Source organism: Acomys minous, assembly GCF_964271855.1.
Source record: "Acomys minous genome assembly, chromosome: 14".
Classification (NCBI taxonomy): Eukaryota; Metazoa; Chordata; class Mammalia; order Rodentia; family Muridae; genus Acomys; species Acomys minous.
This window is the reverse complement of record NC_140496.1, coordinates 72,664,165-72,767,098: the sequence shown is the minus strand read 5'-3', so window position 1 is coordinate 72,767,098 and position 102,934 is coordinate 72,664,165. Positions and strand designations below refer to the sequence as shown.

At 42.3% G+C, this 102,934-nt stretch overlaps 1 protein-coding gene and 1 long non-coding RNA gene across 5 annotated transcripts; one reads left to right on the top strand and one right to left on the bottom strand.

The window, feature by feature from the left end:
• Positions 1-15,209: 15,209 nt before the first annotated feature.
• Positions 15,210-33,821, bottom strand: LOC311583620. Its single transcript, XR_014774610.1, has 4 exons — positions 33,774-33,821; positions 26,207-26,333; positions 21,895-22,061; positions 15,210-15,516 (listed from the first exon to the last, which is right to left on the bottom strand). It is a non-coding gene; the product is annotated as an uncharacterized lncRNA (long non-coding RNA).
• Positions 21,293-101,203, top strand: AGL (amylo-alpha-1,6-glucosidase and 4-alpha-glucanotransferase). Of its 4 annotated transcripts, XM_084757379.1 has the most exons (35): positions 40,692-40,906; positions 41,449-41,598; positions 52,819-53,029; positions 54,541-54,707; positions 55,464-55,667; positions 57,936-58,117; positions 58,263-58,374; positions 59,624-59,747; positions 61,333-61,435; positions 61,536-61,633; positions 62,963-63,102; positions 63,888-64,075; positions 66,349-66,472; positions 67,648-67,811; positions 68,087-68,188; positions 68,283-68,438; positions 68,557-68,707; positions 69,822-69,946; positions 70,033-70,145; positions 71,092-71,226; positions 75,186-75,316; positions 79,061-79,197; positions 79,442-79,575; positions 80,371-80,546; positions 81,189-81,291; positions 84,865-85,090; positions 85,430-85,541; positions 87,123-87,258; positions 88,379-88,491; positions 89,117-89,328; positions 90,729-90,826; positions 94,069-94,156; positions 94,264-94,397; positions 95,928-96,059; positions 100,714-101,203. In XM_084757379.1, the coding sequence occupies exons 2-34, from the start codon at positions 41,517-41,519 to the stop codon at positions 96,043-96,045; spliced, it is 4,599 nt and encodes a 1,532-aa protein (XP_084613505.1). In that variant the 5' UTR covers positions 40,692-40,906; positions 41,449-41,516; the 3' UTR covers positions 96,046-96,059; positions 100,714-101,203. The 4 variants fall into 4 exon arrangements, with proteins under 4 accessions (XP_084613504.1, XP_084613505.1, XP_084613502.1 ...); XM_084757378.1 differs by lacking the exons at positions 40,692-40,906; positions 100,714-101,203 and adding an exon at positions 21,293-21,380 and having other exon boundaries at positions 95,928-97,758; XM_084757376.1 differs by lacking the exon at positions 100,714-101,203 and having other exon boundaries at positions 95,928-97,758.
• Positions 101,204-102,934: the final 1,731 nt, after the last annotated feature.

Genomic DNA, 102,934 nt, shown 5'->3' with positions numbered 1-102,934 from the left:
ACCTCCCATCCATAATCCCAAATACTTGCTAATAATCTTCATCTGGGCCAAGTCCTCCATCCATGCAGGCCATGTACTTCTCCTCCACCTAACCCATGATGGCATAACCTCTTTCTTCTCCCTTCTTGCCTACTCAGGTCTCTCTTCTTCCCAAGATTCTCTCTGTCTCCCCCAGCCTGGGAACCTCAGCCACACCTCTCTCATCTTTTGCTCTTGCTCAGGTGTGATGGCCTTTTATTGGTCAAACAGGTTATGCTCTTAGGCAAAGTACAGGGGGGTCAGAAGAGACAGCAAGCAGTAATGAGCATCAAAATAATCAGACCAACCTCCAACAATCCTGACAGAGCAACAGTATCAAACCAAGGAAAGCAAATCCATTCTGCTCTTAGTCAAAGCAACTACCCCAGAAATGTGGGTTAAAACAAGAGGCCAAAAATAAGAAAATCCAAGAACAGGAGTGAGGAGTGAGGCATAAGGACAGGCTCAGAGATGGTAACAGGGATAAATTGGAGAATAGAGCAAGAACTGACAGTTCTAACCAAAAGTGAGAGCTGAAGCAGAGGCCATGGAGGAGTGCTGCTTACTGGCTTGCTCCCTATGCCTTGCTCAACCTGGTTTCTCATACAACTCAGGACCACCCACCCATGGCTTGCACTACTTACAGTGGGATAGACCCTTCCACGTTAATCATTAATCAAGAAAATTCCCCCCAAAGACTGGCTTGCCCATGGGCCAATTGAATGGAGGCATTTTCTCAAGTCAAGGTCCCTCTCTTCCTGAATGGCTCTGGCTTCTGTTAGGTAGACAAAAACCTGACGCACTATTACAATACAATACAACACTATTAAACAGGAACATGTATTTTCTTGTTTATCCCCAGGATCTCATATCAATATCAATATCACAATAAAAAAAACATTCTAACTATTAAGTCCCACAGTCTGTAAGATTCCAAACACTCTGAAAGTTTAGTCTCTTTAAAATATCCAAAGTCTCTTTAAAAGTTCAGAATCTTATGTGGGCCCTTATAAAATAAAAAAGCAGGGTGCTAGAGAGATGGCTCAGAGGTTAAGAGCCCTGGCTGTTCTTCCAAAGGTTCTGAGTTCAATTCCCAGCTCGTCAGCCTGACTCCTAGGTTCATGCTTTGCTTTTCTCTCCGTCTGTCATTACTCAGTTTTTCTCTCCCACCTCACACTTTAGACATTATGACACTCTTTATTTTCCGTTTACATTATATTTATCAAATCCTATAATATCTTTAAGAAAAAAAAATCTTCTGCCTTGAAAGAGTTGTGGAGGCGGAGCACAGTAGAAAAACTTGCCCCAGTAAAGGAAGGTACAAAAATTTTGTAGCTGCCTAGAGTTGACTCTATCTAGCACAAACACCCCACTCCCTCCCCTACGTACATAATACACACACAAATACACAGCATGGGGCTGGAGAGATGGCTCAGTGGTTAAGGGCACCAGCTGCTCTTCCAGAGGTCATGAGTTCAATTCCCTGCAACCACATGGTGGCTCACAACCATCTGTAAGGTGATCTGATGCCCCCTTCTGGCCTGCAGGTGTACATGCAGGCAGAGCACTGTCTACATAATAATAAATAAATAAAATCTTTAAAAAAAAAAAAACTCAGGGCCGGGCATGGTGGCGCACGTCTTTAATCCCAGCACTCGGGAGGCAGAGGCAGACGGATCGCTGTGAGTTGAGGCCAGCCTGGTCTACAAAGCGAGTCTAGGACAGCCAAGGCTAACACAGAGAGACCCTGTCTCAAAAAACAAAAAACAAAAACAAAAAAAAATAGTACATCAGTCAGGTAGATAAACCTCGAGTTCTCCAGGGTCAGATCCTTGGACTCCCTTCCTCTGGTCCAGGAAAGCTATGTGAATCTACATCAAGCTAGGTGCAAAGGCAGGCGTCCCCATGGTCATCTGAGGCCAGTTTTTTGTCTTCTTTCCACGATCACTTAGGTGTTCCCTTTTCTTCTTCCCTCCATCTTTGGGCAAATTCCACAAATGTATAAGCTCCCCAAGAATCAGTACCTATGTCCACACTGCTCCCCTTCTTGAAATGGCCTCTCCTGGCCCAACGCCTGCACAGAATACGGCTGAACCCATCGGTCACAGCCCACTTCAGAGGGCATCTCCTTGGCCCTATGAGATGGCTCAGAGGGCCAGGCCTCACAAGCCAAAATGGACTCTTGAGACACACATGGTAGAAGGAGAGACCAACTCCTGAAAGTTGTCCTCTGATCTCTACACGTGTGCTGTGGCACACATAGCAAAGAAATAAATAAGTAAAGCTTTAAAATGCCATCTACTTACTGGATTTTTCATTTTATTACTTATGTATGTTGGTGTCTTGCCTTCATGTATGTTTGTATGAGGATGTCAGATCCTCTTGAACAGGAATTACGGACAGTTGTGAGCTGCCATGTGGGTGCTGGGAGTTGAACCCAGGTCCTCTAGAAGAGCAGCCAGTGCTCTTACCTGCTGAGTCATCTCTTTATCCCTACTTATTATTTTATATGGCTGCACTATTATTCCCTAAAACTTAGGAACCTTTTATTTCGCCTTCATTTCTTTTTGTTGTGATGGTGGTGGTGGTTGTGGTTATTGTTGGTTTTGTTTGTTTTGGTTTTGCTTGGTTTTTTGAGACAGGGTTTCTCTGTGTAACCTTGGCTGGCTGTCCTGGAACTGTCTGTAGATCAGGCTGGCTTCCAACTCACAGAGATCCACCTGCCTCTGCCTCCCAAGTGCTGCTGGGATTAAAGACATGCACTGCCAGTGCCAGGCTTCATTTGCTTTATATTGACAGCAACGTCAGCTCACAGTAAGCATTTAACTATATGTTATAACAAATATTTCATAAATATGTAAATAAAAAGATATATGTTAAGGAAATCCTTTGTGATAACCTCTAAAGATTTGTCTTGCTCTTAATCAGCAGCAAAAAACAAAAATAAATAAATACTTATTGCCTGCTTGAGTAAATAATAAAACAGAATATCCCTTACCAAACATGGATGATAAAGAGATAGATAGAGATACATACATACATACATACATACATACATACATACATATGAACGTACGTACGTACATAGGCCAACACATATAGGAGTGTGTGGCTAACTTACACAAGTCTTGTATTTCACACTACCATCTCCCTAGTTCCCAGGTTTGGAAGCACTTGACAAGGAATAAAAAGAAAGCAGAAAGAGTGGTGAGTGATGCCTCAGTAAATAGACCAGCCAGTTAGACAGGGATGGAACACTCCCAGGAGAAATCACAAAAGCAACACTAGGCCATGACACAGTGACCACATTGACACATGACTCACACAACAAGGAGGCAGAGTGGTTCCTTAGTCTGATAATTCCAGCTTCATATTTCATCCTCCCTGGTTTTTATCTCGGACTCCTTGTAGTCTTATTTTCCTACTTTTTGGCAAACCTACTTTAACCCTTACCATCCCCAAGTGAGCAGGTTTGTACTATATTTTCCTCTTCTTCTCCTGGCCTGGTCTTACCTCTCCTTTCGTCATGCACCTTTGCCCCAGTATCTTGCCTCAGTCAGCCAATAGAAGAGCTGATGACTGGCCACACTAGTTATCTGGGCTTTGAAAGGTTGTACAGTGACTGAGTGTGGGGCTGTCCATCATCTCTTGACCAATGAGATGCTTCTTCTTCTTCTTCTTCTTTCTTCTTCTTCTTCTTCTTCTTCTTCTTCTTCTTCTTCTTCTTCTTCTTCTTCTTCTTCTTCTTCTTCTTCTTGTTCTTCTTTCTTCTTCTTCTTCTGGTTTTTCAAGACAGGGTTTTTCTGTGTAACAGCTCTGGCTGTCCTGGACTCTGTTTACCAGGTTGGCCTTGAACTCACAGAGATCCGCCTGCCTCTGCCTCCCAAGTGCTGGGATTAAAGGTGTGTGCCACCATGCCTGGCATCAATGAGATGTTTCTTTAAGTTATTGACATGAAAGAAAATCAGATTTCTGGGTCCTTTCTGTGTGTACCCTATATTGTGACTTCACGCCAGTCTCTTTTCCTTTGTGCTTCAGTGTCCCTCTTCAGAAAAGACTTCTAACAAAGGGGGGACACGTGTAGAGTTATGTAGAAGCTTATGGGGAGCCTTTGCTCTCACTGAGGGACCAGTGCCTGCCAGGATGCTGTTTATTAACACTCCTGATCACTTTTACTGTGTCTTATAGTACTGCCCAGAGATTTGAGTACTTTTCAAAATGACTATTACTAAAGTCATCAGGTGTTACAGGAGCCAGATGCTGGGTTGAAAGCCAGCTAGCTCAGAGAAGCAGAAAAAGCACCCAGCTAACCTTGCTCCTTGGCTGACATCCCAGGAGGAAAACCAAAAACCAAAAACCAAAAAACCCTTCCTATTCAGCTCATGTCCTAGAAGGAAAAAGCCCTTTCTCCTTCTCCACAATGTCTTAAATACCCTTCAACTCAATGTCCCTCCTCTCTACTTGTGCACCTCTCTAGCTATCCTCTGGGCTTCCTCTCACTCTCTATGGTTTTTCCCCATGTTCACTTCCTGTTGGTCTCGTTGCTTGCTCCGCCTCTTGCCCTAAGGTTAAATATATTTAATCCTGTTTACAGAAAGCTCTTGGATTAAAGGTGTATGCTAGGGCCTCACTACACCACAAGTACTTGTTTACAGTAAACAGGAAGCTCTAGGATCAAAAACTGAGCCATACCACAATTAGAAGCAGGGTTTTACAATTCACAATCTGGGGGTAGGGTGGGGAGGGAGTTTCATAATGGGATCAAATATCCTGCAACAGTCATTCTAATTTATTTATTTATTTATTAGGTTTTTCGAGACAGGGTTTCTCTGTGTATCCTTGGCTATCCTGGAGTTGCTTTGTAGACCAGGCTGGCCTCGAACTCACAGCGATCCTCCTGCCTCTGCCTCCTGACTGCTGGGATTAAAGGTGTGTGCCACTATGCCTGGCTAGTCATTCTAATTTAAAAGAAAAAATATATACCTTGACGATGACACTGTGAAACAGAGCACTGGGTAAATTTTTTTTATCTGAATTACTGACAACTTTACCCATCTAAGAGCAAAGACAGCAATATCACCATAGCTCTCTCTTACTCTTGGCAGTTCTTAGTTACTTTCCTGTTGCTGTAATAAAACATCATGGCCAGCCGGCCATGGTGGCAGACAGATCGCTGTGAGTTCGAGGCCAGCTTGGTCTACAACGCTGGTCCAAGGCAGCCAGGGCTACACAGAGAAACCCTGTCTTGAAAACAACAACAACAACAAAAAGACAATCAAACAAAAACCCGATGGCATCTTATAGAAGGAAGCCTTTATTTGGGCTTACCATTCCAGGAGGATGAGAATTCATCACCCTCACACTAAGGAGGCATGACAGCAAGCAGGCAGGGAGCAGCAGAGGGGATGACAGCTCACTTCTTCCACTGACTGGAAACAGGAAGAAGAGAGGGTGTTCTGGAATTAATGCAAGGCTTTAAATCTGCAAAGCCAACCTCCAGTGACAAACTTACTCCAGCAAGGCAACACCTCCTAAACCTGCTGAAACAGGGCCACCAAGTGGAGGTTAAGTATCCAAATGCGCAGAGCCGGGGGAAACATCTCACTCAAACCAGAACGCTGAGTAACTGGGAAATGTGATGATGAATTCTGAGAAACTCAGAGACAGCCGATGTTTCTCTCTAGCCCATGTCACAGCGTTCTTCTTTGTCACACTTTCAAGTTTATTCAACACAAAAACAGTCTTCCCCCAACTGAGCTGCCTGACCAAGTCCAGGACCAAAGCTGCCTCTGAACTGCAATGTCATTGCCGAATTAGGCCCAGCCTCAGGCTCCTTGTTAGCACCCAGGCACAGGATGGGGAGTAGTGGTGTTGGTGCAGGGGTCCGGGAAGTCACAGCACTTCTCCTGTAGATTTGTCTGTCCACCTTCCCTCTTGTAAATCTTGCAGGTTGCTCACCCTCTGGACCTTTGAGCCAAGGCCTGCAGTCTCAGGATGAGTGATGAGCCGGAGGGTAGGTGAGGGCTCTGGGGAAGTAGGCAAGGTAATCTGTGAGATACTGGATGCCCTCTTTGGGAAGGTACCAGTAGAAATGTGTCCAGCCAAACTGATCCTTTATATAGCCTCGAGATATGTGAGGCGAGGGCCTTTATTACACAAAGGTTGGGCATATTCTAGTCTGCCAGCTTAGGTTGCTTGGGCATACGGACACCTTTCTTGGCAACCAGCATTCTGTCCTTAGAGAGGAATTCACAGAAGGCCATCCTGTCATATACTACTAGGTTTTGTTTTTCCCTTATTTACATTGAAGTAGTCTCACTGCTAACCACAGTAATTAAAACTTAAAACATAAAGCCGGATGTGGTCGTGCACACCTTTAATCCCAGCACTCGGGAGGCAGAGGCAAGTGGATTGCTGTGACTTCGAGGCCAGCCTGGTCTATAAATCGAGTCCAGGACAGCCAAGGCTACACAGAGAAACCCTGTCTTGAAAAATCAAAAAACAAAACAAAAACAACAACAAAAACCCCTTCAAAACCCAAAAAACAAACAAACAAAAAACCTTAAAACATAACTTTAGCCGGGTAGTGGTGGAGCACGCCTTTAATCCTAGCACTTAGGAGGCAGAGGCAGGCGGATCACTGTGAGTTCGAGGCCAGCCTGGTCTACAAAGTGAGTCCAGGACAGCCAAGGCTGCACAGAGAACCCCTGTCTCAAAAAACCAAACAAACAAACAAAAAAAGAACCCATAACTTTAGCTCTCACAAAAATACTGCTCCCTAAGCAAAAGGAAGGACAGGCATTTCCAGGAACTTTAGAAATTTGACTTCTCAGGCTCATTCTTGCCTTTGGAATCAAGAGCTCTGGGGTGTACTCTGTGGAGTCTACCAGATGATGCTGATGCAAGTTAAGACTTGGCGACCATTAATCTAGATTTTAAAATTGGTAAAATTGCTGAAGAGCTTTGTGAGAGCAGCTCTCAGGTTACAAGAATGTTGAGAGCTTGTTGGGTGCTGGTTCCCAGGACTCTGAAGTTACAGGTGCTTGGTGAGGCACCACGTGGGTGCTGGTACCCACACCCATGTCCTCGGAAAGAACAGCAAGTGCTGCTAACCCCAGAGCCATCTCTCTAGCACCATCCACCTTGTATTTTGAGGTTAGCCTCCCCGGGCCTCGAGCTCACATGTTCCGTTTGAGTGGCTAGCCAGCTAGCTGGCCAAATCAGCTCCAGGGATCTGCCTGCTGCATTCCCTTCCCCAGTGCTGGAATTTCAGGCTCCTACCACCATCTTCAACTTTTAAAATTAATTACCCTCTGAGTCATCTTTCACGCTACCTACAACTCTTTTCTGTTGGCCATTCTGTTTTCTTCCTGTTCTCCTACTCAACCCAAATTGCCTGTGTTGAATTCTTTTTTTTTTTTTTCCCCAACCTGTAAACCTCAGTGCCCCAAGGCTCACTCCTTAGCTGGATTTTACATCTCCCATTTTCTCACCCTGATGATTCCAATTGAAATCTCCACTGAGGACAACTTGAAAAAAAACAGATTCTACCAATTGAACACTTTGCTAGTATGTGGAGGTTAATATACCAAGCACTTTTGTGTGTGTGTGTGGTTTTTTCCATACAAAGTTTCTCTGTGTAGCCTTGCCTGTCCTAGATTCACTTTGTAGACCAGGCTGGCCTCGAACTCACAGTAATCCACATGCCTCTGCCGCTGTTATTTTTGTTTCTTTTCCTGAGACAGAGTCTCCTCCTGAAAGGACCAGACAAACTCCATTTTGAAAATGAAACTCCATTTTGTGTTAAACCTAGCCAAGGGATGAACCCAGATTCCAGAAAAACCACAAACTAGTCTAAACAGAAAAATATTCCCTAGCAACACAATCAGCTCACCTTGGAAAAGTCCAAATATACTCCCTGCTGGTCAAGCTGAGTAGCAGGTGGTCCGGCACAAAGCAACAACTAATTAGGAGAAGCCAGGCCAAAGTTCCTAATGCCCCCCATGACTGTGTCAACCAATCTTTTCTCTAGGCCAAGTTGCCTCTACACCTATTACCCAGCCATGAAAGGCCAAGGCTTATAGCTCCCTGCTTGCAGCTTTTCTGCCCAAATGCCATCCAACCATATACTGTAAAACCCATTTCTTTGTCTAAAATCTATAAAAACCCTTCTCAATTGAGACTTGAAGCCACTTCCCTGCATATGCTGTGCCAGTGCATGGCAGGGGTAGCCCAGATTCAAACCTGCAATAAAGACTTCCTTGTTGCTGGGCATGGTGGCACTCGCCTTTAATCCCAGCACTCAAGAGGTAGAGGCAGGCGGATCACTGTGAGTTTGAGGCCAGCCTGGTCTACAATGCAAGTGCAGGACAGCCAAGGCTAACACAGAGACACCCCGTCTTGAAAAACCAAAATCAAACAAAAACAGAAACAAACAAACAAACAAAAAAGACTTCCTGGCCATTGCATTTGGACTCTGGTCTTGGGTGGTCTGTTCAGCCAGGCTCTCAATTTGGGCATAACATTTCAATCCAGGCTAGCTTCCAACTTTCCATCGTTCTCCATCCATTCCTTTATTCAGCAACCATGGTGGTTGCTGCCTCTGCCTCCCTAGTGCTGGGATTAAAGGTATGTGCCGCCACGCCCAGCTTATTTTTTAAGATTTATTTATTATGTATACAAGACCTGCCTGCATGTGTGCCTGCCTGACAGAAGAGGGCAGTAGATCTCATTACAGATGGTTGTGAGCCGCCATGTGGTTGCTGGGAATTGAACTCAGGACCTCTGAAATAGTAAACAGTGCTCTTAACCTCTGAGCCCTCTCTCCAGCCCCTGTGTTTTCCTATGGGGTTTCACAAACCCCTGTGGAAGGGTCATTCAACCCACAGGTTGAGAACTGCTGCCCTAAGCTACTTTCTATAAATGCCCTCTTTACTCACTGTTCTCCACATACCTGTAACCCCAGCCCTCAGGGGGCAGAGTCAGACAGATCCCTGAAGCTCAAAACCTAGTCCAGTTCATCAATGAGGCTTAGGCTCCATAGGAAATCCTGACTCTATTTATTTATTTTTTAGCAATTTGGTGACTAGACGTACCTCAGGAGAACAGTGCTTGAGTAGAATGTTTGAGACCCTAGACTCAACTCCCAGTACAAACAAAAAAAAATGTTTTGTTTATAAATCTCATGATTCTGTTCATTTTTCATTGGATTAATATGTAATTCCATGTAGATACATTTTTTTTTTTCTGAGACAGGGTTTCTCTATGTAATAGCCCTGGCTGTCTTGGACTCACTTTATAGACCAGGTTAGCCTCAAACTCACAGAGATCTCCTGCCTCTGCTTCCGGATTGTTGGCATTAAAGGCATGAGCCACCACCACTGGGTCTGTAGATACAATTTTATGTAGAGTAAATATCTCCCTTTCTGGCCCAGGGTTCAATTCCCAGTACCCACATGGCAGCTCATAACTGTCTGTAACTCCAAGATCTGACATTATCATACAAATATGCATGCAGGCAAAATACCAATACACACAAAAATAAATAAATACAAATTACAAACAAACAACCAAACACAAAAGCAATACACCACCATGCCTGGCTTCTTTGGCTCTTTTGATGGCAACTTGCAGTTATCTTAATACTATGCTATTTTAAAAATATCTTAAACTTTTAAATTAAATATTTTAAAAATATATAATATAGCCAGGCATGGTGGTATATGCCTTCAATCTCAGTACTTGAGAGGAAGAGGCAGGTGGATTTCTAAGAGTTCAAGGCCAGCCTGATCTACACAGTGAGTTCCAGGACAGCCAGGGCTACACAGAGAAAATGTGTCTCAAAAAAGGCAAAACAAAACTCTGTGTGTGTGTGTGTGTGTGTGTGTTGGCTTTTCGAGACAGGGTTTCTCTGTGTAGCGTTGGCTGTCCTGGACTCACGCTGTAGACCAGGCTGGCCTCGAACTCACAGCAATCCACCTGCCTCTGCCTCCCGAGTGCTGGGATTAAAGGCGTGCGCCACCTTCAATGGTTTCTTAAATTTTGAGAGTTTAAGGAGTTTTGTTTTTATATTCTTCTGCTCTGTGAATTATTTATTTCCTCAGAAATCATTGCTTCATTTTCTCTTGGTTTTCCTTCTTTGTGCTGTGAGCTTCCTGTAACTGTGGGAGGACTAAAGAGCCTGTTGCAACTTAAGAACGAGGCTGTGGAGTGAGGTCTAACAGGGCATATTGTGAAAGAACTAAGTTTCTCATTGAGCCAGCTTTACCTTGAGTAGATAACTGTTTGTTTTGGTTTTTTAGGGTTTTTGTTTGTTTTTTTGTTTGTTTGTTTGTTTTAAATCAGCCCACCCCTCCCATCTCACCAGCTCCCAAATACCAAAAATCAATAGATATTTCTTCAAAAAAAAAGCAAGGAAACTAAGCATTGCTGAAGACACAAAGTAGAAAAAGAAAATTTAAGTGCATCCACTAGGACAAGCTGAAAGACATAAACAAAAGGTGTGTGGTTCCTTACTAGAAGTTCTGGGTGAGCCCCAAGCTTCAGTCAAGTCCTGCACACAACCAGGTAAAAAGGGGCATGTTCTCTTTGGAAGCACAAGCCCAGAGTCACCAATCAGAGTGACCCAGGGAGGATGAGCTCCAGTTTCTGTCAGGCTTATTATCATGTTCTCTGTTGTTCCCTGCCCTACGCCCCTCCACCTCCCAACCCCCACCTCCCAACCCCCTGCCCCCCACCCCCCACCTCAAACAGTGTCTGATGCACAATTCCTGTTTTATAAATATAATTTGGGAACCTCCCACAAGCCAAATTCTGAAGACGTAATCAAATGTAATTCCATGAAAAACCAGGAAGAAACCGGGCGGTAGTGGCACACACTTTTAGTGCCAGCAAACTTGGGAGGCAGAGGCAGGCGGATCTCTGTAAATTCAAGGCCAGCCTGGTCTACAAAGTGAGTCCAGGACAGCCAAGATAGCACAGAGAAATCCTGTCTCAAAAAACCAAAACCAAAACAAACAAACAAACAAAAAAAAAGAAAGAAAGAAAAGAAAAAAGAAAACCAGGAAGAAGCCCCTGCAGCATAGAGCAACACCCAGAAGTCATCAGTAGATCATTACCTAGACTTCATTGTCCTAGAACTTTTCCTTCTGGCCTCAGAGTCCCTTCCCCACTTCCAGGTAAGCAAATGTTCACTTCTTCTCTTCTCCAGCTTTGTTTGCTTGTTTGTTTGTTTGTTTGTTTGTTTGTTTCAAGACAGGGTTTCTCTGTGTAGCCTTGACTGTCCTGGACTCTCTTTGTAGACCAGGCTGGCCTCGAACTCACAAAGATCCACCTGCCTCTACCTCCCCGAGTGCTGGGATTAAAGGCGTGCACCACTCCACGCCCCCTTCTCCAGCTTTAACCCCATTTAAACTCATACACATTGGGCCTTCTGGTGACTCCATCTTTGTCCCCTTACTCCCACAGTTTTGGCTTTATACAAGTGTCATAGCAGTTTAAAAATCTACCAGAGTTCCTCCTTGTGTAGCCTCACTTTGCTGTAAAGCTAAAAGACATCATGGGTATTTGAGGAGCTCAGTATCATGAATGCTAAGATCTGGTCTGGCAAACATCCAATATGCCCTGGGCATGTGTGTTACCGTAAGTATTCTGTCCTTGCCTGGTTGGACCAGTTTGCACATGTAGCTTGGGTGTCCTTGCCTTTTATCCCACAGATGTATGACACATCTGCCATGAGAGCTTTAGACACTTGTTTTAAGTCCTATCTCTAGGAGGGAAATTATCTCCCAAATCTTCAGTGTTTTGTTGTGATGGTGGTGGGTTGTTATTTTTTTTTTTTAACCATTACGACACCTCATGTGAATTCCAGTGATATCTATCAGCTATGTCTTCTATAGCTCTTTGAACAACAAGGATGGCTTCTTGTTCAGATGTCAAAGCCAGGAGCAGGGAATGAAGTATTGAGATATGGCAAGTCTAAGTCCAGTTATAGTCTCACTTTAGGCAGGACACTGGGACGTCCTGTACTTTGGACAGCAAGTTTCCCAGGAGAGTTGCTTCTATACACTGTCCAGTGCTGCACAGGACTTCACTCAGTTGACCTTGCTCCCTTAGGGACCACCTGTTTGGTTGGATTCAAACATGCCTTATAAACCAGGTGGTGGCGGCATGCCTTTAATCCCAGCATGTAGGAGACAGAGGCAAGCAGATCTCTGTGAGTTCGAGGCCAGCCTGGTCTGCAGCGTGAGCTCCAGGACAACCAGGGTTATACACTGAGAAACCTTGCCTTAAGACAAACAAGCAAGCAAAAAAAAAAAAAAAAGCTTCATAACTAGGTTTGTTTCAACTATGCTGAGGGAGAAAAATACCATTACACATAGTTCTGAGCTGAATCAATGCAGTGTTGATTTTCAGGAAAAAGGGAACTAGGGCTAGGCTGTAGCTCAGCTGGTAGAGTACTTGCCTGGCATTCATGAAGCCCTGGGTTCAGTCACTGGCACAGTATACACCCAGTCCTTGAGGCAAGAAGACCAGTGATATAGGTCAAGACCAGCCTCAGACGAGTGAGACCATATCTCAAAAGACAAACAGAGGAGTAAAATTAAATTCTAAAAAGTAAAGAGCTTGGTGATGACCCCTTCTAAACTCCAGAATAAATTAAAAGATGTTTTAGAATAGAAACAGAATTTTTATTTTTTGACTAAAAATTTTAATTTTTGTTTGTTTGTTTGTTTTGTTTTGTTTTTTGAGACAGGGTCTCTCTGTGTTACCCTTGGCTGTCCTGGACTCACTTTGTAGACCAGGCTGGCCTTGAACTCACAACAATCCGCCTGACTCTGCCTTGAGAGTGCTGGGATTAAAGGCATATGCCACCACACCTGGCTCTAAAATTTTAATTTTTATATCATATTTTATATAATACATTTGTTTTTAATTTTACATTTTAAATAAATTTTAGTATGTATACATTTGTGAACATCCATGTCTCAGTGCACATGTGAAGATCAGAGGAGAACTTGCTGGACTTATTTCCTCTCACCATGTGGACCTCAGGTCTTAGGGATAGGCTTGGTCCTAAATTCCTTTTACCCACAAAGTCGTCTGCCAGCCCCAGCAAATGTGTTTGACTAGAAGCTAATGCGTATTTAACTAATCACTCTAGGTTAATTGCCTTACTTTATCAGGATGATCTGTCAGAAGCATGCTGGTGAAACAACCAACTGGCTCTCCAAATTAAGTTTGGTAACATTTTTTTTTTTAAAGCACCTGGTTGTATCTGAGAGTAAGCAGATTGTCTAGACACTCCTGGCCCCAGCTTTACCTTTCAGCACCACTCTGATATTGTTACCCAAGTGTTCCATTAAAAAAAAACCACATTGGGAAGCTTCTGAGGTCTCAGGTGAAGTCTAGGCAACTGCCTGCTTGGATGTCAGCCTTTCTAAACTTAGTTGGTAAATCACATATGCAGCCCCCTCGGGACTCTGCGAGAGGACCTGGGATATCCTCCTGACAGAGAACTTGCCTTAAGGGAGCCAGCAGAGCAAGCCGATGGGAGGGAGGAGCAATTTTAAGCCAAATGGTTACTTGTCAATCCTTTATTTTCCAAAACTTAAACAGCGCCCGTTAGTTTGTTGTCAACAGGACACAAGAGTCCTCTGGGAAGAGCAAACCTCAACTCCATCAGACTGTCCTGTGCACATATCTGTGGGGCATTTTGTTGATTGATAACTGATGTGGGAGAACCCAGGTCACTGTAGGCAGTGTCACTCGTGGCCAGGGGTCCTGGGGTGTATAAGAAATCAGGCCAAGAGCCATGCATGGTGGCACATGCCTTTAATCCCAGCACTAAGGGGGGAGAAGCAGATGGATCTCTGTGAGTTTGAAGTTACCCTGGTCTACAGAGTGAGTTCCATGACAGCCAGCACTGTTGCCCAGAAAAAGCCTATCTCAAAAAGAAATAAAAAAGGGGGCGGGGGCAGGGGAGGGAGGGAAGGAGGAAGGAGAAGGAAGAAAGTGAGCGAAAAGGAAATAAAGAAAGCAGGCTGAGTGAGGCATGAGGAGCGAGCAAGCTAGGAAGCGGCGTCCTTCCTGCTGCAGCTCTTGTCCTGACTTTCCTCTGTGACGGACTGTGACAGGGACATGTAAGTCAGTCAAACAAGTCCTTTCTTCCCCAAGCTGCTTTCGGTCCTGGTGTTTATCACAGCAACTGACAGCAAACTACAACACATACTCTAAGGATGTGTGACACGGTCCTGTGGAAGTAGTAAGAAAAACCAAGGAGCCAGCTTCTGTTTCTCTGTTGATGGGGAAAGGTCCTCCTACAACTGATGGCAGAAAACAGCACATGTTTCTTCCTTAACAGACTCTGGGCACGGGCTTCATGCAGCCCTCTGGCTTTTAAAGTCTTTGGGAGGCGGCAATGCAGGATTATCTGGGGCTAGGATTAATACTTACCTGCACAGTGATCTGCTCCCCAGTTCACGTGGTTGTTAGCCCTCGTCCTACTGCGCCACTGATGGCTCCATCCCTGCAGGCTGATAGGGATCACCATCCTCAGTTCCTATTCACTGTAGCTACTTACTCACATACGCAAGCGCAGAAAGCGATCGAAACAGCCAGGACACACATGACAAACCATAGACGCAACGAGCCACCCTCTCTGCCATATTCCACGAGTGACAAACTCGTCATAGGTGCCATCTACACTCAAGGTAAGGAGGAAAAGGGTTTATACAGGCCATAACTATCAGGCGTCAGGGATAATAGGTGGCTTCTCTGGAGGTTTCTGCGCCTCAAGCTGGTTCTTCAAAAAGACTAAAAAGGTGGGGGAGACCCGTAGCGTGGGTTTAGTCCTGCTTCGGGACAGTGCTCGATGAGGCATTTCACAGTGGAACCATGTGAGCCTGAGAGCACTGGGAACCTAAAGGGATTCAGGGAACAAGCTGAGGCCGATGGGCGCGCTGAAAACAAGCTTTAAATTCTTTGTGTTTGACCTATTCTCTTTGAGCATAGGACCAGACTTTTAAGGAAAAGCCAGGATTGAAGTCAACAAATGTAAACGTCCACACAGTGGCAGCAGACACCAGCGTATTGTGTTTCGAATGCTTGCATCTAAGTGAGAACAAGTTTATTTCCTTTTATGGCAACTCACAGTTTCCTGAATGGGAAAGGCAGGGGGGTGGGGGGGATTACTTGCCCTGTTTCTAGTCCTCCATCCCCAAAGCACTGTCCCTAACATTGCCAATAAAAAACAAGGCCTCCACAACCCCCAGAGCAACAGCAAAGGTCCTGGGACGGAGCAATGAGGCCCCTGAAACACGGACTTAAGACTTCTAACAACACTAAGATCCCCAGATGTCTACATCACAGCCACATTACAGCTGGTGTGCTGTAAAGCCAGTCTTGTTCAGACTTAGTCCAGAATTAGCGCCCTCCTGCAAGAAGCTTCAGAAACTTGCCAACCTCCACCACGTGAGGATTCGGAGAGGCAGGCATCACCTACGAAGCAGAAAATAAAGCCTCATTAGACACCGAATCTTCCCGGAGCCTGGACTGTGGACCCACCAGACTGCAGAACTGTAAGGTATACAGAAGGTGGCACTTTGTTATAACGGTGTAAACAGAGACAAGGGAAATTGCAGTGATACCTTCTTATGAAAATGCATCTTGCATTGAAATAAAAAGATATTTTCCAGATCTTGCCACCAAGTTAATGAGATGCCTTGAGATCACTCAGGACCACATACTCAACTTGCTGTCCTACTACGTACTCGGCCTACTTAAGTGCAGCTTGCTTCTGAGAGAATAATGTAACCCGCCTTACTACGCCTTGGATCGTGTGTGCAGCTAGCTTTTGCAACCTAAGTTAAATGACAGCTTTAATATATATTTTTTAATGTATTTGCTTTTACTTTAGGTGTGTGAATATTTTGCCTGTATGTATGTATGTGCACATACATATGTCTGGGGCCCATGTAGACCCTCAAAGAATGTCAGCTCTCATGGAACTGGTGTTGCTGATGGTTTTTTAACTGCAATGTGGGTGCTGGGAATTAGACTCAGGTCCTCAGCAAGAAAAAGTGTTCTTAACGACTGAGACATCTCTCCTGCCCTCTATAGCACTAATCTTAAATTACATACTCTACCACATTTCTGATCAAAAAGTGTGTGTGTGTGTGTGTGTGTGTGTGTGTGTGTGTGTGTTGTGGAGATCTCTGATTGTGAGAAACCAGAAAAACTAAAATTGAATTTCAAGGGAATCAAAAACAGGCCATTGGAGAAGACTTTTTCTTTCAAGAACTAGTCACAATTGTTTGTTGTTGTTTTTTTCTTTTCTTTTTTTTTTCTTTTTAAGATTTATTTATTTATTTATTATGTATACAATGTTCTGCCTGCATATACACCTGCTTGCCAGAAGAGGGCACCAGATCTCATTATAGATGGTTGTGAGTCACCATATAGTTGCTGGGAATTGAACTCATAACCTTTAGAAGAGCAGACAGTGCTCTGAAGCCTCTGAGCCATCTCTCCAGCCCTGTTTTTTGTTTTTTTCTAGACACGGTTTCTCTATGTTATCTTGGCCATCCTGGACTCGCTTTGTAGACCAGGCTGGCCTCGAATCCACAGTGATCCACCTGCCTCTGCCTCCAGAGTGCTGGGATTAAAACCATGTGCCACCACGTCTGGCTCACAATTTTCTTTGGAGTATGTAGTTGATTAAAAATGCATTAAAAGGTCTGGAGAGATGGCTCAGTGGTTAAGAGCACTGGGTGCTCTTCCAGAGGTCCTGATCACCACCATCTGTAACTGTAGTCCCACGAATTCCAATGCTCCCTGGTGTGCAGATGCACATGCAGAGAAAATCATACATACACATCTTAAAATTTGTATTTACTATGTATACAATGTTCTGCCTGCATGTGTGCCTGCCTGTCAGAAGAGGGCACCAGATCTCAGTATAGACGGTTATGAGCCACCATAATTCTTTTTTAAAAATCCATTTAAAAAATCAATGCAAACATGTGGAATCCTACAAACATGGGCTCTAAATGGCTACTGAATATAATAACCATTCTTGTCGTAAGCCTGTCATTGTCATTTATCACTATGGGAGAATGACAAAAACAAACAGATTCCTGCAGTAGATGGGCGTCCAGTCAGGACAGAGACCTATTAGACAATTAGAAAGCAAATTCACTACAAGATGAAGAAAACAAAACAAAGCATGGAAGAGTGGCCAATGCAGGCCTCAGGAGGGAAGTCGGCCTTGGAGTAGATGTTGGACAGGGGTTGCCACATTGTCTTCAAATCCTCCTTCCCAAACACATCTTCATCGAATCTTCACCTAGGTGGTCCCAGCTCTTTTCTTGGTAACCATCTTGTTCCCAGGGTCCTCTCTCTAAGGACCCTTTCTGAAATGAAGACTGCTCCACAGAGGTCAGACGGACGTCATCCATTTAACCCCTTGGGTTAAATCTCTGTCAGAAATTTCTAGAAACCATTGCATTGGTTTCCATTTTTTATCTAAAGTCCAAGGGACACATGGCAACTCTCCTCCAAATTTTATTGCCATGCTGCCTTGACAGCTCCAAGGAGATCTGCTGGTTCTGAAGCGAGGCCAGCAACAACCAGCTGAAAAATAACACACTCCTCTCCTGCTCACAGCCTTATGAGTTTCTGCTATTATCTCTCCTAGAGCAAGAACGCCTTTGACTGCAGGGATACACACACACACAGGCATGCATGCACGGATGCATGTGCCCGCACATACACATACACGCACACATGCATACACACACTCACACAGACACAAATTCTGCACTCCTCACAAGGCAAATTATGCTCCCCAAATGACTTGATTTTGACAATACCCTGGACCCCTCTGGGCTTCCTCAAACACTGACAAACGTGCGAAACCTACTTAATCTCTCTCTTCAGAATATGGAAAACTAAATTCTTCTGTACCTTGAATCTGTACTTTACACAATTATGGAACAATGAGGAATAAGACCTCACTAGCTATCCTATGATACATAGAATCCTTTTATACTGAATTTACCCAAGAGACCAACCAGGTGAGTCCCCCTGACCTCTGTGGGGCAGTATTGCAATCACGGACCCACTTGCAGTTGAATTAAGACATGGAGACTTCTTTATAGCTTAAAGCTGTTGGCCTTATGTTAGGGCAGTCTCAGCCAGCTGTCTAAACTGATCCTGACTTCTCTGCCATGATGTCTCTCCATGTGGTTCTCACTCCTGATCCAGGTCCACCGATCTTCCTTTTGGTTTCTTCCATGTCTCTTCTGGTCTCCTGAATCACTTGCATCTCTGCCTGCCCAGAACTCCTGCCTCTGTACTTCCTGCCTCAGCTTTGGGCTGTTTGCTCTTTATTACACAAAAAAGCTGCACTCCAGTCTGAACCGATCATCAGCAACACACCACCTGATCCATCTCTACGGGTTGCCCTTTGGCAGGTGAGGAAGGGCAAGCATTTACAAATAGAAAACTGGTGAATGGCCATAGACATGACAATGCCAAAATCCTGCCAGCTCTCTCCATGTACAGAATTAAAAAGTGAAAATATAGGGGCATACCTTCTCACTATGAGGGAAGGTCATCCCAACCAGGCAGCATAGAAAATAGGTAATCTCCAGCACAGCAGCAGAAAGAGGACTCTAAGACAAAAGTTCTCTTTACATAGAAAGTGCTGGAATTATTTAAGGGTAAGTTTGCTCAATGTGTATTTGGGGAGGAGTGTCTGAACAGATTGTATTTCAAACAGAACAGGATATCATCAGGGAGGGCGAGGGTACCCAGGCCACTCCATCCCACCTCAAACTCGTTCTAGCTTTGCCAGGTTAAATCAGTACCTTGCCTTTACTCCATTTTACTCTGGTTAGTGTTATTATTTGGACCACTCAGTGCTTCCAGAATAAGACAAAGCAACAGACAATCTTGGATTTGTTGTTGTTGTTGATGTTGGTGGGGTACTTTTTATTTGGTTATTTTCTTTTGACTTTTGTTTTGCTTTGTTTTTGAGACAGGGTCTCACTATGCAGCTCTTACTGTCATAGAAGTCACTATGTTGACCAGGCTGGTCTCAAACTCAGAGATCCCTCAGCCTCTGCCTCCCAAGTGCTGGGATTAAAGGTGAGCATCACCATGACTAGTGTCACGACCCCTCCAGTGGAGTCTGTGTGACAAATGTTACTGCATAACCTGAGGTGATCACCCCTGCCCAGGGAAAGCCTCCTGGAATGGGCCTGATGTTTCTGCCAGGAGTAACTGATGGCAGCCTTCTTACTCATTTGTGTTGGAATATTCTGTCTTTGTTTTTTCTCCTAACCTACTCTCATATCAGAACTTTCCAGACATGACTATGTTGCTATGAACCAACCTAACTTGGGACTGCAGCCAAGGGTCATTCAGGCCCAGAGTTCACCACCAAGTTCCTCTCCACTTGTTAAAACAAACATAGCTAAGAATTAATCATCAGTTAATAGTTTATATTACGACTTACAAATAGAGTGTTTAAGAAAGCTCCAGATAGTGATGCTCAGATAAAAAGAAGAACTAAGAAAAAACTGTCTTGACACATAGATGTTTGCCATAACAAGAGAACATTGACCTTTGATAAAGAGGGCTAATGACTCAAGAATGGTGACTCAAGAATAATGACAACATTATTGCTTTGCACCCTGTATTTTGCATTGTGTACACCTGATTGCTTCACTGACTTCTGCCATAGACGAGCTCAGTTGGAGAAAGGTCCTTGGCAACAAGAGTCCTCGAAGCATCAGTGGGCAAAGATAAGGTGAGTGACAAACAGAGCAACCCAGGATGAGTTTGCATCTGAGTGTATTTTTCAGGCAAGCAGTCTAAATTTTTATACATACATTTCAAAAACAGGGGCTCAAGGTTGTGGTTACATTTTCCCACAGAGTAGATTCATGGAAGTCAGTGAGCAACCAAGCATACACAGTACAGGCGCAGAATGCAAAGTCATTGTGTTGTCATATTTTAAATTACAACTTTAAATGAAACAATACAGGGTACAGAACACACAGCAAAAACGTCATCACTTCTAAGTTACTGGCTTGGTATCAAAATGCATGTGCTCCCTTTGTCCCAGGGCCAATGTTCTCCCATAAGCGGAACTTATGCCCAACACCTGTGTGCCAAGACAGTTTTTTTCTTTTAGTTCTCTTTTCTAATATCTGAGCGCCACTATCTGGAGTTTTCTTTTGAAACGCTTTATTTCTTTGTAAGCCATAATACAAATTATTAACTAATAATTAATTTTTCAGTCATGTCTCTTTTAATAAGTGGAAGTGAAGCAGAACTACTCCAGCCCTTAACAGTCCCTGGCTGCAGTCCCTAGTTAGGGTCATCTCACAGCAACGTGGTCGTGCCTGAAAAGTCCTGATTTGGAAGTTAGAGTTAAGAAGAAAGAATAGATTCCAACACAGTAGGAGGGAAGAAAGCTGCAACCCATTACTCCTGGCAGGAACATGAGCCCCAGTCCAAGAGGCTCTCTCTTGGCTAGGGGTCGTAGCCTCAGGTCGTGTACTATTTGTCACACAGACTACACTGGAGAGGTTATGACAGACTTCTTTGAATGAAAAAAAATGTAACCATAAAAACACTTCCCTTTTCAAAAAATGTGTATAAAACTCTAGCTTGCTTGCCTGCAAAATACACTCAGATCAAAATCCCCTGTGTTTGACTCTGTCACTTTGCCTATCTTTGTTCATCGATGCTTCGAGAACTCCCGTTCCCAAGGACCTATGCCCGACTGAGATGGTCCGTGGAAGACTAGCTTCAATCCTGCATATTTGTTGTTCAGAATCAATTAAGAGCAGCACAGCCTGAAGAACGTGTTATTTGTTATTGTCACAAAGGCAGCATCTCCTACTCACAGAGCTGTACGAAGAAGGATTTTGCTAAGAAAACTTGAGACCCACGAAAGAAACCAGTACCCTACTGGGCATGCCCACCAACCCACGTTCATTCTGTGAGCTATTGTGACTGATGATAGAGAGCCGTGGGGTTTTTGGTTTGGTTTGGTTTGGGTTATTGTTGTTGTTTGTTTGTCTTGCTTGCTTTTGTTTGGGGTTTTGGTTGTTTGTTCGTTTGCAGCTTCCGTAACTCAGTTGTGAGGCTATCAACCATGAATTTTACAGGTAACATCTCCTCAGTGTCAGGAGGCTGAACACGCTTATGCCTCCTCTCCTCTCGGATCTGGAGATAGGGCGCTTGGTTAGTCACGGTCTTCTTAGACAAAGTTGTCACAGACGCGTGAAGAAGGGACCAGTTCATGACAGTGAGTTGCAGAACTGAGACAAGAGAAGGAAACTGCCACGGTAAGGCAGCATGTAAAGGCATCTAAGCCAACCTGGTCCACCCGGGGGCAAGTTTACACTCAGGAGAAGCCGGGGGTTGTCAAGGCTTTGGTCACTAATCTGTAGGGGTTTGCGGTTAGCAACAAGGACTCAGGGAACTACCGGACGGCACAGAACTTGCCCTCCTGGAGCGACTCAATAGATTCTCATTCTGGGAAGAGCGACCGAGGGAACTGAGCTGGAGTTGAGGTCAACTTTAACAGATTTCTTTTCAACAAGCATAACACCAGGGAAGTGAGACAATGCATACTCAGGTACAACTACTGCTCGTACACCAGCTGCCTCTGGGGATTTAAGTCAGGACTTAACCCACATACAGACTATAAACACAGATGAGAAACAGAGAGAGATACATACACTGGGGAGGGCAGGATGGATAGATAAATAGATAGATAGATAGATACACACACATACATACATACATACATACATACATACATACATAGTTACATGACACGTAGATATAAATACATACATAGGGGCTGGAGAGACAGCTTAGAGGTTAAGGACACTGGCTGCTTTTCCATAGGTCCTGAGTTCAGTTCCCAGCAAGCACACGGTGACTCACAACCATCTATGATGAGATCTGGTGTCCTCTTCTGTTGCGCAGGTGTGGAGGAATGTCTTGAATGGATGTAACAACTGTCAATAAAGCGCTGGTTAGCCAATAAGCTGGGCAGAAGGACAGGAAGTGGAAAGCGGGGCTTCTTTGAGAGGGGGTGGAGCCAAGTTTGACAGTTGAGAGGGGAGGACATTTGAGAGGGGAGCCGGACTGGTAGTGAAATGGTCGGAGAATCACCATAGTGGCAAGTGCTTGGGGTATAGATACATTATGAGGTTTAGAGTAGTTTGTTTATGTTAGTTTAGGAGTAGATTTGTATGTTTAGATTCTGCCCAGTGTAGTGCTGGCAGCTTTAAAGTATGCTTCAGACTCTGTGTCATTTATTAGCCATCTAAGACCAAATCGATACATTTTTACTGTAACATGCAGGTATATATGGAAGCAGAACACTGTATACATAATAAATAAATATTAAGAAAACAGATACATGGATAGATGTGGCAGCATACTTCTACCTTGAGTGAGAACTTTGGCAGCATTTTTTTTTCCAAGACAAGGTTTCTCTGTGTAGCCCTAGCTGTTCTGGACTTGCTTTGTAGAGCCCGCTGTCCTCGAACTCACAGGGATCCACCTGCCTCTGCCTCCCAGAGTGCTGGGATTATAGGCGTGCACCATCACGCCCAGCTTTGGGTGAGAACTTTTAAACAAGACAGCATAAAAGCGTGCTGATCAGGCACTCACACCCTCACTTGCTCACAAATGCTGACAGTAAAAGACACAGGATTCTTGGGGAAATAAAAGGAGGCTTTTCAGGGAAATAGCAGGCTAGGCTGGCTGCCAGTGTAAACTCGTAGGTTGTAGGGGGGAGCACTGAGAGCAGCTACTTCCACCCAAGCTTTAACAGCATTCAACTCGTGTGTGTTCTTTTTTTTAAATTAATTTATTCTTGTTACATCTCAATGGTTATCCCATCCCTTGTATCCTCCCATTCTTCCCTCCCTCCCATTTTCCCCTTACTCCCCACCCCTATGACTGTTCCTGAGGGGGATTTCCTCCCCCTGTATATGCTCATAGGGTATCAAGTCTCTTCTTGGTAACCTGCTATCCTTCCACTGAGTGTCACCAGGTCCTCAAGACCCAGCTATACCACTCCTTGGAATATACCCAGAAGATGCTCCAGCACACAACAAGAAAATTTGCTCAACCATGTTCATAGCAGCCTTATTCATAATAGCCAGAACATGGAAACAGCCTAAGTGTCCCTCAGTAGAAGAATGGATAAACCTGTGTGTTCTTAAAGCTTTAATTTTTGATGCTGAGGATTGAATCTAGGACCTTGTACAAAGATTCGCTCTCTCCCTCTCCCTCTCCCTCTCCCCTCACTTCTCTCTCTCTCTCTCTCTCTCTCTCTCTCTCTCTCTCTCTCTCTCTCTCTGTGTGTGTGTGTATGTGTGTGTGTGTGTGTCTGTGTCTGTGTCTGTGTGTGTCTGTGTCCCTAATATTAGGGGCTAAAAAGAAAGTTTCACAACTAAAAATAGCTGAGTTAACACAGTGTTCTTCCACATGCGCAGACGGCCTCTGTCCACCTAATACAGCTGTCGGTTGAAATCTGCCAACGAGACAGTTAAAAATAGATGACTAGTTTCCCCAGTAAGGGTATTGCATGACTGATCTACACGGTGTTCCATATTTGTTTGTCTATAATAGTTATTTCCAAGTATCCTTGCTTGTGTTCCCTTAAGAGAAATGTGAAAAAGTATGTGTCCTTCACACGCTTCAAGTTGGCCATTGGTGCTTTTTAATATGTTTAGGTGACTGAAAAGTTTGTTTGTCTGTGTGTCACAATTCTGCTATAACAAGCATAAGCCAGAATGTAGCTGTTCCTGTTTTGTAGTCATATTTTCAGTACCAAAAATAAATCTGTTCTTACATGGAGACGAGAATGAAAGTGTTGTTAGAAGTACCCTCCCGTTTTGTTTGTTTGCTTGTTTTTTGGATTTTCCAAACCAGATTTCTCCGTGTAGCCTTGGCAGTCCTGGGCTTGCTCTGTAGACCAGGCTGGTTCAGAACTCACAGAGATCCACCTGCCTCTGCCTCCTAAATGCTGGGATTAAAGACGTGTGCCATCACAGCTGGCTCTGTGTGTGGGGGGGGGGCAGGTATTTTGAGACAGGGTTTCTCTGTGTAGCCCTTGCTGTTCTGGAACTTACTCTACAGACTAGGCTGGCCTGGAACTCCCAGAGATCTCCCCCACCCTCTTCCCCACCCCCAACCCCTGGACTGCTTTTGTCTCCCAAGTGCTGGGATTAAAGGCTTGCATCACCACATCGAGCCTCACTTCCAGAATTTCTAAAACATACACACAAAAAGGTTTTATCTAGGCTCACCAAATTTTTACTAATTTAATTGTTTTTCTTTTCTTCTTCTTCTTCTTCTTCTTCTTCTTCTTTTCCCTCTCTCTCTCTCTCTCTCTCTCTCTCTCTCTCTCTCTCTCTCTCTCTTTCTCCCTCTCTCTCTCTCTCTCAGACAGGGTTTCTCTGTGTAGCCCTGACTATCCTGAAACTCACTCTGTAGACCACTCTATAGACACTTGTCTTTGCTGAGTACTGGGATTAGAGTCCAGCTCTACCATGGCCTAGCAATTTAATTGTTTTTCATTGACTTAGAGACACTTTGTTGCCTCAATAAAACCATAGGGAACTGATGTCAAAATAATATTATATCAGAAATTGTGCATTCAAAGCAAATTTTTTGAATGGACTACAAATTTGGAACAAATTATATTCTTAGGATAAAATGAAGTATTTGGTTTTCTGGTTTGTTTGTTTGTTTGTTTGTATCATTGGCCAAGTGTGTTAGCACATGCCTGTCATTTCAGGTAGAGGCAGGAGAATTAGAAATTCAAGACCAGAGCCTGGTGGTGTCTAGCACTCTTTTAATCTCAGCATTCAGGAGGCAGAAGCAGGTGGATCTCTGTGAGTTTAAGGCCAGCCTGGTCTATTAAATGAGCCCAGGACAGCCAAGGCTACATAGAGAAACTCTGTCTCAAAAAACAATAAATAAACAAACAAACAAATAAATAAATACCAGAAACCCTGTCTCTAAAAGCCATAAATAAATAAAACTCTGTCTTGAAAAAAACATAAACAAACAAATAAATAGAAATTCAAGACCAGTCTAGGGTATATTAGATCCTCTCTAAAACACAAAAACAAAGAAAAGGAAGCAGCTGGAGAAATGGTTCTCCAGAGGATTCAAGTTCTTTTCCCAGCATCCACATCAGGCAGCTCTCAACCACCTATGTCTCCAGTTCCAGGGCATCCCACAACCTCTTCTGGCCTCTGGACACACGCTTGCACGCGCAAGCACACACACAACTACATCTTTAAAATACAGAATCATGGGGCTGGGGGATATATCTCACTCATGCACGAGTCTCTGCTTTTGATTCCCAGTACTCTTAAATACATTAATTAACTAATAAAAAAATGTAAAGACAGAGGGGGAAGAAAGGAAAGAAAATTATGGACTTGATAAATAGAACAAATAACCGAACAGATTCATATTTTCTTTTTTCCTTTTCTTGAAAATGGAGTCTTTTCTCATACAATCCATTTCCTCTCCCTCTGCTCCTCCCAGCTCCTCCCTACCACTCTCCTTTCCACTTTCTTTCTGTCTATCATTAGAAAAGAACAGGCTTCTAAGAGGTAACAACCTACTAACAGTGGTGGCGCACACCTTTAATCCCAGCACTTGGCAGGCAGAGGCAGGAGGATCATTGTGAGTTAGAGGCCAGCCTGGTCTACAAAGTGAGTTCAGGACAGCCAAGGCTGCTACACAGAAAAACCCTGTCTTGGGAGGGAAAAAAAAAATCCCAGTTGCGAGAGATAACAACCAAGCATGACAAAATAAAATATAAGATAAAGCAAAAACCATCACATAGGCTCATATTTCCTTTTTCATGATTTAAAATGATTATATGCGTTGCTTCTGATAGCCGAGATAGCATTAGCATTGGAAAGGGAGGACTTTATCTTTCTTGTTTTAATTTGTGTGGGTGTGTGGGTGTTCATTCTAGACCAGCCAAGGTCTATAAAGTTCCAGGCCAGCTAGAGCAACGCACTACGTGTAAAAAAACAAAAAACACTTCCACAAACTTAAAGTGTTTGGATCAAGAAAAAAAAAAAAAGTCACAAGAGGGCAGGGCCGGCTGATGGATACTTACTATAGTTTACTAAGAAGGAAATGGCGCTCCATTGCTTTCTGACAGTGTGACAGCAATCTTAAAAGCCGGACCCTTTGCGTGGGTTTTTGTGCCAGGTAGAGGAGGCGCCTGGAAGCCAATTGGTTACCTAAGGACAGAAAACACAGGACACTGTAGTTCCTGTAAGACAGAAATGTCATTGTCAGTCTCACAGGAAGTTGAGTTCAGCTGCAGTTTCTCCCACCAGCTGCAGGATGATGATTCCTGGTTTGGTCAGATAGCCAAGATCTAGCCACTGGGAGCATTTTGAGAGAAGGGAGCTGCTTGAGCATAAAGTGCCCCCAGGACACTCAGTGAGTGGCGTTGTTGCGGAAATCTTTGGAATAAGCGCTCCTTTCTCACGCCAACGTGAGTGGAAGAGAGGAGATGTCATCCATGTGCGGAAGCCAGGACAGCTCCTGAAAAGCCTTTAAATCCCGTTTATAACAAAGCTGGAGTCCACTTGGCACTTTTATTTTTGTACTCTTAAAACCCCAACGTGGAGCCGGGCGTGGTGGCGCACGCCTTTAATCCCAGCACTCGGGAGGCAGAGGCAGGTGGATCGCTGTGAGTTCGAGGCCAGCCTGGTCTACAAAGCGAGTCCAGGCCAGCCAAGGCTACACAGAGAAACCCTGTCTCTAAAAACAAAAACAAAACAAAAACAAAACCCCAACGTGGGGCAGGCAAACAAGATCGTACAGAAGTTTACACGGCTGTCAGCAGGTAGTACGGCTTTAGCTCGTTTTCCAGGTCATTCTGTTTCAGGTAACAGGTCATGCTTGGTGAATGGGCTGAACAAGCCCGCTTTAAGTAAATTACTAAACCAATCAACCAGCATCTAATGATTGGTCTTTGCTGCCTTGTTCTACTTCAGCCTGGCAACTGACTTGTTCTAAATGTGTTTTTGGCAAACTTCTCTCCCTATTGCTTCACCCATCCTGTGTGGTGTGTGGAGAAAGTGAGGAAACGGAGGATATGTTTCAGAGTGGGGGAGTCTTAGGAAACAAGCCATGATGTTGTTGGTGCTTATCACCCGGCATGGCTTAAGTGTAAGTCACAGACAACGGTTCTGAATGAGATTTTGGTGATATAAGCAAAAGCAAGGCATACAAAAAGGTCTAAATTCCAAGGTGCCAATATGTTCCTTCAGGGCTTCTTTCTTAAACCTCATTTATAACAAAGATGATAAAAATAGAGGGAAAAAGGACCTATGGTGAGAGAAAAGAGCCAATTCCACAGTGCCATTTCCTGTCCTCTACATGTACAGGGTGCCATGTGCTCCTGCACCTTAAAAATATAAATAAGAAATGAAACTTTTTTTTCCTGGTTTTTTGAGACAGGGTTTCTCTGTGTAGCCATTGGCTGTCCTGGACTCACTTTGTAGATCAGGCTGGCCTCGGAGTCAGAGTGATCCTCCTGCCTCTGCACCCCCCCCCCCAGTGCTGAGATTAAAGGTGTGTGCTACCACACCCAGCTGTGAAACTTTTAAAATAATAAGGGAAAGTGACCCACTTTTTAAAAGATTTTTTTTCCTTGCCAAGTGCAGTGATATGCATATATAATCCTGACACTCTGAAAACTGAGACAAAGGACTGCAAGTTCAAGGCCAGTCTGAACTGAGTTGGGATTTTCAGGTGATCCTGGCCTCCAGGATAAGGCTTTGTCTCAAGATACAAACAACACAAAAAAGGAAGGAATGGAGGAAGAGCTTTTCTTTAAGTGGTTTACATTTATAGGACAAAATGAGAAAACCCAGGGTTGAAACAGAGAAAACATAGCTACTGCTGGGAGGACATTTCCAGGATTCAGAATTCCTGTGGTGATGTGAAAAAAACAAAAATTGACCTTGACAGAGACAGCCACAAAGTAGCTATTTTCTTCATGTAAAAAGCACTGGGAACCTGCTAAAAATCCACAATATTAAAATTAAGGACAACATGCTTTTTCTGGTGGAATTCAGCAGTAGGCAGAATCTCAGACACACCAGTGTGACTGAGAGAGGTGCCATGGTCAAGAAAGGGCCAGAAAACATGGCCTAGAAAGGGTCAGAGAGCAAGTGTCTCCCCTGAAAGCTAAAGTGGCACTTTGTCCCCACAAACGAAACATTCTGGACAGTGGTGTAAGTTTGGCCAGAAGGCAAAAATGTTAAAGAGGATGAGGGAGGGAAGATTTCCACTTCAAGGTCGGCCTGGGCTACACTTTTATTTAATGCCAGGTGTGTCAGTCCACAGCTATAGCTGCAGCCATTGAAAGGATGCTGCAGGAGGATGGCTGCAAGTTTGGCAGTGTAGCTGTCCATGGTGATTTTCAGGTCAGCATCGGATAGAGAGTTCCATGGGATAGAGACCTTGTTTCTAAAAACAAAGTAAAACAAAATTCATCCAAGAAAAACATGAAAATTTCAGTATTTTGTTTTTGTTTTGTTTTGTTTTTTGATCTTTCAAGACAGGGTTTCTCCATGTAGCCTTAGCTGTCCTGGACTTACTTTGTAGACCAGGCTGGCCTCCCAGAGATCCAACTGCCTCCGCCTCCCGAGTGCTAGGATTAAAGGTGTGCGCCACCACCGCCCGACTAAAATATGAGGGATTTAAAAGAAAGAGGCATATTACCGTGGCAAAATAAGAGAGGGTGGCTGATGGTAAACAAAGTGACAAGTTTTAGAATTAAAAAAGAAAAAAAAAAACCTCAACCTTTAAAATGGTCAGCATATGTCAGAAAAGTTGAAAGTTGAGATTCCTAAACATGAGAATGGGGTGGGGTAGAGGGATGTCAGCAAGATGGCTCTGACCCAGCAGGGAAAATACTTGTCACCAAGCCTGGCAATCTGAATCCTATACCTGGGATCCACATTCAAGAACCAACTGGTGCAAGTTGTCCTCTGATCTGTGCACATATGCTTGACACATAAGCACCCGTACACATATATACAAATGAACAAACAAACAAACAAACAACAAAGAAAGGAAGGAAGGAAGAAAGAAAAAAGAAAGAAAGAAAGAAAGAAAGAAAGAAAGAAGCAAATGCCCTCTGATTCCACACATGGCACAGGAGCACCCATAGACATACACACAAACAATCAAACAAGTAATTGCTCTCTGTTTTGTCTTGTTTTGTTTTTCGAGACAGAGTTTCTCTGTGTAAGCCTTGGCTGTCCTGGACTCGCTTTGTAGACCAGGCTGGCCTCGAACTCACATTATCTGCCTGCCTCTGCCTCCCGAGTGCTGGGATTAGAGGCATGTGTCACCACGCCCTGCTAAATGTGATTTTTTAAAAAAAATGCAGGTGTAAGGAGACATAGGTGAGCACATAAAGGCATGCTAGGTGCCACTCACACGTGAATATGTGAATGTGTTATAATGGATTCTGCATTCTTTTTTTTTTTTTTTTTTTTTAATGTGCATTGATGTCTGTGTGAGGGTATCCAGTCCCCTGGAACTGAGGTTACAGACTGTTGTGAGCTGCTATGTAGGTGCTGGGAATTGAACCTGGGTTCTCTGGAAGAGCAGCCAGTACTCTTAACAGCCAAGCTATCCCTCCAGCTTCCGGATTCTGCATTCTTAGCAAACTTCTAAGTGGTGCCAGTGCTACTGGGCCCAGGATGAAGCTTTGAGAAGCAAAGACCTGACAATTCCCAACGTATTGCAGCACCCTGGGAACCCACACAGAAACTCTCTACACTCAACTATGAAGTACATAGACTGTACCAAGATTAGGAAGTGGGGAAAATAAACCTTTACTCGAGACTCATTCAAATGTCACTTTTCACTAATCTCCATTAACATAGCTTTGCCATGAGAACGCTTGTGCTACTTCCTAGATAGCCCCGGTGTATGCCCACCTGGTGACATGCCATGAAAATACATGTGGGGTTATCATAAAACTCAGTGGCACATGTTTACACATGTTTAACACAGAATTTTCACAGTGGCACATCTGTGGGCTTACATGAGTAGAACTGCTAAAGTCTCAGATAAACCACAGGCTTTCTAAATTGAACCATGTACCCAGGTGCCAAAAGAAGTATTTCCTGCTCTCTGCCCACCAGGGAAAACTCAAGACATATGATCAGCATACTGAGCCCTGCCAATAAGAGTCTGGAATATGTTAAGGATTGTAGAACTATCAGGTTTCCTCCATGCATCATGCATCAATCCTAGGTGACAGTCTCGGCCTATTAAGTAGCAAGTCTTCTTCCTAGACTGCATGCCTATGTTCTCAACATGTTCTCCATCTGGTAAACTGAGCAACCACTTCAGTTTTAATTTGTATTCCAATTCTGCAACAAAGTTTGAAGAGTAGCAAAGAACCCTAGACAATATGATTTCTGAGCTCCTGGTATTATACCCAGCTCTTGTAGCCCCTTCCCAACCTTTTCACACTGAATGCTGTTTGTATCTGCTACCTGTGGTCGAACAGCAAGGTTAACAGCAAAGATGGCAGCGTTTGTCTAAGTGATGAAACTTAGAGTTAGAATCACTACGCCAGATGGAATTCTTGCCTGTGTGTATCATCCTTGGTGGGACCTAATATTGTCTCTGATACTATGCTTTTTGTTTGTTTTGATTTTGTTTTTGTTTTTTGGGGTTTTGTTTTGTTTTTTGGTTTTTTTGAGACAAAATTTCTCTGTTTAGCCTGGCCTGTCCTGGACTCACTTTATAGACCAGGCTGGCCTTGAACTCACAGCAATCTACCTGCCTCTTCCTCCCCAGTGCTAGGATTAAAGGCATGTGCCACCACACATGGCTTGATTTTGTTTTGTTTTGTTTTTGAGATAGGATTTATCTGTGTATCCTTGGCTATCCTGGACTCACTTTATAGACCAGGCTACCTTGAACTCACAGCAATCCACCTGCCTCTGCCTCCTTGAGGTCTGGGATTAAAAGTATATGCCACCACGTCCAGCGACACTATGCTGTTCTGGTCCACACAAAAAATTAGACGGTTTAACCATTACCTTCAGGTCTATGTATTTCCATAATACTTTCTCACCACGTCAGAAGTTTAAGAAATCTGATTTCTAGCTGGGCATGGTTGTGCATGCCTTTAATCCCAGCACTTGAGAGGCAGATCACTGTAATCAATTAGTGTAATCAATGAACAATAATATGCCCAGACAGTATATGTAGCCTGTGTTCAGGAAATAAAACTTTCTTAAGTGCTACTTAGCCTAACCTTATGTTTTGCTGATTTTCTACTCTGTGGCATTGAGGATCTACCACCCCTTTGCTACTGTGTAAGCAGGAAAGTGACTCTCACAGCCACAGTAAGTTGAGAAGAGGGCTTTTTATAAACCTCCGGCAGTCAAAATAGATTGGCCTTTGTGCTTAGACCACTGACCTTTTCTGAGTTTACTTGACTGACAGTAAAATACTCCTGACAAGTGCTCTGTGAGTTAGTTTTTTCTGGCTATCAAATCATATAGCAGATGTATCACTAATAGATTATACATCATCTATTTTATTTTCAGAGATCATACTATGTGGCAATCCACATAAAACAAACACCAACTTTGAGAAGTTCACCAAAGGGCTTTCTTTTAGTTCTCTTTCTGACTTTATATTCTGTTTTCCCATCTGCTCTCAGTTTAGCAACTTAACTGTTAAGATTTGAATAATTCAGGAGCTTATACTGCTTTGAAAGGAGCAAGTGATCAATAATGGCATGAAGAAAAGAAAAAGTGCGGTCCTATCTTACAATCACTTCTAAATCTCTCCACAGTCTGAAGCCGAATGACAAAACTACTTACTTGTGCATTAGTCATAGAATTCAATTTTATATTTATATGTCCCAGTTAAGTATGAATCGTACTGAGTTTGATGGTTGCACTCTCTTAGCAGAGAGAGAGAGAGAGAGAGAGAGAGAGAGAGAGAGAGAGAGAGAGAGAGGAGGAAAGGCCGAAGTGAGCTCTGCTGTTGTTTGGATCATTCCCAAGCTGTTAAGTGCTTGCAGTCTCCCTGCTGCAGCCCACTACAGTAGCCTCTAGTATAGGTAAGTAACTTCATGAGAAAAGAGCTTTGTCATTTCAACCTCACTCTGAGTAAGAGACAGATGCCTAAGTCAGAAAACCTAATGTAATGTATTGTGGCACAATTAGTTATTGATTCATCTCCAAGACATTGCTAAGAAAATTAATTTAAGCCTAACTAAAATAATTAAGAGCAGTGCTACTTTTGAATACTTAGTAAATGCTATACTTAGCACCCTGCTAGGCATAACTTTACCAGGAGTTTGGCAGAGTCCTTCGGCTCTGCTCTGTGCTGCAAACTTAGTGCCACTTAGGTGGAGTACAGTATTAGGCAAACCGATGGGATGGAGGTGGTGGATCCAAAGGAAGGGTCCTGGGATGGTTAAGAAGATAAAGATAGCAGGGTGGTGGTGGTGCACACCTTTAATCCTACCACTTGGGAGGCAGAGGCAGGTGGATTGCTGTGAGTTCCAGGCCAGCCTGGTCTACAAAGTGAGTTCAGGACAGCCAGGGCTACACAGAAAGACACTGTTTCGAAGAAGAAGAAGAAGAAGAAGAAGAAGAAGAAGAAGAAGAGGAGGAGGAGGAGGAGGAGGAGGAGGAGGAGGAGAAGAAGAAGAAGAAGAAGAAGAAGAAGAAGAAGAAGAAGAAGAAGAAGAAGAAGAAGAAGAAGAAACAGCTCTGTTACAGGCAGGACTAATTTTCCATCTGCAGTTATGTCTTAGTTTGCTCCTGATGCTGGCTTAAAATAGCCTAACAAACTCATCTTAGAGGAGAAGAGGGTTTATTTTCATTCACAATTACAGTCCCTCATACTGGGAAATCAAGGTTGCAGAAACTTGAACCAGCTAGTCACAGCCACAGTCAAAAGCCAAGAGAGAGGGGCTGGAGAGATGGCTCAGAGGTTAAGAGCACTGGCTGGGCTTCCAAAGGTCCTGAGTTCAATTCCCAGCAACCACATGGTGGCTCACCACCACCTAGAATGAGATCTGGTGCCCTCTTCTGGCATATAGGTGTACATGTGTGTGTGTGTGTGTGTGTGTGTGTGTGTATATATATATTATATATATATATATATATATATATATATATATATATATATATATATATAAAATCTTTTTAAAAAAGTTAAGAGAGAATAATGCACACATGTGCTCAGCGCACTTTTTCCTTTTGTATACAGTCCAGGACCCAAACCCAGGGAATGACACCTCCCACTTTAAAGATGGATCTTCCTACATCTGTTAACATAATTAGTGCATACACACTAGTGTGTGTGTGTGTGTGCACTCACACATACACACCCACCAGACATGCCCACAGGCCATCCTGCTTTAGACAATTCCTCACTGAGATTTCTTTGCCAGGTGGTTCTAGGTTTTGCCAAGTTGACAGTTCAAAACTAAGCACCCGAATCTACCATGGAAATAGTGAGCTGATTCCAGCACAGGTTTATGAACAGAGAAGACCTAGGTACACAGGGGACTCTGTAGTGAAATCAGGGTATCAGAGAGGCTGAGGCACATGCTGGGGGATCCATTTATACTCTGCCAAAGCCAAGGAAAAAAAAAATAAGGGAGTTACCAGCTGCAGACATCAGTAGCTCATGCCAACTGCACAGCTAGAAGCAGGGCCACACAGGCATCTTCCTATGAGGCAAAGACCAGCATATTCAGGTTCATATGAGGCTCCTCTCTGCACGCCATACACCTTACTATAGAGAAGGGGAACGGGGGATCAGGGAGCATAGAAAGAGAGAAGCAATTATTTCAAAGAGGTGGAGATTAAAGAGACCACTTAAGTATGATCATTTAAATACTTAGCTTTAAAGCAGATAAGACTCAAATGGTTTTTATTTTCTGATCTGTAGTTGGGGAAAGGCAATCAGAATTCACGTGTATGCACATACATGCATAAGGACACCAGCAGTCACCTTAGGTGTCATTCCTTGGGAGCTTTCAATCTTAAAGCAAACATTCTCTTTATGTATGTATGTACATATATATATATTTGACATAGGGCCTCACTATGTAGCCTGGATGGCCTAAAACTCACTGTGTAGGGGCTGGAGAGGTGGCTCAGCGGATAAGAGCACTGACTGCTATTCCAGAGGTCCTGAGTTCAATTCCCAGCAACCACATGGTGGCTCACAACCATCTATAATGTGATCTAATGTGCACTGTATACATAATAAATAATAAATTAAAAAAAAAACTCACTGTGTAAATCAGGTTTACCTTGAACTCACAGAGCTCTAACTGCCACCATACCCAGCCTAGGAGCCTCCATCTTACATTTTGAGACAAGGACTATCACTGGGACATGAGGCTAACTGATTAAGCTAGGCCAGCTGGCCAGCAAGGCCCAGGGATCTGCCCATTTCTGTCTCCTTAACACCAGAATCATGAGCAGACGCCACCGTGCTCTTCCAGTGTGTGTGGCAAGCATCTCAAAACTGCAGCCATGACTCAGCAGTAGCACAAGCACAAGGACTTGAATTCAGATCTCCAGCACTTTCATTAAAAGTTGAGTGTAAACCGGGCAGTGGTTGTAGCGCACGCCTTTAATCGCAGCATTTGGGAGGCAGGCAGATCACTGTGAGTTCCAGGCCAGTCTGGTATGCAAAACGAGTCCAGGACAGTCAAAGCTACACAGAGACACAGAGAAACCCTCTCTTGAAAAAAAAAAGTTGCATGTAGTTAGCCAATAAGGTCAATTTGTAATCTAAGTGCTGGGGAAAATAGGTAGTAGGTAGGGACAGAAGGATTTCTCGGCTTGCTGGCTGCCAGCCTTGATACGATTTCCATGAGGGAATAAGTTAGGTAGAGATAGAAAAGAACACCAAGCATCCTCTGGTCTCCATGTGCACACACATCCATACACATACACCACAGTAACACACACACACACACACACACACACACACACACACACACACACACACACACATTTAAAGACTAGAATATTCACTTATATCTAAATGGTGGAAATATATTTTGCAATCCAGACAATATCTGTCTCAAAGAGCCTTGCAGAGATGGATAAAATTAAACAGACAAACTGTAGCTAGGCATGATAGGAGCCTTTAATCCCAGCCCTTGGGGAGGCAGAGGCAGGTAGATCTCTGTGAGTTTGAAGTCAGCCTGGTCTACAAAATGAGTCCAGGGTAGCCGAGGCTACACAGAGAAACACTGTCTCCAAAAGCCCAAAACCAACCAAACAAAAAAACAGACAGTTTGTGCAGAACACAGCACAGAGTGACGGAGCTAGAATAACACAGACCTACCCATGGAAGATGGAGAACAAGGCAGACAGACTTCCTGAAGAGGAAACCGAGCTCTCTGCCATGGAAAACCCAGAATGTCCCAAGAAGCAAGAAAGCAAATTCACTCTTGACATAGGTGTATACAAAGCCAAAGCATCTTATCTCAATTTATGAAGTCCTTACTGATAGCAGGTCATGGGGATGGATCGTGTCAGCTCCCTCAGATAAAAGACTTACTGAACCAAGAAACATCAGGGATGCAGTTGAAGTCACATTTGTCCCCTTGTTCACTAGGTGAACTTATACAAGTCACATAACCTTGGAGACTTTCCTTATCTTTCCATCAAGGGTGACAGCATTGTGTGTCTGGGAAATTTAGACCCTTCATATAAATGGACTTAGATTATCTGGTGCCTGCCTTGTGCTCATGAGACAGAAGCTGTCATTAACTAGATACAGGACATATATTATGCTTCAAAACATTTCATGTATTTTAGTTTTCAGACCTTAAGAGGTCACTAATAGGGCTGGAGAGATGGCTCAGTGGTTAAGAGTGCCACCTGCTTTCCCAAAAGTCCTGAGTTCAATTCCCAGCAACCACATGTTGGCTCACAACAATTTATAATGTGATTTGATGCCCTCTTCTGGTCGTGCAGGTGTCCATGCAGGCAGAACACAGTGTACATATTAATAAATAAATCTTAAAAAAAAAAAAAAAAAGAGGTCACTAACAGCTAAGGAATCAGGGCTCAAAATGGCCACTTGACTTTCCCGGTGTTTGAGGAAGCTGCTTTTCCCTATCTTTGTTCTGCATCACACCAGCTGCTCTCTGCTGTTTCACCTACTCTAGCTGGAAGGCAAAGTGACTCCTCTGGTTGAGCATTTTTGAAGGATAGCTGTGGGCGTGGCTCACCTCTTTCCAGTCCTCTGAGGAGTAGGCAGGCAGCAAGCATGACTCCACCAGTCCAGCAGTGCCTGGGTAGGAAGTCAGCAAAAGTTTAGGTTTAGGGTTAGTTCCAGCACGCTCCTCCCCCACCCCCACCCCCCAGCCTCCCGCCCACAGACATGGTTTCTCTGTGTAACAGCTCTTGGCCAACTCTTTTGACTAACAGATCTAAAGCAGCTTCTTGCAACTGGTCGTTGGTGAGTAAATACCTGTTTAGTTTCAGTGTCAAACACTGATCCAAAATTAAACAATCTTTCTTTCTTTCTTTTCTTATTCTTTCTTTCTTTAAAAAAAAAAAAAAAAAAGACAGTTTCTAGTGGTCTTCCATTCTACTGTTGCAAACTGTATCTTTTTGGTACCAAAATATAGTACCAGGCTGGAGGAAACTATTTCTTGTATGATGAAGTGCTTTCTCTCAACAAAACCCAGGCTTTGGCTAGTCTCATGGCTGCCTAGAGACCATGTAAGTCTCTCTCAGATTCTGATGAGTTGTAAACAGAGATGGCACGCTTTTTTTTTAAGGAATTCTCTTTAAAAAGAAGTTTGTTCTTTATTTCTCTTCACGCTTCTGCATGAACTCAGCTATGACAGCCCCAGCCCCAGCAGACTTACAGGCAATTAAGATGAGGGGGGCCCAGGAGGAGTCTGAGTCCTGGATGCCACAGAAGTGCTCTGCCACTTCTTTTGTTTGTTTGTTTTTTGTCTTTCCAGACAGGGTTTCACTGTGTAGCCTTGGCTGTCCTGGAAATCGCTTTGTAGACCAGGCTGGCCTCGAACTCACAGCGATCCATCTGCCTCTGCTTCCTGAGTGCTGGCATTAAAGGCGTGCACCACCACGCCCCCACCAGTTCTCTTTACCTCTAGACTGTTATGACAGACAGGAATAAACTGATCCCCTATATAAGCTGCTGCTAGTCTGCTTTCACTACAATATGACTGAAATAACCTCGGCAAAAAGACTCAACCAGTGTCAACACTCTCTCCTTCCTGACCCCTTCTCCTCAACCCTAACGCCAGCTGTAAACCCTGCATTATGGAAACTGTTGAGTCCACAATTTAGTAGAGAGTTAAAACTGCTTGAGAGTGAAAAAAAAAAAAAGCTTTCTCTTAAATTGAGGAACACTTAAAAGATCTTTCAAAGGATAGAAAAGGCACACCACTAAATCCTGGTTGTTTGCAAGTGTCCAATGACACTTTAGCTAATTTGTTAAATCAGTGCTTGCAAACTTTTTTATTGGCTTTTATTTTTTAGACTTTTAAAAAATGTATTTGATTCTATGTACATGTGTGTATTGTATTGCATGCCTGATGCCCACTGAGGCCTGAAGAAGCTGTCAGATCCCTTGGAACCAAATTCAAAGTTATATATATATATATATATATATATATATATATATATATATATATATATATATATATATTATAGATACACACACACACACACACACGACATTATATACTAATTTAAAAAGAAAATACTGAAGATTTTATAAACCGAATAAGGCTAGCCATGCATTTTCAGATCACAGGACCAGGACCTAATCATACCTAACGCCTCCTCCCCCAAAACTGCTTCATCTCATAAAATAGAAACACATATGCACAAACTTGGAAAAAGCCTCTTCTGACCACTGGTTCTCTCCCTCGCAAGCATCACTGTTTGAGGAAACACCTGTGTCCCTACCAAGTAATGATGAGCTAGCCTGCCTCCATCTTGGGCTTAAAAGTCATCTTATAATAAAGAAAAAGCCGGGGCGGTGGTGGCACACACCTTTAATCCCAGCAGTTGAGAGGCAGAGGCAGGTGGATTGCTGTGAGTTCAAGGCCGGTCTAGTGTACAAATCGAGTCCAGGACAGTCAAGGTTACACAGAGAAACACTGTCTTGAAAAACCAAAAATAAAGTAAAATAAATAAATAAAATGAAGAAAAACAAGGTTCACCCCTTTTATGATGAAACCTCTGTTTCTCAAGGATTGGGCTGTGCTCCACCTCTGACCTTAACTACAGAAGATCTGTACTGCCTGTTTCAGGGTGTGGCAGCCATGCCTTTGTTTCAGGAGGCTGTTATGCTTATGTTCTGCTTCTGTAACCTCACCTACTTGTCAGCCTATAGTGGACGTAAACCTGTTTTTGTTTTGATCCCAAGTGCAGGATGTGAAACAGACTTGTGTAAGGGTGTCCGCGAAAATCAGACTTGTGAGAGAACAGGTGATGTTTGTCCACTGACGTATGAACCACCTCCTGCCAGGGCATGGTCTTTGCCAACTGATAAACATCCTAGTACGGACTCTGAGAGGATATATATATATGAGTTCAAGGCCAGCCTGGTCTACAAAGCAAGTCCAGAACAGCCAAGGCTACACAGAGAAACCCTGTCTTGAAAAAGAAAAGAAGAAGAAGAAGAAGAAGAAGAAGAAGAAGAAGAAGAAGAAGAAGAAGAAGAAGAAATGAAAAGAACTTCATAGATAGCACATTCTTGTGACTTTTCACTTTAAAAAAAAAATACCACATGACTTATAAAACGACTCTTCAAGGCATCTCTCACCAAACCAGCTGTCCATCACTCACGGTCCGCTTTGTTTCACATTATGAAGCCTTCAAAGTTGAGTTGAATTAACAAGTCTTGGGAAAAAGCCAAGCACTCTCATAAAGGAATTTATGCCCTCAGTCTGTTTTACTTCTGTATCCATTTGAGACATTGGGCAGCACCATGAAGGTTTTCCTGAGACAGGACAACAGGAAAGGCTAGTTTTAGAGTTCTGGAGACTACACGACAGGGGACCAGCAAAATGAGCAGGCCTTAAGACAGGGTGATGAACCTGGTCCAGATGAAAAGTCAGAGAGTGTGGCCATGGCCCTTATTTCAGATGGAGAAGTCAAGAATCAGAAAACTTAGGTTAATCTATGTTTAAAAAAAAAAAAATCAAAGAAACTAAACACACAGCAATGGTAGCTAGGCCACCTGCTCCCACTACTCAACCCTCCTGCACAAGACCTACTACAGTGTTGCTCAGCCTAGCTCGCAGCCTTGAACTGGGAGATTTTACGGTCAAAGCAGGAGTGTGTAGCCTCTTCACAGAGGGTGCACTCTGGCCTCCACACTTCCTCAGAGGCCAGAAGAGACTCTAAAAGAGCCTCAAATCTGCCCATGGAAGAACAGGGCAGGAGGACTTCCTGAAGGGGAAAGCCTGATATGACTCACAAAAGATCCGGAACGTCCTTACAACCTAGAAAGCAAACTCAGTCTTCCAATTTACCAAGTCTTTCTTGATATCAAGCCACGGGAGTAATATGAATGTCCTCGATGAAGGGTTTACTGAACAGAAATCACCAAGAAGGCACTGGAAATCACATTCATGCCCTTGCTCCTTAAGTGGCCTTAAACAAGTTCCTTAACCCATTTCCTTATCTTTAAATCAATGGTAACAAAAATGCGTGTTTGCTGTGAGAGAACCCTGACCAAAAGCAAGTTGCGGGGGAAGTGTTTATCTGGCTTGCACTTCCTGCTCACAGCGCCTTATTGGGGGAAGTCAAAGTGGGAACTCAAAGTTAGAACTGGAGGCAGGTACTGAAGCTGAGACCTTGGAGAAGCGCAGCTTACTGGCTTGCTCCTTATGGTTGGCACAGCCAGCTTATAGAACAGAGGACCATCTGCCCAGAAACGCGCGGGCCATTTAGCTCCCACATCAATCACAAAACAAGAAAATGCCCCACAGACGTGCCCACAGGCCAATCTGATGGAGGCAACTCTTTAGTTGAGGTTCCCTCTTCCCAGTAACTAGTCTGTGGCAAGTTAACATTAAAACCAACCATCACGGGGAATTTCACTCATTCGACGGACTTTGAAGAATACCTGGCATCTTCATAGTTAACTATTAGCTGCAATTGACTAGTTATAGGGCACACATTATTTTCCACAACGTTTCACGTATTGTATTTTTGGAGGGGTGTGCGCGGTGCAGGGATGTGTGTGTGTCATTGACATTTTAGGAATAAGGCTGCAAAGAGGTTAAAGGACTTGCACAATGTTTTAAGAAACTGTTGTTTTGTCCTAATTTGCATTGTCTTCAGAGAGAACTTGCCAAAGCATTATCCCCGCTTATCTTTGCTCTTTAATTCACTTTTCCTGGAAAGGAACAGGGATGAAGCATCAAGGAAAGGGTCCCCCAAACCTCCGCAGAACCCCGACCCCCTCTTAAATCCCCCCCCCCTCTCGCGAGACCAGCGGTCTGCGCTAACGGGAGTGAAGACTCCCGGAAGTGGGCGGGGCGGCAGAGCCACGCCCCCTTAGGCTAGTCCGGGGCCCACCAAAGTGGGAACGTCCTCTGGCCGCACTCGCGCGGGGCGGAGACTCGGGCGGCTCCGGCCTGTCACTGTCATCTGGCCTGGGTCCGGGCGCCCCTCCCCGTGCCCTTCACGGCGCCCTGCCCTCCCCCGGCTGCCGCTCGTCCCAACGTTCCCGCTGTACAGGCTCCCACTCCCGACGCCGCACGTCTGTCCCTCTTGTAAGTGCCTGGAATGCGTCCCGCTCTGGACTCGCATTCCTTCTATCTATAGCCGCTCTGTACATCGAATGCCGCCACAGCTATTCCCGGGGCAGCAACTGCTTCCCTCTCTAATCACTTCCCCATTGGTGGCTTCAGACCCGAATTTGGGAACGGGCTGCTCTTCCACCTGTTCCCTTGGCAGCCTGATCTCCCGGAGGCTGCAGTGACATTTGGAGTTTTCAGGGCCTTCTGGCTAGGGGCGAATGTGTGCCCCCTGAACTCCAGGTTTTTCGCAGACGCATTGCTTTTCTCTGGAAATGCTTTAGCCTTTTTTTTGGTCTGTTCTGTTTTGAACAGACTGTGAGACTCTACACCTTTGCTTCAGACTTGCTTATTCTGCTCCAAGAGACAAGAAACTTCTCCCTTGTGAGACTTTACTTTTCGTTCTTTCTCATTGCTCTTCCCGGCTTTAAACATATCTAGGACATGTAAGTGCCACTGTCAACTCCAGAGAGTTTTAGGTCACATTTGCATTCTCGTAATTGCCTTTTGTTTTATAGGGGCAACTCATCCCGCTCTGGAGTCCTTTTAATTCTACACAAAGAGTTCAAATCCTCCAGAAGCCGAAATGGAACGCAGTAAGCAGATTCGGATTCTGCTGTTAAACGAAATGGAGAAGCTAGAGAAGACCCTCTTCAGACTTGAACAAGGTCAGTCGCAGGTTGTTTGATTGGCTCTTTTATACCTTTTAATGCATTGACAGTCTATAAAAAATTTTAAGCTTAAAATTAGGAGGAGGTGGGTATAGCTGAGATAAAATGCCTGCTTAGCATAAATGAGGCTCTGGATTCAGTCCCCTGCATGAACACACACACACACACACACACACACACACACACACATTTCAGTTAGATGAGATTTCATAGATCTTGATTTGTGACCAAACGGTACTATGTTCCACATCAGTGGTGAGTTAATGAAGCTCATATTAAGAATGTATCTGCCAGCCGGGTGTGGTGGCACATGCCTTTAATCTCAGCACCTGGGAGGCAGAGGCAGGTGGATCACTGTGAGTTGGAGGCCAGCCTGGTCTACAAAAAAACGAATCCAGGACAGCCAAGGCAGAGAAACCCTGTCTCGGAAAACAAAAACCAGAAACCAAACAAAAACAAAAGAGTATATCTGCCGTGCTAGAAAGATAGCTTGCTTTACTTTGCTGCAAACTACCACCTAAGGCAGACGCTACAGATTGTAGGAAGTCACTTGTGGTAGAAGTTTTGCCTAGTCTTTCTAAGAACTAGATTCAGTCCCTACGTCAAGGAGAAAAAGAAATGGTAGAAAGTGCGTATGTAATTAGATGATTGAGCATGCTACTTGTAATAGCATTTGTTGTCATAACTTGTTTTTTTTTGTTGTTTTTGTTTTTGTTTTTGTTGTTTTTCGAGACAGGGTCTCTCTATGTGGCCTTGGCTGTCCAGGACTCGCTTTGTAGACCAGCAATCCGCCTGCCTCTGCCTCCCAAATGCTTGAATTAAAGGTGTGTGCCACCAGGCCCGGCTATAACTTGTTAAATCATATATAGTTTAGATTTTTAAAGCACTCTCTTTTCCTTTATTGGACTTAAGCATTGGTAAAAATAGAATACAGTGGAAAGCTTAGTAAGCTATTGCTTACATTATCAGAAGCCTCTCAAGCAAAAGTAAAATCCAACTGCAGATGCTATAAGACAAGCATATATTATATTAAATATAATTGTAAAATACATGGAGAAAGTTCTTAATGCATCAAGACACCAGTTCAGTCTTCCTGGGAATGTGTTAAATGAACATTGATAACTATCTTAAAGAATTTTTTTCTTTAATATTTTAAAAGTTAGATTTTTAAAAACTCTGTTCCCTTTGTGCTGAATGACCTGTGTCTTCCAAATCTGTCTGGGATTTTAAGTCCCTGAGAGCTGGCTCCAACTTTGGCTCTCCTGACTCTGCACTTGCCTGGGTTTGCTTTGCCCTCTTCTACCGTCAGCATTCCTTTCAGCTTGGGGTCTCTCGTGAGGCAGTCTCTTTCCTTCCATATCTCACCGACTTGCCAGTGTCTGCTAGGTTTCCCTCTCTTCTGCTCTCTACCATCAGATAGTTAGGCCAGGTCACGGCCTCTCTGCTGAGGACTCTGAAATAAAGGCCTCTCGTGCCACTTTCTTCTGGAAAGCTTTGTAATCACGTATAATGACAAGGGTTAGGAAGCCCCCCACCTTTTCATTTGGTTTGGTTTGTTTTCTGCTCAGCTGCTAACAAACTTTCTGCTTCTGAGTCCACTCTGAGTACTCAGAGCTTACCTTGGCTCTGGTACTATTCTGTAGATTAGTTATGGGTATGTCTATTAGGCTGCACTTTCATCTAACATGTTCTAACACTACCCTTTACCAAACCTGAGTGATGTCTCTGTCTTCACATTTTCCCAGGCTGTACTCTTAAGCATTCTAAGTGATGTCTCCCCGTTAGCTGCCAGCTCTCCTTAAACTCTGTAATTCCTTCTGATATCTCTCCCTATTTGTCTCTTCTTCTAACCAACTGGGAGAGCCCAAACCATCTTCTTATTCAGTCTGTTCTTTTTATTTATGGGGCCTCTGCCTGACTTCCAGGACATTCTGAATAGGACTGCACTTTTTCTTGCCAATTGAACCTCACTGTTCCCTGCCGTTAGTGTCTGAATTTTTATAGCTCTTCCATTCTGTCCTGTTTATTCTGTCTCTAGTGGCCTTTCTCATGCCCATGCTGACAGCCCCGCTCCTATCAGGTCCCTCTGTATCTGTTGTCACTTTTGCTGTCATTCTGTGTGTTCAACTCTCAGTTAACTAAAATGCCTTAGTGAGGGCTTGCTGTAATTTTTCACCATCTCCTTGTGGTTTGTTGGTTGGTTGGTTGGTTGCTTGGTTGGCTGATGTTTTTGGCTTTGATATTTTTTGAGACAGAGTTTCTCTGTGTAACAGAGCCCCAACTGTCCTGGACTCTCTTTGTAGACCAGGCTGGCCTCGAACTCACAGAGATCCACCTGCCTCTGCCTCCCAAGTGCTGGATTAAGGTGTGCACCACCACCACCTGGCGCACTGTCTCCTTGTTTTGATCTCCAACAATGAAGTGGTTCAGTGTGAAACACTAGATAAAGCCAGCAAGTCCATCTGTTTTTGTTTTTGTTTTTGTTTTGGGAGGGGGGCTGTGTGTGTAATAATGGTCTGATCATATTATGTTAAATCAGTGGTTCTCAACCTTCCTAATGCTGTGACCCTTAATACTGTTCATTGTGTTGTGGTGACTCCTAACCGTAAAATTATTTTGTTGGTACTTCCTAACTGTAATTTTGCTACTGTTATGAATTGTAATGTAAATATCTGATATGCAGGATATCTGATATGCAGGATATCTGATATGCAGGATATCTGATATGTGCCCCCCAAAGGGTTCACGGCACACAGGTTGAGAACTGCTGTTTTAGAAGATGATTTATAATGTGAAAGAATATTGAATACAATGAACATTGGGACACGAGATAATTGAGAACATCCTTTAAAAAAAAATCCTATCTACTCTATCTGCACGCCTTTAATCCCAGCACTTGGGTTGCAGAGGCAAGCATATCTCTGTGAATTCTAAGCCAGCCTGGTCTACATGGAGTTCCAGGCCAACCAGAGCTACATAGTGAGACTCTGTCCCCTTTCCACCTTAAAAATTACATCTGGGCTGGGGAGATGGGTCAGTGGATAAAGTACCTGCTGGACAAGCACTCACATAAAAGCTGGGTGCACCTGTAACCCCAGCACTGGGTGTGCAGAGACAGGTGGATCTAGGAGGCTTGCTGGCCAGCCAGTCTGACCAGCCAGTGAGCTCCATGTTCAATGAGAGGCCCTTCTCAAAAATAAGGTGGGGATGTCTGGAACAAGATCTCAGCATCTGAGAGCACTTGCTGTTCTTGCGCACACATGGCTGCTCACAGCCTCAAATAGCTCTAGTTCCAGAGTATCTGATACCCTCTTCTAGCTTCTTTGAGAGCCAGAGACACACATGGTTATGCATACATATGAACTAGTTGAGTGTTGTGACACACGCTCCAGCACTCAGGAGGCAGAGGCAGATGGATCTCTGTGAGTTGGAGGCCAGCCTGGTCTACAAAGTGAGTCCCAGGTAGCCAGGGCTCTGTTACACAGAGAAACCCTGTTAAAAACCAAATAAATAAATAAGATAGATACATCTCTGAATTTTTTCTCTTAAAAAAAAAAAGGCAGAGAATAATAATGGAAAGCAACCAACAGACAAGCCACAGACGACCAGTCTATGGCTCCTACATGCACACTTACAGCTGCACACACCTGCACATATGTTACACACAGAAAAACAAAGAAAACAAACAGCCTAAACAGCCATACCAGGTTAAAGAACCTAATGATGTCACTGTTGAAAGGGGAGACAGAATAAGAAAACTGTAAACTCACAATTAAATGTAAAGGGAAAAAATCTGATATTTGGGTTTTCATATTTAATGGAGTCCCCAAACCCTTCTCTGCTTTTATTTTTTTTCACCTTGAGAACCAGTTATAATTTTCAACATTGCCATCTCCTTAGATTCTTCAAATTCAAGTAAAAGTCCAAGTAAATAACTGTCCTGTTCAAGCTATAGTCTTTTCTGTTTTCCTTGTCTCATTGTGTATTAGAAAATGAACAAGTGAGTATCCCTCAAACCTGAAATGGATTCTTCACCTTGCATATGGGTCAGCCAGATTTACACCTTTCATGTTTACTTACTTACTTACTGTTACTTGTGTGTGTGTGTGTGTGTGTGTGTGTGTGTGTGTGTGTGTGTAATGCATAATGCATGTGTAACTACTGCAGGCATTCTTGGGCTACTGAAAATGTATGAAGGACAGAGGACAGCTTTTGGGAATTGGTCCTCACCTTCCACAGAGGTATTCCATGAGTGAGCTCAGGTTTGTCAATCTTGGGTGTCAAGCATGTTTACTGAGCCAACCTGCCAGCCCAATTATTACAATTTTTTTAAAAAAATAAAATATTCAGCTAAGCATGGTGGCGCACACCTTTAATCCCAGCACTTGGGAGGCAGAGCCAGGTGAATATTTGAGTTTGAGGCCAGCCAAGTTGTCATCGTAACCTCCAGGACAGCCAGGGCTACACAGAGAAACCCTGTCTCAAAACAACAACAACCAAACAACAACCAACAACCAAAAAGCCCATCGCCAACAACAACAACAACAAAAATGTTCATTTACAAAGGTTTTCTTTTTAAAGAAAGATTTACTTATTACTTGTTTTGCTTGTATGTTTGCTTGTCAGCATGCGTTTATGTGCACTATACATAAGCAGGTACCCTCGAAGGCCAGAGGTTATTGGATCATTAAACTGGAATTTGAGGCACTTGTGAGCTGCCTGACGTGGATGCTGGAAACCGAACCCAGATCCTCTGCAAGAGCAGCATGCACTCTTACCTTCCGAGTCACCTCTCCAGCTGCCAAAGCCATCTACCATCGCCTAATGGGGAATTTTTGTTTACAGTAGTAATTTAGTCACTTGCCTTCCTCGCTGGCTGTCTACAAGAGGGCCATGGCTGATCCAAGTAAAGTGTTAACATGAAGCAGATAGCCACACAGTGTACTGCCGGGACCTAAGCTAATTTTAGCAGAGGCATTTCACGTACTGTAGGGAACCTGCAGTTTCAGGGTTTTGACTTAGCAGTTTAGAGTGGCTTTGCGCTTTGGGGAAGTGTACTAATCCACTACTGAGTAGAAAGTGTAACCTCTTTCTTTGAAAAGTAATTCAGTTTGGTAACACACACATTGGTGTTGATGCTCTTAGTTCATCATAAATTAAAAACAAAACAAAACAAAAGCGACATTCTTGTGGGAAAGGTACAGGTCGTCATCTGACTGATACAGGCTCACAGTCCAACCTCCCTTATTTCTTGTATTTTTCCTTAAATTGCACCTTTACCTGAGCTATGTAGACAAGTCATGTTGGTTTAAATCATACAGATTTAGGCTGTGGCTTTATGGTAGAGTGTTCATGTAGCACGCACAAAGCCCTAGACTCCATTTTTAACCACACACTAAAGTAAATTAAATTAACATTTAAAAATTAGAATCCTTCAAAAATTTCATAACAACAACAACAACAAAACATGAACATCTCTCTTTTACTTCTTAGAAATTGTCAAACCTAGCCAGGTATAGTAGCACATGCCTTTAGTCCCAGCACGTAGGAGGCAGAGGCAGGCAGAGTTCTAGGTCAGCCCTGGCCTACATAGTAAGTGAGACATAAATGGAAGGATAGATGCAGGGAAGGGGGCGGGAGGGGGGAGGCAGGAGGGAGGAAGGGAGAGAACGAGGCTGAGCGACTTAAAGATGAGCTAGAAGTGTTTGACATTTACTCTTTGAGATTTCTTCTTTCTAGAAGTGATAATCAGCCTTCTGTCATGTGAAACTTAGAAAATATCACCAGAAAAAACAAAACTTGATTTGACCCTTTGAGATAAACATAAATGAGAGCTAATTGCTTTTTTTTCTTTCTTTTTTTTTTTTTAAATGAAACTGAAGGTCTGGAGCAGAGTTGATAGTTTTTTTTCCTATGATGTTCAAGTGGAAAACTGTCAGAGCTTTGGAGCTATCTACTTACTCTCTGCTGTAGCTAATGAATTCTGCCTCTATAGCATGAAAACAGCCATAGACGAGACATAAATGCTTGTGTTCCAATAAAACTTTATTTGTAGAAACGTATTGAGCTGGATAAGCTTCCCTTATTATTGCAAAGTGTTCGTATTATTTATTTTAGAAATGCTTTTGTTATTGCATGGTTTTATCCATATACGTGAATACCTGTCATCTTTAGAAATTTTCTAATCTGTTTCAACTCTTCTGAACAAAGATTTTAGTTGTTTTTCCATGTGCCAATAAAGATTTGCTTGTAAAAATAATTACTAGGAATAAAGTCAGGAAAAACAGACATTTATTTACTAGCCAGATTTTAGCAAATGTCCAGATAATTGATGAATGGGATTCACAATTAAGGTCATGGTTTAATATACATAACCACCAAGAATTCCTTTTTTATTTGTGTGTTTGCCTGGTGCTCATGGAGGCCAGAGATGGTGTTGGATCCCCTAGAGTTGGAGAAAGGGGTAATTATAAGCCATCAAGTTGATATTGAAAACTGAAAATGGTTCTCCATTTCCTTTACATTAATTTGGTGTTTCATAATTCAAATAGATTATAGGAACAGTTACCTCAATGCTACATATAAATAAATACTCATATTTGAAGAGAGCTTCTTTTCTCTCTCAAGTTTGCTTGAGAGAGATACTCCATTGCTCCAAATACTGTTTAAGACAGCGTAGGTGAGTTTTAACCTTTGTACTAACTACAGTTTCTCTGAATCATTGTGTAATTACTAAAGCAATATTTGTATAAACTTAAGAGACAAGTTGTTTAAATATCAACAATACCTCTGATACTTGTGCATGTTCCAGATGTTACTACTTTCTGATAAATTTAATTCATCTTAGAAAGATGTAGCTATTTATGATTTTAACTATCAAAATGGTTTTTACTTGATTTATTGATTGAGGTGGGTCTTGTTATGAGATGGGTTTTAGGGGTTTTTTTGTTTTTTTTTTGTTTTTTTTTCTGATGACATTTTCTAGCCCTGACGGGCCTGGAACTTGCTACACTGACTAGACTGGCCTAGCCTTTCCAGTGATCGTTCTCCCCATGCCTACTGCATGCTGAGATAATAGGCGTACACTTAAGACACACACAGAGGGAGAAAACGTGCTTTTTATTTTTGAAACGGGATCTTCCTGTGTGGCCCAGGCTGCCTTTGAACTCCATATGCACCTAGATTGGTCTTGCAATTGTGATCTACTTGCCTCAGCCTCCTTCTAGGATTCAAGATGTCCTGTGTGTGCCACCACCCACCAGCTATGCTTTAATCCTTTGTGAAGTTATTTTTAAATCTATTTCATTATTAGCACGACTTTAATTTTACAATTCTTTTCCCAATTATAAAATGATAGGAATGTATAAAAACTATCAAAACAATTTTCTAACCTATTTGTTCATCCCATTTGTGCTAGGATTATGGTGTGGATTTTTTTTTTTATCTTCTTATTTTATGTTTTAGCCATACCATTTTTTTTCCCAGAAGGATTTTAAAAGATGATTTTTGATAGCATGTTAGCCATAATGGAATTTCCTATAAAATGGGCATCTGTTATGGCCAGATTTACAGACTACTGAAAGTGTGTGTGTGTGTGTGTGTGTGTGTGTGTGTGTGTGTGTGTGTGTGACAAAACCTGTAATCGCAGTATTAGGGCATCAGAAACAATGAATCGCCACCCACTCCAAACAAAACAAAACAAAGCTCATTCTCTAAACTTTTATCTTAAATATTTAACATCTTCAGACACTACTGTTCTGTATCTACTTTTCCACCAAAGCCTTCCCCCTCACAGCTGTCTATGAGGACTGAACTCAGCTTCTTCCCATTCCTGTTATTTTCATCATCACCAAGCATCACAACGCTGTTAACGCCATCTAGAATCCACCAGACACATCACTATTGATGGTCCTATAGCCTTGCCAGCTATAGCCCTAAGAAGTATGTATGTGAAAGTCAACTTTAGTCCTTCACCCCAGCTATAGATGTTCTACCATATTATATGAGCAAGCATGACATTAATCTCACTTTGTGTTTCTTCCAATGCTCTTGGGTGGTCTACCTCATTGTCTGTAAACAATAATAGTTTGAAATGACTCATTTTCCTGAGCTGAGATATCAAAAATGGGCTAAGATATTCTGAAAAAGATTGCTATAAACTGCCATGCAGGGCTCTTTCTATCTGTAGAGCATAGGCAGTGTGGATTTAGTATAGTCTCGTAGAGCCTGAGTCACAGCTGCATTCCCAGTACTGAGGGACTCAGCCTGCCCTCTGAGGATGGGGAGCTAGGCGTTGCTTCTCTGAAGCTGTGGAAGTCCCACGTGGCATGGTGCTCTAATATAAGACTGTCCCAGGTAGACTGAAAGTGCCTTGGCCACTCTTAGAAATTACATGAGCCAGCCAGGCAGTGGTAGTGCACGCCTTTAATCTCAGCACTTGGGAGGCAGAGGCAGGTGGATCGCTGTGAGTTTGAGGCCAGCCTAGTCTACAAAGTCAGTCCAGGACAGCCAAAGCCACACAGAGAACCCCTATCTCAAAAAGCCAAAAACAAAACAAGGAAAAGAAATTACAAGAGCCAGATCTGCAACTTCTATGTTGGCATTTGCTGTTTCAGTATGGAATTTTATATTAGAGAGGTGACTCCTTTTCTTAAGCCGTATGAGCCAATGTCTACTGCCCTCTGCAGCTTCCTCACTTCCCTCGGCTATCAGAACTGAAGCCACCTAAGGCCTTGCTCTAAAGTAGGCTTCTGCTTAAGGGACTGTTGTGGCTGTGTTCTTTGTTCATGCAGACCACTAAAACATGCCAGCAGTGTGTTTGCAGGGAAAGCACTCCGAATTACCTTTAAGAGCATCTTTGCTCTTATAGCCTGACTAGCCATGTGCTGGTCTTCACCGTATCTCCACTTTCAACTTGCCTTCTTGGCTAAGATTGATTTAAAGTGAGAAACCGGCAGCTCTGCATTGTGTCTCAGGAAATAAGGTGGCCCCGGGGAACATGGAAGGGTGGGAATTAGCTATAGGAGCAGTCAGAGCAATAGGTTTAGCAGCTAAGTTCTCCATCATAAGTGGGTGCAGTTCGTGACACCCCAAAACAAATCAGCATCAAAGGTCATTGACCCAGAATAGCAGATATAATAGAAAGGAAGACATTTGAAATTGTGGTCTAAATGGAGCACAGAGACGTATGAATATCCACTTTTTTCCCCATGATCATACTTGTGTGTATATGTCTATATATGTGTATGTATGTCCACATTACGCAGGTGTTTATGTTCATGTGAAGGCCAAGGCTAATCTTGGATGTTGTTCCTCAGAATGGTCATGTAACTTTCTTCGTTGTTTGAGACAGGTTCCTTACTGGGGCTGGGATTGACAGTAAGGCCAGGCCGGGTTGCCAGGGAGCCCCAGGGATCCGCTTGTCCCCATTGCCCCATTGCTGAGATGCTCAGCTTTTGATATGGGGACCAAACTTGGGTCTTTATACGTTGATGGCAAGTACTTTCCAGACTGAGTTATATCTCTCATGTCAGAATAAGTGTGTGTGTGTATGTGTCATATGTGTGTGCATGTTTTCACACATGTGGGTGTGTACACATGTATGTGAGTGTGGAGGCAATGCTTCTCTATCTTTTGAGGTAAGTGTCTCTTACTGACCCTGGAGCTCACCAATTTGGCTAGACTAGCTGGACAGTAAGTCATAGGGACCCTCCTGTCTGCACAGAATATCTTTCTTGTTTATTTGGTCTGTTCATTGCTTATGGTGACCATCTCTCTAGAACTTAACCTCATGATGGGTGAGATGGCCCTGGTAAAGCCACCTGCTGTCCAGCCTCATGACCTGAATTCCGTTCCTTGGACCTACGTGGTGGAAGGAGAAAACTGACTTTTGCAAGTTGCCTTCTGAACTCTACTCTTATGCAATGGAACATGATTGTGTGCATACACAGACACATACAAAATAAATACATAAACATTTTAAATGAGTGTAAGTCATAGGAGTCAGCTGGTCTATTCACTATTACTAGGTATATCTTCAGTGTATAATTTTTTATTAATTTTGTTGGATGTTTCATAAGCATCATAAATATTAGTATATTTATCCCCATCTTGCTTTTTTGTTTTTCAGACAGGGTCTCTCTATGTAGGCATGGATGTCCTAAAACTCACTATGTAGACTGTGCTGGCCTTGAACTCACAAAGATCTGCCTGCCTTGTGCCTCCCAAGGCATGCTCCACCATACCTAACAGTATATTTATTCTCAGTAAGTAAATTTTGTAAGCATTAGGAATTCTACTCAAAACTTTTCCTACCTTCTTCAATTTTTCTTGTCTGTCATTAATTGAGATACACCCATATTTAAATTTTTGGTTTGTTGTTGTTCTTGTTTTCGAGACAACAATCTGCCTGCCTCTGTGTCCCGAATGCTGGGATTAAAGTCATGAGTTGTATGGGTATAGGCAGTGTGTTGCTGCAACATATACGGTCTCCTGAGGACCCACTGCACACATCCTTTCCCAATTCTGAGCTCAGTGATGTATTTGGGAGCTTTCTATCATCCATGGTGGGGTCATTCTGTAAGGAAGTCAACAGATACTGCAAGCTAGCACTTCCCGTCCCTGGCGGGGGGGGGGGTGAGGTCAGACCTTCCTTAGCACCTTGCTGTGTGAGCTGGTGTAAGATGCACTGCACGGCTTCCAGAGTACTTGTTGAGACTCTACCGCCTGCTGCATTGCTCTGAGCAGTAGGACAGCTGTCCTGTGACATCTGCCAGGTTCCGCATACGATCCCGTTCTCTGACTTTTTGTTGCGGTCTGCGAAATTGCAGAGATCTCTGCTCAGACACCCACATCTGAGTGACTGATTGAGAGGTGACAGTAAAGGTTCAGAGTGGAGTGGCAGAGGAATTAGAGTCCAAAGTTAGGAAAAATCTGCACAACTCACAGTTGTATGGATAGGAATCAGAGTCCAGGGGAGAGGAGGGAGGGTGCTGCAAAGGAGACAGTTTAAGGGTGCTTCTTATATTTGTTAAAATATAAATTTCATCTAAATCAAAATGCCAGGTAATTCCAAAAGTAACATTAGTTATGACAGATTATCTTAAGTATATTTGAAAATCTGTGTTTTTAATAATGTCTTAAGTAAGACATTTGTTTGAATGTTAAATCCTTCAATGAGTTTATTAAAGTAACTTATTCAATGTGCTTTTTGTTCAGGGTTCGAGCTACAGTTCCGATTAGGCCCAACTTTACAAGGGAAAGCGGTTACGGTGTATACAAATTACCCATTTCCTGGAGAAGCATTTAATCGAGAAAAATTTCACTCCTTGGATTGGGAAAACCCAACGGAAAGAGAAGATGACTCTGATAAATATTGTAAACTTCACCTGCAGCAGTCTGGATCTTTTCAGTACCACTTCCTTCAAGGGTAGGCTGGAAGCTGACGAAGTCTGTAACTTCAGTTAGCTGACTCGAAGCGTAACTGTGTGAACAAGGCTACACAGCTCTTATGGTGCTTTCTTTTCTTTTCTTTCTTTCTTTCTTTATTTACTGGTTTTTCGAGACAGGGTTTCTCTTTGAGCCCTGGAGATCTGCCTGCCTCGGCCTCCCCGTTGCTGGTATTAAAGGCATGCACCACCACTACCACACATGTGGTTGCTGGGAATTGAACAGAGGACCTCCAGAAGAGCAGCCAGTGCTCTTAACATCTGAGCCGTCTCTCCAGCCCGATTCTTCAGTTTTGAGGAGGACACTTATAGTCTAGTCCAGTGCAGATTCAAGTCATATGTAGTTAAACTCCAAGCTTTACTGATGTGTAGGATACTGTTTATTTGAATGATACCATTATTAGTAGGCATTAACATTATTTATTTTCTAATAAATCAATATTACTGGATGTCCTATTTTATTCTGTTTAGATATATATTAGATGGGACTGGAAAGAAACCGTAGTGGTTAAGAGCTTGAACTGCTCTCATTGAGGATGCAAGTTTAGTTCCCAACCTCCACATCAGGTGCCTCACAGCCTCCACATCAGGTGCCTCACAGCCTCCACAGCAGGTGCCTCACAGCCTCCACATCAGGTGCCTCACAACCTCCACATCAGGTGCCTCACAGCCTCCACAGCAGGTACCTCACAGCCTCCACAGCAGGTGCCTCACAGCCTCCACAGCAGGTGCCTCACAGCCTCCATATCAGGTGCCTCACAGCCTCCACAGCAGGTGCCTCACAGCCTCCACAGCAGGTACCTCACAGCCTCCACAGCAGGTGGCTCACAACCTCCACATCAGGTGCCTCACAGCCTCCACAGCAGGTGCCTCACAACCTCCACATCAGGTGCCTCACAGCCTCCACAGCAGGTGGCTCACAACCTCCACAGCAGGTACCTCACAGCCTCCACAGCAGGTGCCTCACAGCCTCCACAGCAGGTGGCTCACAACCTCCACATCAGGTACCTCACAGCCTCCACATCAGATGCCTTCCAGCCTCCTGTAACTCCAGCCCCAGGAGGAGCCCTCCTCTGATTTCCGTAGGCATCTGACCTCCAGTGCACATAGCCACACGCTGACACACAAGAACACATAATTTAAAAAAAGAAAAGAAAAAGAAAAAGGAAAGGAAAATACCTATTATGTTGTTTTGTTGAAACCTTGTAAATGAATTTTATATACTTAGAAATAAACATTTTTTTAGCCACATGTGGTGGTGCATGCCTTTATTCCATCCTTGTGTATACAGATGCAGGAAGATTTGGCTTTCAGGGCCTTCCTCAGCTACATAGTCAGTTTGAGGCAGCCTGGGCTACATGAGACCCTGGATGAATGAGAAGAAAAGAAGGAGGTGTTTAAATGGGCAGTTAACCTTCCAGATAGAATCAAATTGAATTAATGATTTTTTTTCCTCTAACTAATTAAAAATATTTTGGTCATTTTCCCTTAGAAATGAGAAGAGTGGAGGAGGGTACATAGTTGTGGACCCCATTTTACGCATTGGAGCTGATAACAACGTGTTGCCCTTGGACTGTGTCACCCTGCAGACGTTTTTAGCGAAGTGTTTAGGACCCTTTGATGAGTGGGAGAGCCGACTAAGGGTTGCAAAGGAGTCAGGTAGTGTGCAGTTTGCTTTTTCTTTTTCTTTTTTTCTTTTTAAAGCTAACCATAGCTGCTATGATACAGCTTTCCAATGCTTTCCTTCGCCTTTCAGTCTTGCTTACTAACATAGTAATGAAAAGAAAATCTACAACTTCTACAAGTGCCAGGTTATGTGCGTCAGATTAACCAAGGGAGTGCTTGAACATAAAATGATTATCATTTGTAAGATTTTAATTGGCACATGAAAATTAGTAATAAACTGTTAAAGCATGAGAGAAAAATGTATCAATATATATAGTTTTAGTTAGCCAATATTGATTATCTGTTTTGCATATAAAAGGCATATGCCAAGTGGACATGCCAAGAGTAAAAAGAAGCCAGGTTGTAATTTCCTAGTATGTAAGAGTAACATCAGCATTCTGCTGTCAAGCTAAGTTACGTAAGGAAGGGATGCAGCTTCAGTGCCATAACTATGATGAGTGCACATCCCATGGACATTTGAAGTGTCACACCTGGGTAGCATAGTTTGTACAAGCCACTCTGCTTTTGAACCTGATGGTAGCTAAACACTGTGGCTTCTCGTAGATGTGGACAGCGACAGGCTGAAAGCCTTCGGTGCATTTGCTGACAGTCAAGTGGTCACTGTCCTTTCCCACTGGCGGCTTAGTCTTACTGTTGATAAGTACTTAGGAAGCCTGTGTTTATATTTGCTTAACTTGAGTTTGATCCATTTGCTTTTTCATAGCGTGGTCTGTGTTTTCTCATTTGTAGGTTACAACATGATTCACTTCACCCCACTGCAGACCCTTGGACTGTCCAGGTCATGCTACTCCCTTGCTGACCAGTTAGAATTAAATCCTGACTTTTCAAGGCCGAATAAGAGATATACCTGGAGTGATGTGGGGCAGCTAGTGGAGAAGCTGAAAAGGGAGTGGAATATTCTCTGTATTACTGATGTTGTCTACAATCATACTGGTATGAGCACCAATGACTTCTGCGTGAATATTACATTGCTATTATTTTATTAGCATTTCCATTTCACTTTACAATATTATTTTTAGGAGTAGTAGTATTTTTCAGTATGAGGAATTAATAGTGGGCCTCATAAATGCTAAACTAAGCAAGCTATCGGCCACTTAGGCCTGTCCTGGCCCTAAGTAACATTCATTCTGAAGATCAAAAAGACAATTAAGAAGCCTTCAATTTTGAAAACTTTTTATGGATTAATGCCTTTGTACTTTGGAGGAAGTGGTGTGAGGTGAGCGTATCATCAACATGGAGGTGCTTTACGTGTGATGCTTATGAAAATAGGAGAAGGCACAAAAGGGACAGGCGTATGCTGCTGTGCTGCAGGAACCCTTGTTCTGTACTGTGTATTTAAAAATACAAACCTGAGCGTGGCGGGTATGCTAGTAACCCAGCACTTGGGAGGCAGAGGTGGGAGATCACTGTGAGTTCAAGACAAGCCTGGGCTGCATTGTGAGTTGCAGACCAGAAGGGTTGTTTTATGAGACTCTGTCCCCAGAAACCCAATAATAACAACAACAGTTTCCATTATGAAGAGAAAACTGTTGATAAATCCTCTGAGTTAAATCTTTGACATGATGAAAGAGTGTACTCTGACATCTCCAGTACTAAAAAGAGTAAAGCTAGATTGTTTGGGCCCTCAAATAGAATTCACAGCAGTCCTCTAAGGAGGTATTTGTTCTCCTTACTCTCAGCACAGCTGGCTTCGTGAGGCCTGTGGCATGGCCTTCCACTTTAACCAATGTGCCTTACCAGGATCCACTGTGTAAGCTGCAGCGTGGGAAGTCTGGAAACCACTGCTTGCATGTGTCAACAATGGGAGTTCTGCGTAGTGTAGTTTTAAGGACCCATAGCTGTTCCATAAAGCCTTTCCTAAGTAGCCATATAAATTAGGTAAGATCTTGAAAGGCATATCCATATAGTTCATCACTATTAGTAATAATCTCCAATAGTAATGGCAAAGTTAGATTTTTTAAAAGATTCATTCTGAAATATGATGTTTCAGGCTTCAAAGCCTACAGTGAAAACTTTGCATTTGAGTAACTCCATATTCACCACTTGAAAATTGGCAATATTGACAGCGACTTGGACATCCATGATACTCACATTAAATTAGCAACTGCATATGGACACATTACTACAAATAGTAAGCTTGAGTACTGCATAGCTAGTGGCTCATTAGGACACTTCATCAGAAACTGTAGTTATCCCTTTCAGAAGACCAGGTAGGCATTCCAGATTGGAGTTAGCTCAGCCGTCATGGGGGGCCAGGTTCTTTCTTCCGGGTCACACTACCATCTCCAACACTTTGCTTCCAATGTTTAATCAAATATGGCTGCTCTGCCTCCTGGTGCTGCTCTTAGTGGAAATGGGAAGTCATGTCTTTAAAGTCACAATCTGATGTGTGTGCTACTTCTGCCCATATTGCATCAGATAAGATATATTCTCTCTCTCTCTCTCTCTCTCTCTCTCTCTCTCTCTCTCTCTCTCTCTCTCTCTCTCACACACACACACACACACACACACACACACACACACACACACACAGAGTTTCTCTGTGTAATAGCTGTAGCTGTCCTAGACTCACTTTGTAGACCTGGCTGGCCTCGAACTCACAGAGATCCCCCTGCTTCTGCCTTCCAAAGGATTTTGTCTCTTATCACACTTAGCTACATGGGAGACTTGCAGTATAGTGTTTGGGTTTTTTGGTTTGCTCTTGTTTTTGAGACAGAGTCTCATTTTGTAGTCCAGGCTGGCCTGGAAACCACTCTGTAGACTAGGCTAAGCCTCAAGCTGTGGTAATCCTGCACCAGCCTCCCAAGTCCTGGGTTTATAAATACAAACCACTAAGCTGGGAGGTGGTGGCGCACGCCTTTAATCCCAGCACTCAGGTAACAGAGGCAGGCGGATATCGGTGAGTCTGAAGCCAGCCTGCTCTACAGAGTCCAGGACAGCCAGAGCTACACAGAGAAACCATGTTTCAAAAAACTGTAAACAAACAAACAAACAAATGCTGCCATGCCTTGCTTAACTATTATGATATGAGATCTATGTTCCTAATGTTCCTAATTTTTCCTATCTTTATCCAAGTGTTTATTTATTTTAAGTAGAAATAAACACTAAGTAAACAAGTTACTAAGTAAATAATGGAGTAGAATCAACGGTGATTGTAAAGTGCAGCCTAACTACAAAATGCCTTCTTGACTTTTCTTTAAGCTACTAATAGTAGGTGGATCCAGGAACACCCGGAATCTGCATACAATCTTGTCAATTCTCCACACTTGAAACCTGCCTGGGTCCTAGACAGAGCGCTGTGGCATTTGTCCTGTGGTGTTGCCGATGGGAAGTACAGAGAAAAAGGAGTCCCTGCTTTGATTGAGAACGATCAGCACATGAATGTGAGTGTGTGCAGGAGACCGCCCCTCTAACTTCCAAAGAACAGATTACATACATAAATGAAAATGTATGGAATATGGCTTAATAAGCAGGAAGGAACCTGGTCAAATACATTTTATGTTGTTTTTAATCTTGAAAACTTTTCAGTGCATTCGGAAAATAATTTGGGAGGACATTTACCCAAGGATTCAACTCTGGGAGTTTTTCCAAGTAGATGTTCACAAAGCAGTTGAGCAATTTAGAAGACTTCTCACACAAGGTAAAGGCCTGTCACTTTGTTTGTTTGGTTTTGGGTTTTGAGACAGGGTTTCTCTGTGTAGGCCCTGCTGTCCTGGACTCACTTTGTAGAGCAAGCTGGCCTCTGACTCACAGAGATCCACCTGCCTGTGCCTCCCAAGTTCCAGGATTACAGGCGTGCACCACCATGCCTAGCTGCCCCATCACTTTGTAAGAAATGTAAAGTTGCTCTTAAAGAGATGACTCTTTCTTTCTAGTTAACATCATTATTAAATCTTTATTGCATCATATTTGTGTTATTTTTTTATACTGCAAACTCCAGTTTTTCTTGGCATAGTGGTACATGCCTTTACTTTCAGCACTTGAGAGGGAGAAGCACATTTATATAGCAAATTCTCCATTCTCAAATCTTAAAGTTAGTAGTTTGTTTTTTTTTAAAGTTATTTTTCAAGGAAAGTCACAATTTACCTATAGTTTCATATAATTTTCTCTATAATATATATACGTGCATTGTGTTAATAGCTATTTAATACATAAGACTATATTTAACATGTATCTATTAAATATTAAATAAATAGTATTAAATAAGTATTATTAAATATTATTAAGTAAATATTTAATAAATTAAATGAGACTACACTATATGTTTGATTTTTTCTTTTCATTGACAGTATAGATTTATTATTTCAGTTGACTATTTCTCTTAACCACTTTTAGGTAGGTATGTTTTTTAAAGTATTTTATTTTACTAGAACTTTTGATAAATTACTTTGTGTTTTCATCATTCATTCATTAAAACATATATTGAGCCAGCATGTGTATGCTAGAGACTTTTAAGGCATGAGGATCTCATGGTAAGCAGCAAAGCTGAACTGAAGGAACCCTATGTTTTTATCTTTTAAAAGTTTGTCTCTCCTTTTATGTCCCCTGCCCTGTGTATGGGGCCACATATGTAAATAAGATGGGGAGGGAGGGAGGAAAGATGTTGTTAACTTTTTACATTTTTTTCTATGAATGGCTATATACTAAAAACTTGAAAAAAGGGACAGTTATAACCTTCTGTCAATGTTTGGATTTATTTATTTATTTTGGTTTTTTGAGACAGGGGTTCTTTTGTATTCCTAGCTGTCCTGGACTCTCTTTGTAGACCAGGCTGGCCTTGAACACACAGAGATCTGCCTGCCTCTGCCTCCCAAGTGCTGGGATTACAGGCGTGTGCTACCACACCTGGCTGATGTTTACATTTAAAGTAATGTATTTCTTTCTTTCAGAAAACAGGAGAATAATGAACTCCGATCCAAAGGAACCTCTTAAAATTATTCAGGACCCTGAATACAGACGTCTTGGCTGCACTGTAGATATGAACATCGCACTGGCGACCTTCATACCACATGAGTATGTTATGTATTTGCCCTGTACTGTTACTCTTAAATATTGATGCTGTTTATTAAAATGTTCATGGAAAAATAAATAAAGCAGGTAGTTGATGAGACGACTCAGTAGGTAAAGGCACTTGCTAACGATTTGAAACTGACCCTCAGAACCCACATACTGGGAAGAGAGAATCCGCTAGCAGCAGTTGTCCTTTGGCCCCCACTCACATGCTGTGGCATGTGCACACAGCCCACATGTAGCAATTAAATAAATAAAGGAATAAGTGAACAAACAAATAAATAAATGTAATAATGTTTTTTTAAATAAAATGAAGTAGGGCTGGAGAGATGGCTCGGCGGTTAGTAGCACTGGCTGCTCTTCCGAAGGACCTCGGTTCAAATCCTAGCACCCGCATGGCAGCTCACACCTGTCTGTAATTCCAGGTCCAGGGTATCTGACACTCTCACACAGACATACGTGGAAGCAGAGCACAACAGCAATGTACTTTTTTGTTAATTTATTTATTCACTTTACATCCCATTTGTAGCCCCTTCCCTCCCTCTTCCCTTCATCCCCACTCCCTTACCCCTAGGAAAAGGGGAGATAGACACACACACACACACACACACACACACACACACACACACACACCTACCTATCCCCAGCACATCAAATTGTATCAGGATTGCCTCCATCCTCTTCCACAGTGGCCTGGCAAGGCAGCCCTGCTGGGGAAAGTGATCAAAAAGCAGGCAACAGTGTTATTATCGGAGACACCCCTGCTCTGCTCACTAGGGGACCCACATGAAGCCTGAGCTGCCCATCGGGTATACATGTGTAGCGTCCAGTCATCATGGTCCTTGGTTGGGGCTTCAGTCACCTCAAGCCCCTCTAGGCCCAGGTTAGTTGGTTCTGTTGGTCTCTGTTGGAACTCCTGTCCCCTCTCGTCCTTCTATCCCCCCCAACCCCCCGCCCCGCCCCAGTATTCCACAGGGCTCGCTGCACTCTACCAAATGTTTGGCTGTGAGTCTCAGCATCCATTGCTGGGTGCAGCCTCTCAGAGGACAGTTATGCCAGCCTCCTATCTGCAAGCATAGCAAAGTGTCGTTAATAGTGTCAGGTGTTGGCTCTCTCCCACAGTATAGCCAGGCATTGGTTGGACATTCTGTCAATGACAGAGTAGGCTCCTGGAAAGAAATGAAGGCCAGTCTAGCTAAGAACACTACTAGCAGGGGACATGGAGACTGAAGAGGCCATCCGCAAAGAAGACAGAGGGAGGGGAAAACCAACCTACCAACAAAACCTTTGACCTCGCCTACAAGATGGGCATTGATAAAGATAGAACAACAGCAATGTAAATAAAATGAAAATAAATAAATAAAACTAAAATGAAATAATCTGTCATTTCAACACCTGATGTTTTCCTATAGTCTCTTTGTCAGGCCATCCTGCTAAATATGTATGTAAAATGTTCTACCATTGAAAAAGCCACTCCATTGTAGCTCAGATACCAATGACAGTGTTTGAGATTTCTGTGACACTTTCTGGAAATGTTGAAGCGGGTTTTATGAAAGCACTGATGTTTGGTTTGTTCCCTCTGCACTAGCAATGGACCAGCTGCAATCGAAGAGTGCTGTAATTGGTTCCGCAAGAGGCTTGAGGAGTTAAATTCAGAGAAGCACCAGCTCACCAGCTGCCACCAGGAGCAGGTCCACCTCGTTTTTAAACCGCTGCTTTTCCTCTGTGTTTCACTCACTTTGAGTGTCTGCTCTTTTCATTGGGATTGTAACATACTTCCATGTTTTCTAGGCAGTTAATTGTCTTTTGGGAAATGTGTTTTATGAACGACTGGCTGGCCATGGCCCTAAACTAGGACCTGTCACCAGGAAATATCCTTTAGTTACCAGGTATTTGTTCTATTTTTAAACATGCCTTCTTGCTGATAGTTAAAAGCTGATAATATTTAACTTTTAAACCTAACCTACATTATTTTTTTGAGGTATGACTTCAGTACATTAAATTGAAATAGAAATTTTGATTCAGAAATAGACTTAATAATGATTAATTTCATTAAGAAAATCTTTAGTTAGAGAAACTATCCTTAGTTTGAACTCATTAACATTTACTTACATTGATACTTCTGGAGGAATATGTACTTAATGTCAGTCTGTTCTCTGTTGCTAAAACAGACTACCAGAGAATGGGTAATTTATAAAGAAAGAGAGTTTAATTTGGTCGAGGGTCCACAGACCAAGAAGTCTAAGAACATGGCACCAGAACCTGCTCATCTTCTGGCCAGGGCTTTGGGCTATCTCAGCTCATGGCAGGAGATGAAGGGCACAAAGCACAGGGCGGCTTCTGAACATCCACCTCATGATGACTATGCCAGCTCCCTGAAAGCAAGAACTCCCTCAGAGGATAAAGATAGTAATCCGCTCCCGACGGTGTCCTGCCCAAACCCAGACACCTGTTGCTGGACTCCATCTCCCAACACCTCTACTTAAAGGAATTAAGGCTTCACACCTGCTATGGTGATACACATCTGTAATCCCAGCCATATAGAGGCAGAGACAGGAGGAGTCCAAGTTCAAGGTCGGCCTGTTCTACAGAGTGATACTATGTCTAAAGAAGGGGCGAGGTAGGGGGCAAAGGACCTAAGGTTCCAATAGATGGCCTTGGAGGATGCACTGCAAGAATACACTTAGCAGTAGTAAATTTAGTGTTAATGGAGAGAGCAAGCACCGAGCTCCTGACACAGAACCGTGCAGCATAGGGGCTAGATGCTGCTGCTCTTGCAGAGGACCTGGGTTCAGTTCCCAGCTTCTGCACAGCAAGACGCTCGCAACTCCAGTTCTAGGGGCACCAGACATATACACAGTGCACTGCATACATTCAGGCAAAACACTCACACATGAAATAGAATCAATAAAAACATTTATAAAGCATACAACTTATGTCGGGCAGCTAGAGGGTAGGAAAGCCTCAATAGTTTCCCTATGATTTTATAAAGTTGTGAAGGTCATTTAAAATGTTAGTCATTCTTCAAATCCTATTGATTTATTCGGAAAGTCCACTGGTGATCTTTGCTCTCTGTGAGTTTGTATTGTATAAATGGGGCCAAACTGATTTTATTCATTCTGCTCATTAGGGAAGATGCTTAATTGTTAATGCTGCTACTTAAAATGCTCTTTAAGGAATTTCTTTGTGTGGACATTATTTCAATTCTGCCTCCCTAGGTATTTTACTTTCCCCTTTGAAGAAATGGCCTTATCCACAGAAGAATCCATGATCCACCTCCCAGATAAAGCCTGTTTTCTGATGGCGCACAATGGGTGGGTGATGGGCGATGATCCTCTTCGCAACTTTGCTGAGCCAGGTGCCTGAGTTTTCTCTTCTGTATAGATGGGGAAATCAGAGCTTGTGGAAGACCACTGTAGATGTAACTCTAGTCAGGAGGCGGGAGAGAGGGCTTAGCAGAGAGAGGCCCTGGATTGGGTTCCCAGCACGCACACAGTGGACCTGGATTGGGTTCCCAGCACGCACACAGTGGACCTGGATTGGGTTCCCAGCACGCACACAGTGGCCCACCACCATCTGTGACTCCACTTTCAGGGAATCAAACACTTCTGGCCTCTGAGGGCACCAGGCACACACATCTTACACAGATATACCTGCAGACAAAACACCCATACACATACAATCATATCTTTTTTGTTGTTGTTTTTCAAGACAGAGTTTTTCTGTGTAGCTCTGGAACTCACTTTGTAGACCAGGCTGGCCTTGAACTCACAGCGATCAACCTCTGCTCAACCAAGTGCTAGGATTACACTTCTTTTTAATTTATCAAGAATATCATTTATGGAAGAAATAACACAGTTTAAGTGTTGGGTTTTTTTTTTTTAAAGATTTATTTATTATTATGTATACAGTGCTCTGCCTGCTTGTACACCTGTATGCCAGAAGAGGGCAGCAAATCCTCAGTATAAATGGTAGGGAGCCATCATATGGTGGCTCAGGACCTTTGGAAGGTCAGCCAGTGCTCTTAACCTCTGAGCCATCTCTCCAGCCCAGTGACAAAGTTTAGAAGCAGCATCATTTTCTTTACATGATTGTTGTCATTTGGTTTCATGCACCACTGAGGCAATTGTTCTTCTTTAACAGGTTCAAATGTTTATTTAAGGAGAGAACTTATTTGCTGGGGTGACAGTGTTAAATTGCGCTATGGGAATAAACCAGAGGACTCCCCTTATCTGTGGGCACACATGAAAAAATACACTGAGATAACTGCCACTTATTTCCAGGGAGTGCGTCTTGACAACTGCCACTCCACACCTCTTCACGTGGCTGAGGTAGGAACAACTCTACCTTGACAGAAGAAATGCAGTGACGTCTGGCAGAGTGCCTGCCATGCAGGTCTAGTCTGCTGGTTGTGCACTGCTGTGGATTTGATAGTAATATTTGACAATGACAGCTTATCTAATTCTGACAACCTTTTGATACAACTGCTATAAAATATTATGCTGTAAAGTACTTAATAAGTTAGTCTTTAAATTTTAAAAAAGCATATTTTTGCTGGGCGTGGTGGCGCATGCCTTTAATCTCAGCACTCGGGAGGCAGAGGCAGGCGGATCGCTATGAGTTTGAGGCCAGCCTGGTCTACAAAGTGAGTCCAGGATGGCCAAGGCTACATAGAGAAACCCTGTCTCGAAAAACCAAAAAAAAAAAAAAAAAAGCATATTTTTATGTAGTAACATGTAGAATAACTTTGTTTATTGGTAATAAGTAAAGTGTTAAGTTGTCTTTTAAGTTGTTTCCAAGATATATTTTATTAGCCAATGTAAACTTGAATGGGCCAGGCAGTGGTGGTGTATGTCTTTAACCCCAGCACTCAGGAGGCAGAGGCAGTGGGATCTCTGTGAGTTCGAGGCCAGCCTGGTCTACAAATTGAGTCTAGGACAGCCAGGGATACACAGAGAAACCCTGTCTCAAAAAAAAAAATCTGGCCTTTATTTTCATTTTAGGTGTACTTAGAGCATTGCACATTTTAGGATCATGTTCTGTTTTACACTAAGCTCTACCTTTATCACCTACAGTGAATATTTAAACGCTAATGCTACGGCATGTTGAAGCTAGTTTGTGCCTCATTGATTACTGCACTGTCCTTTGCCTAATACAGTTTTGTAAATAAACACATAAACTTTATCCTGGTTGTAAGATCTTTGGTAGTTTTTGAAGTGACAGTTCATGAAAATATGTGCTTATAAGCTGGTTTAGTGGCTCATGCCTTTAATCCCAGCACTCAGGAAGCAGAGGCAGATAGATCTCTGTGAGTTTGAGGCCAGCCTAGTCGAATAATGAGTTCCATGGACAGCCAACTACATACTGAGACCCTATCTCAAAAAAAACCCCAAAGTGCTTATATAAAAAACATTAACTTGTATAATTTGTAGTCTCTGTCTCTTGTCTATGTCTCTTCTCTCTCTCTGTCTCTCTCTCTCTCTCTCTCTGTCTCTCTCTCTCTCTCTCTCTCTCTCTCTGTGTGTGTGTGTGTGTGTGTGTGTGTGTGTGTGTGTGTGTGTGTGTGTATGATTCCACATGATTTTAATTTGGAGTGATTTGATAGGAAACATTAGCCAGGCTGGTAGAACATTATTTACCACCAAAAAGTAAGCAGAGAGTCTTTTTCAGTTGTGCTTTTAGTAATAGTAAAAAAAAAAAAAGTATTTGTAATATTGTTATAACATTATAGCAAATTAATAAACAGCAGAGTCCTCTAGGATTCTACTTCTTAGCTGATAAAATTTTGGGTATTTTACTAACCTTGTGTTTCCTTCAAGAAAAAAATTGAAAGCAATCTGATTAGCCACTGTTTTCTGTTTCTCTAGTAAATCATTAGCACCAGTGTTACATGTGCATGCATACATACACACACACACACACAGAGAGAGAGAAATTAGATGCCATTTTTTGTTGTCATCTAAGGATAAAGTTTAGCCTAACTTTTGCTAAATAATTTACCAGCTGATATAATTATCAGTTTTGACTTAGCCATCCAGACAGGAACAATCTGGTCTTTTGTTTGTTTGTTTTATTTGCTTTGGTTTGTTTTGGTTTTTGTTTTTCGAGACAGGGTTTCTCTGTGTAGCCTTAGCTGTCCTGGACTCGCTTTGTAGACCAGGCTGGCCTCGAACTCACAGCAATCCACCTGCCTCTGCCTCCCGAGTGCTGGGATTAAAGGTGTGCGCCACCATACCCAGCAAGAGAACTGTCTTATGAGAAGTATTAAATACAAATAAAAACCAGGGGGAAGACTGGCACAATTGTACTGTTACAGGCTGTATGTTTAATAGCACTAACATTTTCTTTTTTCTTTTTCCTTCCCCCTGTCCCTATGTCTACAAAATCTAATGTCCCTTTTCAACAGTGTTCCCTGTAAACCCTGCCCCCATGTGTGCTCATCTCTCTCGTGTTCTCCTACATGTGCACATCACACTATTTGTACCGTTCGCGTTTCTCTTGTTTTGTGCCTATCTTATGTTAAACCCACACCTACTCTTGTCCCCTCCTTCCCTCTCTGACTTGCTCTCTTCTTTCTTTACATTTGTGACTTTGCTTTTTGCAGTACATGCTGGATGCTGCTAGGAAGCTACAGCCCAATCTCTATGTAGTGGCTGAGCTGTTCACGGGAAGTGAAGAGCTGGACAATATCTTCGTTACTAGACTGGGCATCAGTTCCTTAATAAGAGGTAGGCGTGCTGAAGTCCATTTTCTGTCTGAGATGCGTTATATGCAAAACCTAATGTAACTGAGTCTCCTTTTAACAGCTAAAATGTCGAGTTGATAGTACAATACTTTATTTCAAATAGAAAAACCAGTGAGGCGAGGTACGATGGCTTCCCCTGTAATCTCAGCACTTAGGAAACTGAGGCAAGAGGATCACATAGTTAAGGCCAGCCTTGACTACATATGTTCCAAGTTAACCTATAATACATTTTTTTCCAGATCCTATCTCAGAAATAAAGGGAAAAAAAGCTGGTGAGATACGCCAGCGAGTAAAGGCGCTTGCCCCTGATCCAGGTCATCTGAGTTAAGTCCCAGAGCCCACATGGTGGAAGGAAAGAACTGACTCCTCAAAGTTGTCCTCTGAACTCTACACTTGTGTGGTAGCACCTGTGCACCCACAGTGTGTCTGCAGAATTTGTTGAGTTTAAATGGCGAGTCAGAGAGAGAGGAAGGTGTGATGAGTTACTGATTGAAAACAGAACCATATTTCTATGTTTTGAAGTACACATGTTTGGGGTTTTGTTGTTGTTGTCTTTGTTTTTAGTTTTTGGAGACAGGGTTTCTCTTTTGCAAGTCTGTCTGTTCTGATCTTGTAGATCAAGCTGGCCTCAAATTCTCCCTCCCAAGTTCTGGGATTAAAGAACCACCATGCCCATCTACAAATCTGGTTTTTTAACCTACTATATGACATAATCTTAAGATATTTTCATAGATTTGGTATAATTGACATCCCAGTGAACAGCTATTGATTCTTTTTTTTCTACTCAAATTGTTTCTCCAGTTAAGTTGTAGTTAAATGTTGGTCACTGGGACTTGGTGACATTGGTTAATTACATAACTCTCACTTTTAATAATGCTGATATGCCTTGAAAGTCATTCATGATAAAAAGAAATCTAACCTTCCTTGGCCAGGCGTCCAGGCACATGCCTTTAATCCCAGCACTCAGGAGGCAGAGGCAGGAAGATCGCTGTGAGTTTGAGGCCAGCCTGGTCTACAAGACAAGTCCAAGATAGCCAAGGCTACACAGAGAAACCCTATCTCGAAAAACAAAAAAACAAAACAAAACAAAAAACTCTAACCTTCTTGTGGACATTTACAAGTAAATGGGATTATTAAGTTTCTCTGTGCTGCTTGCAGAGGCAATGAGTGCATATAACAGTCATGAAGAGGGCAGATTAGTTTACCGCTATGGAGGGGAGCCTGTTGGATCCTTTGTTCAGCCCTGTTTGAGGCCTTTGATGCCAGCTATTGCGCATGCCCTGTTTATGGACATTACCCACGATAATGAGTGTCCAATTGTGGTAAGCATCGGTGTGTTTTTGTACTGACTTACTTTGCTAAATGTTTCACTATTTAGTTGTCTGATGCTTGGTGGCAATAATATCCACATACTTTTTAAAAACTCCAGATACTTTTTAAGTGGCTGAAAAATACCTTGATTTTAAAATGTTTTGAAACAAATAATGTGCTTTATAGACTGTATCTGTACTTGTTCTTTTGCTTTATTATGCTAATGGGGTGTGGGGTGTCACTGTGCATTTGAAGGAACATGAACTTTTGCTTTCTGCTTTTCCAGCACAGATCAGCCTATGATGCTCTTCCCAGTGCTACAATTGTGTCCATGGCAAGTTGTGCTAGTGGAAGCACAAGAGGCTATGATGAGCTAGTGCCTCATCAGGTGTGTGTAATCCGCAGGACCACACCCCTGCTCATTTTATCCTTGATTCCATTGTAACTGATGTGCACACATACTAAGCTTCACCTCTCCTTAGATTTCAGTGGTTGCTGAAGAACGATTTTACACTAAGTGGAATCCTGGGGCATCGCCATCAAATACAGGAGATGTTAATGTCCATAGTGGGATTATTGCAGCCAGATGTGCCATCAACAGACTCCATCAAGAGCTGGGAGCCAAGGGTTTCATTCAAGTAAGAAATGAAAGTTTTAAAACTCCTCTCCAGACTTCCCTTTTCAAAGGAAGACCTTCTGATTTGAGCAGTCGCCTCCAAATGGAGCTGTAAGCCGGTTTCTGTCTCCATTTCTCAGGTGTATGTGGATCAGGTCGATGAAGACATAGTGGCGGTAACAAGGCACTCACCGAGCATCCATCAGTCTGTTGTGGCTGTGTCGAGAACTGCTTTTAGGAATCCCAAGACGTCCTTTTACAGCAAAGACGTGCCTCAGATGTGCATCCCTGGTAATCTAAGCCAAGCATTGGTAGAATTACGTCATGAAGTTATATTAGCATATTGTCTTTCTATGTCATATAGAACACACTAACAATAACCATGTTGAGAAAAGAGCTTAGGATACAGGCACTTTGACTGCATGGAACAAAATCTAGATAAAAATATTCCCAAGCATTAACATTCTTTGAGTTGTGAAATACTTTTATTTGCATTTTAATGTATAAACTTGTTTCCTTATACTGGGCAATGTGTATATGTTTACATTTTCACATATGCATGAGCATATACTCATATACTATATATGCATATACATGCAGTGTGTTTTAAAAGGCAAATGCTAAGACAGTTTGTAGGCATCTACTGTCCTATCCTTCTGTCAATCTAGCATTCAGCCAAATCGATATTTCACTATTCTCCAAGTAGTCTTCTTACCCACCTGTATATGATTATTTTTAGCCCTTGAGGACTAAATTCCTACTTTTTAAAGAAGAAATCTGTACCTATAGAGTAAACTCTGTCTTCTAAACATTGTGGCATTTATAATCCGTGTCTTTCTTTGACAGTTCTATGTCCCTGAGCTCTTCCCTTACTGCTGTTTTTTTTTTTTTCTAAATGTCTACACTTTACTTCCTATTTTAGATAGTATAGTATAGTGCAGCATACACCTGTGCAGAGAAGAACTGCTTGTTAATTGAATGATCTCAAGACCCTCATTGTGTGTCTGGGGATATATTTTTAAGGTAACAGAAGCACAGTCATAGAGGGAAGCCTGAAACCTACCAGGCTATCCTTGGTCTTATAAGTACTGTCTTGCCTCAGCATCCCAAATTGCTAATATTAAATATTTTCACATCCATGCCCAGCCCATATTCTATATTTCTTGCTACTTACTAAATATTTATAACTTTACCTTTAAAAAATTGTAAACCTAAAGAATTTTAGAGTTAAATATTCATTACTTGCTTTAGCTTCATAAATTTATGTTTAGTGATCTAGTGATGTCTTTGCTAATGTTTACAGTTATTTTTATTTTGTTTATTTTGTATTTTTTGGATATTAAACCCAGCATATCACACATGCCAAGCATGCATTACACCACATTAAATGTTTATATTTTCCTAGGCAAAATTGAAGAAGTAGTTCTTGAAGCTAGAACTATTGAAAGGAATACAAAACCTTATAAGAAAGATGAGAATTCCATCAATGGAATGCCAAATATAACAGTGGAACTTAGCGAACATATCCAGGTATACGGCATTCTTGTTTTTTATTGTCCTTATTATTTTAAGAACATTTGAATTATTTAGTGAATGGATTTTCTGTTTCTTTCAAGCTTCATGAAAGTAAAATTGTCAAACAAGCTGGAGTTGCCACCAAAGGTCCCAATGAATATATTCAGGAAATAGAATTTGAAAATCTATCTCCAGGAAGTGTTATCATATTCAGGTATGTTAATTAGAGTTCAAACTATTGATATACTTGTATTGAAAATAGTTGGGCCTGGAGAGATGGCTCAGCAGTTAAGAGCACTATCTGCTCTTCCAGAGGTCCTGAGTTCAATTCCCAGCAACCACATGGTGGCTCACAACCACCTATACCCTCTAATGCCCTCCTCTGGTGTGCAGGTGTACATGCAGATAGAGCACTCATATACATAAATAGATAAAATCTTAAAAAAAGAAAAAATGAAAGGAAAGTTTGGGGGCAAGGCACGATGGCACATGCCTGGAATCCGAGCACTCAGGAAGGCAGAGTTAAGTGGATTTCTGTGAGTTTGAGGCCAGCCTGATCTACAAAATGAGTCCAGGACAGCCAAGGCTACACAGAGAAACCCTGTCATGGAAAACACACACACACACACACACACACACACACACACACACACACACACACACAAGAAAACTGAGGCTGGAGAGATGGCTCAGAGGTTAAGAGCACTGTCTGTGCTTCCCAAAGTCCTGAGTTCAATTTCCAGCCATCACATGGTGGTTCACAACCATCTATAATGAGATCTGGTACCCTCTTCTGGTGTTCAAGCAGAATATTGTATAAATAATAAATTAAATAAATCTTAAAAAGAAAGAAAGAAAGAAAACAAAGGACAGTACTTTGGGGCTGCTAGAGAGATGGTTCAGTAGTTACGAGCCTTTGCTGATCTTGTAGAGGACCCAGTTTCAGTGCCCAGCACCTGTGTCAGGAGGCTCACAACCACCTGTAACTCCAGTTCCGGGACATCCTGTGTGCTCCTCTGCTCCATCCCGGCACCTGCACACATACAGTTTATATGCAGAGAGACACATACCCTTTTTTTTTTTAATCTAGAGAAAATAGTTTGCATATCCTGATACGTTTGAATAATATTAATATTACCTTTTTTACCAATATTATTCAGGGTTAGTCTTGATCCACATGCTCAAGTTGCTGTTGGGATTCTTCGAAATCACCTGACCCAGTTCAGCACTCACTTTAAATCTGGAAGCCTTGCTGTTGACAACGAGGATCCCATATTAAAAATCCCCTTTGCTTCGTAAGTATTCCTTCTTTTATAGATTTATCACTTTAACAAAATGACGGGCTACCACTGGCCTGATCTGGGGGTTTTAAGGGTGCTTTCTCTCCTTGCTACTCAAAGTATGGTCCATAGGCCATTGATGTTATTATCAGCTACTGTTACTATTTTACTCTATCACTGTCTCATCGAGTGTGTGCTCACATGTGCACATTTTCATGCTTACGTAGATAAACATGCCTGCGCATGCATGGTTTTTCTAAGCTCTACAAGATTTAGTTGCCTGCATTATATTGCTTAGCACATCACTTTAGTGTCAACATATTATTCTATTGTATATAGCTATATCATAATAAATCTAATAATCATCCACTTTGAGATATCTAGAGTGCTTGGTTTTCTCTAAGTTTTTAAATATTTCTCTGGTGTGTGGTGCCAGATAGTACTGAAGAATATCTATTTTAGACCCAAGTTTAGCTTCAGCTTCAACACTGTCAGCTAATCTTGACCAAGTTATTTACAACTTTATTCATCTAGGTTTCCCATCTGGACAGTGGGGCCAACAATAGTACTTAGTTCTTAAGCCTTGTAAAGATTAAACAGGACAACACATGCAAAACACATAATCCGTGCCTGTCACCTGATAGGTGCTTAGCCTGTTTGCTGTCATTGACAGTAAGCTAAATTTCTAAAAATTAAATTTGGAGGTTAGAATGTATCACATATTTGAAATTTTTAATACATACTATAAAGTAACCTCTGGAAAGACTATATTAATGAGCATGTTCAGCTTATGTAAGAATGTCATAGCTGGGCATGGTGGTGCACACCTTTAATTACACACTCAAGAGGCAGAAACAGGTGGATCTCTGAGTTTAAGGCCAGCTTGGTCTACAAAGTGAGTCCAAGATAGCCAATGCTACACAGAGAAGCCCTGTCTTGATAAACTAAAACAAAACAAAAAACCAGATTGTCATATTTGTCAGTAATGTAATATCATATTTAAGAGCATAAAGTATGCAGCACTCAGTGGGCAGAGGCAGCAGATCCTGCAAGTTCCAGGCCAGCCAGAACTGCTTAGTAAACTTTGACTCCAAAACATCAACAAAAAATAGAGCATAAGTTATCGAGCCAGAGCTCCTGCTTTGAGTTCTATCTCAGACTCTGATTGGCTGGTTAGAGTTTTAGTTCAAACCTATCAGCCTGACACGCTAGTATAGACCTGTCATCACAGCATCTGAAAGGTAGAAGCAGGAGGATCAGAAGTTTAGACTAATCCTTAGTGAATTTAAGGCCAGTTGGGCTATGTTAGACTTTATTTTAAAAAACAAAAACAAAAAACAAGAAACGGACTAGGATGGTGGTACATGCCTTCAGTCCCAGTACTTGGGAGGCAGAGATAAAGGCATGTGGATCTCTGTGTGCTCAAGGCCAGCCTGGTTTACACAGTGAGTTCCAGGACAGCAAGGACTGTGTAGAGAGTCCATATCTCAAAAGGAAGTAACAGTTTGCACCCTTATTTATTTATGGTTTTTTTTTTTTGAGACAGGGTTTCTCTGTGTAGCCTTGGATGACCTGGAACTCACTCTGTACACCATGCTGGCCTTGAACACAGAGATCGGCCTGCCTCTGCCTCTGCCTCCTGAGTGCTGGGATTAAAGGCATGTGCCACCACTGCCTGGCTAGAGTGCCTTTTATAAAGAGGTGTAAGAATTATTTGTGTAAAACACCTGGCACAGTGTTTAAAACATAGTATCTGATCATATTACTAATTAAATTGGTACTTATAAAATACTTTAACATTTCATTGTAAATATTAGTTAAACTAATGTTTAAACCAGTTGTATTTATTTGGCTAAATGATATTTTATACAGTAGCCTGTTTTTCTACAGTGTTCAATATTTTGGTTATTTTGTAAAAATTTTTTTATTAATTTATTCTTGTTACATCTCAATGGTTATCCCATCCCTTGTATCCTCCCATTCTTCCCTCCCTCCCATTTTCCCCTTATTCCTCTCCCCTATGACTGTTCCTGAGGAGGATTACCTCCCCCTGTATATGCTCATAGGGTATCAAGTCTCTTCTTGGTAACCTGCTGCCCTTCCTCTGAGTGCCACCAGGTCTCCCCCTCCAGGGTACATGGTCAAATGTGAGGCACCAGAGTACGTGAGAAAGTCATATCCTACTCTCCACTCGACTGTGGAGAATGTTCTGACCATTGGCTAGATCTGGGTAGGGGTTTAAAGTTTACCGCCTGTGTTAACCCAGAAGCAGAAAGACTCAAATGGTATATACTCACTTATATCTGCATATTAGCCCAAGGGGCATGTCCCACGAAAGCCTTCACTTACCAGGAAACTGGGACAGAGGGGAGGACATCCTATTGGGACTCTAGATGAGAGAAGCATGGGAGAATAGCAAAGTAGAAGGATCCAGAGGGTCCTAGAAACCTACAAGTAGAACATTATGATAGGCAGATTTGGGCCCAGGTGTCCCACTCAAACTAAGGCACCAGCCAAGGACAATACAGGCGGTAAAATTGTAAAAATTTTTTATACACAAATTCTAGTAAAGCAAGTTACCTGTCCAAAAAAAAAAAAGTCTGTGATGAAATAACTGTGTATGTCCATAGGATGTTATATTAAAAAGAGCACTCCTCTTTAGACCTACTCATATTATTTCAAGGTAAGGACAAAAAATGTCTACAATTTTAAAAGCTTTCTGAGTGGTTTTTATGCAAGGAGTTCACTGGCTAAGTGCTGGAAAATACTTTCCTAGAAACAAAATGACACTGAGCCTAATCATTTATTTGACAGTCCTAGTTTTTGAATTGTAGCTGTGGAAAGGGAGGTTGAGACACATCATCATCATCATCATCATCATCATCATCATCATCATAAAAAACAACTTAAAACAAATGTATAAGATAAAGAATATAACAGCCTAAAGATTTCTCAGCATTTTTAATGAATAAAATTGACACTAAACACATGGCTGAGCACGTAAAAGCACTTGCTGTTCTTTTCCTTTTTTATTTTTGTTTGTTTGTTTGTTTGTTTGTTTCTCTGTGTAGCCTTGGCTGTCCTGGACTCACTCTGTAGACCAGGCTGGCCTCAAACTCACAGAGATCCACCTGCTTCTGCCTCCCGAGTGCTGGGGTTAAAGACATGTGTCACCACGCCTGGCGCACCTGCTGCTGTTGCAGAAGACCAGAGTTCAGTTCTCAGCACCCAGGTCACGTGGCTCTCAACTGCTTGTAATTCTAATTTAAGGGGATCCAACACCCACTTTGGGCCTCCATAGGGTCCTGCATGTACATGCATACACAAACACAGATAAAATTCTTTACTTTTAGCTGTCACTGGATTTTTTTCTTTACTTAGTTTAGGAGTGACATTAACCCTTATTTGATTTCCACCACATTTTGCCCCTTAATTATTACTTGTGATATATTATTATAGAGTATGTTTACTTCAGTGCTGACTTCTGAACATATGTGTCTGATTAGTTTTTTTGTTTTGTTTTCTGTCAACTTGAGACCAGCTAGAATCACCTATAAAGAGGGAACCTTAGTTGAGGCATCCTCAGAACAGGTTGGCCTGGACACCAAGTATTCAAGTGCACCTATGGGGGCCACTCCCATCCAAACCACCACGGACCCCTGGCTGGCTCTCCTCAGCACTTTATCATAGTAACAGGAAAGTACCTAGAATAGTACGGTTCTGAGACATTCAATATTTGTTTATTTATTTTTATGCTTTTTCAAGCAGGATTTCTCTGTGTAGCCCTGGCTGCCCTGGCTGGCCTCCAACTCACAGAGAACCACCTGCCTCAGCCTCCCGAATGCCAGGATTAAAGGCGTGTGTCACCATGCCCTGCCATTTAATATTTATAATGCCGATTTTTCTTCTGCTTTTATTTATAGGAAATGAAATGTCAGTATACTTATCTAGTCATCTTTATTTTCTAATCTTAGCATTGCCTCTAAGCTGACGTTGGCTGAGCTGAATCAGGTGCTTTACCGATGTGAATCAGAAGAACAAGAAGATGGCGGAGGCTGCTATGACATACCAAACTGGTCGTCCCTTAAGTACGCAGGGCTTCAAGGTGGGTGAAGGGCAAAGCTTTGTACTCTGTTCCTTAGTGGTCCTCTTTCTAGAAATGAGAGTCTAGTCCCTGAGTGCTGGCATTACAAGTACCACCACCACCTGAATTAAAACGGTAATTTATGACTCCTTGTCGGCTGACCGTTAGGAGTATCTTTTGCTTGCATGTATATATTGCATTGCATGTCTGTTGCCTGCAAAGACCAGAAAAAGGTACTGGAAATGGATTTTTGCCATGTGGCAAGGTATTAGATCCCTAGAATGGGACTTACGGTGGGTTTTTGCCATGTGGATGGTAGGTCCTGAGCTAAGCTCTTTGTAAGAGCATAAAGTGGTCTTAACTACTGAGCAAACTCTAGTGCACATGTGTAGTGCCAGCACTTGGGAGGCAGAGGCAGGAGGATCTCTGTTAGTTAGTTCAGTGCCTGCTTGGTCTACATAACAAGTCCCGGACCAGCCAGGGCTACACAGTGAAACCCCGTCTCAAATGAAACAAAACCAAAAAGTAATAACGGCCAGGCATGGTGGGACAGGACTGTAATCTCAGCTACTCAGGACACTGAAGCTGGGCAATGGAGAATCCGAGGCCACCTGCATTATCAGGGAACCCTGTCTCAAGAGAAGAAAAACCTGTAAATAATGATACTTAGTTAAATGAGATCATTCATGCAAAATACTAAAAAAACAGCCGGGCAGCAGAGGCAGGCAGATCTCTGTGAGTTGAAGGCCAGCCTGGTTTACAAAGAGAGTCCAGGACAGCCAGAGCTGTTACACAGAGAAACCCTGTCTCAAAAAACTACAACAAAAAACTAAAAACAGAATGTGACAAAGTATTCAGCCAGTAAGTGCTCCCTAAAACTGCCAGCTCTGTGTCTTGCTTAAGGACATTTACTCTCTTAAGCATTAATCTCCATAAATATTTCTTGTCTTCGTTTATTTATTTTGTTTTTTTCAAGACAGGGTTTTTCTGTGTATCTCTGGCTGTCCTGGAACTCACCCTGTAGACCAGGCTGCCCTCAACTCACAGAGATCTGCCTGCCTCTGCCTCCCGAATGCTGGGATTAAAAGCACCGCTACCACCTGGTCTTGACTTGACTTATGAATATCTTTGACACTGAGTTTTAGATGACATGTTACACTGCTTTTGAAATGTCAAGTGAGAAGCCAGTCATGGCTTTAATACCAGCACTCAAGGAGGCAGAGGCAGGCAGATCACTGTGAATTCGAGGCTAGCCTGGTCTACAAAGCAAGACCAGGACAGCCAAGGCTACACAGAGAAACCCTGTCTTGAACCCCATCACCCCCTCAAAAAAGTCAAATGAAACTAAGTTGTAAGGGAAATATTTAAGTGAAAATTTTTGTTGCATATTTGGTTTATCGTTTATAGTTAAAATATAGAGGGTGTTTATAGAACTACCATATTAGATAGAGAAATAGATTTTAAATTAGAATCCATAGCTGAGAGAAAACGTACAATACTGTCTGTGTAAGTCTAGCTTATTTCACTTAACATGATGCTTTCTGGTTCCATCTATTTTCCTACAAATGGCATAATTTCATTGTGTACAGTTGAAGAAAGTTCCATTGTTTGTATATACCATATTGCACTTCTTGGCTTCAGGACATGTGATGTGCAATAGCTCTGTGGCATGCTGACTTAAGAGTCTTTCCAGTATGAACCCAAGAGAGCTGTGTGTCGGGGTCATAAAGTAGTTCTAGTTTTAGTGTTTTGAGGAGGCTCCATACTATTTTTATATAAACTATATGTTTACACTCCCTTAATGGTAAGTGAAGGGCTCCCTTTACCCTTGCCCCCACATCCTTGCCACCATTTTTTTATATTTTAAATGTTATTATTATTATCATTAATATTATTATTATTATCATTATTATTATTATAGTGTAAGTGTGGGCACATACATGTCTTTTACCCCTGGTCCATTTCCCTGGCCCACCAGGGAAGTGTTTTCTTGATGACATCCATTCTGACTGGGAAGAGATGGAATTTGAGTGTAATTTTAATTTGCATTTCAATCAGGACTAAGTCTGAACTTTCTTTAAAGATGATTTTATGGGCTGGAGCAATGGCTCAATGGTTAAGATCATTCTCTGTTCTTCCAGACCACCTGGGTTCAATTCCCAGCACCCACAAGGTGGTTTACAACAATAACTCCAACCCCAGAGCATCAGATGCCATCTTCTGGCCTCCACAGGCACTGCATGCACATGGCATATATACTTGTATTCAGGCACATATTCATACACATGATAGAAAAATTAAGTCTAGAAAAAATGTTAAAGGCCATCTTTTTTTTTTTTTTGTATCCTCTATAAATCACTTCTTATCTTCAGTATTGTCTTTTAGAGACAAGGTCTCACATAGCCCAGGCTGGCCTCAAAGATTCTCTCTCTCAAAGGATAACCATAAACTCCTGATCCTCCCACCTTCACCCTCAAATGCTGGGATTGCATGCGTGTATGACCACACCAGCTTTATAAAGCCTTTCTTTTTGGTGGTGGGGGGGGTTGAGCCAAGGTTTCTCTGTGTAGCCTTGGCTGTCCTAGACTCACTTTGTAGATGAGGCTGGCCTCAAGCTTATAGCAATCCACCTGCCTCTGCCTCCCGAGTGCTGGCATTAAAGGCATGCGCCACCACACCCGGCTATAATCCTTTCTTAATTACTGCTTTTCATAGTCATTTCTTTGTCCTCAGGCTGACACTTGTATTTATTCACTATACTTCTTATTTGATCTTTGGAAAATATTACCTTAGCTTAGAATATTTCGTGTATGTTAATGTATCCAGTGTGGTTAAGAAACAGACCTTGGCAGGGTGTAGTGTTGCATGTCTTTAGTTCCAGCAGGTGAATCTCTTGTGAATTCAAGGCTAGCCTGGTATACTTAGTGAGATCTAGGACAGCCAGAGCTACATACATTGTGAGGCCTTGTCTCAAAAAACAAAAGCAACCCCCTTTCAAGAAATGAGACTTTAAAACTAGATTCCCCAACGCTATCTCTATACACTTGCAGTGGATACGCCCTCCGTGGTTCAGTTTTCTCACCATGATCACGTACCCACAAGGGGGTTATGATTGGGATTAAAGCAGCTCACACTCATAAAACACTTGGCTTTATGAGATCTGGCTCAAAGTAAGCACTCAGAAATCATTTGTGAGGGTTGGAGAAACAGCTCAGGATAAGAACACTTACTGCTTTTTTAGAGGACCTGGGTTCAGTTCTTAGCCCGCATGAGGTAGTGCAGAATTACCTATGCCTCCAGTTTCAGATGGCCTACGCCCTCCTCTGGCTTCCCTGGGCACTACATGCATATGTCATTGGTTGTCATGATTCCTCTTACGCTAGTTTTGTGATGTCCTTAATTCTACCACTTGCTAACACAGAAATACTCAGGCTCGTCTAGTTGATGATTTAGGGTAGAGAAATCACACCAATTGCTTTTGAATGTTATAATATTAAATGCAAACAAATAAGAGCAGTCCCGGAAGTCCTCTCGGGAAGCTCTGTATTGCTCTTGCAGCAGGAGATTTCTTCTCTCCAGCTTTTGTGTCCTGGGTGAACTAGGCATCCTGGTGTTTACCTCCAGCCACACTAAGCCATCATGGTCTGAGTGGCCTTTATGTCTACCTGTGCACATGCTCACCCCAAATCACTAGAGACTGCCTACAAGCTAAGCAGTCAGAGCATTTTAACTCTGCCAACAGCTCAATAATGTCTGAATTTTTAGGACTAATGTCCGTGTTGGCTGAAATAAGGCCGAAGAATGACTTGGGGCATCCATTCTGTGAAAACTTGAGGTCTGGAGATTGGATGATTGACTATGTCAGTGGCCGGCTTATTTCACGATCAGGAAGTATTGCTGAAGTAAGTAAAATGATATTCTAGTCCAAATAATTGAGGGAACATTACAAATTATATATAACCTTGTTATAGATAATATTTAAGTTTCCTTGAACCATTTTTCTGTCTTGATCATCTTTCAGTTCTAAGGAGTGATCACCTGGTTAATGGGTTGCTGGCCAACAAAGTTGCATGTTTAGATTTAACTCTTAAATATACCTAACCTATACACTAACCAAATTAACCTTTTCAATTGTTTCTGTGACAGGTTGGTAAATGGTTGCAGGCTATGTTCTTTTACCTGAAGCAGATCCCACGGTACCTCATCCCGTGCTACTTTGATGCTATATTAATTGGTGCATACACCACTCTGCTGGATGTAGCGTGGAAACAGATGTCAAGGTATACCCAACATAATCTGATTAAATGGGCATAGTTGTGTGAAAGCTATATAGAGTCATCTTATACATGATTGTAAAAGACCAAAACCTGAGGAACTGTCATAGACTAAGAGCTGAGAAACTTTTGAGGTGGACAGAAAGTTTATTAGCATCCTTTAGTCTGGAACATACAAAACCAAGCGTGGAGTTTGGGTGGGGTTTGGTGATAGTTGTTGTTGTTGGGTTTTGGGGTTTTGTTGTTGTTTTGAGACAGGATCCCATGTATTGAAGGCCTCCAGCATGCTGTGTAGGCAAGGATGATCTCAGGCTTCTCTCCACGCCCAAATGCTGGGATTACAGGTGTGCATCCAGTTTATAAGATGCTCAGCATCCAGCCCAGGGCTCCATGCACACTGACAAGCACACTACACACAGACACACACACCCATGAACACACACATAGTAATACAGTTTTAAACACTGGTAAGGATGTTTGGGTGTCTAGCTCAGTAGGACATCATTTGCCTAGCAAGCATAAGGCCTTGGGTCCAGTTCCCAGCTGCGGGATAGAGGGTAAGGGGCGAGGTTTAAATCTGGTCTACAAAATTTGTAAAATATGATAGAGAAAAACAAAATTGTCTTATTTGTTTTGTCTATTCATTAACTTGTTGTTTATTATTTATTAACATACATAAACTATTTTACCATTTTTATGGATTTCTATAGAAAAATCCCTTGGCAAAAAGAACGGATAATAAGATGGCTTAAAAAGTCATGTTTCTGCAGATGATCAACTTGCCATTTTATTTTTTTACAGCTTTGTTCAGAATGGTTCGACCTTTGTGAAACACCTGTCACTGGGTTCTGTCCAGATGTGTGGAGTTGGAAAGTGCCCTTGTCTGCCCCTCCTTTCTCCCTCACTCCCGGATGTGCCATACAGGCTAAATGAGATCACAAGGGAAAAGGAACAGTGCTGTGCCTCCTTGGCTGCAGGTAAGGACGTTGGAGGCAGTCAAATGGGAAAGGCCCGTAGTATTTATTTTTTGCCCTTAGTGTCAAGGCAGAATTTTTTTTAAAGCTTTATTTATTATGTATACAATGTTGTGTCTGCATATACCACTGAACACCAGAAGAGGGCACCAGATCTCATTATAGATGGTTGTGAGCCACCATGTGGTTGCTGGGAATTGAACTCAGGACCTCCAGAAGAGTAGCTAGTGCTCTTAACCTCTGAGCCACCTCTCCAGCCCCCTAGGGCAGGATTTTTTTAAGTGTGTATTTAAAGTTGTATCATGTCACTTTATATGTTAAAGATGTGGTCTCTTTAAGCTTAAAGACAAAGTCAGATCTGCTCAGCTAGGAATCCCCCTCTGGCTCTTGGGGCCGGGATGTCACTGAATTGTAGCACTCTTGCTGAGCACCACGTTTAGTCCCCTTTGGGTCACAGATGCCTTTCAGAATCCAATGGGACCGTAGAACCTCATCCCATGAAAGCTGACATTAAGTGCAGTTGTACATTTTACTGCAGAGGATTTTTGGAAGCCTAGCAGGCTCCTTCTAAAGTTTGCAGTGATAGACTTTATGGGGTCGCACATACTGTTATGATTAACACTTTGCTTTGTGATTTCTTGTCAGGCTTACCTCACTTTTCTTCTGGGCTTTTTCGCTGCTGGGGGAGAGATACTTTTATTGCACTTCCAGGCATGCTGCTGGTCACCGGACGCTACTTAGAAGCCAGGTAGGAGCCTCTGCAAACACACAAGTGTGTGGCTCTGTGCTCCTTCTAACCCATCTACTGTCAGCTTCAAAAAGTATGTTTTCCGTGTGTGTGTGTGTGTGTGTGTGTGTGTGTGTGTGTGTGTGTGTGTGTGTGTATGCACCTGCGTGAGTCAGCCATGCCATGGTATACATGTGGAGGTCTGAGGACAGCTTGCTGGAGTTTTACTTGCATTCCACCATGTGTGTTCCAGAAACCCGCTTCACTGTTAGGCTTGGCAGCAAATACACTGAGCTGTCTCACAGGCTCCAGATTTTTAAGTTTATTGTTCATAAGCTTGTTTAATAGGCTTAGAGAATTTCAAAGGAAAAAAGCAACTTTGAAGTTACTAGATTCCATGATAGGTCAGATCATCTTCAGTATTTGTAAATTTATCTAAAAAATAATTAGGCCCACTTCCTGCCTTTATTAAGAGTATTGCTGACTCTTGTTTCTTGTCAAGCTTAAAACCCACAGTTTGATTATTTCCAATCAGAAAGTGATGTTTTCTAATATCATAGTGATGGGAATAAATTTAATGGCAATTAAAAAGGACATTCAGCTGAATGTAAGTAGTACAAGCCATAGACCCCAGCACTTGGAGGCAGAAGCAAGCAGATCTCTGTGAGTTGAGGCCAGCTCGGGCTACATAGTGAGTTCCAAGACAGCCAGGGCTTCATAGAAAGACCTTACCTCAAAAAGCAGTAGATGGATGGATGGATAGGTAGATAGATAGATAGATAGATAGATAGATAGATAGATAGATAATAAAAAGTTCTACAGTAGTACCATTTTTGAAATATTTTTTTGCAGCCATCATTGTCATTCACCATCACTTGTGACCTGGCTGAACATGTACATTCATGGTACCCAAATCAAAGCCCCTCAGTTCAGACCTAGGGATGGAAAGGTGTTAGAAGACAGAAACTGTTCCCACATGTCCCCAGTCATTAGCAGTAGTCTGAAGCAAATTTAAAAGCTCTGCTTTGTAAGCTAAATTTCTTTAACACAAAAGCACTATATGAAACTTTATTTTTATTTTTATGCATCATAAAAATTACCAGTGTTTCCCTCTTCAGGTGCTAGAAAATTTATTTTTAATAATTTTACTCTGTGTTTTAAAAATACTTATTTTTAATAATGTGTGTGGAGGTGGTAGTGCATGGTCACCTGAGGACCGGTGCTCAGGGGGATGAGGAGAGGGTCCCTGGAGCTGGCGTTACAGGCGGTCATGAGTGGGCATTAGTACAAACGTTAGGTACTCTGCAGGAGCAGCACATGGTGTTAAGCACTGAGCCATCTCCAGCCCCCTTTGGTTACTTTAAAATTAAGCTGCCTAGGTTGTTACCTAAAATGAATCGCACTTTCTTCTTCAAACTTAATGTAAAATATTTTTTAATTGAGTGGTGACAATTACGGAACTGAAAACTTGCAGGCTGGCTGGGTATGGTGCACATTACTTTCATCCCTCTAGAGGCAGAGGCAGGCAGATCTCTTATGAGCTCAAGGCCAGCCTTATCTGCATAGAAAGTTCCAGGACAGCCAGGGCTACCCAGGGAGATGCTGTGTAGGAAGAAAGGGGGCATGGAAGAGGGAAAGGGAGAAAAGAGGGAAGGAAAGAAAGAATTGAGGGGCTAGCCAGATGGCTTAGTGGGTCCAGGTGCTTGATGTCTGAAGGTGCTTGCCATGTAAACTTGGCTACATGACTTCAGTTCCTGGAACCCACATAAAAGTAAAAGAAGGGAACTGATTTCACAATGTTGTCCTCAAATCTCAATACATGTACTGTGGCACACACAAACACACACACACAACAACAACAATAATAATAATAAAATTTCAAAAATTGGGGGCTCTAGAGAGATGGTGTAGGACTTAAGAGCACTGGCTGCTCTTCAGATGACCCATGTTTGATTCTCAGCTTATACATGGAGGCACACAACCATCTGTAACTCCGTTTCCAGGAGATTCAATACCTTCTTCTGGCCTCAGCTAGCACCACACGCACCAGGCAGACTGACATACACGCAGGCAAAACCCATACACATAAAATAATATTTTAAAAGTTAATTTGGAAGGCTGTTATTTCTGTATCAGAGCCTTAAATAAATGGTTTAGAAGTCAGATATTAATCTGGGTGGTGGTGGCGCATACCTTTAATCCTGGCACTCAGGAGGCAGAGACAGGTCAATCTCTGAGATCAAGGCTAGCCTGGTCTACAACATGAGTTCCAGGACAGCCAGGACACAGAGAAACACCATCAGGGGGAGGGGGGAGCAATCAGGATTCAGCAAAATACAGTGGCAAAGACCTTCACCTGTGGTGTGAACAGCTTCTAATGCTGGCTCACATCACCAGCTGACAAATGGCATCCTCCCTTCATTCTTCCTGTGGGAAGGTCAGTTAAAGTACCTGGAAGGTTCTCTGACACATGGCAAACACTCAGAAAAGGTTTGGCTCTTTTAAATCATGGCTATAATAGCCCCCATCCTCAGTCATCACATGCTGTTACAGGTTTCTATCTCTTCAGTTTACATTTGGCCATCCAGATCATGTGTTGCCATACTGCGTTCCTTCACCTTTTGTGTGACCTATAAGCTAACCTAGAGTAAAGCTTCCTGTGGCACTCTTAAGAGCGAAGTGTTTGACAGAAGAAGGACTAGAACTCTTCCGTGACCTTTCCAAGGTAGGCCTCACCTGCAGATATGAGCTTTCTGGAGTGCGAGGCCATCTTACAGACTAAGTTCTCGTAGTGCTGGATAACACGGTAGAAGAGACACTGTCATCTACCAGTTATTATGTGAGGTAGAGTTGGGGTTCTGCTGCTGCTCTTTGGGGTTCTGTTTTATTTGTTTGTTTCTTCGTTTTAAAACAGAGTCTGACAATATAGCTGTAAATAGCATACAACTCAGTGTGTAGGCCAGCTGGCCTGGAACTCAGAGAGATCTGCCTACTCCTGCCTCCTGTGTGCTGAGATGAATTGCAGTTTTAAGGCCAATTCTGTCATTTTTTTTTCCTTATATATTTACTTTGTTCTTGATCTTATTTAAAGTAATAATGCATATTAGAGGATTACTTCTATATTGAAATACTGTAGATTTTAAAAGGCGGTTAGGGCCTGGAGAGGTGGCTCAGTGGCTAGTGCACTCACTACTTTTCAAGAGTTCAGTTCCCAGCAAGCACACGGCAGCTCACACCATCTGCAACTCCAGTTCTAGGTGATCCGACACCCTTCTCCCCTCTGTGGACCTGTACACATGTGGCACATATATGTACTCACAGGCAAACACTCATATACAAGTAACAAAATAAATACAGCCTTCTTAAAAATAGAAGTTGACTCTGTAGCAGTCCTCACAGACACCCCGCTGAGCAGCTGACTGCAATGGAAAGCCTGGTACAGGAAAGGAAAGTTCCCCAGATCACTAGAGACAAAAGCTGGGCTGGGAGCTCAGCATCTCCAGACCCCAGACCCCTGAAAAAGTGGCCTTTTTTTTTTCTTTAACTTTATAAGTGTTTTCATGTTAAACGATCCATTTATTTCTGTTGCTTCAGGAATATTATTCTAGCATTTGCTAGCACCCTGAGGCATGGTCTCATTCCTAACCTCCTTGGTGAAGGAACTTACGCCAGGTACAACTGCCGCGATGCTGTGTGGTGGTGGCTGCAGTGTATTCAGGACTATTGCAAGATGGTTCCAAATGGCCTAGACATCCTCAGATGCCCAGTTTCCAGAATGTATCCAACCGATGACTCTGCACCTTTGCCTGCTGGGACACTGGTAAAGATCATTTCTTAAAGTAATCATTGATGAAATGTAACTTTATTTTTAATGTAAAATATTGAGACTCCAAGTCACAAGAATTCAAATATCAAAAACCTTCGGTATCAGTTTTCATTTAGTGTTGGCAGTGTGGGAAGTTACAAAGACTTGTTGCTCACATAAACACACAGAGCATGGGAGCGCGGCAGCTGCTGCTTTTCCCAGCCCCACCCGACGCCTTACTTCTTCCTCCAAGGGAAAGGATATATCCGCACCTTACCAGTGTTGAGGGATTTAGGGGAAAATAAGAATGGGATCGGTTCCTAACAGAAGAAACATTCTTGCTGCGTCCAACAGGATCAGCCTTTGTCTGAAGTAATCCAAGAAGCTATGCAGAGGCACATGCAAGGCATCCAGTTCCGTGAGAGAAACGCTGGCCCACAGATAGATCGAAACATGAAGGACGAGGGTATGTAATTTCAGTTCCGTGGCTAACACGTCTCGGTGCTGTCTGAGTAATCCCTGCTCTTGCTTTACAAATATGGTTGTGTGCCAAACCTGAAGCTGTGCCTGAGAAAGGCAAGCACTGTCCCTGAGCTGCCCAAGCTTGTGTCGCTAAAGAAAAGATAAAAGCTTGTGTCTTTTGTCAGGCAATCTTCAAGGTTATATTGGCATTATAATTTATTTTCTGTGTATGAGTCTTTTACCCGTGAGTATGTCTGCACCATGTGCATGCTACCAGGTAAGGTGACATATGCCTGTGATCCAGTACTCACAAGGTAGAGGCAGGACTGTCATGAGTTCAAGGCTAGCCTAAGCTACATAGTGAAACCTTGTCTCAAAACCATAAAAAGGAAACTCAGCATGGCGGTGCATGCCTTTAATCCCATCACTTGGGAAGCAAAGACAGGCAGATCCCTGAGTACAAGGCCAGCCTGGTCTACAGAGTGAGTTCTAGATCAGCCAGGGCTACAGAGAGAAACCCTGTTTCAAAACACTGATACATTTTTATCCGTCACTAAGAGAAGTCAATGGAAATAGGTTTAGTATCCAAAGAACATTTTTATGGGATCTCTGAGCATTTTAGGGTTGGTTGTTGTTGTAGGAAACATTTCAACTTGAAATTAAGATAATAATTTCTGTTTTACTTTTAAAAGAAATAAACCATACGTCATAATCCAGCCTTCTCTCTTTTTTCCCCTCCTTATCTGGAGTCAATGACTAGGCTGTAACCAGAGCATACTGTTTCCATGGATACCTTATACTTTATGCATTTATATATGTTTGAGCAAGTACAGATTACATGTTATATGTATTATGAAGTATAAAAGTATAAAATCAATGTGTTATATATATGACTATTTTAGGTTCTTAAATTCTACATTCTACATAAATATATCAGATATATAAAAGAATCATAGATTAAAATCTGTATTTTAGGTCTTTATAAAAATTTTTTATATGCAGCCTTCTCTAACTTATTTGCTAAATCATTTCATCATAGGAATGCATCCATTTTGTTCCATATACATCCAATTTGTTCCTTTAAAGGACAGAGCATTTCCTAGTGTACACGATGCTAAGGCATTCCTCTACTGACTGGGGACTTGTGATTTTGCTAATATAAGCAGCGCTTTAGAACATCATGATATGCAATTCTGTTACACACTGGTGGTTTTTTTTTTTTTTAAGGAAAAATGAAATTTAGATGTATTTACTATAAAACATAATGATTTTTAGTTGTTTTAAGAAACAAAATAAGCCTTTAATACCAGCACTCGGGAGGCAGAGGCAAGTGGATTGCTGTGAGATTGAGGCCAGCCTGGTCTACAAAGCAAGTCCAGGACAGCCAAAGCTACACAGAGAAACCCTGCCTTGAAAAAAGCAAAAAACAAAACAGTCTCATGATGTAGGCTTACCTAGCCTCAGGCTCACACTATATAAGCCAGCTTCAAACTGTGTGATCCTCCCGCCGCGGCATCTTGCGTTCCTGCATTACAGACCTGTGCCACCATGCGTGTTTTCCAAGTGTATTATTTTGCTTTTCCAGGTTTCAATATAACTGCAGGGGTTGATGAAGAAACGGGATTTGTTTATGGAGGAAATCGCTTTAACTGTGGCACATGGATGGATAAAATGGGAGAGAGTGACCGAGCTAGAAACAGAGGAATCCCAGCCACCCCAAGGTACAGCTCATCTTACGATGCTGCTACAGCGATGCCCTTTAGTCCACCTGTTCCCTTTCTAAGTGTACTTACTCATGGAATCCTTTGTGCTGCTAACCATGACCTTCACATTACATCATTCCAGATCTGTAGTCCCTCCTCCTCCTCTTCGGTTTCCTTCTTTATGCATGGTCGCACATACTTGTAATCCCAGCAGTTGGGGAGGCAGAGGCAGGCGGATCTCTGTGAGTTCGAGGCCAGCCTGGTCTACAAAGCAAGTCCAGGACAGCCAGAGCTACACAGAGAAACCTTGTCTCAAAAAACAAAAACAAAAAAACAAACAAAATTAAATAAGTATGCTAGGAGGGGCTGGAGAGATGCCTAAGCTGTGAAGAGAGCTTGATGCTGTTCCGTAAGGCCCAAGTTCACTTCCCAGCATTCATGGTGGGGGACTTACAGCCAACTGTAGCAGCAGCCCCAGGAGATCCAGTGCTGTCATGGACTCTGGGCACCTGCACATGTGGCACATAGAGACCCACGAGGATACACAAAGTAATATTTTTTAAAACTATTAGAAACATAAGCAATGCCAAAATAAGGGAAGATAATTCTTATATGATATAATAATATATATTACTTACAAAGTAAAGATGTGGGGACAGATAGTTGTTTGTATAGTGCATTAATTATAATATTCACCAACATTTGTTTGGTGGTGGCAGAGGTGGTTTGGTTTGGTTCTATGCTACTCAGAGCCTTCCTTATTGCTAGATAAACATACTACTATTCCCAGCCCAGAATAACAGTTTAAGTAACAGTTAAGTAAGTACAACATAGAAAATCTGACATGGACTCTGGCACCTGCTATTTGATCACTTCCCATTGGTGGGGCAGCCTTGCAGGGCCACAGAGGAAGGGGATGCAGGCTCTCCTAATGAGACCTGATAGGCTGGGGTCAGATGGTAGGGGAGGAGTGCTCTCCTGTCAGGGGACTAGGGGAGGGGAAGAGGAGGGAAGAGGGAGGGAGGGAGGGTGGGAAAGGGAGAATAAGAGGGAGGGGGTAACGATTGAGATATAATATGAGTTAATTATAAAAAACAAAAAATTAATTGAAAAAGAAAATCAATCTTTCTAATTTTAGAGATGGGTCTGCTGTGGAAATCGTGGGCTTGTGTAAGTCTGCTGTGCGTTGGTTGCTGGAATTGTCCAGGAAAAATATTTTTCCCTATCATGAAGTCAGAGTAAGAAGACATGGTAAGCTTGTCTGAGCGACATGGAGCCTCAACAAGTTACTAACCTTTGCATTTAGCCAACCAGTACTAAAACATGCTACATTTTAAGAGGAAGAACAGTTAGCTTACCAGTGTGGGAACAGCTGGTCACTCCAGCCGCTCCTGCAGCACCCCTGGGCAGAGAGAACATGAGGCCCTGTCCTGGCCTCTGTGCCCTTCTTTTCCCTCACGCTGTGAGCAAGTTACATTTCTATGAGCAGCCTGGAGAGCTTTACAGAGCTTTCTGGAACAATTTTTATGTAGTAGAAATAAGGTTTGAGCTGCCCATACACATCTAAACTTTCTAACAAGTAAAAAGAAGTAGGTAAAATTAATTGCATTTTTAATTCAATGTTTGTGACATTTTGTTCTATACAGTGTAATGAAGTTATTCCTGAGCCATTTTACAAATTTTTGGGGGGAGAGGTACGTGGTCTTTGGACTAATAGCATATCTCCATCCAGAGTAGCCACATTTTCCAAAATGTAGATAATTTATTTCATAAGTGAGCTACATAAAAGTTTTAGCTAATATTTGCCGATATGGCAATAGCAGACATTTGAAATGTTCTAAATGTCTACAATGCCATGTCTTTTGTCACTTTTCAGGAAAGGTTGTAGCAGTCTCATATGATGAGTGGGACAGAAAAATACAAAACAACTTTGAAAAGCTGTTTCATGTTTCCGAAGACCCTTCAGATCCCAACGAGAAGCATCCAAATCTGGTTCACAAGCGCGGCATCTACAAGGACAGCTATGGAGCATCAAGCCCCTGGTGTGACTATCAGCTCAGGCCTAATTTCACCATAGCAATGGTCGTGGTGAGTGGCGCGTTACTTTCAAATTTCAAAAATATTATGCCTTTACTAAGGCCTTTTTTTTCTCCTGTTTGGTTTTAAGCTCCACTTTACCATGAAAAGTTATTGCTTTCTGGATAGTTTCATATAGTTTCAGTAATGAGGTATTCATATCCCCTCTAATCTGTAACATTTAGCATCAAAAACAGAAAACAATGGATAATGAGAAACAAAGTGCTTCCCAGTGCTACTCATTGCACAGTGCTTGGCACCTGTGCTGCACACTGGGCTGAGAGCATTGGGCTTCTTGGGCCAGATCCAGCTGTTTCAGCTAGCCTAGCCCTCACCCTTTCCTCCTGGAAATGAGGACATTTGTATCGTACAAGCTGGTGCCATGAACAGCATCTCAGTGCACTGGTCAGAAAGTTCTGCACTAGGGAGTGCCTACAGGTAGCTTATATCACCTCTGTCTCTTTTGTGTACTTCTCTTGTTAGTTCTATTTGTCTAAGAATTTTTAAAAATTGTTTTATAATTTTGTGTTTGTTAGGGAGTGGTTACCTGCATGTATGTCTGGGCATCATGTACATGCAGTACCCCCAGAAGCCAGGAGAGGGCATCAGATCCCTTGAGACTGCAATTACAAACTGTTGTGAGTCACCCTGTGGGTGCTGGGAATTGAACCTACATCCTCCGTGGTGCTCTTAACCACTGAGCTATCTCTCTAACCCATCTAGCTAAGAATTCTTGATTCCGTTTTGTTGTTGTTAAATCTCAGTCTAAAAATAGACCCTTAGCCAGGTGCAGTGGTGCAGGGCTGTGCTCCCAGCACTCAGGGAGGCAGAGGCAGGCGATCTCTTGAGTTCAAGGCCAGCGTGGTCTACAAAGTGAGTCCAGAACAGCCAAGGCTACACAGAGAAACCCTATCTCAAAAAACAAACAAACAAACAAATTTTTAAAAAGAAAGAAAGTACAAGCCTGCACCAAGAAGTAGCTTTGGTTCGGTTCATTTTCACCTCATTTCACCATTAAAACAGATGCAGATTGTCTCTCCTTCCACTACTACAAGTACTTGCGCTGTTGGAGTACAAGGTCTTCTGAATTCATGATCTCCAAGAAGAGAGGGGAAAGGTTCAAGTGCTTCCCGGTGCCCTGCCCGTCTAGGAACAGTGGTGGCCGCGGTGAGCGGTGCTGACCTTTAGGCCCTGCTACTTGTTCTTGAGGGCACAGCTGCCTGCGTGAGCTCTCCCAGCTTCTCAGGCCAAGAGGTGCAATTCCAATTCAGCCTCGTAGGATTAGAATTCTGACCCACATTATGTTCTTAAATTTGTTTCCTTCCTTTCCAAAGTTTATGGTTAACTAATATGAGTAAGAACTAATTTTTCTGTGATATTAAAATGCTTTTTTTTTTTTTAACTTTCATTAGGCCCCTGAACTCTTTACTGCTGAAAAGGCTTGGAAAGCTTTGGAAATTGCTGAAAAAAAATTGCTTGGTCCCCTTGGCATGAAAACTTTAGATCCAGAGTAAGTTGGAATATAAGTATTAAGAAAGCTGTTGACCCAGGTGGTAGTGGTGGTGCACGCCTTCAGTGGGGAGGTAGAGGCAGGTAGACAAGGCCAGCCTGGTCTACAGAGCGAGTTCCAGGACAGCCAGGGCTACACAGGGAAACCTTGCCTCAAACAAACAAAAACAAAATAGAAGAAGGAGGTAGTCGATATTGTGTTTAATGCACATACATTAGTATTAACCATTTTGTACTTATTTACAACTAACTTCTTGAAAATCACACTCAATCTATTGAAAACATCACACACTTGTGTGTGAATGTTAAAAGTGCCTATGACTTCTATATTCACTAATTAATTTATAAAATTTAAATATAAAAAACATAAAAAATATGAATGTTTTTATTTCTTTTCTGACTATAAAAGTAATACATGATGATTGTGGATATTGGAAAGTACAAACAATATAAAGAAAAAAGTTGCTTTAAGTCCCTTTGTCCAGGAATCAAGGATCACTCCATCTTGCCTGTTACCCGAGTCATTTTTATTCAGTTTGGTACAGTTTTATACAGTTCTAGGAGAACTTGTATAACAAGCTCAGGCCAGGCGCTTTCACATCTGCAATCCTCGCCCTGGGGAATCTGAAGCAGGGGTCAGGAGTTCAACGTCAATCTGAAAAAATGTCTCAAAAAACAAGACAACAGAATCAAAGCCCAGTATGATGCCTCAGTTCTACAGTACCAGCTCTTGGAGGCTTGTTTGTCTAAAAAGGGACAAAAGCAAAGAAAGCCTCCTGGGGATGTGGCTCACAGGTAGACACTTGCCTGGTGTGTGGGAGGACGACCTGGAGTCATTTCCCAGCACCACTCACATACCAAAAAAAAAAAAAAATTTTAAAGCTAGCTCTTGAACCCAGCATGATGGCACATTCCTGGAAAGGTGAAAGAAGGAGAACTGGGCGTTCACCATCCTCATCCACTATCTAAAAGTTTGCAACCAGCCTGGCCACATGGGAATCCATTTCAGGGTGTGGGAGAGCTGCTGGGAGGATGTAGCTCAGTGGTAGAGCACATGCCTCCCTTGGGCAAGACCCTGGGCTCACTCCCCAGCACCACACCCCACTTTTTTTTTAACGTGTGGAGAAGTGTTTGGCCTTTATGTTTTTGATTGGGCCACATGTGTGCCTGGTACCTGGCCAGGAGAGGGCCTGGGATCCCCTGGCAGTGAAGGTGTAGATAGTCGTAAACCACCATGCCAGGTCCCCTACAAGAACAAGAGCTCTTACCTGCTGAGCCATCTCTCCAGGCAAGGTCATATGTCTTGTTTTTGCTGACTTCTTTCCCACACTGCAGAATGACATGCAATGGTTTGTGCTATGCTAAGTACTAGGCATTCACTTGTAAAGATGGGAGAGAACTCCACTCTGCTCCTCAGCAGCCATCTTCTCCCTCCTTCCTGGGTAGTTACACCCACTCTTTTTACTTAAGTCAGTAAGGCACCTTGGGTTTTTTATTTTAAAATTTGCACATGTAAGTGTCTTTACTTTTATAACTTTCTTCTTAAATTTCTAGTGGCCTTTCCACTAGAAAGTTGTTACTGTTTTTTGTTTTGCCTGCGTGTGTAGCTGTGCACCACATGCATACGGTTCCCACAGAGGCCAGAAGAGGGCATCAGATACCCTGGACCTAGAGTTACAAATGGTGGTGAGACAATGTGGATACTGAGAATTGAACCCTCATCCTCTGGAAGAGCAGCCAGTGCGCTTAGTATCTGAGCCAGGGTTTTGCACTTTACTGTATATTGATTTCCCACCTGGCCTGGAACTCAGAAATCTGCCTGCCTCTGCCTCCAGAGTACTGGGATTAATGGCATGTGCCACTATGCCTGGCCTTTCTGTATACTATTTTATTTCTTTTTTGGTTTTTGAGACAGACTCTTACACAGCTGAAGCTGACCTTGAACTCCTAATCTTCCTGTCTCAGCCTCTCAAATTCCAGAATTAGACACACACCACATGCTTGGCTGGATTTCATTCCTGATATGCAAATTTTGCATTCAAATATTTCTTATTTTCTGAACATTTGCATGTTCAGAGCAGATTTAAAACTGGTTAGGTGTGGTGACACATAGGAAGATCTCTGTGAGTTCAAAGACAGCCTGTCTATTGAGAAAATTCCAGGTCAGCCAGGGCTACACAATGAGACCCTGTCTCAAACTCCCACTCCCCAAAACAAACAGAAAACCTACTGATCTGAACTGAAACTATGATAAAAGCTCACATGGCTTTTTGTATCACTAAACAGGATTTTTAAAGGTACAATTTAATTAAATCTTAATATGCATAACATATGTTAGCAATGTTTGTAACACCTTTCAGTATATAAGTATGTTATAAATTCTATATATTAAAGCAATACATATATCCAATTGTTATTTATAATCTGACCGTATGCTAATTTTAGTTTTAAAATAGCTTTATAGAAAAACTTAAAATATAACCTTGCATAGACTAAGGCTATAGCTAAGTTGTGGGATGCTTGACTAATAGAGATAAGGCCCTAGGTTCGAACACGGGCCACCACAAAAATAATTTGCATAAATAAATAAATGCCTTCTTGCTCTATAATCAATAAAACCTTATCTTTAATTTTTACTAGTTCAAATAACTGTATGGATATCTTAATTGCTAGACACATATTAAAGCCTAGTGACATGGTTGACTTTAAACTGTATGGAGACAAGCTCCTTGATGATGAGATACCTCAATATTTTTATTATTTTTTAAATTAGCATACAAAGTAGTAGGTCTAATAATGGCACTGCTCATACACATTTGTGTGCAGCCTCCTCCCTGGTGCCCTGCCCACCTTTTTCTCTTCCCCCACGCGAGAGCCTCACTCTGCTCTCATGGTGCATCCATGCAGTTAGCGACCTTTCTCTTCCCTTTTTTATTCTCCCTCCATGGTCTCTAGTATCATGACCTACATCTGCACATAAATTAAAATCTGGGACCTAAATATGAAAGGAAACATAAGGATACTTGACCATTTTTGGTAATCTTTCCCGACCGCATTGTTAAACTCCTCTGTTCTCAGTGTGTGCTGATTTTGTGTTAAGTGATGCACTAGATCTAGCTGAGCGTGCTTACTCTGGATGCAGAGAGACGGCGGCCGGTTTTCTTGCCTTTGCTATGACGTTCTGATGCCTCCTGTATGTCGTCTGACATCCTTTTACTGACTCAGACTCCAATCATTTTGCAGTGACATGGTTTACTGTGGGGTTTATGACAATGCCTTGGACAATGACAACTACAACCTTGCCAGAGGTTTCAATTACCATCAAGGACCTGTAAGAGCTTAATTTCTCTTTTCAGAGCTTTCAATTTAAGTTATTTTTTAAATAAATTTAGATATTCATAATTCTTTTCCCCCTTTTATTCTTAAATTATATTTTAGGAGTGGCTATGGCCAATTGGGTATTTTCTTCGTGCAAAGTTGTATTTTTCCAAATTGATGGGCCCAGAGACTGCTGCGAAGACTGTATTTTTGGTTAAAAATGTCCTTTCCAGACATTATGTTCATCTGGAGAGGTAAGTTATCCCATGACTAATGTCCAATCTGTGTATTAGATAGCAGGTAAACAAGGTTTTTTAGAACTCATTTCTGCAGCGTCTTCATTTCAACCATGTACTTTTTAATAATTATTTATTTTATTTTACATGCATAGGTACTTTATCTGCATGTATGTGTGTGGGAGGGTGAAGTTACAGACAGTTGTGAGCTGCCATGTAGGTGCTGGGAATTGAACCTGGGTTCTTTGGAAGAGCAGCCAGTGTTCTTAACCTCTGAGCCATCTCTCCAGCCCTCAGACATGTGATTTTTTTGTACCTCCCTTAAGTATTTTGGTTTTAGTTTGAGGATCTTATATTTTGTGATCTGTACTTATGGAACAGTCTTTCATTTTCAAGATAACTGCTAACGTGGATATAATTAGGATAGAATAAATAAATACTTGTATTCAGGTTGGGTCTTGTTCATTTATCAAGTAATAGTTTTCATTAGTCTTAAAATGTCAGTTTGTCTTTTGACTGTTTTTCAAATGGTATTTTTTATATTCTTTGTCCAAATTATAGTTAAATAGTGTCAATGTTGCGGGGCTGTGGTGGCGCACGCCTTTAATCCTAGCACTCAGAAGGCAGAGGCAGGTGGATCCCTGTAAGTTTGAGGCCAGCCTGGTCTACAGTGCAAGTCTAGGACAGCCAGGGCTACACAGAGAAACCCTGTCTCAGGAAGAAAAAAGTGTCAATGTTGTGTTTTTAAAATAAGCTTTTCTATATAAACTATTAAGTATTAGAGAATACATATGTAATAAATTGATTTGTTATCCTGAAGAATAAGGAAATAATAGGCATTTTCCTAATTGTAACTCTCAGTGTCTTGGTATTACTTCATTTGGTTTTCTTATTCAATTAAGTTCACATATTATACACTAAAACATAATTACAGTTTGAGTCATAATCTTACTCTGAAAGACTAAAATTATTGCCAGCTTGGGGTATCTTCCTGTAATCTCAGCCCATAGGAAGCCCAAACAGGGAGATGGTGAGCTGAGAACCACATAGCTACATGAGGCTCTATCTTAAAACACAGAAAAGGCTAAAATTATGTCTGAGGTAACATTTGTATCTTTGTTGTTTATGTATTTTTTTTTTGGAATAATAGCCTTTTGTAAAGTTTTAGTCACAAAGCTGGGCCTCGTGAAACACACTTGTATTTCCAGCACTTGAAAGGTGGAGACAAGAGGATCACTGCAAGTTCAAGGCCAGCCTCAGCTACATAGCAACTTCCAAGCCAGCCAGGCTTACATAGCAAGACCCTAGCTCAAAAAAACAAAAACCACGTAACAATATGTGAAAGACTCATTTGTATTTGCTAGTATTAAATCACAAAATGGAATATATCGAAGGATAGTTTGTATCTAAAGTGTATATATACCTTTAGAATGTCTATTTTATAACAGATGACTGAACGATTGCTTTGCTTCTGGAATGAAAAGCCTACTCTGCTCCTGTGCATTAAATTATGTCTCATAAAGCCCTTTTCTTCTCTTTGTTTTTCAGATCCCCATGGAAAGGGCTTCCAGAACTCACCAATGAGAACGGCCAGTACTGTCCTTTCAGCTGTGAGACCCAAGCGTGGTCAATGGCTGCTGTTCTTGAAACCCTCTATGATTTGTAGTTGGCTCGTAGCTAGTAAGTGTGTTAACATTTGACATTATTGAATGCAAGGTCATAGTAAAATGCAAGCTCAACTCATTTTAAAACTCATTCAGAGACAGGCAGTGGTGGTGCACACCTTTAATCCCAGAGGCAGAGACAGGCGAATTTCTCAGTTTGAGGTCAGCCTGGTATACAGAGCTAGTTTTAAGACAGCCAGTGCTACCCAGAGAAGCCCTGTCTCAAAAGATCAAAACCCAAAGCAAAAAAAGTAGTGATTTTCTTTCTTTCTTTCTTTCTTTCTTTCTTTCTTTCTTTCTTTCTTTCTTTCTTTCTTCCCTTAAGACTATCGTGAGCCACCACAGCCAGTGTGTGCAGTACTGGAGATTGCGCATAGGACCTCATGCATCTTAGACAATCACTCTATTAACTGAACTACATCCATACTCTATTTTTTTTAACATTCTTTTGATTTGAATAGAAAGAAAAATGATCATTTCCTGTAAAGGTTATACTGTTGAGTTCAAAAAGTATTCTTCAAAGCAGGGAAAGAAAGAAAGAAAAAGAAAGGAAGAAAGAAAGAAAGAAAACATGTATTATGTCCAGTTTGTACAGATGTGAGAGTGGACAGGCGGAGAGGCGCTCTTCAACCCCGCTGTGCCTCGGCACTCTCCCAGCCTGTGCTTCACGACGTCTCCTATTGTTACAGCGTTCTTAATACCTTGCAGAGTGCAGTGCACATTTAGGAAATGCTTTATGAATGCAGAGTGATGGACCTTTCTACCTACAGTATATGTTCATCAGTGGAACACAGAGCTTCAAGATGTGCTTATTTTTCCCTGATAAGTTGTGTTTTTAGCATAATAAGTGCCAACCATACTGCGCATAACCTGCTTGTGTTAAAGAATGACAGAACGTACGAGACTTAGCATTAGGACATAGAGCACTGTTGTAACATTAGGCCTGAGTAGGTCCACTTTCCTATCATGACATAGTTTACACTTTCAAAACGGAAGTTACCGGCCATATTTATGACATTTTTACAGGGAAAAAGGCCTAGAGATGTGGCTTAGTGACAGAGTGCTTGCCTAGCATGTGTCAGGGCCCCGAGTTCTGTCCCTAAAACCATCAAAGAAGGGAGGAAGGTACTGGGGGAGGAGGGAAGAGTAAAGAAGAAGGGAGGGAGGGAAAGGAATGGAAGAGAAGAAGGATTTAAAATAATGCCAAATTAAGTTGTCTACAACAGGGTCACGACCCACCTCAGAAACCCTTTAGGGTACAGTGCTCCTATGGAGGACTAGTAAGGAAAAGACAGCACTGTGCTTTGCATGGTCGATCTGAAGGTCTCAGAAGGTATGTCTGATGTTACCCCAGGCGCAGTAATTAAGGTAGTGCTTTCAGATTGTGAAAGCATCAGTGCCGTTTGATTATAAAGAGCACTTAGGTAGACCGCTTCATTCCCGCGTGATGCTGCGTTAGTGTTTTTTACTTTACCTTTCTCAAATGGTCTGTGCCTTGTTTTTTCACTTACCCAACCCAGTCGACTAAATGAGAAGTAAACTCTCCGGTTTAACCTTCCCGCTGAAATACTTAAGTGAGTTTTCAGAGATGACTGAAGAAGCACGAGGCCTGTCATTCTGATGACTGTCATCGTTTCTACTGTGTCCTAAACTGCTCTGTCTAGTGAGCAAATGTTTACATGTCTGTGTGTCAAAATAAAAGTCTTTTTGAAGGACTCTCTTGCTTTCCTCCATCATTTACTGATTAGCTTTCCCTGTTGTCAGTGAGTGGTATTCAGAGACTTACTTTTACAGCATGTGTGAGGAGCAGGGGGGGTTGTGTGGAGATCTATTAAAGCACCATGTCAAAGCTAGGAGTGAAGTAAGCGTTTGATGTATCCTTAAGTCTGCTAGCACCTGTACTCCTTTGATGGATCTTGAGTTTTTACTTACATTTCTCCAACTCTCAAAAAAGTGCCGATGATGTGCTGTGGACACGTACTTTCACTCTTAGTTATATTTCTGAGTAATCTAAGCATACAGAATAGCATCTAAAAACCAAAGCTGAATGGTTCTGGTTTTGTCTTAATTTCTTATACTACAAATTGTGTATCTTTATTTTTAGATAAAGGCACTAATCTAAGACTCTGTAACTCCCAAGTGGTTACTTGCTGCATTTACTTATTTAAACCCTCGTACACGGTTGCAGCAAATCCAGAGCCTCAGCGTAGTTGGGTTTTGCCGTTGGTTTCCATTTCTGTCAACACTGGATTAGAAAGGAGTAATGACACAGTGCTGTTAGAGCTAGTGCTGTCTTCTAATATATTTGACTTTGTTGTTTTCATTGGCCTGGGTGTCTAATTTAAAAAGCCTTTAAGTTTTCTTCAATTGGGTCTCATATAATCCTGTCTGGGCCATGCAAATTTAGTGACAGGAAGTCAATAAACTTGTGTGCTGTTTTCCTCCTTGGCCCACATGTGTTCCCTAGCCACATCTGGTACAGCTGCACCTGGTGGGGTGCTCAGTCTTTCCCCACATTACAGAATCCAGAATCCTGGTCGAAGGTGATTTGTGATCTCTTCTACAGACATTCAATTTTCTTTTAACTGTAGCGTCTACTTCTAGATTGTGATGTCACCTCTTTGGGTCACTTGTTTAGCCATCCTTGTCCATTGACCTCCCAGCCTCTGCCCCACTCCAACCCCTTCCTGGTAACTGGACCCTAGGCTTTGTGCTTGCTGGGAAGGCACTCTCCACTGAGCTAGACCCTCAACCCCCTTCTCTCATTGGTCCTCTACTCTTTGTTTTCAAAGCCTTGCTCCATGCTTGTAGCTATTTGCTTTTCTTAAGTATTTTTCTGGGGCTCAAAATTGTTAGCATTTTTAATAAAATTATGTGGATTCTATAAGTAAATTTGATAAGTACCAACATTGACAATACTTAATCTTGTAACCTAAGAACATAGAATGTCTAATTGCCTGGTTCTTTCTAGTGTTTATGTTGTGGGTTTTTGTGATCAGTTTTGGTTCATCTTAACATTAAACCAATTGATCAGGATAGGAAATTGCGGTTCAACAAATATATATGAAGTCCCTACCTTGTGTCTGAAGGTTTGTATCATAGGTACTACACAGATTTTCTAAATGAAGATATTATCCCAAGTCACACAACTGATGAATCATTGAGACAAACCTAGTCCCTGATCTTCAAACCAGAAATACTCTTTGACAGATCCTAAAGAGAGCAGTAGGGTGAGCTTGCCTTCAGGCTTCCTCCCACCATGCATTCACACATCCAGCTGTGCCTGTTGTAGCTGCTGCCTGACCATGGGAGGCATTGGATCCTGTTCTGATGGTGTCTGGGTACCCCCTTACTATCATCTGGTCAAAATAGCTCTAAGCTGTAGTCCTCAGTAAATATTCAAAAAGACATTGCCAACTGTAGGCTGAGTTACAGCACCAGGATAACTTTGCAAACAGAGCTGTCATATCAAAGATGACATAAAGTAAGAGACAAGAGGTAGCCCAATGGTCAGAGTTGGGAATAGAGAATTTTAGCCAGGAGTTAGATCTCACGCTCAGTGTGCTAAAATCACAAAAAGCAAGTAAGGCGCTTAGTTCTGCAAACGTTCAGGTGAAACCATTTGTGTCAGCATACTTTGAGAATGGAACTGCCGTTTTGCTTTGAGACAAGGCCTCACTGCATAGCCCAGGTTGGCCTGGAACTCACTGGGTAGGCCAGTCTGGCTTCAAAGCCATTGGAGTCTTCCTGCCTTAGCCGTCCAAGTGCGGGATTACAGGTGTAAGCCACTGTGCCCAGGTGCTGTTTGGCTTTAACAGACACAGGAAGGAATGCCAGAAACGATTCATCTCATAATAACTTGAACATAGTTCAGATCAGCCTGTCTGATTCATTTCAGCTCCTTAACACAGGTGAGGACTAGCTCAGTTCCTTTGCCCTGGCTGTGATGATAACTGTGTAAGGCAGCAGTTCTCAACCTGCGGGTCGAGACCCCTTGGGGGTGTCACATATCAGATATCTACATTATAATTCAGAACATTATCAAAATTAGAATTATGAAGTGACACTGAAGTAATGTTATGGTCAGTGTCACCACAAGATGAGGAACTGTATTAAAGGGTTCAGTGTTAGGAAGGGTGAGAACTTCGGGAAAGGTATCTGCTGAGGACCACGGTTTTCTCTCCGTCTTGATTTCTTCTTTGCTTCCCTGACTCCCCTTTCTTCACTTTTTCCTTCTTATGTCTGGCAGTATTTTCTCACTACAGGAACTGTGGAGATGAACACATACACACATGCACACATGTCTCTCTCTCTCTCTCTCTCACACACACACACACACACACACACACACACACACACACACACAAAACCCCAAAATAAAACTACTGGTATTAAGAAGGCTTTTATTATTTTAAAGATTCACTGACAATAAGACAGGTTAACTCCTGGCAACACCCAGCCTACCTCAAAGAGGATGATGAGCATCAAAGAACCTCCTTATGGAGATGGCTTCAAATGTGGCAAACCAGCCACTGGGCTGGTTTCTACTGCAGACAGAATTCTGCCTAAAAAAGAATAAGCTTGGGTGCAGGCAGAGTTGTCTGCCAAACTCTGTCTAGACATGGTAAACATGTCTTCAGTAGTTCCTGACTCACAAATATGTCTGTCAGATATATTGGGCCAGAAGGCTGAAGAAGATGTTCCAACAATATAGAGAATTTTGGATGACTGTTCAGGTAGCAAACTGTCTCTGTCATCTTCCCATTTGGAAAGCTACTAACCTGCATTCCCGGCATACTCAGGGAATCAAGTTTATTCCTTCTCAAGTCTCTGATGGAGTTGAAGACCAGATAGCTTAGTTTTACAGTGAAGCTTAGTTGTTTAAGGGTTAGGATGTTTTTAGGTTTAGATAGATGTTTTAAGTTGATAATGGCAAGATGTGACAGAGATTGATTTACATTGAGAATTTTAGACAAACCAAGATAGGAAAGATGTTTTCTGCAAGGCTGTCAAATACAAATAGCCAACACACTAAGAATGTAACATTTATATAATTCCTGATTGTGACATTTTTTCTTGCTATAGGTAGTTTATTGTATGTATGTGTAATAATATAAATGTATATGTAAAAAATAAATGCTTAATTAATTTTAAAAACTACCCATATTTCACAATAGATTAATGCTGAAATTTTGACTTATGAGAAAAATTAAGGTTCTTTTTTTTAAGCCAATAGAGTATTAAATTTGATACTAATATATAGAGAATTTTTAAGGCTTGTTTTAAGATCTCTTTGGCAAAGAGTGCCTATTTAAAAAATATTTGAGGACTGAATTTTTGTCACAAAGATAAGACTCCAACCACCTTCATATTATTTCGTTCTGGAATAAGAAGCCGGGTAAACAGAAGGGAGGTACTTCCTTCCTGTAGAATGTTTGCATTGGAGACGTTGAAAGGCCAGCTCTGTGTTCTCAGGACTGTAAAATGTCTAAGCACTTTAATGGATCATGCTGGCTTAATCTCCGCCCTCTAGTTAAAAAGAAATGAAATTATTCACATTTTGCTTGTGACTAATCTGGAAAGGCTGCCCTGTTTCACTCAAGTATTTCAAGCATGGGTGCTACAGAATTTTTCAAAAATATGTGACTTGGCCTAAGGGTGTAGCTCAGTGGGAGAGCACTTGCCTCACATATATAAAGAAGCCCTGTGTTTGTTTAAAATGTACTTTTAAAGTAGTATGCTGTTTATGTATAAGTGTTTTGCATTCATTGAATATCTGTGTGCCAGGTGCATGCCTGGCACACACAGGGGCCAGAAGAGAGCATCAGATCCCCTGGAACTGGAGTTCTGGGCAGTTGTGACCTGCTATGTGGATGCTGGAAAACACAGGTCCTCTGCTGAGCCATCTCTCCAGCCTTTACATTTTTGTTTTTTTATTGTGTGTCTAAGTATGGGTTTGTACATGTAAACACAGTGCTCATGAAGAATGGAAGAGGGCATTGGATCTCCTGGAGCTGGAGTCAGGGATAATTGTAAGTCACTAAGCCTGGGTGCTGGGAACTGAACTCTGGTCCTTTGGAATGGCAAGTGCCCTTAATTGCTGAGCCATCTCCCAAGTCCCAAGGTTCCCAAGGCCTGTTTTAATAGTTATTTATTTGTTGGTTTGTTTGTTTGTCTATCTATCTATTTTGGTTTTTCAAGACAGGGTTTCTCGGTGTAGGCTTAGCTGTCCTGGAACACTGTGTAGACCAGGCTGGCCTCGAACTCAGAGATCCTCGTACTTCTGCCTCCTGAGTGCTGGGATTAAGGGCGTGCAGTATAGCACCAGATCTCATTTCCATGTGGTTGCTGGGAATTGAACTCAGGGCCTTTGAAAGAGCAGCCAGTGCTCTTAACTTCTTGAGCTATCTCTCCATGCCCCCCCCCCAGGCCTCTTTTTAATCCTTAAGCACCACTACAAAAATAAACGAGGTATGAATATACTACTGATTTTAGGAGGAGCGGTCTGTAAGCATTGTCCTTTTTTCCTGGAAGAATTCTGGTAATCAAGCCTTAGCAAACAAGATGTATAGAAGAATTGCCTTAACATCAGTTTCTACTTAATATTAAGAAAGAAGGAAAGAGGCCCACGTATGTTTGAGAGACTTTTTAGTGCCTTTTGCTCTGTTCTGTCTTCTGCAAGTGATCATCACTAAGGGCGCAATGAAACCACTGACTGGGGGGGAAGAAGGTTTATTGTAAATGTTAAACTGGCACAGGTTTGTACTTTGTGTGATAGAGACTGATCAGAGAGAATAGCGGAAGAGGCCAGGACGGCCCAGTGGAAAGTGAGCAGGTAAAGTCTGGCAGAAGCTGTAGTCTGGAACAGCCTGGAAGTTTAGGGCCAGAAGA

Coding starts and splice junctions, on each gene's coding strand:
- AGL (XM_084757379.1), top strand. CDS start 41,517: ATGGAACGCAGTAAGCAGATTCGGATTCTGCTGTTAAACGAAATGGAG. Junction 58,118..58,262: donor AGAACGATCAGCACATGAAT/GTGAGTGTGTGC, acceptor AAAACTTTTCAG/TGCATTCGGAAAATAATTTG. Junction 68,189..68,282: donor ATGAGCTAGTGCCTCATCAG/GTGTGTGTAATC, acceptor ACCTCTCCTTAG/ATTTCAGTGGTTGCTGAAGA.